Raw genomic sequence first — 144,179 nt, forward strand, 5'->3', positions numbered from 1 at the left:
TTACAGAAAGAAATCACCACATCGAGAAGGAGTTGTGCGATATAAACGAAAATTGGTTGCCGTGTTTCTACATCTCAAAGATGATGTCTATTCAAATTTCGCGCCAGTCACATAAGAGTTGTGCTAGCATCGCCTCTATGAAGATGTAAATTAGGTTTGCTTTAAATGTAACGGTCGTGAGCGTGTAACAACAACGACTCTGTACTATTGTACATATAAGTAATTCTTTTCATCTGATTTTACGAAAAACTTGTGTAATTGATGTTCTGATTTCATTTCTTTTTTGTTTCATGCCATTATGTTAAGAAAACTGTAAATAAGTTTCAATGTGAATATTAATGTTTATGTCAAATGTCAAGTAATATTGTAATAGAACTGAAATATAACAAATGTTGAAACCGTTGTAAGAAGTTTAAAATTGTAACTGTGCGTCTGGTCCATACGTAGGCAATGTGTTAGGATATGTAGAACGCAAAACATCGGGTGAATACCCGGTCTGTCAGGGACCGGTAAAAGGTGGATGGCAAGCGAGCGCGGGAAAATGCGCGCGGGCACTGCACGGCACAACGAGCACAGTAGTAGTTGGAGTTTGGCACTGGTTTGAGCAACACCTGGAGCGAGGAGGCTCTCCTGGAAGACAGCTTCACTGAGCCTTGGGTATGCCGTTCCAACGCCCACACAGCATGGCAAAATTCCATAGGCATTAAATGGAAAAGTATTGCGACGCTAAGAAGAATTAAAGTGCCGATACGTCAACAGCCATAGCTGTTCTTGTATGTGTGCTCTGTGCCTCGCCATCTTGCCGCCCGCCAACCGCCGCATCGATACTAGCAGGTTGAAACTTTTAGTACTGTATCCGTATGGATCAGAGAGTGAACTCTGTTTGTTTGGTGCAATAATAACCTAAATTTTACCAGAACTTTTCCATCATTTAATTATCCTCACGACTAACCTAGACAGGGTCCTTTCCAAACGTTGTGCAATCCGAATGTCCCGAAATGAAAATTAAAAATTGTGTTAATAATAATTATTTGCAGAATTAGCTATATTAGAATGGTGTTTAAAGACATGTTTTGTTAATGAACCAGTAAATGAATAGTGAATGTCTAACGAAATCGAAAGATAACTTAAGTATTGATATAGTAATGAAGTTTATTATTTCCAGACAGATTTAAAGGCATTTAAATGAGCAGTAAATAAGATGAAAAGAGTAGTAACTTATATACTGGAAATATTGAATGAATAATAAATCCAGTAATCATTTTTTTAAATACAGCAATCATAACAGTTTCAGCTCCCCCCCCCCCCCCCCTTATTCATTTGAATTCTGAAGTGTTCTAAATTGGTTTGACTAGCAAAATTTAAAGTCAATATAAAAGTCAAAATATATCAGTGTTTCATCTTTATCAAAATTGACATTTTGTGTGTGGAATTAAAGTACAATTTCTAGGGTAACCTATGCCCGATTTTAATCAGATTAATAGACAGTATAAAGTCTTGTAGTAAACATTACAGTGTAGTGTTATGTATTATTGATATTCCATATCAGTACAGAACGTGAAACTATCAGTTCAATAGATTTTCGGGTTCTAAAATTCTACTATATTATGCAGTGTTACAACTTGTTGTTTTGCATGAATATATAACAACTTGTACAGCCAAGAAACTCAATTAATGCCTAATTAGGCTGGCGACCGTGTTATAGTCACTTTGGTAGCATCTTATGGTTTGCTTGTGATCCATCCTGAAGTGTAATTGCATTTCGAACTTGCTTGACGGATCATTGTTATTACAGAGTGGATGTAAGTCTGATTTGCTACCATTCAGGTACACGCGGTCGATATCTATGCGAAAATCCTTTCTCATAAGGTGAATCCCGCTCACTTACCATAGCACAGGCTTTAACGAGTACTGTGTCAGGGATTACAAGCGTTAGTTACTTTTGAGATTGGACGTGTTAAGTTGATGCAATCGAGAATGCCTTTCAAGCTACTAAAACACCATTATCAGTACCTCACTGAATTTTAACGAGATCATGTAATAGGGCTACGAGAGCCTTTATGTTCCTTTTGCGGTATTGCACAAAGATTTGACAGGAATGTAGCCACTGTACATGCCTGCTGGCAGCGGTGGTCACGAGAAAGTACACTAGCAAGAAGACAGAGCTCCTGGCGGACGCCCGGGTTCCCGGGTTCGATTCCCGGCGGGGTCAGGGATTTTCTCTGCCTCGTGATGGCTGGGTGTTGTGTGCTGTCCTTAGGTTAGTTAGGTTTAAGTAGTTCTAAGTTCTAGGGGACTGATGACCATAGATGTTAAGTCCCATAGTGCTCAGAGCCATTTGAACCATTTTGAATCCTGGCGGACGTAGGGCACTACTGAGAGGGAAGACCATCATGTTCGGCGTATGGCCATACTGCATATGCAGCAGCAGTTTTAAGCAGCAGTTGGCACCACAGTGACACAAAGAAGTTTCAGAAATTGTTTACTTCAACAACGGTTCCGAGCCTGACGCCCTTTAGTGTGCATTTCGCTGATCAGAAACCACAGCCATTTGCGACTTCTGTGGTGTCAACCGAGAGTTCAATGGAGGGCAGGATGGAGGTTTGTTGTATCTTACGATTAAAACTGGTTCTGCATCAGTTCCAGTGATGGCCGTGTGTTGGTCAGAAGGGGTCCAGCAGAGAGCCTGTAACCAACCTGTCTGCGTGCTAGACACACTGGACCTACATCTGCACTCTCGTGGTTGTCCCACGTACCCTGACTGGAAATTTGTACGTCATTCTGGTGATTCGATCTGCTGTGCTGCCGTTCATGAACGGCATTCCAAGGGGTGTTTTCCAACAGGATCACGCTCGTCCACATACCGCTGTTGTAAACCAACATGCTATACAGAGTGTCGACATGTTGCCTTGGCGCCGGCCGCTGTGGCCGAGCGGTTCGAGGCGCTTCAGTCCGGGACCGCGCTGCTGCTACGGTCGCAGGTTCGAATCCTCCCTCGGGCATGGATGTGTGTCTTGTCCTTAGGTTAGTTAGGTTTAAGTACTTCTAAATCTAGGGGACTGATGACCTCAGATGTTAAGTCCAATAGTGCTCAGAGCCATTTGAACCATTTTTTTAGACCACCATCTGTTCTTTTTTTTTTGCCTTGGCTGCTCGATCATCAGGTCTGTCTCCAATCGAGCACATATGAGACATCAAAGGACGTCTAATTCAGCGCCATCTACAAACAGCGTTAACCGTCCCTGTATTGACCGACCAAGTGCAGATAGGCATGGAACTCCATCCCACAAATCAAATCCGGTACTTGTACAACAGAATGCATGCACGTTTGCATCCTTGCATTCAACCTTACATCGGTTATTAATGTACCAGCTTACAGTAGATGTGAACTTGTAATGTTAATCACTTAAATATGTTTCCTAGACAAATGGATTCGCGTAATTTCATTACTCTACATTAATTATTTTTTGGCGTTGCGTGTTTTCCGTCAGTGTATTTGGTTTGCCAACGCTGGATCCTGATATGGTTGGTAATTGTTTTGTTGAGGACTTCATAACAGCAATGTCTGTATCTGAGAAACTACAAACGTTTTGGCACTACTCAGTGGATACGTATATAGACGAAAACGCACTCATTGCTCCATTCATGGGGGCAGAACCAAGTTGCAATAGACAGAGAACAGCCAACGCTCGCGAAAGTTTCGACAGCAAGTAGAATAGTCAGTTCTACACCTGTAGCCAAGATACACACAGACTTCTTTAGGTACTCAAGCAAGTTCCACTGCAAAACAAAATTTCAATCCAGTTCTCTAAAAACAAGGAAAAGGAAATATTTTGTCTCCATTTAAAATTCTCTCATGATGCAGCAAGTGACGAACTCCAAAGGTGGAAAATTTACAAGAATGGGATATGTGCAATTAGTTCCATATAGAAAAGCTGAAAGTACTAACTAAAATGAAAAATATTGCCAATTTTAAAGGCTAGTAGGACAATTAATTTGTGCATATATTTCAAAATACAAGAAAATGTAAATCTGTAAATAATATCGGGGTGTGAGACAGTTGGCTTCTTCCCTGGGTAACGCTAAATGAGCTGCTTTAAAAGCCACTAATTCACAGTTACTTGTTATTGGTGACAGACGCGAAAAAATTTTTGAAACTTCGACTAGAAGTGTGCAAATAGCTATCTGCTTGGAACGGGAGAACTAGGTCGACCGCGGGAGGAGTGGGTTCTGCACCCTTCTCGATTCTATCACATTTTGATTGCTGAGAACTCTCCTTCTAAGGAGGAAAAAATTAGCACTCGGGTTATCTTTGGAAAGACGCATCATCCTATAAATTAATTGGGCAGAGTTTGCGGGAGGAGATCTCACAGTTGCAAAAGTCCAATTTAGTAAGCAACGTACAGAGAAGTAAATACAGCGTCTTAACGAACACATCAAAACTCTTAAAGCGTGGTTCTTACATAAGAGTGATACCATCTACGACGATTAGAAGTATGCGTCTAAGACGTATACCCTAGCAAAAAGTCGGTCAAATGCATGTCCCGAACAAATGTTTCACCGAGGCAGGTAGTGAACGGTTGCAGATATTATTAACAATAGTGTAGTATACGTTGAACTATCAAGCTTTAATTTTCTTTAAGAGGCGAAAAACTAAGATATAACTCTCATTTGCACTATGTACCATCTATAGTGGTGAATATTTGAGTCCGGACACGTTCACAGAAGGGAGTGTCAACTGCAGTCTATTTCGGAATACTACTCAAGCATTCAGTTTGACGAAGGAGTGAATTTGGAAGCGCTGAGTAGCTCCTGTTTGCCTTAGCGCTTGCACACTGACAGTGCTCAGACGCCCCTGTCTCTGCAATTGTATTCTCAAGTCCACTTTCGTGGCTTGATAGGAGTCTTGTTCCATCACTTGATGCGTTTTACTACAACTATTTGGTGTACAGTGTGCAAACAGAAATGACTGTGTATAGCAAAAATTCCATAAAACTCGGGATAGACATGAATTCTTGTGTGAGATATGTGCGTATCATTTGTTTGTTTGAATCTAATGCTCGCCTGGCGTGTATGCGACCAGGCTAGCTCCTTCATTTTTATACTTCGTTTCTTCTCTGTCGGCTTCTCAGTCCTTGAACTAGTCAATATCTTTCCTCATGTATACTATAACTGTAATACAAGATACGACAACTCCTTGTCTTGAACGTATCCATAAACAACTCCGAAGTGTTCTCAAGCTCATTATTTATTTCAGACAATCGTCTTTGAACGAACTATCCAGCAGCCTAGATTTAATCAAAGCCACGCTACGTTCAAAAGAAGTTTAAACTTCTCCTGTCTCCTCTTCTTGTCGAATAGTGTCTCGTTCGGTTTTCTTCATCTCTGTCTCTTTCTGTTTCTTTTCTTCCCTCAGTATCCATGGTCTCTCCATCCGATTTTTCCCATTTTTTTCACTCTTTTCTTGGCCGATTTTGTTCTTTCGGTGTCGCTGTCTTTCTGAGTACATCGTTAATCCCCGCTGACTGGAGAGATATTTTACACGAAACGCATTGCTGAAGAGTTAAGGGAAGGGGCTTACATTAGTATTGTAATTATATTATTATTACATCTATTTTCACTATTATGGTTATCATTATTATTATTACTATTATTATTATATTGTGTGAATGTCCAATAATGTCGAGCAATATTTCCCATATACAATTTAATGTTATTAGCAAAAAAATTTATGAACGACTGTCTTTTTAGATATAAGAGACAACCTGAAGTCCCCGACCTTGCCGGTTAAAAAAATTAAAAATTTAGCCATAGTGACTTCAATGCTGTTTAATACGTCAGTAAATAGTTCTGTCTACAATTATCACACTAGTTACATAATGCTGTATCATCTGCCTGGGAGCTATCTTGATATTTCGGACACTGAAACAACTAGGTGTCCCGCTTTTACGTTAAATTCATTCATTTTACCTATATCACAGAGAGGTAGCGGCAGACTGAAGCCCTCAATAGGGCCGAGATGCTTCAGACGATAGGTGGTGTCCAACAAAAGGCAGACAGCAAAGAGCCAGTTAAAAAAAAAAAATTCCTGTGGTCGCAGGTTCGAATTCTCCCTCGGGCATGGATGTGTGAGATGTCCCTAGGTTAGTTAGGTTTAAGTAGTTCTAAGTCTAGGGGACTAATGACCTCAGATGTTAAGTCCCATAGTGCTTAGAGCCATTTGAACCAGAAAAAATTACTTCAGATAAAAGCAACACGTCACAGCATCGGCAGCTTTCTTCTCTTCCAGCGTCAGATGAGGAATTTGGTCCAAACGAAACTTTCTCAGTTTGTTTTAAAATTTTACTTTGATGTCTATCAGACATTTTATATCACTGGGTAGGTGATCCAAAATTTTGGTTGCAGCATTGTGCTAAAGACAACCTTCATGTGGCGTAATGAATGTCATTTTCCCTTCTGGTACCGTAGTTGTGAACATCATTGTTCCTTTTGAACTGTAGTAGATTATTTACAACAAACTTCTTGAGGGAATAAATATAGTGTGAATCAGTAGTCATAATGCCAAAATCATTAAACGTGTGTCTGCAAGATGATCGTGGGTGAGCACCACACAGTAAACTTACAGCACGTTTTTGAGCAACGAAAATAAGTTACCCCAGAACATTATTCCATATGACATTACTGAATGAAAATATGCAAAATATGTCATTTTACTCATTTGTCTCTCTTAAAGATTTGCAATGATTCTAAGTGCAAATGCGGCAAAACTAATTTGTTTTAGGAGTTCCAAAGTGTGCTTTTTAGAGTTTAAATTCTCGTCGATATGGAAAATTAAGAATTTTTAAGTTTCCGCCGCATTTATTATTTCTTCATCATGTACTGCATTTATCACTGGTGTAGCACCGCTAGATATACAGAAGTGAATATGTTGTGTCTTTTTAAACTTGAGTGTAAGATCATTTGCAGAAAACCAGTGAATGTTGCTTTTAAGAACTTTGTTTACCATTTCTTCTGTTTCTGTATCTATGCTTGAAATGATTACAAATATAGTGTCATCTACAAAAAGAACTAATTCTGCTTGTTGTATATTAGACGGAAGATCGTTCATATATATATATATATATATATATATATATATATATATATATATATATATATATATATATATGAGGAACTATAGTGGCCCTAAAATTGAGCCTTGGGGACCGAACCCCATATACATATACATATATATATATATATAATTTCTCCCCAGTCAGAATTAAGGCCCCCGGATTCTAAAGATTGAAGTACTTAGTGAGACTTCCTGTATTGTTTTGGTCAGATATGATATTATCCATTGGTTGGCAATACCATTAATCCCATAAAACTTCAGTTCACTTAGGAGAATACTGTGATTCACACAGTCAAATGCCTTAGATAGATCGTAGAAAATACCAACCGCTGTCATTTTATTATTTAATGCTTGTAAAATATGATGAGTGAACATGTAAATGACATTCTCTGTAGAGCAACTCTTCTGAAATCCAAACTTTGAGTTTCTGTGGATATTTCTGTTTCTAAGGTGAGATACCATACTAGAATACATCACCTTCTCAAAAAATTTGGAAAAATATGTCAGCAGTGAAACAGGTCGGTAGTTATCGACATCCCTCTTATCACCTTTCGTAAAGAGGGATTTAACGATGGCATACTTCAGTCTTTCTGGAAAAATGCCTTGAGCTAGTGATGCATATATACTTCAGATAATACTGGGCTTATTATATGACAACAAAACCTTAGTACTCTGCTGGAAAGAGCATCAAAACTAGATGGGCTTTTATTTTTGAGAGAATGCATAATTTTCTTAAATTCAGAAGGAGAAGTTTGTGATACATTCATATGACTGAATTTTATGCCAGTTACTTTTTCAACATGCTGCTACGATTTTTCTCTTGAACTGTTTGTCCCTATGCTTTCATGTATATTCAAGAAAAGATTCGTAAACACATTTGTTACCTGTGACTCATCATATACAACCCTTCCATTCGGCTCAACAGTGATGTTATCCTGTTCTGTGGCTGGGTGTCCTGTTTCTCGTTTCACTAAATTCCATTAGCCTTAAATCTTGTCAAATTTACTGATTTCTGACATTATGTGCATGTTTCTTGGTTTTTCATAACTTTTCTTTGTAATTTTGAGTAGTTTTTATAGTGTACAAATACTGCAAGAACTCTACTTGTTCTTCCGAAAAGACAAATTTCCATTTTCCTTTCGATATATACTTTAATTCCTTTAGTGATTCACGGTTTTTTGCATGGCCGTTTAGTGTCCTTTCTGATTAGCTTACACGGAAAGCAATTTTCAAATAATGATATGAATTTAACATGGAATAGGTTAAATATCTTGTTAGTCTTTGGTTCATTCTAAATTTCATCCCAGGTCATCTCTTCTAAACTGTTATTTAGAAGCTTTGTTCTGGAGTCATTAATTATTCTGTTTCCACTTAGGAGTGTCCGTACTGTAAGGCACTAAATGTGCATCATGATCAGACACAGCATTTGTCAATGGGTAAACAGTTATTTTCTCGGTTTGAGCTTCACCGAAGGGACCTACTGTCCTTATCCACCCGTGTCTGAAATTTAATGACTGAGATTAGATTGTAGGATCCAACTAGGCTTTCCAGATCATTTTTCCTATCAGAATCTTTTGTTACAGAATCAATAAAAACCATAATGAAGTAGCATAGTGCCGAAAAATATTGGAAGGCTGTATCTACTACTAATTGTCAATCAGTCTGTAATGACCTTATTTCGTGCTAGCATTTGTGATAACAGTGGTACATCATTTTCCATTAGCTGCTCGTGATGCAATTTAAAGTTTTTTATATATATATATATTTCCCGAACATCTATGATATCTGTTTTGGTAATGGACATAGATACTTTGCTTTAAAGCCTCAGTAACTCTTATACGTTCCTTTTCATTCTTTCTGCTATGGGAATATGAGAATAGTGAATGGAAGGTTGATGGGTTTAGCATCATGACGACGAAGAGGTCAATAGAGATAGAACTCAAAGTCTGGTTTGGGAAGGATGGTCAAAGAAACTCACTTTGTCCTTTTCAAACACATCATTCCGTAACCACCGTTAAGGGATTCTACATCTACATCTACATCCATACTCCGCAAGCCACCTGACGGTGTGTGGCGGAGGGTACCTTGAGTACCTCTATCGGTTCTCCCTTCTATTCCAGTCTCGTATTGTTCGTGGAAAGAAGGATTGTCGGTATGCTTCTGTGTGGGCTCTAATCTCTCTGATTTTTCCTCATGGTCTCTTCGCGAGATATACGTAGGAGGGAGCAATATACTGCTTGACTCCCCGGTGAAGGTATATTCTCGAAGCTTCAACAAAAGCCCGTACCGAGCTACTGAGCGCCTCTCCTGCAGATTCATCCACTGGAGTTTATCTATCATCTCCGTAACGCTTTCGTGATTACTAAATGATACTGTAACGAAGCGCACTGCTCTCCGTTGGATCTTCTCTATCTCTTCTATCAACCCTATCTGGTACGGATCCCACACTGGTGAGCAGTATTCAAGCAGTGGGCGAACAAGCGCACTGTAACCCACTTCCTTTGTTTTCGGGTTGCATTTCCTTAGGATTCTTCCAATGAATCTCAGTCTGGCATCTGCTTTACCGACGATCAACTTTATATGATAATTCCATTTTAAATCACTCCTAATGCGTACTGCCAGATAATTTACGGAATTAACTGCTTCCAGTTGCTGACCTGCTATATTGTAGCTAAATGATAAAGGATTTTTCTTTCTATGTATTCACAGCACATTACACTTGTCTACATTGAGATTCAATTGCCATTCTCTGCACCACGCGTGTATTCGTTGCAGATCGTCCTGCATTTCAGTACAATTTTCCATTGTAACAACCTCTCGATATACTACAGCACCATCCGCAAAAAGCCTCAGTGAACTTCCGATTATATCCACAAGGTCATTTATGAATACCAACGGTTCTTACGACACTCCCCTGCGGCACACCTGAAACCACTCTCACTTCAGAAACTTCTCTCCATTGAGAATGACATGCTGTGTACTGTTGTGTGGGAACTCTTCAATCCAATCACACAATTTGTCTGATAGTCCATATGCTATTACTTTGTTCATTTAACTGCATCAAACGCGTTGCGGAAGTTAAGAAACACGGCATCCACCTGGGAACCCGTGTCTATGGCCATCTGAGTCTCGTGGACGAATAGCGCAAGCTGGGTTTCACAGGATCGTCTTTTTCGAAACCCATTCTGATTCCTACAGAGTAGATTTCTATTTTCCAGAAAAGTCAATATACTCGAACATAATACGTGTTCCAAAATTCTACAACTGATCGACCTTAGAGGTCTATAGTTCTGCACATCTGTCCGACGTCCCTTCTTGAAAACGAGGATGACCTGTGCCCTTTTCCAATCCTTTGGAACGCTACGCTCTTCTAGAGACCTACGGTACACCGCTGCAAGAAAGGGGGCAAAAAATCACGGAAGACCTAAATCTGGATGGCAGGCCATATATGAATCACCCACATCCCGAATGCGAGTCCGAGGGCACAGTCGTGCTACAGCCTCTCCCTCCTCGCTAGGGCTGATCAGCCACTTGCTGCAAAAATATTGCTGTCAGCCTAGTTAATGGTGACAGTCAAACGCAGATTCGTTGAAAGTGTGTACTTAAGACGGACAACGAATCTCAAGGTCATATTTTCAGTACCGATTTAATGTTAGCTCAGTTCCCAAACGATCGTGTTTCTGTGACTTTCAGTGGGTTCTGTCACAAAATATCAGGAATTCATCATTTTCTTTAAGTTACTGAGATAATTACGATTACTTATATCTTCCTACAGGCTGCTAAAGGCCCGTATCTCGAGAGCCCTGAATCCTATTAAAAATTCTCAGGGAGATGACTCAGAAGGATCCGTACGCCGTTTTGTGAGAGACGGGAGCGACCACCTCACCCCTGCGACGCCGTGTTTCCCTCTGTCTCTCAGTCTCGATGCATTCTTTCGCTACAGACATTGTGAGAATACTCAGCCACTTCTTTTACTTGAAATGGTACATCCTGCCGTGTTGCTAGAGTTTTTACGTACATTGCACCCGAAACGTTTCAAATTATACTCCATTGTGGACGCTGACCGCATAAAGGAAGTTTAATACGTAAAGGAGGAGACAGAGAGTAATTGTCGTGAAATTACGCACATATGACCCATCGTGCACATGCGACTGTTCTGTAATTACGGCGGATTGGCCGAAGCCCGCGCTAGCAGCCGTCCGCCGCTTCGGCTTTTCGGGTATTAACGGATAAGAGGCGAATAAAAGTGGTTACGCATAATGAGGAGGGCCACGCGACGTGCGGCGCTCACGAAGCCCTGGCGGGTGGTCGCTGGCCCCTGGCCGGCCGCCGCTAAGCGCTCCGTCCCAAGAGCTGCACCTGCCTCTTAAAGCATTCGATCGCCAGCCATCGCCGCGGCTGTCGTTTCAGGGGAGGAGACAGGTTAAATCCCCTGCGTGTACAGCAGCAAAGTACGTAAAGTGTTGCAACACTATGAAATACTTTGAAGAAACCGATCTATTGATACATAACCAGCGCGGCTTCAGAAAATATCGGTCTCGTAAATCATAACTGGCTATTTATTCGCACTAGGTGATGAGTGCTATCGACATGGGATCTCAAATTGATTCCATATTTATAGGTTTCCAGAGAGTTTTTGATATCATTCTCGCTTGTAATCAAATTGCGGGACTATGGATTGTTGTCTGAGCTATGTGACTGGATTCGTGATTTCTACATTTACATCTACATTTATACTCCGCAAGCCACCCAACGGTGTGTGGCGGAGGGCACTTTACGTGCCACTGTCATTACCTCCCTTTCCTGTTCCAGTGCGTATGGTTCGCGGGAAGAACGACTGTCTGAAAGCCTCCGTGCGCGCTCTAATGTCTCTAATTTTACATTCGTGATCTCCTCGGGAGGTATAAGTAGGGGGAAGCAATATATTCGATACCTCATCCAGAAACGCACCCTCTCGAAACCTGGCGAGCAAGCTACACCGCGATGCAGAGCGCCTCCCTTGCAGAGTCTGCCACTTGAGATTGTTAAACATCTCCGTAACGCTATCACGGTTACCAAATGACCCTGTGACGAAACACGCCGTTCTTCTTTGGATCTTCTCTATCTCCTCCGTCAACCCGATCTGGTACGGATCCCACACTGATGCGCAATACTCAAGTATAGGTCGAACGAGTGTTTTGTAAGCCACCTCCTTTGTTGATGGACTACATTTCCTAAGGACTCTCCCAATGAATCTCAACCTGGTACCCGCCTTACCAACAATTAATTTTATGTGATCATTCCACTTCAAATCGTTCCGCACGCATACTCCCAGATATTTTACAGAAGTAACTGCTACCAGTGTTTGTTCTGCTATCATATAATCATACAATAAAGGATCCTTCTTTCTATGTATTCACAATACATTACATTTGTCTATGTTAAGGGTCAGTTGCCAGTCCCTGCACCAAGTGCCTATCCGCTGCAGATCTTCCTGCATTTCGCTACAATTTTCTAAAGCTGCAACTTCTCTGTATATTACAGCATCATCCGCGAAAAGCCGCATGGAACTTCCGACACTATCTACTAGGTCATTTATATATATTGAGAAAAGCAATGGTCCCATAACACTACCCTGTGGCACGCCAGAGGTTACTTTAACGTCTGTAGACGTCTCTCCATTGATAACAACATGCTGTGTTCTGTTTGCTAAAAACTCTTCAATCCAGCCACACAGCTGGTCTGATATTCCGTAGGCTCTTACTTTGTTTATCAGGCGACAGTGCGGAACTGTATCGAACGCCTTCCGGAAGTCAGAAAGGTTTCAGTTCGTAGTAACTGGCGGAAAGCCATCTAGTGAAAGCGAACTTATATTTGCGGTTCCTCAGGGAAGCGTTATAGGCCCTCCGCTGTTCTTAATCGACACAATCTGAGTAGAATTTTGGAACACGTATTATGTTCGAGTATAATGACTTTTCTGGAGACTAGAAATCTACTCTGTAGGAATCAGCATGAGTTTCGAAAAAGACGATCGCGTGAAACCCAGCTCGCGCTATTCGTCCACGAGACTCAGACGGCCATAGACACGGGTTCCCAGGTAGATGCCGTGTTTCTTGACTTCCGCAAAGCGTTCGATACAGTTCCCCACAGTCGTTTAATGAACAAAGTAAGAGCATATGGACTATCAGATCAATTGTGCGATTGGATTGAAGAGTTCCTAGATAACAGAACGCAGCATGACATTCTCAATGGAGAAGTCTTCCGAAGTAAGAGTGATTTCAGGTGTGCCGGAGGGCAGTGTCGTAGGACCGTTGCTATTCACAATATACATAAATGACCTTGTGGATGACATCGGAAGTTCGCTGAGGCTTTTTGAGGATGATGCTGTGGTATATCGAGAGGTTGTAACAATGGAGAATTGTACTGAAATGCAGGACGATCTGCAGCGAATTGACGCATGGTGCAGGGAATGGCGAATCTCAGTGTAGACAAGTGTAATGTGCTGCGAATACATAGAAAGAAAGATCCCTTATCATTCAGCTACAACTGGAAGCAGTTAATTCCATAAATTATCTGGGAGTACGCATTAGGAGTGATTTAAAATGGAATGATCATATAAAGTTGATCGTCGGTAAAGCAGATGCCAGACTGAGATTCATTGGAAGAATCCCAAGGAAATGCAACAAAGGAAGTAGGTTACAGTACGCTTGTTCGCCCACTGCTTGAATACTGCTCACCAGTGTGGGATCCGTAACAGATAGGGTTGATAGAAGAGATAGAGAAGATCCAACGGAGAGCAGCGCGCTTCGTTACAGGATCATTTAGTAAACGCGAAAGCGTTACGGAGATGATAGATAAACTCCAGTGGAAGAGTCTGCAGGAGAGACGCTCAGTAGCTCGGTACGGGCTTTTGTTGAAGTTTCGAGAACATACCTTCACCGATGAGTCAAGCAGTATATTGCTCCCTCCTACGTATATCTCGCGAAGAGACCATGAGGGTAAAATCAGAGAGATTAGGGCCCACACAGAGGCATACCGACAATCCTTTTTTCCACGAACAATACGAGACTGGAATAGAAGGGAGAACCGATAGAGGTACTCAAAGTACCCTCCGCCACACACCGTCAGGTGGCTTGCGGAGTATGGATGTAGATGTAGATGTAGCCCTCTTAGATTTTTTGATCACGATGCTGTCGCGTACAGTCTATTAATGTCATCGAAGATCGAAAAGAATTACAAAACGATTTAGACAAAATATCTGCATGGTGCTAAAAGTGACAATTGACCCTGAACAATAAAAAGGGTGAAGTCCCGATGAACAGATCCTACAAAAAAAAAAAAAATCGGTTACACAATAACTCACGCAAATGTATAGGTCCACGATTCAACTAATTACCTAGGGATTACAGTTCCGAACAACTTACATTAGAACCACCACATGAAAATGTTGTGTGGAACGCAAAAAAGACGGAGTTTTATTGGCACTACGCTTATCCGTCCCCTTCCGGAGTATTGCTGCGCGGTATTGGATCCTTACCACATACGATTGACGGAGGACATCGAAAAAGGTCGAGTAAGTACAGATCGTTTTATATTATCGCAAAATACGGGAGAAAATGTCACGGATATAACAAGCGATTTGGAGTGGCAATCATTGAACTAAAGGCTTTCTGCGTTGTGGGGAGATCTTTTCACTAAAATTCGTTCATAAACGTTCTTCTTAGAATCTCCAAACATATTTTGGAGTCCCACGTACATAGAGAGAAATGACCATCGTATCCAAATAACAGAAATCAAAGTTCACAGGAAAAGATGTGTCGTTGCTATTCCAGACTGTAACAGTAGATGAATAGTTGGAAAGTGGCTCTATGAACCCACTGCCAGACACTTTACATGTAGATGTACATGTAAAATACCTGCAGTAACGAGCTAATGTCTTACCAGTCGCGTTCTGCTTAGATTTATATCTAACTTATAATAAAATAACACGTGTAAAAAATTTCACTCTGCCACTATCTATCCCTTGTGTTCAGTTCCAGGTTGGGGTTTCCCGTTACACCTTTCACGCGGTTTCCATAAATTACTTCACCCAAATACCGAAATCGTCCCTTCATTATGTCACTGGTAGCAATTTTCCTGTGATGACCTCTAATGACCCTGCTAGTAGAACCGATCTGCGAAGAAACGCAGCGATTAATACCAATTCTTTAATCTTCTGACCACGGATGCCGCTGATCCCGTTTCTGAGGTATCAAGAGGTTGATACGTCGGTAACCCATTTTTATTCAGTCGCAACACTTGGAAGCCCTATTGTAGAGAACATTAAGTATAATAGAGGTGTTCTACATCTATTTCATGCGAGCCACATCACTGTGTGGCAAAGGGAGGAGGGGAGGAGTAATTCTGGTCCACATTCCTGTTCCACCACTAATAGTGTGCGAGAAGAACCGCTGTTGGTAAGCATCCTTATCAGCTCTAATTTCTCTGATATTTCCGCCACGATCATCTCGCGATATGTATATGTGAGGAAATAATCTGTCGCCTAAATTTTCTTTGAACGTCTGCGCTCTGAATTTTAAGAGTAAATCACAACGTGATACATTTCTCGTAGTGTCTACCACTGCGATGTAATGAGTGACCCCGTAAAACATTGGCGCTTACTAATCGTACCCGTCACGAAACGTACGGCTCTTCTTTGGGTTTTCTGTATCTCCTCTATGAATGCTACCAACAATGACCAGCAGTACTCAAGAATCGGTCGAATGGGCGTTTTGTAAGCCACTTCTTTCCGATAAGAATTACATTTTCTTAATATTCTTCGAGTGAGTCACAATTTATCTTCTACTTTTCCTGCAACCAGTTTTTTGTGGTCGTTTCAGTTTAGGTCGCTCCGGATGGATACTCCTCGATATTTTACGGTCATAACTGCAGTAATTTATTGCCAATAGCGTCATCGAACAGTAATGGGTTTTTCCAGCTATTTATACGTAATACGTTACAGTCATTGACATTGAGGGTCAACTGACAACGCCTGCAGCAAGTTTGGATCTGATGGAGGTCTTGCTGTATTCAGTAGATTTCTGTGGGCGAGCAGATTGCTGTGAACGTACTGTAAAAGTCCTCGTGAAAACGATGCATCGGTAACACTCTCTCACTTGTGAGATAACGAAAATTGCCGCGCGGGATTAGCCGAGCGGTCTGTGGCGCTGCAGTCATGGACTGTGCGGCTGATCCCGGCGGAGGTTCGAGTCCTCTTTCAGGAATGGGTATGTGTGTTTGTCCTTAGGGTAATTTAGGTTACGTAGTGTGTAAGCTTAGGGACTGATGACCTTAGCAGTTAAGCCCCATAAGATTTCACAAACATTTAACATAACTAAAATTAGAACCATTATTTTTTGTGCAAATAGTGACACACTGTTTTTAAATATTTAAAGAAAGTCACGCAAATATACCACCAAGAGCCGCTGGTAAAACAGAACATTATTCGCTACAAGTTTCGATAAAAGCGATTATCAACAACCGAGATACAGTTATTACAATAGCCTAAATGGTATCACTCGAAATGTTGCGCTAATAAAAATAAAGGTATAAAAAGATCTAGCATTACTGTCGTTAAGGTTAATATGTGTTTATACAATTAAATAATGTTAGTATTCTGGCCATTTCTATGGTCCCTGCTCCTATGCAGCGTGCACTACGCAAAATAGCTAGAACGTAGAATTCTGCCGTATACTAAGTTTACTTAGCTGTATAAACGTATTATCCTTAACGGCAGTTATATAGAATAGTTTTTTTATAATTTATTTTACTAACGCCAAGCGAGTGTGCTACCATAAAGGCTAGTTGATGATTTTCGATCAATACAGGAGCGAATAAAGGTTTATTTTAGCACCAGTTCTGAGTGGCGTAAATGTGTCTTTCTTTAGACATAAGAATATTTTCGTGATGTAACTGCTAGTTCATTTTTTGAGGGATCCGTAAAGTGGTAATTGGGAGGGACGTGGTTCAAATCCCTGTTCAGTCATAGTGATATCGATTTTCCGTGGTCCTCTAAATCATCTCAGTCTACTGTTCCGACAGTTTATTCAGAAAAGGTGTAAGAGATTTGCTGTTTCTTCTATGCTTTGTCTCTAGTGAGCTCCAAGTTCGTGCCGACAGGACGCTATTTTCAGTCCTTTTTTCAGAGAGGCAATTGTAGATTTCATTCCTACATTAACGCAGGTTGAATACATTAGTAAAACGCTCTGAAATCCGTAATATTTCCATAATCTACCGTCTTGTACATTTAAACTGAATGGAGGTTGCAGTGTCTTAGGGATACGTTGATGACGTTGTGAGACGCGAGCTGCATTAAGCGACGATTGTTGGACATACTATGATGGTATACAATATAATCTTCGATTACAATACATCCACATACTGAGATGAAAGTACTATGAAGTCCTCGACTTACACAATGATACTGAAAACTACTATTTTCACGGCACATTAACTTACGTCTGAAACAAAAGTTTTTCGAAACGCAGAGAAGAAATGAATATAGCGTATTTTTTCGTCCATTTTATTAATATTTAATGAGATGTAGTCGGTAACCACGAGTAGATGCGGCATCAAATAAATCAAGTGAGTCTAAATCTGTAAATAAAGCAAAAAGGAGAGGCTATAGATGAGCACGAACATTGCACAGAAAGAATAAATAACGTAACACGTTACTACAAAGTTGTGAAAGTGTCCTTTTAATGCATTAGGTGAGTTATGAATCGATTTCGGAAGGCGCTCAAGAAATAAACCCAAAATATCTCTCAGACTCACGCAAGCTAAAACCGAACTACCCTACGGCAGTGCTGGTGCTTTGGTTGCAATCTGAGATCGTTGAATGAAACAATAAAGAACTTAGACGAACGAATACGAGGTTGTATTAGGCTGCTAACCATCATTACCCTTCCTTTATAAAGAGACTACCGTAGTACGATTCTGATATATCAAACGACTTACACAACCTCGAAACGGAGATATGGAAATCAGAAACGTGCGTTCAAAGCCACCAGGAACAGTGCTATTTCTGGTTACTTTAAACACGCGTCCTTGTGTATCGGGACAAGGAAAATTGACTACCGTTACGAATTTAAGGCGCTAAACGCTCAGTTACACTCCCCGTAGTAGGTAGCCATATCGAAACTTGGTGGTGTACTAAATTTTTATTGTCAACATTGTACCAGTAAGGTAGGGATATCCTGTCAGAATTCCACATCAGAAGACATTTCTCCAGTGTTCTGGGTTAAATGGAAAACCTCTACATAGTATCTCTTGTGACATTCTTGACTGTTATCCGGCGTCGGGTTCTTCGTCTCTTAATTTCATCCATGACGACGCATACGCAACTCAGGATCACTCATTACAGTCACCAAAAAAAAATACTGACACCTAATAACAAATGCAGGACAGCCACATCCTCTAGGACAATGCGGATGAAGGCAATGGGTGATTTCCCTCATTGACACCCAACGCTCTTTTCCTGAACAAAGGACTGACCTTGAATTTTGAAACAGTCTGTTTAAGAACAAATATGTGATTATAATTAAAGCAATGTTATCTCACTAACATTGTGGTAATTACGTTTTCCATAAAAAAAACCTCTTCTGTTTTCTGTCGATTGGGAGTATGAAATAGGACCAACTGAAAGAAAGGAAAGACAACGGTGCAGCAAGAATGATATCTAGCCAAGGGAAGAATGGAAACAATGGAAAAAGCCAGCAGAAGAAGCGATGATACCCACAGCAACGAATACTCAGGGGGGAAAAGGGAGGGTTAAAGATAAAGAAAATTCACGTAGATGCTTTTTCATTATTACACAGGATAAAGATATCTGTGATATACTAAGAGGAAGGATATTCAAACGCTGACAGGAACAATTTAAAACTTCAGTTGAACGCAGCGTAGCTTTGGAAGACGTCTCGGTTGCTGAATTGTTTGTCCCACAGATGGACTGCAAAAAAGTTGAAGAAAAGTATAGTTGTCCATGGGTACATCCCAGATGCTCAGATATATGATTATAGTTACAAAATGATGCTATATATCAGATATATAAGAAAAGTTATCGAGGTGTCCAGTAACATAAATTAGATGAGAGCAACGTGACTAAGGTTCTACGGAATCAAGTGCAGATTTAACAGGCAAATATAAATTTTTTCTTTTCTTCTGTAATGAAAAGAAACTGCTGATTGGAAGTGTGCTTACTGATATGCTTGCTAACATCGCAAAGTAAAATATCCAAGCACTCTAGCTATGAGAAAACTGTAGGTTTCGTTTGTATGGCTCTGAGCACTATGGCTCTGAGCACTATGGGACTTAACAGCTGAGGTCATCAGCCCCCTAGAACTTAGAACTACTTAAACCTAACTAACCTAACGACATCACACACATCCATGCACGAGGCAGGATTCGAACCTGCGACCGTAGCGGTCGCGCGGTTCCAGACTGAGGCGCCTAGAACCGCTCGGCCACTCCGGCCGGCTTCGTTTGTATGTTTTTCATTTTCGTTTCATTCGCAAAACACACCGCAAAGGTGAAACTGCACAGTAAACATACGGAAGCAGAGAGTATTTTGCTCGACAGAGTTGAATTAGTAGTTTTGCTGACAAATTAACTTAGAAAAATAGATACTTACTGTTTTTGTTCAAAAATAACGTTCAAGCTATCGCACTACACGATAATTGGAGTGGATACCAATAATTTTAAATGACGCTACTTTTATTTGCACATATTTTACACTCTGCATTTCCAGCATTAAATTGACGAAATTTTTGTAAATCAAGTATTGCAAATTTTCTGCTTTAATTTTTAAAGCCTCCAAATATCGTGATCTACGATGTTATAAGCTATACAACTATACATTTTTACTATTATTGTGATTACTATTATCATGAGCTCAAAAAGTAATAATAAATAACAATAAATTCTCTGCTAATAGTTTCAATGTGAACAGCATTAGGTGCGCCTGTTAGTAGCGAAGCAGCCAGGCGTTTGCAGAAAATCGCCTAAAATTAACACTCATATACGCAAGCGCTGTCGTGTCTGACGAGATTATACATGGTAGTAGTTGAAATTCCATTAAAGGTACCCACTGCCCCGAGGCCTATATACAAGCTACTAAGGAGTACTTATGACACATGTATGAATCATCTTTGTAAATCTACAATGTATCATTGCCTTAAGGTATTTGACGTAGCAACACTTGAAGCCCGTGCACATACGCAGCTGTTCTGTCATACATAGAGTGTGAGTATGAGTCTATTACTCAATACGCGGGACATCGCAGTTGATGAAAGAAATGAGCGAAAACACTGCAGTTGTTTTATGTTCTACGTGATGTAAATGATCTACATTGTGTAAACATTCAGATGATTAGTACTATGTCAGATAGACTGACGACCGTGACAAAATACACAAATAAAATATTTGGCGATCCAGTGTCTTATTCCAAAAAATTTGTTTGTAAATGTGATTAACGGCAATTATATGTGACAACTGTGTACTACTTCATAAATTATTTTATTTTTTCTTAAAACATTTACACAAAACCTTCACATAACAGTCAGCACCGCCACTCCCAGCTATGACTGTCGTCATTTTTACAGATTTCGTTAAAAACACACGTCACATCAACACTATTTCCCTACGTACTACAATTTGGTAAAAAATTAATACTGCAACAAAATGAACAAAGCACTTGACAATATAATTATCTTTTTACATCATCCCTCGGTGTTGTCCTCGACACTTTTTGGTACACTAGTATTGCCACAACATTAAAAAATAGTAAACATTTTCACATTTATATTGATTAAAAATTAACGGATATCAATTACAATGTTCATAAGATTTATGCAGCGACGTAAAAAATTTCAAATTTTAACTCGTCACAATTGCATGTCCGAAAGCCAGGTGCATTTAAAAAATTTCAGAAGTAGTTATGAGTATTCACAGACTCATACACTTTCAAAACCGGAGAGACGTGTGCTGCAATTCTGGCTGAACCTTGGTATCAATTCTGAAGTTTTACCAGTGATTCATACGATAAACAGTTAGCTCAGTATACTGAAAACTGACCGTTCTCGTAACAGACATTTCCAAAGCTCTTGCTTCTTACAGATTTCCAAATCAACGTCATAAATGAGCAAATATGTTAAGGTAAATTTTCATAGTGAAATATATTTCTGTATCGCATAGCTTGATTGTCTTTATTCGAGAAACGATAAAAAATTGTCAAGGGCTATGTCCTCACATAATGTTATTCTTGAACACTGGGAGTTTTAGCTGTGAAGGTCCACAATAGCTATAATGTTCTCAGTAGTGAAGGGAGAGAAGTCCTTATCAAACAAGCAGATTTCATTTTTTCCGGAGTTGAACGACATTTGAGTGGCCAAGCAGTGACATCTTTGGTCATCTATCGTGAGTTATCAACTTCCCTCGTGTTTCCTGCATCGAAATCGTTCCACGGCCATAGGTCTGGATTCTCTTCAACATCACGGGCAACATCACTCCACATCACAGGCTGGCCTGTAACATTAAATTATTAAGTTAGTTCTTAACTATTCAGCTCTCAGTAACACAGGTACTACTATAAACTATCGGCCGACAGCGAAAGAATGGATCTCCTAAGCAAATACTAGAAAATATGGAACTGGTGCATAAATATAACGGCATCTTACAAAACTGGATTTATTTCTACATGGATCCCGATATAGTTCAAAACTGCAGTTTATAAAATAAAAATTATGGGGTATTTTTGTTTTCTGTTGTTCTTGTGTGCTTAGTAACGGAAATCCTAAATCAGTAATCCTCGAGCAGGAGAACTAGAAAATATATTGTTCAAGAAGTAGCCCAAAACGCCAACATCCTTAAAGCTGAAGCAATATGATGAGTATTATAAGATACAGAAAACGAGGGAAGCATGAAGAAAACATTTCAGCGAACAGTTCTAAGTCTGACGTAAATAGAAACATGTAGGGAAGAAGGAAGAAAGAAAGAAAGAAATTTTAGAGTGTAATAATCCGACGATATTGATGTTACCAGATACGAAGCACAAAGTCGGAGGGGTGGGAAACAGATTCAGTCTTCATCTTCTTGGAGGAACCATAGCGGCGTTCGTTCGAAATGATTTAGAGGAGCTGAAGGGCATACAAATGTTAATGACAGGAAAAGAAATTGTATCTCTCTTCTCCTGAATATGCGTAATGTCTTAACCGCTGAGTTGCACGTTTTTTCATGAAGTAAGGAAAGGGTGGAGCAGGAGGAAGTCCTGTTCTTCCAAATTAACAGGCTAGGACACGCGGGATAAGGATATCTACCAAAATTAAAGTCCTGAGCTTTGGCGAGGAAGTTGGCAGCATGCCACGCAGATAACTCTGTGAATAGCCTTCAGAGCCTTCAGCCATCAGGTTAATAAGCCACTGTTGCAAAATATTAACAATAATTAGTTGCAAAAGATTGGAAAGACTGGTAGACGCCGATCTCAGCGAAGAACAGTTTCTGTTCCTGCGAAATACAGGCCATACTGACACTAGGACTTACATTAGAAGATTGGATAAAAGACGGACCTACATTTATAGTATTCGCAGAAATAATAAAAGCTTTTGACAGCGCTGATTCTAATACATTCTTTGAAATTCTAAAGCTAGCAGGAATAAAAGTAGAGAATGAACGGTTATCTACAAATTTTACAGAAACTAGGCTACAGTTACGAGTCGAGGGACATGAAAAGGAGCTAATAGTTCAGAAAGGAGTAAGACAGAGCTCTACACTATCCCTATGTTATTCAGGCAGCACACTGAGCAGGCAATAAAAGAATGGTTAAGTGAAACTGGGAATGTCTTGAAAAGAGATTATAAGACGAACGTTAGCAAAACTAAAACAACTGAGTGTAGGACTTATATTAGGAAATGAGACACTAAACGTAGTAGTAGATAAGTTTTACTACTTGGGCAACAAAATAACTTACGACGACTGAAGTAGAACGAACATAAAACGCAGACTGGCAATAGAATGGGAAGTGTTTCTGGAAAAGAGAAGTACTTTAAAATCTAATATAATATTCTTACGTTTTCTGAAAGTGCTTGGAGTGAAGCCTTGTATGGAAATGAAAAGTGGAAGATAAGAAGGAAAAGATTTTGAAATGTAGCGCTACAGAAGGATGCTGACGATTACATGAGATTACTAGATAGGAGGCGCTGAATAGAATTGAGGAGAAAATAAGTTTTTGGCGGATTTTGCGTAAAACAAGTGATCAGTTTATTGGATGTACCCTGAAGCACGGAGGAATAATTAATTTACAAATGAAGAGAAGTAGGGCGGGAGGGGGGGGGGGGGAGGTAAAAGTTATACAGGGTCACCAAGGCTTGGCTCAGTAACAAGGAACAATTGGATGTATGTTGTAGTTATGCAGAGATGAAGATATTTGCGCAATATAGACTAGCGTAGGGAGGCTTCCAGCTGAAGGCCGCAACAACAACGATGGAATGTGGCACATTACGAAATTTTGTTAGACGAGCTGGCTGTTTTGTGGAAAAGTCATCAACTCTCCTGTTGGGAGCCAGCCAACATTAGCATCATAGCAGATAATACTGAATGGTAAAACAAAAATATCCCTTAGAGTTACCGTATTTAATTTTGTCTTGTAACTTCATAGGCTGAACTTTTATTGATATGACACTCTGACCTATGTCCGTCGACGCTGCGCTTTTTATATAACCAGTTTAGCCCGGAAGGATAAATCAGTCTTCTGCAAAATCGGTGACGCTAACATTTCAGTGGGTAGAAGGGGAACGAAGGAGTTTATGTATTTTATCAGCTTGTTAAAATTCCGGTCATACACATAATAAATGAATACACATACGTCGAGTACGATGGGTGGAATTAAAATTACTTACCTGAATTCGTTGCTACTGAGTCATTAATAAGATACAATTTTTCGAACTATGGTCTGCGTGATAACTCAAGAAATATCGTATTTGTAGTTACCTTACAGCAAATCCATTACAATGATAACTATTACTGTAGTTTAGGTTTATGAAGCTCAGGTACGTTTCTTTGTCATTTATTTTCCATCTAAGTTTATTTTTGGTTGTTCCTTTGCCTGTTCCGATTATTTTGTAATTAGAGTTTTTACTTTTGACAACAGTAGTTACCTCCGTATTCAGAAAAAGAAGCTCTAGGACTGGAGCGCAGATACGTCCATTTTTTAAATAATATATATAGCAGCTTCCATCGAATTTTTATAATTTCTGTCACTCAGTTTCTAAGCAATAAATGTCACCTACCGTACCTTTTCGGCATCTTTCAATTGTAATTTGTGTTTAGCAAAAAGATTTATTCATTGTTTTGTGAAAATCGTTCTCGTCATTCATGTTTAATACCGTGACGTATTAAGTAAAATGGAATGTATGACGTCAGGAATTGTTGTCAGAAGTTGACCAAAATTGGTGTCCAAGGTCAAAGGAAGGGCATAACAGTTCACAGAAAATACAGTACTGTAAAAGGGAAATTTATATGGAAGATAGAATATAGTGCCTGAGACGACATAATTATATGCAGCTTTTAGAGGAGACTTAGCACGTCAACGATTTATCATTTAGAAGTTCATTAATGGCTGGTTAGGCTATCTATTTTATACACACAGCTGCATGATGTTTTACAAACATGTGGACATTTCTTGGAATGCCCGACAACAATACTGCGAACGTCTGACTTTCACAGAATGCCCTATAGTCACAACATTTAGTTTGGAATTTCTCCAGCAGATGTAGTACAATGTCTTTGAAAGCACATGTCCACTATTACTATCCTGTTTTTTAACGAGAGATCTGTGATGTTCCTCAAAATCTAGATGAATTATACGGTACTTTTGTAACCAATATGTGGCCATAGCATATGCCACACACGTGTAAGAGACCGAGACATGAAATCATAAGGCATTTTGCATAGAACAATTAAAAGGACACAGAAAACATATCCCATGACTAATTATATTAAGTTACCAAAAAATTAACGTATCATTTCGTCGGGTTGCGTAAAGCACTTTTTCTGTTACTGGCGCTCACACTAAAGTAAGCAAATATTTGTGGTAAATAATAACTTGGAACTGGATGCAGTTTCTAACACCAACACGGAAAATCAAATAATCAAAAGTTAATTATCTGACAGCAAAAATGATGTACAGGTACATGTACAGGGCAGATATGCGAACGATGCAAATTTATTGAATACATATTTGGAAACCGGCACAGCATGAAACCGAGTGTGCGTATAACATGTTAACAGTCATCAGATAAATACACAACAGCATCATATTCAGCTACCAGTCCTCAAGTCACATATAGTGAAAATATTATAGTGCAGCAGTAAGGGGAAGTATGTAGTTTACAGCAGAAAACAGGTAAACATAGCACCCTGGTAATGTTCGCTCTGAAGGTGTTTCCGTGCTTCTGAGTGCCTACTGCTTCTGTTAATAAAGGGCAAAATAAGTAGCAAATACTTTTATCATCATATTTTATTGCACCTATACGTAATTATCCGATTACCAAGTCCTCAACACTTAGCAGAATCGTCAGCAGAACACAGACTGACAGAATGAAGAACTTAACATTCACACTAGCTCGTAGTCAGCTGATAAGTACACGAAGAACGACATCATTTGAATAAATATAACATCTAGCACAATAAATCAAGTAGTTTCTCAACATACATGAACTTTAAACAAAAGTACCTCTAAAAGAGGGATCAGAGTGCCAAGTGTAGGACCTACATGCGGTTGCTTATGATCCTGGATTTTTGGATTTCCTAGTTAGTCTGACATTTTTTCTCTGGTGTTGCAAGGGGAACGACGTATCAACGACGAATCCGAGGAGACAATGTCAGTGAGTGTATTTCTACCTACATCGCCAGAATGATCGACAGAAACTATAGTGTAAACCGAAATCACTCAATAAATAAGATATCCGAACAGACTTAAAAAGTCAGTGGCTGGAAAGATCAGCGCAACTGCCTACAACATCGGAAGCACTCACATTTTGCGCCCTTGTGTGAATAGATACTATATAACACACCAAGAATTCCCTGAAGTTCGGTGAAAGCCAGGTTCAGAAAACGTAAGAAATCTACAGGCTCGTAAAGATTTTTAAACATACCGGACTGCGCACGAGATGTCTAGCAAAGATTATATAACTAACCTCAATGGCATCGGTTCTAGCCACAGCAAGGAATTACCACGATCGTGTTTTCAGTGAAGGGAGAGAGATTCTGAGGGACGACAACAAATTCGTAAGGTGAAGGATTCAAGATAAACGCAGATTATGCTTCTCATTCAAGGGAAAAGTCGTGGGTAAAGCGTGCCGATGGAACCGCCCGCAGAATATTAGTATCCGTGTAATGCAACATACAACCTCCGGCTGCAGGCTCGATAGCAATACACCACCACCACCACATCAAGGGGGTAATTCTTTGAGGTTACTAGTGACATGTTCAACTGTCATTTGAACAACTGAGAGACACACCAACGAAAGAAATAACATATAATCGCAACGGAAACCTGGACAGTTTCATTCATATTCGTTATCATTGTGATTCTTTTAGTCCAGGGAGCAATGCCTTACGAAGTTCAGCTAACTATATGATTATTGTGTGGAGTCTTGTGGTACAACGTAAGTTTCACCCTTCAGACGAATACTCTTAATTTCGTAAATTAATGGAGAATCCGAACATAAACTTTGTCATCCTTTACATACACTGATTTTGTTAGGAATGGAAACAACTGCAGATATACAGAATTTTATATTTTCAGAAAGTCTTAGATCCGTTAGAGCGCTGTATAATGACACGAGAAATACATTACACACCGCAATTGCGAACTTTTTCCACGTTGTAACAATAACGCTTAGTGAAAACATCAACAGTATAGAGATACTACTTTTTTCCTTCAGTAAATTGTGGCAGTGGGCAAATGGGAAGATTCGATACCTGATCAGTCTTATACTCTCTTGTGTGTGTGTGGTGTGTGTGTGTGTGTGTGTGTGTGTGTGTGTGTGTGTGTGAAAAATATGAAAAAGTCGAACTTTGATTTCAATATGAACTCTTTGTCCCCTCACAGTGGTTGGTTGAGCTGATGCATGAGTGTGCAAGCAGGAGAATGCCTTGTAGAGCACTGGTCTGTTCCCAGACAAACAAAATGGTTCAAATGGCTCTGAGCACTATGGGACTTAACTTCTGAGGTCATCAGTCCCCTAGAACTTAGAACTACTTAAACCTAACTAACCTAAGGACATCACACACATACATGCCCGAGGCAGGATTCGAACCTGCGGCCGTAGCGGTCGCGCGGTTCCAGACTGTAGCACCTAGAATCGCTCGGCCACTCCGGCCGGCTGTTCCGAGACAAACCTCAGTCAATGTTGTAAAAAGAAAATTAAGTTGCAGAGGGCAGCATACATTCTGAAGTGAAGTCTGACGCTCCTAGTAAGAATTATCATGTTCGTAAGCTATCTTCGCTGCATGTAACCAAATACCTGACATCCGTTTGTGCTGTGACTATCCATCACATACATCATGTCCAAGACACAATACTTCCCAGAAATTTGAGCACGACAGTAAAAATTAGTACTTTCCTGCATATAAAACATTAGTGACAGAAAAAAGTAAGCACAGAAACGATTCTAATGAAACTACGCCAAATGTCCCATGAATTTCAGAAAAATAACAGAAGACAGTTCATAATATCAGGCACATTTTATTATGAGTAGAAATGATAACGGTCAATGGCTAATGTTAAGAATTGTCCTAGAATAAAAATTAATTAAATGCTCATTCCTGAATGCGGATGCATGTGCCGAAAATTTAGTTAGCACCAGTATAGAAGAACGATGACCATGTGGTCTGTGCCAGTTTAGAAAACGGTCGGCCATGGCGTGCAAAACCTCACGCAAACACGCTGTGGCTGCATGCGTGTATCCGTAGGGGTGGCGTGTCTCACCACTACTTGCTTCTTCTCGGAAATACTGCGTACGGCGCGACATTTTATTTAGCATTGCGGTGAGGCATTTCCCGGCCGGCACGACATTCTTCAGTTCGGCACAATCGTGATGTTTGGCACTGTTTACCCTTCCCTGTTTCTTCATACAGGGTGACAATTATTGAACTATATGAAAAGAAATATAAATTAGTTACGAACTACGGCGTGCACACACTTTATTCGACATGTGAACGTCATTACAGATATTCGGATTTATGTTATAACATGTCCGGTACGCCTGCCATCATTGGCGATGGTGTGGCTCGGACGAGTAGCAAAATTCTGCATGACCCGCTGAAGTGTCGGAACATCGACGCTGTCGATGACCTCCTGAATGGCTGTTTTCAGCTCAGCGTTGGTTTTTGGGTTATTGCTGTACATCTTGTCTCTACTTTAGCCTCACAAAAAGGAGTCGCGTGTGTTCGGATCCGTAGAATATGGCGGTCAATCGAGGCCCGTGCCAATGGCCTCTCGTTACCGCAGAGCCAGAATGCGGTCCCCAAAGTGTTCCTCCAGGACATGAAACACTATCCTGTTTCGATGGAGTCGAGCTCCGTCTTGCATGTACCATGTCGAAATCAGGGTCACTGTGGATAATGGGGATAAAACCATCTTCCAGAACCTTCACGTACCGTTCGGTAGTCACCGTTCCATCAAGGAATACCTACCGCACCGATTATTCTGTAACTGGACGTTGCACACCACATAGTCACCCGTTGAGGGTGAAGAGACTTCTCTATCGCAAAATGCAGATTCTCAGTCACCAACTGCGTCGATTTTGCTTATTGACGACCCCGTCCAAATGAAAGGTGCTTCGTCGCTAAACCCATCATTCGCATACTAATTCCCATCATGCCACCCGGCCAACCGTGCAGTTTGAACGTGCTAAGGCAAACCGTTCAGTAGTTATGACGATTTTATTTCACACAGTTCAATAATTGTCACCCTGTAATGTAAAGGAAGATAGGTCCAGTGGCTGTTTGCACAAAAAGAGGCAGCCCAATGATCTATCGTCACAAGCCTTTAGAAATGAATGGAATGACAGAATAGAAGAATGAGACTTCCCAAGATCTATCATGCAGTCGCTGAATCAACAGGTACCGCAAATTTGCAATGTAACGACAATACAGCACCACAGAAACGAATTTAAAGATTTATTTGACGACGAAGAAGGAAAAATTACAACGGCCGGTAGACAGGATTCATTGATCTGTGCATCAAGAAGCAACTTGTGCTAAACTTGCAAGCATGAAGCACTTGACGAATTTGTTGATACGAATAGTAAATTTTCTGAAGTCGCACGCAATATTACTGTCAGTTGCAACAGTTTTAGATGGAATAGAAGGAAGAGTGTAGAGACTTTATATATTACTGCAAAGTACATTGCTTAAGTCGAGGGGCATGCCTGAAACGATTTTTTGCTTTAAAACCAGCTATTGTTGAATTTGCTAAGGTAAAAGGAAAGTAGGAACGAACATTAGAACTTCCAGACTGGATTTCAGATCTCGCATTTTAAGTGGACTTGACTGTAGATTCCCGACAGTAAGACATTCTAAGGTGAGAAACAACTAATTTCTGGTTTGATGGGGATACATTTGAAAAGAAAATTACATTATGGAAGGGACAAATTCTGTATTCTCACTGGCGTTAAAAACAACGCGACGTTTGAAGAATTGGTTCAAATGGCTCTGAGCACTATGGGACTCAACATCTTAGGTCATAAGTCCCCTATAACTTAGAACTACTTAAACCTAACTAACCTAAGGACATTACACACACACATGCCCGAGGCAGGATTCGAACCTGCGACCGTAGCAGTCCCGCGGTTCCGGACTGCAGCGCCAGAACCGCTAGACCACCGCGGCCGGCGTTTGAAGAATTCATTGTGACCTTGGAAGAATTAGAAGGATAGCTTTCTAAATGTTTTGAGGACACTGCCAGTCTTACATCTGTGTGAGGTGTATTCGAGATTTTCGATTGCAGCTGAAAGTGCCCCAGTACATATGCAGATGGAACTGATTGATCTGCAGTGTAAATTCCCATTTAAAAGACAAATTCTTCTATGTTAAAACAGTCTATTAGGTCTAAGTTGTTTTCCTCAGGAGGAGATTCCACGTCTACGTAATGACGTTGCAAATGTGATAAAATAATTCGATAAACATATGTGTGTGAAGGCTTTTTCCGATTGTGAAACAAAGTAAGTCACGATTGCATAGCAACAGGTGTGCGAAAATCTGTGAAATTGTCTGCATCTCTCCATATGCCGACAGTTTTTACCAGATAATAATTATATCATGTCTTCAGCGCACGAAAAATAATTAAATAATAGTGAAAATTAGATTTGTTTGTGATCTATGTTGTTGCGAAATATGAAACGTGAAATCAATTCTTATGCCGTGCGAATGGACGTAAATGCGGCGCGTTAGCACGTTCTTTCTTTCCCCCTCCTCACGCTCAGCGTGGGTGGGGGTTGGGGAAGTGTGCACCCAAGTGAGAGAGCCATCCATGCGTGCAAGAGCACTCGCATGTCAAATTCTTGGCCGTCTCTGGCCTGGAATGCGTATTAGAAAATTTTTAGGAAATATGTCAATTATACGGAATCTAATTGTCAGAAGATGCAGTTGCGATACATAGGTATTAGGCGGATAGTGATCCCTCGTAGTTGGACACATTTAAGAAGGCTATTTTAAGATCGCAAATTACTAGTCTCGCCAGCCATTTACGAGATCGGAATCATTTCTTGGAAATTAAAATTTATTTAATAGGTTTTTGTAATGGGAATGGTTCAAAAATGGTTCAAATGGCTCTGAGCACTATGGGACTTAACTTCTGAGATCATCATCAGTCCCCTAGAACTTAGAACTACTTAAACCTAAGGGCATCACACACATCCATGCCCGAGGCAGGATTCGAACCTGCGCCCGTAGCTGTCGCGCGGTTCCAGACTGTAGCGCCTAGAACAGCTCGGCCACCCCAGCCGGCATAATGGGAATGCGGAGCTAGTATAGTTAATACTAAAAAGTAGTGAACAGTCGCAGAAAGTCGCATGATGATCTAAGGACCCTATTTTCACCTCTCGTCTTCTTTGCCTAGAGATTAACACAATTTTTATAGAACCCTGTTCTATGAAAGAAACACGTGCCTGTTTGCGTCAACTTGGCGTAAATCATTCCGTACTGAAAATCACATTTTACAAGTGCAGCATCGTCTGAAGGGGACGCAGCGATTTTTCTAATCAATCTTCAGATAAAACGTCAAAGGCGGTGTATTATCTGAATTATTCGTCTAATTTCGCTGATTAGATGCAATCAACCTCAGCTAGACACTGTCCTGGTGACGATACGTTAGAGATGTACAGCACCGATCGGCATCATCAACAGAGGTCCTTTGTTCCGAGGATGGTGCGAAGTAGTGCTTTAAATCTCTAACGTGTTGCCATTACAACAATGCTCCCATATAATCAAATGAATAAGATAATATGCGCATTGTGGCGGTTTATCTGTAGACAAACATCAGGTTGTATGTTATAAAATATCAGACTTCCTAAACATCGTCGGATGCTCCCAGTGCATCTGAAAATGACTACTGCACATTGGCTATGGGTCAGTTGTGCTAGAGTCGGCGCGAGATGGATGTCAGGCTCATACACACGTCATTTTTCTTGGTAGTTAAAAATCTGTGGTTATGTTAGAGTAAACGAATAAATCATACATGAATGCTTTAAAAAATTCGATCCTGTTATATGGCTCTATATACTGGATGACCTACATATAAATTAGCAGCCATTGGCAACGATGCATCACGAATATTTATGAACCATGACCCTCACCGAACTGTAATGGATACAGCAATTACGCATGTCAGGGAAAGTGGAAAAAATTATGAATCACAATAAGTGGATTCGCCACGAATCATTGGCCAAGATCGTTCTTTGCTTTGCAGCAAATAAATATTTCCTTCTTACCCGAAATAGTAACAGGTAACGAAAAAGAAGTATTTACTAAGTGGAACGTCCACTGCTTCGTTTGATTGTTAGATGTTGATGAAGCTCCAAAGACACGCGGAAACTACACAAATAAACGATGTTTAGTGGTTTTGTATCACTATCAGCAACGCTAAGGTACTGACAAAATTATGGATTATTTTTGAGCGAAGTCAATAGAGTTAAGATACAGTGCTTCGCTTAAACGAAGCTATAATTGCAAGAATAAACTAAAGTTCTCTCAAAGTTCAATGTTGATTTGAGCAGCACAGGGCCTTATAAGATATGGTCCTATTGGAGATGATATTCCCCTGCCTCCCTCCGACTTTTGATCAGACTTACCCAACCAGTTATCCGAAGACCTACTGTGTAACGTAGACTCCGAACTACAGTCCAGTTTGACAGTCTTAATATACTGACGGAGGTGAAGGAACCGCCAACGGACAGAAAAAATTCTAGTATAAACGGAGAGTTGATCTCCCTACTTTCGAAGCTGCAGACTGGCACTTACTTAGCTAAGAAACGAGCCATCGTTAGTTGCAAAAATAACAATGCAAAATTTACGTAGCTGGCGCAATGCGCCGCACCGGAGGAAAGTGCGAGAGTAAGAATTGTAGGGTGAGGTGACTCCAATAAGCAATTTTAAAAGGATGTATTGTACAATAGCTGTCCAGATACGAAAACTAGCGTGTACAGCTTCAGTGAACCAATCTTCGGACTGAAAACCACAATAACTTTGTATCATAAAGTCTTTAAGGAATTTCAGGAGTCCAAAGCATTATTTTTCCGGCTCCTTCTTTTCCATATCCATGATTGCGAAGTCGATTAAATACGGTGATACACCCTCTGTCTGTAAAAGAAACTATTATAAGTGGAATATGGCGCACGGGGGCATGGGGATTGTCGTTGTATGTAATACCGTTTATTCCATAAAACTTCAACTTTTCTACGAAAATACCATAATTTACCCAGAAAAATGGTGGGGATAGGTAACAGAAGATACCTATGAAAGTCTGACAAGGAATCCTTCTAGAACGAAAACTGCGCTTTAGTAGATAAATTATTTGTGCTTAAATGTTACACTACTTTCACCGGTAGAAAACGATGTAAAGAGGCAGATGTTTATGTATTTAATGAATGGCAAAGAAAAATGCTTTCAATTTGCGTAGTCACGACATACAAACTCACAAAGGGACCGCGCCCACTCGTCGCCACCGATTTGTTCCAAATTTCTGGTATGCGCAGGACCTGCTCATAAATGAACGTTACAGAAGTTGGAGTTCCAGATAGCCAAGTTTTTAGGAAAATTAGCTCTTTTGTCGCGGATCGGACGAGGCAGCTTCCCGGCAGCCGTTGGCGCAACGGAAAGAGTACACAACAGTAATCGCAGGGACGTGAGGTCGTGGGTTTTTTGTGTTTTCAATTTTTACGTTTCTTATCATGCAAATAAGCCGCAATAATGATCAGTATATCATACTGATTAATATTTTGTTAAAGGCAAAAGAAAATTTTGGATCGAGGACTCAAAAATCGTCATTACTTCATCAAAATCTAGGGAACTTGCAACAGTATTACACAACAATTTTTTGACTGATGTGATGAATCCCTACGTGTGGAAAACGAATTAATTCTTTTAATTGACCAATGGAGAGGATAAACAAATCCACCATCATACGACGAAATTTTTCAAGATGAATAAGCATTGTCATCGTGCAGTTCTAAAGTGATTCTCCCAAATGCACTCCGCTAGTGCAATCCAGCAATGTCTGTTTTTACCGTCAGGTAAAGAATTTGATCAAAAGACTTCAAAACTGCTATTATCTTATAGAGAGAGAAGAAGAAATCAAATCACGAGAAGACTGCCTCAAAATACATTCCATTGTACATCACTAGTTATCCTCGCTAATAGCTGGCGAAATAAAGCGTTACACCTGATTTGCTGCCAAACTGTGCGATGAGAGAGAACCTTATGAATGTAAATTAAGTTGTTTTTATACAGAAATTCTAAGACACCACGTAATTGTAAAAATGCGACATTTATAATGTGTGCGAGATGCCAAGAAAATTACCTCTTTCCCTGTTTTTACAATGAATATCATCCTAGCGCGTGCAAATCATCAACTTTAAAATAATAAAAGTATCTTACAATCGCTTCCTGGAAATTTATTTGCTCTCCAAGTTTTCCTTTGCCTTTTCTTTTCATGAAAATATTAATAAATAAAATATAAAGAGCATTCCGGTTTATTTGTAATGTAACGAACAAACTAAAAATTGAAAAGATTCCGCATAGGGACTCAATCCAGCGAGTCTCAGATTACCGTCCTGTACTCTCGTCGCTGCCGGTAACTACGGTAACTTTAGTGGCTCATTACCCACCCGATACGCCCCGTAAACGCTGTTTTCTAAACGCTTTGCCACCGGGATTTCCCACTTTTGCCACTTCTCTATCGGTCCAATCCCTGCATAGCACACAAATTTGGACGGAATCGGTGTCCTGATTCTCATTTTAGTGGTTTTTCATATAGTTCGAATTATGTTACCATCGTTATTATTTTCTGTTAAGTTGTGAATATTTATAGAGATTTTAAGAACTTCTCTTAACATATTGCAATAATTTTCGTAAAACAGGACTAATGTTGTATCTTCTCTTGTTCTGGCGATTACTTTAATTTTTCTTATCCGTTTAGAAGTTATTTCAATACCATCAATTACGCATGGTTGCTTTTTTGTGGAAGTTCTGGACTAGTTCTTCTTGAAAATTCGTTTCAATTATTGATACTAATATTTAAAAAAACACATCGCATTTCACTTTAATATTTCGCCTCCTGTGTACCTTATCACATTCTACCTCTAGTAGTTCATTTTCAATACAATGTATTTTTGTATCTTTAATAAACGGCTTGTTACATGGAATTGCATCTGAGCTGTATGTCTTTACATTGTTCATTTTACTGGTATTATGTTATTCAAAAAGAACAATAGCAGTGCACTGAATATTAATTTTTTTCGACATCTGTGTTATGTACGAAAAATGTTATCAGTTAGAGTCCTGCTATCTTGTTGTACATAAAATGAAAAAGCCATGTAGCAGCCAAATAATATCTCGATATCAACATCGATGTTCCGACACTACAGCGGGTCATGCATATCGAACATGTCATAACCTAAATCCGAATATCTGTAGTAATCTTTACATGTTCAATAAAGTGTGTGCACGCCGTACTTCGTAACTAATTTACGTTTTTTTCATATAGCTCACAATTGTCACCCTGTATGATAGTGTGATCATCTAATACTTATAACTGTTATTCTACACTTTCGTAATGGGAAATGTGAACAGCGTTCTTCTACGCAGTTGAGTCCATTAGGAAGTACGGTAGTTCATTGGAAAAATAAATAGTGGGATCACGTGAAGTACACCGAGCTAAGGTTCACTTCTGACATCTTACCAGGCTGTGCTCAAGCACGTTTATTTTTTTATCGCTAGAAATGTCTTTGTTACTACAAACACAATGAAGCGAAGGCTGCATACGTAAAAAAAATCATTAGATCGCTCTAGTAGTGCCTTACGGGTTGAGTATAGATACATAGATTTAGTATTAATTTGTGACGTCAAAGATAAGAGCGGAAAAACGGGCTATCCTTCAAATGTAAAAGCTTAGAGATAAGTGTTGCCATCTGTTGCTGGGTACGGAAACTATCAAAATAGACATTGGTCTCACCCCTAAATATCACTTAGGGGTGAGACCAACGTCAATAATCCACATTCAAATGAACGAAAATTAAGCAATTTTATGGTACAGTGATTAAAGTTTGACGCTCAAATTCAGCCTCACAGAAAGCTTTCGCGGAATTTTAAAAGCTCACTACCATTCTTCCACAAGATGCAGCGACAGATCTGATGCATTATAAACTGTGCATAAAATGATGAATCGCTAGGTGACTTGAAACTGGTCATGGTATCACAAAAGGTGACTGGTTGCAGTTATTTCTGAAAACCTTTATCCATTGCAGTCGCAGTTCCCCGCATCCATGATGGATAAACGTTTCAAACTGAAACTTGTGGACATATAAATGAATTTAAATATCTGAGACCCTTCTTCAAATACGTAAAATATTAAATTAATATTATGATTCAAAACGCACATGTATGCTTCGTCAAATACCTGAAAGAGCACCAATATATTTATGAAAACCAAAATAAGTTATTATATAACCAGCTGTAGCATATTCATATGAGGCAGCACTCTATTCTAGAAGAAAACACTACATAAAATATAATACAGTAAACAGTTTCCTCACGCTCTGAAATTATGATTTACTTAAATACAAACTGAGTTTCGGCTTCTTAGACCATCGACAGGTGGCCGACGAGTGGTTTGAGACCGAATAAATATTAGTTGCAAAACATCAGGAAAGACTTTCCTCTTTCACATTGTCGTATCCTGTCAAGCACTGACGGGGAATTCAGTTAAACTCATATAAATTCTGTAGCTGCAAAGGGCCCTTTCAGTGGAGCATGAGTCCGCAGCTCGTGGTCTAGTGGCTAGCGTTGCTGTTCTGGATCACGGGGTCCTGGGTTAGATTCCCGGCTGCGTTGGGGATTTCCTCCGCCCGGTGCTGGGTGTTTGTGTTGTCCTCATTATTTCATCATCATCATCATCATCATCATCATCATCATTCGTGACAGTGAAAAGATTGGACTGTGTACAAAATTGGACTATGAAAAAATTGGGACTTTGTACGGGCGCTGATGACTGCGCAGTTGAGCGCCCCACAAACCAAACATCAGTGGAGCATGACCAGTCGTAACAAATGTAGAACTATATATAATATTTAAGGAACCTAGCATTGTAGCAAGCATAAAAGCTTAAAGGACTAAAAGCATTCGTCATACAACGAGATCGCAGGAAGACAGGTTCGTCAAAATTGTAGTAGAAAAACCTTTAGGACGACAGATAATGAAATATTTAAAACATCAAGACTAGGAACTAATGTTGTTGCTGTTAGGGTCTGCAATCAGAAGACCGGTTTGATCCGGCTCTCCATGCTTCTCTATCCTCCACAAGTCTCTTCATCACCGATTATCTACATCAACCTACATGTTGCGGAATCTGTTTATTGTATTCAACTCTTAGTCTTCTTCTACGATTTTTACCCCCCAAAAAATGGTTCAAATGGCTCTGAGCACTATGGGACTTAACATCTGAGGTCATCAGTCCCCTAGAACTTCGAACTACTTAAACCTAACTAACCTAAGGACATCACACAACACCCAGTCATCACGAGGCAGAGAAAATCCCTGACCCCGCCGGGAATCGAACCCGGGAACCCGGGCGTGGGAAGCGACAACGCTACCGCACGACCGCGAGCTGCGTACTTTTACCCCCCCCCCCAAATACTTTACTCCAATACTAAATTGGTAATCCCTTGATGTCTCAATGTCTTCTATCAACCGATCCCACCTTCTAGAGAGGCTGCGCCACAAATTTATTCTCCCCCCAGTTCTGTTCAGTACCTCCTCATTAGTTATGTGATCTCCCCATCCAAGCTTCAACCTTATTCTGTAGCACTAAATTTCAAAAGCTTCTATCCTCGTCTTGTGTAAACTCTTTATCTTCCATGTTTCACTTCTGTACATGACTACACTCCAGAGAAGATTCCTAACACTGAAGTCTGTTTTTGATGTTAAATTTCTGTTCTTCAGAAACGATTTTCTTGCGACTTACAGTCTACATTTCATATCGTCCCTTCTTCGGCCATCATCAGTTATATTGGTGCCCAAATAGCAAAACTCATCTACCTCTTTAAATGACTCTTTTCCTAATTTGATTCTCTCAGAACCACCTGATTTAATTCGACAACACTCCATTATCCTTGTTTTGCTTTTGTTGCTGTTCATCTTATACCTTCCTTTCAAGACACTGTCCATTCCGTTCAGATGGTGCAGCAAGTCCTTTGCTGTTTCTGACAGAAGCACAAAATCTTCAGCAAACCAAAGCTGTTATTTCTTCTCCCTGAACTTTAATTCCTATTTCAAAGTTTTCTTTGGTTTCCTTTACTGCTCGCTCAATGTATGATTTCCTTTACTGCTCGATAAATGTATAGATTGAATAACAGTGGGGACACGTTACAACCCTGTCTCGCTACCTTCTCAACTAATGCCTCCCTTTCATGCCACTCGACTCTTATAACTGCCATCTGGTTCCTGTACAAGTTATAAATAGCCCTTCACTCCCTGTATTTTACCCCTGCTACCCTCAGAATTTCAAAGAGAGTATTCCAGTCCACATTGTCAAAAGTTTCCTCTAACGCTAGAAGTGCTATAAACGTAGGTCTGCCTTTTCTTAACCTATCTTCTAAAATAAGTCGTAGAATCAGTATTGCTTCGCTTGTTGCTACATTTCTGCGGAATCCAATGTGATCGGCTTCTACCAGTTTTGTCATTCTTCTGTAAAGAATTCGTGTTATCGTTTTGCAACCATGACTTATTCTCTGATAGTTCGGTAACAATCACGCCTGTCAGCACTTGCTTTCTTTGTAATTGGAATTTTTACATTCTTGCTGAAGTCTGAGGGTATTTCGTCTGCCTCATTCATCTTGCACACTAGATGGAAACGTTTTGTAATGGCTGGACCTCCCAAGACTGTGTTCAAATGTGTGTTAAATCTTATGGGACTTAACTGCTAAGGTCATCAGTCCCTAAGCTTACACACTACTTAACCTAAATAATCCTAAGGACAAACACACACACCCATGCCCGAGGGAGGACTCGAACCTCCGCCGGGACCTCCCAAGACTGTCAGTAGGTCTGACAGAATGTCGTCTACTCCCGGGGCCTTGTTTCGACATTGGTATTTCAGTGCTTGGTCAAAGTCTTCTCGGAGTATCTACTTCCCACCTCATCCTCTTTTTACGTCCCCTTCCATTTCTATAACATTGCCTTCTAGTACATCTCCCTTTCATAGATCCTCTATACAGTCCTTCCATTTTTCAGCTTTTCCTTCTTTGCTTAGGACTGGTTTTCCATCTTAGCTCTTGATATTCATACAGCCGCTTCGCTTTTTTCCAAAGTCCACTTAAATTTTCCTGGAGGGGTTATCTATCCTACTATTTTGGAAAGTTACTAATTGAAGAGTGCATTGTAAAAAGTGGTAAACTTGGCAAAATATTATTAAGTCCACAACAAGAAGCTCACACAGCTCCTAACTACAGTGTGATAATAATAAATGGCTTGGTTCAAATGGCTCTGAGCACTGTGGGACTTAACATCTATGGTCATCAGTTCCCTAGAACTTAGAACTACTTAAACCTAACTAACCTAAGGACATCACACAACACCCAGTCATCACGAGGCAGAGAAAATCCCTGACCCCTCCGGGAATCGAACCCGGGAACCTGGACGTGGGAAGCGAGAACGCTGTAGCACGACCACGAGTTGCGGACAATAATAATAAATCATACTCATTTTTCTAATTAGAAGGATTTCGTAGGCTGAAAGGGTGTACGTTATGGTATAAAGGAGAAAAGAAGAAAATAAAATAAATATCTATCTTCAGTAAGGTATTTTGAGTGAAATTTCACCATCTAATCTAACAGTTCATCCATCTGCACCTACACTCAGCAAGCCTCTGCGAAGTTCACTGCATTGGGTACTTCTCGTTACACTACATATTATGACGCCTTCATGTTTCATTTGCCTGTAGAGCTCGGGAAGGAGAACTGGTTAAATGCCTCCGTGCGAGCGCCTTTGCGATCCCTACGAGGGGAGATGTAGGATATTGCTAGGTACCTCACTTCATTGTGAGGGTTTCGCTAGGTAACTGTCTTCTATCTTCAGGAGTTTGACAGTTCAAAGTTCAACATTTCCCTGAAGCTCTCCAATGAATCAAAGAAACATTCACCTTTCGTGCTATCTTTCTTTGTATCAGTTCCATACCCCTGTTAGTTCTATTTAGTGTGGGTACCACACTCGCAATCAGTATTCTAGGATGGACTGTGTGAGTATTTTTTCATGAATATCCTTTGTAGACTGATTACATTTTACCAGTATCGTACAAAGGAACCGAAGTCTGCCAAGTGCTCTTTCCAAAGACTGGGCTCTTGTCATCAAATTCCACTTCATATCTCCACAAACTGTTCCACCCAAGTATTTGTAACAGTTGGCTAACTCTAACTGTGATTCATTAATACTGTAGTCACAGGATACCGCGTTTTTTGAGGTTCACAGTTTTGTGTGTCTGAATATTTAAAGCAAGTTGCAACTCTTTGCACCCACTGAAGTCTTATCAAGATATGTTAGTATTGTCTGTCAGGTCATTAATACATAGGAAGATAAAAAATAAGAATCAGAAGGCGACTGACCGTCCTTGCGTACGTAGTAGGCCTGGCGTCGTACTGCGGAGGGCATGGCGTCCGCCCCTCCCGGCCACAGCCATTCGCTGCCATCCTGCGCCTCCTGCAACACACCACACACAACCCTCACTTCCTGGCACGTGGCGCTAGCGTCGGCATAAAAATGCAAACTCTTTGTCCAGTCCGATGGATTCTGGCTTAAGAACGATTCACTTAGAGTAACCTAAAGCCGTCAGCACACGGACCGTGCAACCGAACGTTGAGCGTGCCGAGTTTCTGACGTCATAGCGTGGAATAGCACGTTCGGGAGTCTTTCCGAACGTGCAGAGCAATATCTAGCATGTCAGATATTCTGATCGTGCGTCTGAGCGTTGACCAATGAGATGGCACAACGCCACCTACGTCACACGCATACCGTCTTCCTTCAGTACAAAGTTGTGAGGCGCCATATTGGCATTCATTTCAATTCCATACGTATATATGTCGTTTCAGGGCGCCGGCAAATTGAGAATCACTGGAAAACCTGTTGTCAACTGTGTGATTAGTTACAATAAAATAATGAGAAACATCATATTCGTGGCAAAAGAATTATTGTAACTTGTGTATTATGAGAGTATGCTATTTGAAGGGAGCGACACAATGAAGATACACCCAAAACACATTGTTCTTGGTACAATTTGTTATAATTAAATTCCAATTAGTAACATTTCTACGATTAAGGTATTCAGCAAGTGTTAACATGGTATGATGAAATAGCAGTAGTGTGTTGGTTTACATCGCTGCTGTGAGTGAAGTAACATGTTCTGGCAGTGGTTCGCGACTCGACCTTTCCAAATTTTTTTCCGAACATTTGCGTTTTTATTAGGATCTGATACTTTATTATTAGTTTAATATAAGTATATACTATAATATTTGATGTTACGTAAATATAAGTTCACCTTTTTTTTGAGGGGTGACTTTGTTCGATTGGCTTGCGCTACTTGTATAAAGATATTTTGCTCCTTTTTCTTTTACGCTTCGTAATTCACATGTTGCAAAGATTCTGCTACTGGGTAGGAACAGTGATCACGTAAGGCTGATCTTGGCGTTTTACTAAAATGTGGGAACGATGAAATAATGTTTATCTTATTTGGAGAAGTATTGCAAATTTGTATCGCACTGTTTGTAATGGAACTTTTATAAGCCTGTGTCCTTACTGATTGGACATAGTACTTTCCTTTTCGCGGACAATGGAGGAAATGTGCGTTTTAATAGAGCTAACGTGGGAATTTTAGGCGCGCCCGTTTAGTAAACAGTGTGATTTACGTACTAGAAACATCCCGCAACTACCGCTGGAGTGCGTTGTGACCGCGTGTACCACGTTGGGGCCCACGTATCGTACGCAACAGTCGCATCATTTCTGAGCGCCGGCCGAAGTGGCCGAGCGGTTAAAGGCGCTACAGTCTGGAACCGCACGACCGCTACGGTCGCAGGTTCGAATCCTGCCTCGGGCATGGATGTGTGTGATGTCCTTAGGTTAGTTAGGTTTAAGTAGTTCTAAGTTCTAGGGGACTTATGACCACAGCAGTTGAGTCCCATAGTGCTCAGAGCCATTTCTGAGCGTTCAGCAGCACGTTGAACTTGGCACGCTCAACCGTTGACGTTTGACAGCACGGCCCGTGTGCCGACGGCTTAACAGGTAGCTTGCACGCTTCACAGAAGATAAGCAACACATGTATTACAAAATACTTATTCTAACAGGACATAGGGCGATTTTAATCACCATCTTTAACTACAAGCAGTTCGCACAAATGAATTTAATTCATTTACTGGAAAGTGGATTTCAGTGTGAAACTATGAAAGAGGACACCCTCCCAGAAAAAATGTAAAAAAATGGTTCAAATGGCTCTGAGCACTATGGGACTCAACATCTTAGGTCATAAGTCCCCTAGAACTTAGAACTACTTAAACCTAACTAACCTAAGGACATCACACACACCCATGCCCGAGGCAGGATTCGAACCTGCGACCGTAGCAGTCCCACGGTTCCGGACTGCAGCGCCAGAACCGCTAGACCACCGCGGCCGGCAAAAAATGTAAAGTCTGAGTCTTCTCTGTTTGCTTGTGTCCGTTGTCCTGCAGTATTTCGGAACTGACAACATGTTCCTGTTCTGCCTCTACTGCACATCTGCTGGTATTTCACAATCGCAATTTCTACGTGTGAGCCACTCTCAAATGATAATCCAGCAGCAAGTGCGTCAATTCTTATTCTTTTCGGTTAACAGGATATCTTCCATATTTCCAACCATATCTTCATACTTGGCTTCATCTCTATAAGAGTCGTACCTGTCGAATGCACAGTCGAAAAAGGCAGCAGTATTTACACTGACTTCGACACAGTTATTGTCCTTTTTTTATACAAACGAAGAGAAATCTTATTTATTCTTACACTTATTGAATGAAATATGGAGATATGGTTGGACACGAAGGACGACGTCATCTTAACAGTAAAGAATGTGTATTGACGAAGTTCATGTTCAGTTATCACTTGACAATGGCACATACGCTGAAATCGTGATTTTAAAATACTTATAAATAATCTAGTAACAGCCGAGTCGGAAAATGTTGTTACTGAAAAATGTTATAATCATTATAATCAATGATTGTTCAAGTTAAACGTTCCATGAAATGCTTCAGATCGCTTACACTGTCTCATTTTAGTAACTTCGAGTTCCACTTTTTCATTATCGTGTACTCGCGAATAATTAATCCCACATTTTATCGTAGAATTCAGCGTATCTATCCCCCTTGGAGAAGCAGTTCTATGTTGTCAAACTCTTCACGTTAGTAGGTGTAGTAATTGAACTCCTTGGTGCTTTACATTTGAAAAAAGAAATGTGCCAGTTTATGCAGCAGAATGACGAACTTGCCTGATGCAATTACTGAACCATTTTGAAATTTCAACTTTCTGGCTAATGGCTGGCATGGGAAATGTATCATATTTGTTGACAAACAGACATTCAAAAATGCTTCAAATGGCTCTGAGCACTATGGGACTTAACATCTGTGGTCATCAGTCTCCTAGAACTTAGAACAACGTAAACCTAACTAACCTAAGGACATCACACACATCCATGCCCGAGGCAGGATTCGAACCTGCGACCGCAGTAGTGGCGCGGTTCCGGACTGAGCGCCTAGAACCGCTCGGCCACCGTGGCCGGCTAAACAGACGTACGAAACGCATCGTCGTCCTACTTTCTTAATTAAAATTATGTTAAATAAGTCATACAAACAACCACTGTCCGTTGTAGACAACCTACTACAAGTGTGTAAACGAAACACCTAACAATAAAAAAATCTTTCGTATCATAGGAGCATAAAAGTGTAATTTTCGTCAGTAATTCAAGTTGGGGAAGGACTAACATCGGAGGACATGATTTTAAGCACTTCTGGAAATCATTCAATATTTTAGTATAGAAAATCAGGTGAAACCAAACGTTGATGAAAGGGAGATATTAGGGACAAGTGTTTACCGAAACTATGGTCTACATGAGATGGGATGCGGCGTTTTTCCTTCTGTAGATAAGTGAGTTACACCCACTCATATAACAACTGAATTTGTATATGAGTAAGCAAGTGAAAGGTAAATGTTATGCAGTTCAGACGAGAAGAGAATAGAAGCTTTGGATGTGCGGCACTGCAAAATAATGCTGAAGGTAAGACGGATAGATCGGATAACTAAGTGAAGAAATGTATAGAAATTATTGAACTAAAAAGAAGGGGTCAGCGACAGGATAATAATAATGAGCGTATGGCATTGGTGGCCGGGAGACCCTCGCGGGCGGTTCGGCCGCCGCTCCACAAGTTCTTTAACACCACTACGGCGACTTGCGAGTGAATGAGGATGAACTGATGATGAAAGACACAGTTCACCCAGTCATCTCGAGGCAGAGAAAATCCCTGACCCCGCCGCGAATCGAACCCGGAACCCCGTGCGCGGGAAACGAGAACGCTACTGCAAGACCATGAGCCGCGGACAGCGATAGGTTACATCTTGAGGTATCAAATAGTTGTCAGTTTGGTAAAGAGAGGAAGTGTGGCAGTAAAAATCGAGAGGGAGTCGAAGGTTTGACGCAAGCCGGCACGGTAGCTCAATGTGTTCGGTCAGAGAGCCGGTTGGCCTCTGTAATAAAAAACTGAGTGGAAGGATCAACCACCGAACTTGAACAGGATGTCTTGCGACGTCCGCAACGACCAAACACAACGATCAATAACGAACAAAATGCAAAAAAAAAACAGTAAAACAGTAAAGCGTGGTTACAATTAAACTTTCGCTCCTTTAGATGGTCCCCATAACAAAACAGTGATCGTAGAGCAAGGAAACTTATTGCGAACTTTTGTAAGGAGATGCAGAAGAGAAATAACGGATAAACGACTGAAAGAAAGACATTTTAAGTTCCACATGAAAGGTTAACATCTCTTAATTTTGTACCATGTTTACGTTCCAGGTTACAAACGTGACGACCATCTGCATCCACGACAGCCTGAGATTTCAGTAGAGATTGTTCGCAGATAATTTCGAATGGTGGATGATGGAATGTTCAACTGTAATGACACAGCTCGTGCACTGCTTAAATATCACACGTTGCGTCCAGTATTCTCAGCCATAGCACTAGTAACTTCTTCAACAATTTGTGGCGCAATTGGCCTGTCCCAGGAGCAATTCTGAAATAGACATTTAACTCGAACTTCCGTATCGTGTTCTTCAACCCCAGTGCGGAAAGAGGACTGCACCGTATTCTTTTAATGTGTCGATACTCTCGAAGAGTAGCAGTACTACAGCTGTTGTTTTGATAAGGCAGCTTCAAGAATAAAGCCCAGACCAGTGTTGCCTGTCTGCAACTGTAATACACACTGATGCTTGTGTGTGAACCCTGCGTCACCGTACCAGTGCCGATGCCTAACGACAAGTCGTGACACTAACACTATTAACAATCGAAATCCTGCAGTACACAGTTTGAACATCATTCCATAAAGTTACGAGGTATACCCGGCGAACTTCGTTCCACCTCTGAAAACCTTTATATGTTATAGCTGACCCGGCAAACGTTGTTTTGTTATATAAATTATCTCTAGTCTACAAGAATAATGTATATGTGTAACACAATGTATACGTGTAACACAAAAGCCGTTGTTGGCGGGAGCTCGTGACACAAACAATAATAATGGCCGAAAACTGGGTATGGAGTGAGAAAAGGCTGAGGGGGAAGTCCGCCAGTATCGGCCATTGTTAGTTCTAGCGTTTCTACGGTAACCCTCCCCCCCCCCCCCCCCTGCGGATTTAACAATTGCAGCCGATACACGGCTCGTCTATGAGCATACAAACACAGCGGCAACTTCGTGTCGAAACGTGTTCGCCAGCATTAGGAATAAGGCCAAGCGCACACGCATCGATTTTTACCGCACGGAAAAATATTGTACGATTAAATTCTTTTAGAGGAACAAAGGAGAGCATAGGAACTTCTTTGTTTCACTAAAAGAATTTGATCGTACGATATATTTCCGTACGATAAAAATCGATGCGTGTGCACTAGGCCTAAATGTCGGTTTGGCGAATGACGCGTGCTACCTAGCTAAATTTCTCGGTCTAGTTATGACGATTCAGAGAGGGATATTCGAGTCGTTGCCTTTGGTACGTTTTCTTCAATTACCTATCTATCGAATAGTGAAAGACTATCATCGGTAGACACCCGGCGGGGATAACTGATCAAGTGATAATTGATCAATTATCGACTGGGGTTGAAAATTATTAAATTACTGAAATCGCTATTAAAACATAGGGGTTGGTGGTAGAAGAGTGAAAATTTAGGGTTGTGTGTATTTTTTAATGCCACATGATAAAAAAATAAAAATACAAAGTTCTGTCCAAAAAATAAGAAAGAAATTTTTGGGGTGGACCACCCTTGTCACTTAGGGGTATGTAAAATAGATTTCGACCGATTCTCAGACCTACCGAATATACATGTAAAATTTCATCAGAATCGATCGAGCCGTTGATCAAGTGATAACTGATCAGTTATCGACCGGGGTTGAAAATTATTAAATTACTAAAATCGCTATTAAAAAATAGGGGTTGGTGGTAGAACGGTGAAAATTTAGGGTTTGTCTATTTTTTAATGCCACATCATAAAAAAATAAAAATAAAAAGTTCTGTCCAAAAAATTATTTTTGGGGTGGACCACCCCTATCACTTAGAGGTATGAAAAATAGATTAAGACCGATTCTCAGATCTACCGAATATACATGTAAAATTTCATCAGAATCGATCGAGCCGTTTCGGAGGAGTATCGCAACTAACACTGTGACACGAGAATTTTATATACAGGGTGAAAAGTATTGAAACCGACAAACTGAGGGAGGTTGTAGGGGACATCAAAACAAACATTTTTCCCTAATGTCATTTTTTCCTATGAGGATTATTTAAACCGGTGGAGGCCGTATTACGCTCTTTAGTTGTTAGAGGCTGTATTACGATCTTCAGTTGTTAGAGGACGTATTATGCCTTCAGTTGTAGGCAACTGCTGTCCATCAATGTAGTAGTGCATTGTCTCTGTTTACTTATGGAGCGATTCGCCTGGAGTGAGTACACTGATATGGTTGGTGCGTACTAAGTAGCGCACCACAACAGACGACCTGCACAGCGGGTTTATCAACAATACCCTAATCACCGTATCTCGCATCATACGACCTTTGCTGCTGTGTACCAACGTGTGCGTGAGACCGGGTCATTTAGCAGATTACCTGGACAGGGACACCGTCGCACGGTAAGAACGCAGCAAGTTGAGGAAGCTGTCTTGCAGCATGTGGAACGGGATCCTTCAATCAGCACTCGTGCAATTGCACGTAACATGGGGACGAATCAGACGAATGTAAGAACAGTTCTTTGAGAGCATTTGTTACGTCCATTTCACTTACGGCGTGTCCACATCCTGGAACCAGTTGATTATCCACCCACAGCACAGTTTTTGCAGTGGTACCTGGAAATGCATCCTACCTTTCCATTCACTGTGTTGTTTACCGATGAAGCAACGTTCGGGCGTGATGGAGTCTTCAACATGCACAATTCGCATGTTTGGAGTGAGGATAACCCACATGCCACATTTACTAGCGTTCATCAAGTGTGGTTCTTCGTTAATGTGTGGGTCGGTGTTGTTGGGGATTGTTTAATCGGGCCGTATCTGCTACCTATGCCATTAAATGGCAAGCACTATTACAATTTTCTCAACAGAGCATTGCCAGAAATGCTGGAAGACGTCCCACTCCCTACAAGACAACGCATGTGGTTCCAACATGACAGGGAGCCGGCACATTTCAGCCGTCCTGTGCGTCGATTCCTGGACCGACGGTTCCCAGAAACGTGGATTGGCAGAGGTGGTTCTGTACCATGGCCTGCTCGATCCCCAGATATGTCCCCTTTGGACTTTTTTGTGTGGGGAGAGATGCAGAACCTCGTTTACGCAACTCCTGTTGCATCAGAAGAGGATCTGGTTGCCCGGATAGTAGCAGCAGCAGGAACAATGCAGGATACTCCTGGGGTTTTTGCCCGTGTCAGACACAAGATGATCCGACGGTGTAACCTTTGTTTACGTGTCAACGGAGGAATTTTTGAAAATCTACTGTAATTGAAATTGGGTTGTGTTAATGTGTTGTCTCTTGGGCATTAAAAAATGGAAAAGTGTTTGTTGGTTTAATTCATTTGCCGCCAGAGAAATCTTCCTCTACCGGTTTAAATAATCCTTATAGGAAAAAATGACATTAGGGAAAAATATTTGTTTTGATGTCCCCTACAATCTCCCAGCGTTTGTCGGTTTAAATACTTTTCACCCTGTATAAGGATAAAGTAGCCAAATGGTAAATAGTTTTACGTCTACACTGGCTCAAGTAACGAAAGTTTAATTATAACCAGCCTGTATACTGGCATAGTTATGCAGAGAAGAACATTATTCCACAGGATAGACTAACGTATGGAGCTGCACGAAACCAGCTTTCGGACCGAAGAGCACAGCAACGACAATAACAACTTACTATTGCTGGCAGATTTGTGCGGCGGCCAATCCTGGGCACTGATTTGGCGCTCTTGAGGAAGAGATCGCTTCTGCGTCCGATGCGGGGCACCGACTTGGCCGTCTTGAGGAAGAAGTCGCTGCGCCGCCCCACGTGTGGCACCGACCTCGAGGCCTTCAGGAACAAATTGGCTCCCTCGTCCGGCTCCGCTGCCACTGCCGCCACCAGGACCACCAGCACCGCTGCACACACATGCACACACTTTACTGACTGGACGGTACCCTTGCGCTTTTCTACAAGACTTTCTGCTCTCAAGCCGCGCAGGCAGACTTGTTCTGTTAGATCTACTGATAAGAGGTCGGTATGACATCTTCACATCATCCGCAGCTCGTGGCCTTGCGGTAGCGTTCTCGCTTTCTGCTCACGGGGTTCCGGGTTCGATTCCCGCCGGGGTCAGGGATTTTCTCTACCTCCTGATAACTGGCTGTTGTGTGTTTTTCATCATCATTGACTCGCAAGTCGCCGAAGTGGCGTCTACTAAAAAGGACTTCACAAGACGGCGACCGATCTGCCCCGCATGGGGCCTCCCGGCCAACAATGCCATACGATCATTTCATTTTATTTTCACCACCACATTTTGAAATTCACGTCCCTGTTTGCGCTAGGGAAAATGAGCAACTTGAAGCATAATTCTCAAAGTTAAATTATAATTATTTTGACAGAAATATACTTTTGAAGATATGTATCCACAATCTAAAATTTTTCCTCACCTATAAAACGTTATGCGGTGCTGCTATGCTTCATTACAAGACCTAAAACATCGTGGTACAACTGCACATTCGAAAAATAAACTTAGCCTGCAAGTTTTGCAACCTGCAGTGTTTTTCATAATTAACAAACCATAACAGGTGCAAGTACACAATTATAGACGTAAACTTAACCCGATAAATATGGGTCCGCAAACAATCGGATCCTAGATAATTGTGGATGCACGCTTACGAGCTGCTGCTAGCTTCAGTTTGAAATGTTGCCTTAGTAGAAATGTGTTCGAAATGTAAACTTTTGATTAAATCCCCGTATAAAATGGCTCTGAGCACTATGGGACTTAACATCTATGGTCATCAGTCCCCTAGAACTTAGAACTACTTAAACCTAACTAACCTAAGGACATCACACAACACCCAGTCATCACGAGGCAGAGAAAATCCCTGACCCCGCCGGGAATCGAACCTGGGAACTAAATCCCCGTATAATTCGGTTCCACGATTTATGACTATACAGTTCGCTTCTCCAGTTCTTCGAACTAATCAACAGATGTCCCGTACACTTGAGTTTTGAGATAGCACAGACAGAAAAATTCAGAGGGTTGAAGTCATGTGATCCTGGACGCCAAGGTACACGCCCTCCTTCAACTAACCACCTGGAATCACATTGGCGCTTTAGACGTTGTATTATATTAGCAGAAAATGAGCCGGTGTCCCATCATGCGTTTGCTGGATTCGGGCCACGGATGAAAAATGAGCTCACTTAGATGGGGATTTCAAAACTTTCCATTTCAAACATATTAGCACTTCCCAAAAAGATACTTCATACTGATGACAATGGTGGCATGTAACCATACTTTCGCAGTTATCCCTAAAACTGCTCGTTTTCGGATTCATAATTACTAGAACGTTTTTGCTTATTTTATCGTATCGCCTCACCTGTGTCAGTTTTCCTCACTAATTATCATACAGCTTTTATATAATAAATACACTCCTGGAAATGGAAAAAAGAACACATTGACACCGGTGTGTCAGACCCACCATACTTGCTCCGGACACTGCGAGAGGGCTGTACAAGCAATGATCACACGCACGGCACAGCGGACACACCAGGAACCGCGGTGTTGGCCGTCGAATGGCGCTAGCTGCGCAGCATTTGTGCACCGCCGCCGTCAGTGTCAGCCAGTTTGCCGTGGCATACGGAGCTCCATCGCAGTCTTTAACACTGGTAGCATGCCGCGACAGCGTGGACGTGAACCGTATGTGCAGTTGACGGACTTTGAGCGAGGGCGTATAGTGGGCATGCGGGAGGCCGGGTGGACGTACCGCCGAATTGCTCAACACGTGGGGCGTGAGGTCTCCACAGTACATCGATGTTGTCACCAGTGGTCGGCGGAAGAAGCACGTGCCCGTCGACCTGGGACCGGACCGCAGCGACGCACGGATGCACGCCAAGACCGTAGGATCCTACGCAGTGCCGTAGGGGACCGCACCGCCACTTCCCAGCAAATTAGGGACACTGTTGCTCCTGGGGTATCGGCGAGGACCATTCGCAACCGTCTCCATGAAGCTGGGCTACGGTCCCGTACACCGTTAGCCGTCTTCCGCTCACGCCCCAACATTGTGCAGCCTGCCTCCAGTGGTGTCGCGACAGGCGTGAATGGAGGGACGAATGGAGACGTGTCGTCTTCAGCGATGAGAGTCGCTTCTACCTTGGTGCCAATGATGGTCGTATGCGTGTTTGGCGCCGTGCAGGTGAGCGCCACAATCAGGACTGCATACGACCGAGGCACACAGGGCCAACACCCGGCATCATGGTGTGGGGTGCGATCTCCTACACTGGCCGTACACCACTGGTGATCGTCGAGGGGACACTGAATAGTGCACGGTACATCCAAACCGTCATCGAACCCATCGTTCTACCATTCCTAGACCGGCAAGGGAACTTGCTGTTCCAACAGGACAATGCACGTCCGCATGTATCCCGTGCCACCCAACGTGCTCTAGAAGGTGTAAGTCAACTACCCTGGCCAGCAAGATCTCCGGATCTGTCCCCCATTGAGCATGTTTGGGACTGGATGAAGCGTCGTCTCACGCGGTCTGCACGTCCAGCACGAACGCTGGTCCAACTGAGGCGCCAGGTGGAAATGGCATGGCAAGCCGTTCCACAGGACTACATCCAGCATCTCTACGATCGTCTCCATGGGAGAATAGCAGCCTGCATTGCTGCGAAAGGTGGATATACACTGTACTAGTGCCGACATTGTGCATGCTCTGTTGCCTGTGTCTATGTGCCTGTGGTTCTGTCAGTGTGATCATGTGATGTATCTGACCCCAGGAATGTGTCAATAAAGTTTCCCCTTCCTGGGACAATGAATTCACGGTGTTCTTATTTCAATTTCCAGGAGTGTATTATACTCTGGATACCCAATGTTTTATCCTGTAAAATTTACAACTTGGCTATTGATAGCACTTTGTTAATATAAGACATAAACCTATTATTTTTTACTTTTAATTTCGTTCATTATATGGAGGCGATGAAGGTGGCACTTACCGAGAGAAGCAAAAGTCTCCTTGAAGAGCAGCATGGTTTTATATGTCTCGTTCCTTCCTGCAAACAGAGAATTCGGATTATATGTCCGGCTAAAACAAATAATAATGGTATATGTAACACATATTTCACAGTCTGAAAAAAAGTATTTGAAAATTCTGTAGCTTGAACAGTGTAAACTAGCCTTCTTACATGCTTCTTTCCTTACTTCATTTCTGTTTATCGCATACGCACTCATTATGTTACTTTTAAAATCCTTGTCTGTGTGTTGACTAACCGGCAACCTTTTCAGAGTCATGCAACCGAGTGAGGCAGCGCAGTTGTTAACACTCTGGATGCGCTTTCGGGCCGGCCTGTGTGGCCGAGCGGTTCTAGGCGCTTCAGTCCAGAACCGCGCGACCGCTACGGTCGCATGTTCGAATCCTGCCTCTAAGGGACTGATGACCTTAGATGTTAAGTCCCATAGTGCTCAGATCCATTTGAACCATTTGATGCGCTTTCGGTAAGAATGGAATTCAATTATGAATTGATCAGAAAACGGCCGAAGTGTTACATTATTCTTGTCCTATACTGACTTGAGCTCCCTCTACAATGATGTCTTTTAAACTTTTTTCTAAGAATACCAGACACGTCGTGGTTGAAGGGATGCTAAATCCTAATCTTATCTCTCCCTTTTTCCTACTGAATTATGTAGCTGAATGGTCAACAAATCTGACAGCCATACGGTGAATACGACTTGGATTCCCCGAACTGTTTGTGATGGACTGAATGGGACACGCTGGTCATCGTAAGGCCGACTGAGAAACTACATCAGGGAAAAGTAGCGGTTGCGGTTTGGGAAAGCTGACACTGTTGCATGCGAGTACAAACTCATCCTCCTCCGTACCGACTTTCATAGGTACTTTGAACGAGTCATTGGTCGGTGGCAATGTTAGTCTATTTTCTGCAGTCTCACACAGATAAACGGCTAACGAGTCGGGCGTTCGTTATATTTATGTAGCATACAACAAACAATAAAACTATATTAACAGATATCTCCGTTTCGAGAGTCAAGTTCTCAACATCTGACTATCCGAGCTTAAATCATCAACCACAAGTACCTGAACATGCAAAAAAACGGAAATGAACGTATGGCATCGTTGGTCGGGAGGCCCCTATTCGGGGAAGTTCGGCCGCCAAGTGCAAGTCATATTTCATTCGACGCCACATTGGGCGCCGGAATGGAGATGAAATGATAATGAGAACAGCACAACACCCAGTCCCCGAGCGGAGAAAAATCTCCAACCCAGCCGGGAATCGAACCCGGGCCCTCTTGCATGGAAGGCGAGCACGTTACCACCGAACTAAGCAGGCGGACCCCGAATATGCAAAGTAGCAGTCATAAAATTATTTGCACTAGAAGTCCACCTCTTACTTTAAAATATCCAGCTCGTGTTTCACTGTTCCGACCTATCACACTTCCTTTCATTCACAAGTGTGCCTCTTTTCCTACAATACTGCCTCCAGCCGTGTCTACTTGCTATCACACCAGCTGATTTCTAGCGTATTTGTTTGTCCAATGAATGAGAGATGATGAGAACGTGGCTCCAAAATACGTATATGGGTGTTAACATCGCTTCATTTCGTATTGTATGCCAAATATTCGTAACTACTGACTTAACAACCCCTACCTCGAGTCCATGAGGATTTAAATAATACTACGAATATTGTTGAAGTTGAGATTTGGTTCCATTTTTATTCATTTTTAGACCTTAAAGATGAATGTTGTTCATGTATTTTCTGTATTAAGTAAGCAATAAAAGTTGGTCTCATGTGGTATGAGTGTTAAAAGCAATGATTGTTGTTAGACAGACCATTGGTACGATCTCGATATTTCTACTGTTTCGATTTATTTTAAGTCGGAATATATAATATGTTTACTTAGTTCAGTCAAAAATTATAGTTTTGAACGTGGCTCTCTTTTAGCAGCCGGATATTGGTTTCAAAAGAAAAATAACATAGCCCACCTGCTGAAAATCGTTTCATACATTTACCTAGCTTTCGGCATCTCGAAGGATGTCTTCATCTGAATGAAAATTTAAAAGCCGTGAAGTTACATTGCGAGAAGGTAATAGGCAATGTTTAGGGCAGATATGCTCAAATCAATAATTAAAAATTAAAAATTTTCCAGCTTTTGGTACGTACACCTTGCAAAGAACACAGTCAAAAATAAAAAATTGTGTCTGGAAGAGGGACTGACATAAAAAACACTTTACGGTGCTGCATACAAAATTATAAGTACTCATTTTTACATTCTTGCGAGAGAAAGTCACGGTAATCACATATTTTAATATAACGTAGCAAGAGCGTCACATGTGGCCATGACAAAGAATTACATTTTACTTTATTTCTATAGTCAGTGCTATACACTAGCAACAGTTTATAGAGAACGTTGAATTAAGTGTCGTACCTATTCAGAATCGATACGTACGTACTTCCTAAAAGCGTAAAATTAACACAGCATTCAAAAATTTCGGATTCATGATAATAACTTTTGCCTACGATTTACATGAAAACATGTTCGTATTACGTAGAACTTTAGCACGTTACCTAAAATTTTAAGCATTTCATGTAAACTAAACTACGTCGGTACCGACCGACCGCCGCGTCATCCTCACCTCAGGCGTCACTGGATGCGGATACGGAGGGGCATGTGGTCAGCACACCGCTCTCCCGGCCGTTGACAGTTTTCGTGACCAAAGGCATTATGTAAAAGTTACGAAAATTACTCACGGACCAGTACCGCAGAGATGACAATTAGCTACATCGCGTGTGATCAGGAGTCATACGAACAGTTCGCGTTCTACGAGGAATACTACTTGTTAGTGACGTTATGGTCACTGTTCCTAATCGAAATTTAAAACAGATTTATAAACATTCCTTGTCAGGCACAAGCGTTTTGTCAGTATCATTCGGACCATGTTCATACCGTAAGATTTAACAACTCTTCACGGAACCTCTGTGTACAGAGGAGACAAAAAATGTATTCTCTCTTTAATACTTTGACACAAAAAGAAATGCAGTTATGGTTAATGCGGTGGATTCTTTTTTTTTTTCGACAAAGGACACCTAAGTTACGTGGGTGCTACAAGCAGATGGCAATGCAGGAAGAATGGCTGAAATGAGCTTTTCTTTTGAAAAGTACGAGACCTTGTGAAAGAACGAGCACATTACAGCGGCGAAACGATAGTGTCAAAAAAGAGTTTGGAGGTCTGCAACATACGTGTCACAAAAATATGAGCGACACCGCAAGTTACGCAAATTAAAATTTAAAACAGATTTATAAACATTCCTTGTCAGGCACAAGCGTTTTGGCACAAAAGCTGGTCAGTTGTGTGCTCAATTCGGAAGACTGCAAAATGGGACTTGTGCATTCGAACGCAACTGCACGCTTTGAACAAAAACGATCTGGCTCGAAAGTTCCGTATAGTGACTGGTTTCAAGACATGGTACGTAAAGAGGAAGAGAATGCAGGGGAAAGAACCTGGTCTGATGAGATGTTATTCAAACACAGCTATGTGGCAAAGCGCTCTAGCTGTGTGAATTAGGCTTCTGTAAATCCATTCATTTACGTGAACAAGGTAGCAAACCTATCGGAGGTTCACGTGTCGTGTGGTCTGAATATAGCTACGCTGCTTGGTTGGTAATTTACTTTTAGGTACCGTAGCGAAGTTCACGAAGTGGTTCCTACTTTCGGCCGACGGACGGATGCGAAAATGACAGATGTAGAAATAAGCGAACATGGAACTGAAAAATAAATCAGAAAGCCAGTGAGAGGATAGTACACTGTATCTGATGGGTACACACTAGATTTTGTATCGACTATATGGAAGAACTGTCATTTCTTCCAGCTACAGTCCAACGTAAACTGCTATCACAACGGAAAGTTCCTCTTGATAAATAGTGCACGTCGTTCTGATCTGTAGGAATGTCTCGGTACAGATGCACATTACTACAGAACCCGTCTTGTTATGTTCGTCCGTGAGGTACAAAAGTGTACAGGGAGCGATGTTTCTTGAATAGCGAAAGGTCTTCAGTACGCTCTGCACAGTCGCCCAGTAAACAAATTACCTATTGATGGTAACAAGGATATCGTATACGATTGAAATGAAGACTTCCTGGAAAACGATACCCAAATTGTCTTCCTTAATGAGAAACATCACAAGAAGCGGAAACACGTATGGTATACTTGGTAGCACGGTTACTATTCACGGCATATACACTCCTGGAAATGGAAAAAAGAACACATTGACACCGGTGTGTCAGACCCACCATACTTGCTCCGGACACTGCGAGAGGGCTGTACAAGCAATGATCACACGCACGGCACAGCGGACACACCAGGAACCGCGGTGTTGGCCGTCGAATGGCGCTAGCTGCGCAGCATTTGTGCACCGCCGCCGTCAGTGTCAGCCAGTTTGCCGTGGCATACGGAGCTCCATCGCAGTCTTTAACACTGGTAGCATGCCGCGACAGCGTGGACGTGAACCGTATGTGCAGTTGACGGACTTTGAGCGAGGGCGTATAGTGGGCATGCGGGAGGCCGGGTGGACGTACCGCCGAATTGCTCAACACGTGGGGCGTGAGGTCTCCACAGTACATCGATGTTGTCGCCAGTGGTCGGCGGAAGGTGCACGTGCCCGTCGACCTGGGACCGGACCGCAGCGACGCACGGATGCACGCCAAGACCGTAGGATCCTACGCAGTGCCGTAGGGGACCGCACCGCCACTTCCCAGCAAATTAGGGACACTGTTGCTCCTGGGGTATCGGCGAGGACCATTCGCAACCGTCTCCATGAAGCTGGGCTACGGTCCCGCACACCGTTAGGCCGTCTTCCGCTCACGCCCCAACATCGTGCAGCCCGCCTCCAGTGGTGTCGCGACAGGCGTGAATGGAGGGACGAATGGAGACGTGTCGTCTTCAGCGATGAGAGTCGCTTCTGCCTTGGTGCCAATGATGGTCGTATGCGTGTTTGGCGCCGTGCAGGTGAGCGCCACAATCAGGACTGCATACGACCGAGGCACACAGGGCCAACACCCGGCATCATGGTGTGGGGAGCGATCTCCTACACTGGCCGTACACCACTGGTGATCGTCGAGGGGACACTGAATAGTGCACGGTACATCCAAACCGTCATCGAACCCATCGTTCTACCATTCCTAGACCGGCAAGGGAACTTGCTGTTCCAACGGGACAATGCACGTCCGCATGTATCCCGTGCCACCCAACGTGCTCTAGAAGGTGTAAGTCAACTACCCTGGCCAGCAAGATCTCCGGATCTGTCCCCCATTGAGCATGTTTGGGACTGGATGAAGCGTCGTCTCACGCAGTCTGCACGTCCAGCACGAACGCTGGTCCAACTGAGGCGCCAGGTGGAAATGGCATGGCAAGCCGTTCCACAGGACTACATCCAGCATCTCTACGATCGTCTCCATGGGAGAATAGCAGCCTGCATTGCTGCGAAAGGTGGATATACACTGTACTAGTGCCGACATTGTGCATGCTCTGTTGCCTGTGTCTATGTGCCTGTGGTTCTGTCAGTGTGATCATGTGATGTATCTGACCCCAGGAATGTGTCAATAAAGTTTCCCCTTCCTGGGACAATGAATTCACGGTGTTCTTATTTCAATTTCCATGAGTGTACAAATACAGAAAAACTTCGTAATCCTCCGTGGCTCTTCTGCAAATGATATAGTCGTTTGCGAAATGCGGAAAGACTTAACCTATGCGCAGTATTACGTGCAAAGGGTAACACAAATAAATGAGATGTGATGTCCGTAAATGCACCGGCCCGGAAAACCGTGAGCGTTAGCACGCCGCTTCCGGAATTTGGGGAGACCCGCCGGCTCCTGATCAATTTCGCCCGGCGAATTAACGGCGAAGCCCGGTGTGTTGGCCATCCCGGATGTGGTTTTTATGCGGTTTCCCACATTCTACTAAGTGAACACCGGAGCGGTACCCACGTCCTCCCTCAATTACGCGATTTGCAAGCGTTTCGTAAACATTCACGAACTGTCACATGCGACAACACTAGACACAGACAGATGGAGTACACAAATTCCTCCTGTGCGATGTGGGGAGGGGGTGGGGCGACAAGAAATGCATCCGGCCACGCCCTACCCTAACATAGCCAAATCCAGAGTGACATTCCGATCCTGTGAAGACGCAGAATAAGACTAGGAAAAAGAAGAGAACGACCGTAAATATGTGGAAACAACCTCTACACATTACACCATCAGTCACTGCAATTAGTCGCATCCGTCAAGTATTGAAAGTATTTAAGTACATCTGTTCCGAGTGATCTGATGTGGAATGACCATGTATATCTAGGCGCGGGGAAGGCAGATAGCAGACTGACAATTATGCGAACAGCTCTAAGAAAGTTTCATTGAATCACGAAGGAGGTTGTTTACGGTTGTTCGTTCAAATGGCTCTGAGCACTATGCGACTTAACTTCTGAGGTCATCAGTCCCCTAGAACTTAGAACTAATTAAACCTAACTAACCTAAGGACGTCACACACATCCATGCCCGAGGCAGGATTCGAACCTGCGACCGTAGCGGTCGCTCGGCTCCAGACTGTAGCGCCTAGAACCGCACGGCCACTCCGGCCGGCTACGGTTGTTGTTTGAACACTGTCAGTGGTCTGGACTCTTCACCAAATAACCATAAGGAGATTGAGAATATTCAAAGAAGAGCTAAGCGTTTCGTAGCAAATTTGTTGTTTAGTCAGCACGACACCATTTTATAAATGCTCTGAAAATTCCAGTGGTAGACCCTACAGGATGTACGTAACGAATCGCGAGTGACCTATCAAAATTACGAGGGTCCACTTTCCAGTACCAGCAAAGAAACTTTTTAGTTCCTACAACATTCATGTGACCTGATGGTCATGGCGGCAAAATTGGTAAAATTCTGGCTAACAAAGAGAGTCGCTGGCAACCTTTTCCCCGTACACCATGAACGTAAGGAGCAGGACGGAGTAAAAATAATTCAAGTAACATACTATACGCTTCGACACACACAACGGACGGTGGCTTGCAAAGTACAAATTTGAACGCAAATGGAGATACTCAGCTGTTTGTCGATAAGCTTCAAACATCGATATTCCCTTCCTTTGTGGAGATGTTTAAATAATGAATAATTTACCTAGTATCTCACTGTCACTGAAATATCAAAACGAATTTGGATGACACTCTACGTGGAAGACATATCAGTCTAAGATATGCTATCGAGTGGCGTCCAAACGTAACATTCCTCGATTTGAAAGCTAATTTTATCGACACACATCAACTATATTGAAGACGATAGTGAGAGGTATCACGCATGTACATCACATTTTACATATTTATAGTTGCAGTTTTCTCAGTTGGGCGCCGGCATTGTCACTATTTGAAAGCTAATGATGGGCACCCGTACTGACTCATACACGACGCAGATACAGCAACTACATTTCATTTTCTCCGATATCGACTAACAAAAGTGAGTAAATTTTCCAAACTACATATACAATTAGAAGACAGAACCAAGCTCAACATTCTAATGTCTTATACGAAATCCGAGCTCTTCACAAAATTAGTATTAACATAAATACGGCCCCTCAAGTAAAGATATGATTTTATTACATGACGAAACTATACGCCTTCTAAACCTTTACATAAGCGTTTATCTGCTACAAGATCCGACCTCTCACTCTACAGGGCGAAAACATTTTGAAGAAAGGAACCAACAGAAATATTCATTACAATATGAAGGACTCGCTTTTGGGATGTGTCGGTTGAAATTCCGGCTCAGTTGTCTTTGATTGGCACATTCTAAGAGGCTGTAAATAGTTGCAAATGAATGCAGGCATAGTTGTTTTAATAATGTTACAGCGAAAAATTCTTGTGCGATAATAATGTCTTTGTTACGTAGTCTTTTCACAAAAGGCACAATGAGCAATTGTCTTATTTTATTTTACTTATTTATCAGGTTCCGTGAGATCATGCGAGCCAAAGCCATGACATTGTCATGATCAATACATTGTTTACGAAATCATGACTAGGAAATTTATAAACAATCGAAATTAAAGAATTAATAAAATTCGGGAAAAGTGATGATAGAGTATACGAATAAATACCACATTACAGAGAAGCGTTCTCCACCATTGCGAAGATCTCCTGTACAGAATAGGAGCCGGCCGGTGTGGCCGTGCGGTTCTAGGCGCTTCAGTCTCGAACTGCGCGAACGCTACGGTCGCAGGTTCGAATCCTGCCTCGGGCATGGATGTGTGTGATGTCCTTCGGTTAGACAGGTTTAAGTAGTTCTAAGTTCTAGGGGACTGATGACCTCAGATGTTAAGTCCCATAGTGCTCAGAGCCACTTGATTTGAACAGAATAGGAGTGTGCCACAAGGAAACCTTTCAACTTAGATTTGAGGAGTTTGGGTTTATTACTCAATCTCTCAAGTTTTGCTTGAAGTCTACTGAAAATGAAAGCTGCTGAATAGTATACACCCTTCGGCACAACGCTTCAAGAAATGCAGTTTCTTCTGAATAAGTCAGTATTGTCAACAACAAATCCTTTGATAGAGCATGCGTACAGGAATGGCACAGTTAGAATTTCGAGGCACCTGAACAACGGCATACATAAAATTTGCGAACTGGCATCGCAGATCTGCCTGTCCGCTCTTTTCTGGGCTAAAAGTATTCTTGACGAGTGAATAGAGTTGCCCAAAAATATGATGCTATAAGAGATATTAGCGTGAAAGCAAACAAAGTAAATTTTTTTTGCGTGTCAGTGTCAGAGAATATTTCCTATACTCAAGATAGCTATGCTCAGCTTCTGCACGAGATTTCATACTTCCAAGAAAGATTTTCATCCTCCAACAGTCTTTACGAATTTAATATGATCAATGTCAGTGACTGTTAGTAAAATTTTCCTTTTACAATAGTTCCGTGTCGGAAACTCTGTGCACTGCGGTTTGTTGCAGTTAAATGTTAATCAGTTATGTGAAAACCACGTGCTGATGTTACCGACTATTTGAAATAATTTCCATCACATTCCACTTCTTTTACAACAATATTTGTGTAGCTATTGAAGTTTCATCATCTGCTGTAAATCCTAAAACTTATGCGCAACACATAATTTAGAACACTTGCAAACCAATTTAAATACATATACATAGGCACTCGAGTCGCTCTACGCTATGTAAAGAGACAAACTTTACTCTTTGACTGTAAAATGATTGAAGTATTCGGATTCAGCCATAGTAACAAAAACGATAAACACGGATCTAGTGCATGAGGATCGTTGCTGGCAACACTGGCAGCCTTAATGAACGGAGTTGCTGCATATTCCTCGGCTGTCTTCAGCTGTCTTAGCATGATATTTCTATTATGCTTTCGATGTTAAATGGCTCCCATAAATCAATTTAGGCGAATGCCGGAAGAAGGCTGCAGTCGATTACCTGCTCGACCCTTTCAGTCAGGAGAAACTGTTCTGTCTGTAAAAACGAAGTTAATCCCAAGTACAGTAGATAGGCAAGAAAAAATGCCAATACTGTTGTGGTATCTTGCTCAGTATCACAATAAAGGATGAATCCATGTTGAGATGGAAATAAAATATTAAAACAAGTCGGAAAGTATCATTCAACTTGCATCTGAAAAACTGTAGTTATTTCTCAGTGGTGGATCGTAAAACTGCACGATAAGCAAGGAAAACAGATACTGCACTTAATCTTATAGAAAAGCAAAAATATCACTTTGCAATGTAAACTACAGTTACGAATGAAACAACGAACAGGAAACAACACCACATGTGTCTCACATACGTACTGTATTCAAACACTATTTTACAGAACCCGTTCATCTTTGCCATACTTGGGAACGGAATACCCCTGAAATAGCTCGTAACTATACAGATTTAGTAACCGAAATATTCAGTGCTTTATGTTATCGCGTTCAGTATTCGATATGTTTTATTGAACAGAGAGGAGCCAGAAGACAAAACACGCGTCTTACCTGTGATAGAAAGGATAGATTCCATTTTAGGAGCACAAGCAGAGACATCGCAGGAAGCTGTTCACTGCTCGGATCAACTTACACTACACTGACGTTGCGAGCGACGCAGCTATATATATAAAAGGAAGGAAATAGCCGAGATCACTCAGAACTGCCGCCTACCCATTGTCCGATGCGGACCATTAAGGCCTCACCACTGCTATAAGCACTTCTCATAAGTGGTGTAATTTTTGCAGTTCCAAGCGTAATTCACAGAGTAATTTGGTAATATTACCCTGCAGCCAGGAATAACAGACAATAAGTGGGATAGACAGCAAAATGAAATGAACTACCGACAGAGCAAATTTTCTGGGATTAAGTCCAAAGCATCTGTTCAATAAATACCTGCTTTCACTATCTTTTACTTATTTTCAGAATTAACTTATAATCGTTGGCTTCTTACGCTGATGAAGTAATTAGTTTGTAAATTGTCAGCCACAGATAATCTCTGAATAATTAGACTCAGCGGCGCAAAAACGCGCTGTACTTTAAATCAGCATGGAGGATCGAAACGAAAATTAGCCATTCTGAGGTCTGTAGTTTCGCTAGCACCTACGATCTATTCTACGTAGCTGGTGAAGAGACTCCTTCATTGATAGCACGGCCATGTCCTTAACTAATCAATCAACTATGTGTAAGCGCTCTCCTGGGAACGCTCTTCATATCAATATAAAATTCAAATAGGATTAGTTCAAATGGTTCAAATGGCTCTCAGCACTATGGGACTTAACATCTATGGTCATCAGTTCCCTAGAACTTAGAACTACTTAAACCTAACTAACCTAAGGACATCACACACATCCATGCCCGAGGCAGGATTCGAACCTGCGACCGTTGCGGTCACGCGGTTCCAGACTGAAGCTCCTAGAACCGCACGGCCACAACGGCCAGCAAATAGGATTAGTGTTGAGTTGATTTCTTCATAGATCACGCAACCGGTCCTATTAATGACACTTGATAGGACGCATGTTATTTCCGTAGCCGACCGAAGTGTCACAGTGGTTAAGACATAGTACACGCATTCTAAAGAATCGGAGATTGAATTCCGTCTACATCTACATCTATAATCCGCAAACCACAGTGAAGTGTATGACAGAGGGCACTTCCCATAGTACGAAATATAATGCTTTCTTCCCGTTCCATTCACGTCCGTTATTATTAACTTGTCTTTGGGGTCCATACTGAATCAATATTTAGGGTGATGTATATTTCTATATTCATCACTTAACTGTGCATCTTGGGATCTGTGTAAGTAGGTATTCGCGGGACTGATGCTGTGTGCCAGTTAAATATTTCTTCAGCATCTCCGTGACGCCCGCCCATCAGTCAAAGAAACGTCTCGTCATTCGTGTTACCCTTCTTTGTATACGTTCAATATCTCCTGTCAGTTTTATTTGGTGTGGGTCCTTCCATTTTAGGCCGACTGCTTTTTCCCTTTATCCACCAATGAACCGCAGCCTTACCTACGGCTAACCCTAAGGGGTAATTTCATTTAATATCTCACAAACTGTTACACCTTGGTGTTTTCATTAGTACACTGATTCTAATTGTGATTCGTTGACGTTTTATTCATAGAATATTACGTTTTTTTCGTTTTTTAAAGTGCACAATTTTACATTTCTATATATTAAAAGCAAGTTGCCAATGTCTGAACAATGGGAAATCTTATCAAGATCCGAATGAATATTTGTCGCGCTATTTTGCTATATAACTGCATTATAGATAACTCCACGATTTGCAAAAAGTCTGAGGTTACTGCCGGGTCACAATATACGACATGGACAACCACCCAGGCATGTTTCCCTGAGAAACTTACGAAGTTATGTCTACATCTATCGACGACTCTCCATCCAAGATCCTGTGTCCTCCCTACCAAGAAATGCACAAATTATTCACAAATTGATTTTATACCCCATAGAATCGTACTTTCGTTAATAAGCATCGTTGTGGTAAGATGTTAACTATTTTTTGGAAGCAAAGAAATACTGCATCCACCTGATTGCCTTCAGCCATTGCGTCTACTTGGTAGCTGTCCAGTCATTAAGATTCAGATTATCCATAGTGACCCGAAATCAGTCAAGTCGAGTGTCGAGGTTGTTACTTTGAAAAACATACGACCGATTTCTTCCCCCATTCCGAGCCTCTCCGTCTCTAATGCTCCGTCTCTAATGCTCCGTCTCTAATGCTGTGGAGGTGACGTTAAATCTGAATCTCCATTTCCTTTTTTCGTTGCTGTGATTGGAAACCGTGAGGTATTCTTAACCATAAGGTAGCACCCATACATATTCCTGTATAAGTACAGATTTTAATCTATGCCCGACGAACGTTTCATTAGAGATATCGCTGATATAATTCACCAAAACACTTTTTAAAGTACTTTTCGAGCAGTTTATTAAGAGGCATTGCTGGAATTGTTCGAATTATTCAGAAATTGAAATCCCACATTCATCGATCGCAGCTCAGACGCATACAGTTGCGTATTGTAGGTAGTACTTCGACTGATCACACCTCACGCAGTAGTTCAGAGCTTCAGCCTGCTATTAGCTCTTCTCCATATATCCAGAGCCACATTCCCGCGCCAGCACACATTTTGACCCATTATAACCGATCAGCACCTGAAATAATTGTCCCACGACGAGTAACATACACTACTACACCAAGAAGAAATGCAGATGATAAACGGGTATTCATTGCACAAATACATTATACTAGAACTGACATGTGATTACATTTTCACGCAATTTGGGTGCATAGATACTGAGATATCAGTACCCAGAACAACCACCTATGACCGTAATAACGGCCTTGATACGTCTGGGCATTGAGTCAAACAGAGCTTGGATGGTATATACAGGTACAGCTGCCCATGCAGCTTCAACACGATACCACAGTTCATCAAGAGTAGTGACTGGCGTATTGTGACGAGCCAGTTGCTCGGCCACCATTGACCAGACGTTTTCAATTGATGAGAGATCTGAAAAATGTGCTGGCCAGAGCAGCAGTTCAACATTTTATGTATCCAGAAAGGCCCGTACAGGACCTGCAACATGCGGTCGTGCATTATCCTGCTGAAATGTAAGGTTTCGCAGGGATCGAATGAAGGGTAGAGCCACGGATCGTAACACATCTGAAATGTAAAGTCCACTGTTCAAAGTGTCGTCAATGCGAACAAGAGGTGACCGAGTCGTGTAACCAATGGCACCCCATACCATCACGCCGGGTGATACGCCAGTATGGCGATGACGAATACACGCTTCCAATGTGCGTTCACCGCGATGTCGCCAAACACGGATGCGACCATCATGATGCTATAAACAGAACCTGGATTCATCAGAAAAAATGACGTTTTGCCATTCGTGCACCCAGGTTCGTCGTAGAGTACACCATCGCAGGCGCTCCTGTCTGTGAAGCAGCGTCAAGGGTAACCGCAGCCATGGTCTCCGAGCTGATCGTCCATGCTGCTGCAAACGTCGTCGAACTGTTCGTGCAGATGATTGTTGTCTTAAAAACGTCCCTATCTGTTGACTCAGGGATCGAGACGTGGCTGCACGATCCGTTACAGCCATGCGGATAAGGTGCCTCTCATCTCGACTGTTAGTGATACGAGGCCGTTGGGATCCAGCACGGCGTTCCGTATTGCCCTCCTGAATCCACCGATTCCATATTCTGCTAACAGTCATTGGATCTCGACCAACGCGATCAGCAATGTCGCGATACGATAAACCGCAATCGCGATAGGTTACAATCCGACCTTTATCAAAGTCGGAAACGTGATGGTACGCATTTCTCCTCCTTACACGAGGCATCCCAACAACGTTTCACCAGGCAAAGCCGGTCAACTGCTGTTTGTGTATGAGAAATCGGTTGGAAACTTTCCTCATGTCAGCACGTTGTAGGTGTCGCCACCGGCGCCAACCTTGTGTGAATGCTCTGAAAAGCTAATCTTTTGCATATCACAGCATCTTCTTCCTGTCGGTTAAATTTCGCGTCCGTAGCACGTCATCTTCGTGGTGTAGCAATTTTTATGGCCAGTAGTGTATGTAATTTCAATGGTTTCGCACTGTTTTAACGTTAATAAATACCAACATCACTTTCAAAAATTTATTTTTAAGTATTTGAAATCAAACCTTATTTCCGTCAGCTAACAGGGAACACCTCTTTATAACTCTCCGTAAAAAAAATAGTGCCTGTTTTGCATTCTGGAATTCAAACCTCGTTGCGGTCATTTTGAATTCGGGTTCCACGTGTTTCTGCTCCAAAGCAAAAGCAGTAATGTTTCCTCAATAATGTCACGACCGAGTCGTTCTTTAACAGAGCTAGGGCTGCGATTCTATGCGAGCGGTTTCCAAATCCCGTTCGGCTGCCCACATTTAGTTTTTCCGTGGTTTCTGAAAATCACTTAAGCCGATGTCCGGGATAGTTCATTTGAATAGACCTCCTCTGGCTTTGGCCAATCTGACCTTGTGCTCCATTGGAACGTTAAACGCTAGTATTCCGTTTACATCTACATCTATTACCCACAATCCAACTTACGGTGTGTGGCGGTGTGTAGTGTGACATTTCTATCATTTCTCCCCCTTTCCTGTTCCATTCGTGAATGGTGCATTGAAGAACGACTGTGGATCAGCCTTTGTAACACCCTTAATTTCTCATATTTTCCTATTGTGGTCATTTCGCGGTATGCGTGTGGACAGTAGTAGCATGATTACTTTCTTCTTAGAACGAACGATCTCAGCATTTAATAGTACTTATCTCCACAATGTACTGCACCCATCTTGTAACATGCGTTCCGTGTGCACTTTCATAACGCCCTCGCGGCCACCCAATGAACCCATGAAGAAAAAAAGCACCTTTTTTGTATCTTCTCTTTCTCCTCTATTAAACCCAGCTGGCAAGAGGTCCACACACAGAACGACTGTTCTGCAAGTTACCTCCATTGCGGACGAATCACACTCGCATTGTATTCTTGGAATGAACCTCAGCCTATTATATGCCTTTCCTGTCTGTAATTCTATCCATTCGTTCCACTTAAAGTCGCTCCGAACACTAAACTACTCGATAATTAACAGTTGTTATATTTTCTCCGTGTTTCATCGCCAATAGCGCAGTCAATCGGTAATGGACCTTTCTGCCCATTTACACGCACTGCGTTACACTAATTTACGTTAAGGGTCAACCAACAGCTTTTCAGTTCTCTACAGGTTATCCCGCTTCTCATTGCAGCGCTCTGGCACAGTATGTCTCATTTATAGAACAGCATCAGTCGCTTGTGCCTTCATGCAGCTTCTAGTTTTATACTGGTGATCTTCAAGCTAAAGGGACACTAACCCTTCTCCTCAACCTCCGGGGTCAGATCTCCCCCCTTCACGTCATTTGAGTAATTTATTACAAAAACTGTAATATAAAAGCGACGGAATTCGATCTCATGGTATTTTTCGCATTCGATTCACGTACCAATTTGAACAAACATTAACACTCAGTTAATCAATGTGTACAGAAACAACCGTAATGAAGATAGGAGAATTTGTCCTGATGGAATTAAAATCAAACGGACGCGTACAGCTATTTGTAGGAAAAGCCGGCGCTGGCTGAGTTTCTTGGTAAATATCATAAGGAACGGTAATTCACCCACGACAGGGGGGTTTAGAGATACGTCATTCGACCAATTCGTGAGTATTGCTAATCAACCTGAAATCATACTAAGAACGGTTAACAGAGAAGATCCAAAGAAGAACGGAAAAGAAAGATTAGGATTTAACGAACTGTCGACGACGACGGCATTAGAGACAGAGCACAAGTTCGAAGAGAGGAAGTGTGACAGCGCCCTATCAAAGTAACCATCCCAGTATTACACTGTAAGCCATTTAAAGAAATCACGACATAGCTTAGTCTGGAGGACGATATGAGAATTCGAACCAAGGTGCTCCAGAATGTAAGTCCAGTGTCTTAACACTGTACCGCCCCGTTCATTCAAGGAAGAACTGCGCGTTTCATGTTGGGTTTATTCGTTACCGGAAAGGTCACGGAGACGTTCATTAAATTACAGTGGAAGCTGATGCAAGAGAGACCAATTGCAAAAATATTTAAACAAGGGGTCTGTGTATTGTGAAAATGGTTCAAATGGCTCTGAGCACTGTGGGACTTTACAGCTGAGGTTATCAGACCCCTAGAACGTACAACTACGTAAACCTAACTAACCTAAGGACATCACACACATTCATGCCCGAGGCAGAATTTGAACCTGAGACCGTAGCGGTCGCGCGGTTCCAGACTGTAGCGCCTAGAACCGCTCGGCCACTCCGGCCGGCTACTGTGAAAAGTGGCAATCGACTCTAAATATTAAAAAAAAAAAAACGTGAGGTCATCCACATGAGTACTAAAATGAATACGTTATATTTTGGTTAGGTGATAAATGATACAAATTTGGAAATTTGTGGTAAGATCTTATGGGACCAAACTGTAGAGGTCATCGGTCCCTAAGCTTACACACTACTTAATCTAACTTAAACTAACTTATGCTGAAGAAAACACACGCGCACCCATGCCCGAGGGAGGACTCGAACTTCCGACGGAGGAGCCGCACGAACCGTGACAAACCCCTGAGACCGCGCGGATACCCCGCGCGGCAAATGACACAAATCTAAAGGCTTTAAATTCTGCTAAATTACCAAGGCATTACAATTACGAACAATTTAAATTGGAAGGATTACATAGAAAATGTTTTGGGGAAGGTGAACCAAAGACTGCGTTTTATTTGAGAGCGCTTAAGAGATGCACCAAATCTACTGACAGTGATTATGCGTGTAGCTAGGCAGGGAGACCCACGTGCGGGGAGCCTGGCGGCCCCACTTTGGCGGCTTACCTGTTGGTATGGCATTCAAAACGCCCTCCCCGAGCGAAGAAAATCTCCGACCCAGATGGGAAACGAATCCGGGTCCCTCGTATGGCATTTCGCTGTGGGGCTGTGGAGGCGGACTACCAGACCTACGAAAAAGACCGCCTACACCACGCTTGTCCGTCCTATTACGAAGAATTTCCGCGCGGTATGGGATCCTCACAAGGCAGTATTGACGAAAGACATAGAAACAGTTCAAAGAAGGATAGCTCGTTTTGTATAATCGCGAAATAGGAGAGAGTGTCACAGATATGATACGCAAGTTGGGGTGGCAATTGCGTTTTTCGTTGCGGAGAGGTCTTTTCACGAAATTTCTATCACCATCTTTCTCTTCAGAATGCGAAAGTATTTTGTTGGCATCCACCTACATTGGGATAAATTATCATTGTAGTAAAATAAGAGAAATGAGTTCGCGCTGTTCGATAATGGAACGGTAGAGAAAGAGTCTGAAGTTGATTCGATGTACCCTCTGTCAAGATATGATACTCGAGTTGAGGTGGCAATTGCGTTTTTCGTTGCGGAGAGGTCTTTTCACGAAATTTCTATCACCATCTTTCTCTTCAGAATGCGAAAGTATTTTGTTGGCATCCACCTACATTGGGATAAATTATCATTGTATTAAAATAAGAGAAATGAGTTCGCGTTGTTCGATAATGGAACGGTAGAGAAAGAGTCTGAAGGTGATTCGATGTACCCTCTGTCAAGATTTTAAGTGTGAATTGCAGAGTAGTTGTGTAGATGTGGATGTAGAGACGTTGTGCATCACGTAATTGTTTATTGCTGAAGTTCCCAGAGGATACGTTCCGGGAAGAATGAGACAGCGTCTTACTTATTGCCACTTACAACATGCGAAATGCCCATTGCGGGAAAAATCTAAGATATTCCGGGAAGTACCGCCAGTCGCGTTTTCGCCTCAACACTTGCGAACTGATAATCAAACTGTGGTTAAAAATGGTTCAAATGGCTCTGAGCACTATGGGACTTAACAGTTGCGGTCATCAGTCCCCTAGAACTTAGAACTACTTAAACCTAACTAACCTAAGGACATCACACACATCCATGCCCGAGGCAGGATTCGAACCTGCAAAGTGTGGAAATGGAAGCGGTACTCGGGATCCACACACCATAAAGTGGCCTGTGGAGTTTACAGGTTCATGTAAATGTATAGGGCCAACAGCCTTGCCACAGTATTAACACCGGTTCCAGTCAGATCACCGAAGTTAAGCGCTGACGGGCTGGGCGAGCACTTGGATGGGTGACCGTCCGGTTCGCCGAGCGCTGCTGGCAAGCGGGGTGCACTCAGCCCTTGTGAGGCAAACTGAGGAGCTACTTGACTGACAAATAGCGCCTCCGGTGTCGTAAACTGACATACGGCCGGAAGAACGGTGTGTTGACCACATGCCCCTCCGTGACCGCATCCAGTGGCGCCTGTGGGCTGAAGGATGACACGGGAGCCGGTCGGTACCGTTGGGTCTTCATGGCCCGTTCGAACGGAGTTAAGTTTAGTTTTTTATGTAAATGTAAGAATTAGTACCAAGAAGGAAACAGGATTGCGAGTAACGACTATGGCTAACTGAACTTACTAATCAAAGAAAATATTTTTCGAGGAAGTAAAGGCAATGACGCAACCACATAGAGGTGAAGATACGCGCGTAGATTAGAGAAAAAACACATGGAATACACTATTTGACACAAAAAATGAAAGATAAAAGTGCAAGCTGGATCCGTGGTTGGGGCACTAGACTCGGGGTGGCATTCAAATCCTGAGCTGGGTTTCCCAAGATTCGTCGTTCCTCGAACAGAAGTCGCGCACATCCTCGCTGATCCTTTCTCAACTAAGCTACCACTGCGGCATTAATGCTCTCACTGACGAGAGACGCTGAACTCTTGCATTCTTACCAGAAGAATCAAAATTGGCGTTAAGTCCGCCACTAAATAAATCACTTCTTCGGCTGCAAGTAATTAATGAAGAAAATTAAAAATTCCGGCATATTTACGGTAACTAGACAAGTTTGACAAACACGATTGGCTATCAAACCAATACTATTAACCGGAAACGTCACTGAAATTCTTGGCGAATGAACCATAAAGTTAACAATTTTTTCATAATGTGAGGCCACAGTCTTACAACATTTCTTTAAAGTCAGAACTGCCACTAGACTGTTTTCTGTTATTTGCAGTGTGACATTTACACGGTCATGATTTCGGCTTTATGTTGCCTTTATCAAGTGCACATGTGTCTAATGGCGGTACTGACTTTAAGGGGACCATAAAGTGTTCAGAATGTTAAGACAGAACAAGGTGGGGCAGAAATTAGGAGATTGGACTCGCATTCGGGAGAACGACATAACAAATCCCCATCCGACCATCGCAAGTTGGGTATTCCGTAGTTTCCCTAATTCGCTGAAGGCAAATTTTGGGATGGTTCCTTTGAAAAGGACATGTCCGATTTCTTTCCCCATCATTCTCTCAATCTGAAACTGTAGCTTGTCTCTCATGACCTCATCATCGAAGGAACGTTAACATCTACATCTACATTTATACTCCGCAAGCCATCCAACGGTGTGTGGCGGACGGCACTTTACGTGCCACTGTCATTAGCTCCCTTTCCTGTTCCAGCCGCGTATGGTTCGCGGGAAGAACGACTGCCGGAAAGCCTCCGTGCGCGCTTGAATCTCTCTAATTTTACATTCGTGATCTCCTCGGGAGGTATAAGTAGGGGGAAGCAATAAACTCGATACCTCATCCAGAAACGCACCCTCTCGAAACCTGGACAGCAAGCTACACCGCGATGCAAAGCGCCTTTCTTGCAGAGTCTGCCACTTGAGTTTGCTAAACATCTCCGTAACGCTATCACGCTTACCAAATAACCCTGTGACGAAACGCGCCGCTCTTCTTTGGATCTTCTCTATCTCCTCTGTCAACCCGACCTGGTACGGATCCCACACTGATGAGCAATACTCAAGTATAGGTCGAACGAGTGTTTTGTAGGCCACCTCCTTTGTTGATGGACTACATTTTCTAAGGACTCTCCCAATGAATCTCAACCTGGCACCCGCCTTACCAACAATTAATTTTATATGATCATTCCACTTCAAATCGTTCCGCACGCATACTCCCAGATATTTTACAGAAGTAACAGTTACCAGTGTTTGTTGCGCTATCATATAATCATACAATAAAGGATCCTTCTGTCTATGTATTCGCAATACATTACATTTGTCTATGTTAAGGGTCAGTTGCCACATCCTGCACCAAGTGTCTATCGACTGCACATCTTCCTGCATTTCGCTACAATTTTCTAATGCTGCAACTTCTCTGTATACTACAGCATCATCCGCGAAAAGCCGAACTTCCGAAACTATCTACTAGGTCATTTATATACATATTGTGAAAAGCAATGGTCCCATAACACTCCCCTGTGGCACGCCAGAGATTACTTTAACATCTGTAGACGTCTCTCCATTGAGAACAACATGCTGTGTTCTGTTTGCTAAAAGCTCTTCAATCCAGCCACACAGCTGGTCTGATATTCCGTAGGCTCTTACTTTGTTTATCAGGCGACAGTGCGGCACTGTATCGAACGCCTTCCGGAAGTCGAGGAAAATGGCATCTACCTGGGAGCCTGTATCTAATATTTTATGGGTCTCGTGAACAAATAAAGCGAGTTGGGTCTCACACGATCGCTGTTTCCGGTATCCGTGTTGATTCCTACAGAGTAGATTCTGGGTTTCCAGAAATGACTCCTCTTTCGTACCTACTGTTGATCTGATGTAGATAAAACATTCCACCACCGGAAAACTATACCGTATACAGAAACGTTTTCTAACTATTTTTTGTTATGATAGTTACGCTGTAAACAAAACTGAAGGGCAAATAAGCCAACAGTCGACAGTCCTGTGAAGACGAGAGCCGTCCGGCAGGAGAAGTAGAGACGCATAGCGCGGGCGGCTGAGGCGCGGTACGTACCTGCGTGAGCAACGCGAGATGCGTGGCGCGAGGTGCGTGCGACGTGCGGTGCGGTGGGGTGCGCCTATATAGCAGCGGCAGCGGCAGCGGCGCTGCGGGCTGCCCCACCTGCCGGGGCAACGACTGGCCGCAGACGCCGCCTGCATGCCCGTGCCCTACTTAACCACCCGCAGCTGCCGGCTGCTAGCTGCTGCACCACCGATCAGATCCTCTACCCGATAAGCTTTCCTTACCCTACACTCGATCACGCGCCATTTGACCCTCTTCCGAGACCACTATCAGGAGGTAGTGTTTGACCACTATACAGCACGCCTCAAATATTCGACCTGCCGCAACATTAAGAAGATGGGGATGAAAGAAATCATTCCCACAGGACACCTTACAATCAACAGATGCTGGTGAACAGATAGATTCCGTCTTCCCAGTTTTCCACAAGACGTTTGACATCGCACCACATGGTGGATTATTAACCATCATACGATCCTACGCTATATCTTAGCAGATATGTGATTAGATTGATGAATGTTTGACTAAGGGAAGCCAGTACATTATACTGAGTGGTATGATGCTGTGGTGTACGGGAAGGTGTCGTCGTTGAGTGACTGTAGGAGGATACAAGACGACTTGGACCGGATTTGTAATTGGTGTAAAGAATGGCAGCTAACTCTAAATATAGATAAATGTAAATTAATGCAGATGTATAGGAAAAAGAATCCTGTAATGTTTGAATACTCCATTAGTAGTGTAGCGCTTGACACAGTCACGTCGATTAAATATTTGGGCGTAACATTGCAGAGCGATATGAAGTGGGACAACCATGTAATGGCAGTTGTGGGGAAGGCGGATAGTCGTCTTCGGGTCATTGGTAGAATTTTGGGAAGATGTGGCTCATCTGTAAAGGAGACCGCTTATAAAACACTAATACGACCTATTCTTGAGTACTGCTCGAGCGTTTGGGATCCCTATGAGGTCGGATTGAGGGAGGACATAGAAGCAATTCAGAGGCGGGCTGCTAGATTTGTTACTGGTAGGTTTGATCATCACGCGAGTGTTACGGAAATGCTTCAGGAACTCGGGTGGGAGTCTCTAGAGGAAAGGAGGTCTTCTTTTCGTGAATCGCTACTGAGGAAATTTAGAGAACTAGCATTTGAGGCTGACTGCGGTACAATTTTACTGCCGCCAACTTACATTTCGCGGAAAGACCACAAAGATAAGATAAGAGAGATTAGGGCTCGTACAGAGGTACATAGGCAGTCATGTTTCCCTCGTTCTGTTTGGGAGTGGAACAGGGAGAGAAGATGCTAGTTGTGGTACGAGGTACCCTCCGCCACGCACCGTATGGTGGATTGCGGAGTATGTATGTAGATGTAGATGGTGAATGTTCTACATCGCATGTCACGCAAGAAAGCGAAATAGGACCTCTGATGTCGTAAGAATAAATGATTTATTACATAGGATCTGCACTATCCTTTGGAGAACAAAACATAAGATTACAGAGTATCGAACCACATTTGTATTGGATTGAGGATTTCCTTGCAGAAATAACTCAACGCGTCGTTCTTAACCCTAGATTATTAATACATATCCGGTGGTCACAGGCCCTGCACACCGCGCGCTGCTTGCACAAACTGCCTCCATTCCTTTCTCTTTGTGCTCGGTTCCTCCAAGTGTCTTCATTCTCCATGGCTGCCAGGTCGTCCATCTAGCGCTGCCTTTGTCGCCCTTTGGGTCGGTTGGTACTTGGTTTCCCCTCAAGTGCTCTCTTCGCCTGTCTTTCTTCTGGCATACAGGCTACATTACTACTAGATTACTAAACCCTCCCAAAATTTACGATTGTACTCGGTACCAATTTGCGGTTCCCGCCAACCAGGTATTATCAGTATAGGGTGTAAAAGAGGACATTTTGTATTTATTTTGTATGTGACATACCACTGGAGACCTTAGAAGTGTAATTAACTCGTGAATTAACTATAAATTATAACTTCCTTTGAATACAACGCGAATTAGTATAATTTACGATGGTTTAGTAACAATGCAACATTTTCCCCCAACTTGGTGTTCTAGGTTTAACGGAAGAAAGTCGACAGATAGAAGGGTAATATCGGAATAACGAAAGAGCAGATCACGTAACTAATGAGGAGGTATTGAATAGGATTGGGGAGAAGAGAAGTTTGTGGCACAACTTGACTAGAAGAAGGGATCGGTTGGTAGGACATGTTTTGAGGCATCAAGGGATCACAAATTTAGCATCGGAGGGCAGTGTGGAGGGTAAAAATCGTAGAGGGAGACCAAGAGATGAATACACTAAGCAGATTCAGAAGGATGCAGGTTGCAGTAGATACTGGGAGATGAAGAAGCTTGCACAGGATAGAGTAGCATGGAGAGCTGCATCAAACCAGTCTCAGGACTGAAGACCACAACAACAACAACGAAAGAGAGCGTTATAGAGACGTTAATGTTTCTAATCCGTATTAATTAACTACTGGATAACGTTGTAGGCGGAGTGAGGCTATTCACTTACGACGCTTTTATCACTAGGAAGATTATGTACGCCAAAAGACTGTAGCGAATCCAAGAGGATCACCAGATGATCGACGATTGGCGCTGGGACCGACAGTCGACCCAGAACGTAAATAAATGGCACGTACTGTACGTAAGTAGGCGAAGAAATTCATCATTGTTCGATTACGCTATTTACGATAAACCACTGGAAACAGTAGCTACCGTAAGATACCTAGAGGGAAACCACATAAAAAATACTAAGAAAATCAGTTGCCAGCTTGAGACCTATGCATGGATGTCTGAAGGTACAGACATTGTAAAATGGACTATGTAATACATGCCCAGACGGGCAAAATGACGATAATAATAAGGTTGAACACGATGTTGTTTCACTCTCCCTATTGTGTGAATCCAAGTGATGTTGCGGCCTTAGGGGATGTGGACAATGTGGATACGGACGTTCAGATCGGTGCGGTAAACGTGCGCGGAGAGCCGAAATAGTTAAGGCAAGCTTTCGGAATAAGCAGGAAATTTTGGTTCGAATACCGGTCCGCCACAGAAGTTCAGTGTTACTAATAGCTAGTATACTGTATCTATACCTAATACAGCTAATACCAATGAACTCGCAATCAGCGAATACATTTCGTAATAGCTGTGTATCGTCAGTAGTGCCTGTTTCCTCCAAAGTGCATGCGCGTCCGAAGGAAAAGACATTGTTAAATAAACTATGTAGAATGTTTTTACTTCGGCTAAGAGAGACAAGACGCAAATGCTGCCTTGCAGGAACAGACAGAATACGTGCGGATAAAGAAGAAAGAGCGAGGCAGAGAAAATTGGAAGACAAACAAAATTACACAGCCGGCCGGTGTGGCCGTGCGGTTCCAGGCGCTTCAGTCTGGAACCGCGTGACCGCTATGGTCGCAGATTCGAATCCTGCCTCGGGCATGGATGTGTGTGATGTCCTTAGGTTAGTTAGGTTTAAGTAGTTCTAAGTTCTAGGGGACTGATGACCTCAGATGTTAAGTCCCATAGTGCTCAGAGCCATTTTTGGAAAATTACACAGTATCTACTTCTTTATCTTCTACTGTACATCCTTCTTCATCATCTGATGAATCAAATAAGTCATTTCCAAGTCCAGGTGAAACCGATGTTGGTGATGGTTAGTTTTTAGAATGTACTTCTGAAAGTAGTTCATTGGAGAAAGCCGCAAGGCGATGAACCAAAGATTTTATTACTGCAAAATCAGCTACTCCTTTGCATAGATGTCAGCTGAGTATAAGAGATTCTATATACATTCTTCAGGTGACAGCAGAGGCACTTAGTCATGATACTGAGGAGCTCTGTATTAATAAATCTTCTCTCTAGAGAATCAGACAGAAGAAGAGAAGAAATGGTCTCAAACAACAAAATCAACTGTAAAGAATGATATGCCTGCTGTTCTTGCTCATCATTGAGGAGGGGAACTTGCCAGCATTAAATGTCAGGGACCCAAAAGACGAAAGGCTTCCAATTATTGTTGCATTTGGGGATAGTGAAGAGCTCATTGGCTTTCCAAGATTACAGAATGTTTCTGGTAAAGAGCAAGTGAATGCTTTTTGAAACGCATTAACGTATTGGGGTATTGAAGGCAATGTACAAATTCTATGCAGCGATACAAATGCCTCAAACTCTGGTCGTCTTAGTGGGACGCGCGTCTTACTTGATCACATGTTGGACGGGGAGTTGTTGACTTACCATTTTGTCATCACATATATGAACTTATTCTGAAAAATGTATTTTAATGTAAAGTACATTGTTTAACAAGCACCCCTGACATTCCAGTTTTTCAATATGTGATAGAAAACTGGAAAAGTATCAAAATTGTTCAAATGGCTCTGAGCACTATGGGACTTAACTTCTGAGGTCATCAGTCCCCTAGAACTTATAACTACTTAATCCTGACTAACCTAAGGACATCACACACATCCATGCCCGAGGCAGGATTCGAACCTGCGACAGTAGCGGTCGCGCGGTTCCAGACTGAAGCGCCTAGAACCGCTCGGCCGCACCAGCCGGCTGGAAAAGTATCATTGTCAGTAATTTTCACACTGGCAAAAAGATTGTGGATTTGTTTTTTAATAAGTCAGAAATTACAGAAATGTTACACTTTTGTGGAAGTGAATTAGGTAAAACGAGAGTGATAACTGATTACCGTAAACTCATAGGACTCTGCGTACAATGTTTTGGAGGAGAGTTTGGTGGAAACTTAAAATATACCCCCCTGGAGCGATATATCGGTCCAGAAGGATGCCAAGAGCAATTTATTGCTTCAAAATGTTTCTGGTAAGGACACAACTTGAACTAATCATTGAAAATAAAAATGCATTGAGAGATGTCTCTCTTTTGATTGCAAGTGTTTGTTGAAACCGTGGCTTTAGTGCAGTGGAGCTGTAAAAGCTTCTCATCCGAATCTCTGATTTTTAAAATATTTAAAATCATATGAAAAGATAGAGATAGCTGTTTTATAAGCAGTTTAGGAAATTTGTCGTCAGTTTTGGTATTCATCAGAGCAGTTGTCTCTGTTATTGGTCTTGGAGGATGAAGTAGACGTACAAACCAAAATCCAAATGCTTGAAAATTTAGTCAAAGAGAATCTACAAATGGAAAAGACTATCTCGAACGAATTGAGAGACGTTCTGCTAAGATAGTAGGAGGAACTTACAGCACCCACCAAAGCCTATCAGCAATGGTTCGGGAACTTAAATGGTAAGAGAGATAATGGTGGATAAAGAGGAATGAAAGACGGTCATTCCTCCCTGGCTCAATACGCAAATGAAGTAAAACAGAAAATCGATAAAACTGGTACGAAGTTCCCTCCGCTAAGTATTGTATGGTGGTTTGCGCAGTACGTAAGTAGATGTAGATATAGATCAGGTATTATTTCACCACACGGTAGTACATCTTGAATTATCACTCTGAACCAAAATAAAGACGACATATATAGAAGAAACCGAATTACAGAGGGTGTCTTCATAGACCTTACAGCAGCTCGTGACATTGTGAACCATCATATCGCATATCAAGAAGTCTAAAACTTCACAAAAGACTATTTCTCTACCTGCCCTGTCATAAATCACCTTCAGAAGCGATTCTTCTTTGTGGAATTCCAAGGCCGGAGTAGCAGATAGTGGAAACGGGTAAACGCCGTACCTCGAGAAAATGAAGTAGTGCTCTCTTGCTCGAACATCTCTACAAACGTCATCTCTTCCTGAAGGTATCCAAAGTCTCATCTGCGCTGAGTATAATGTTTCGACTGCGCAAGACGAGAGAAACTTTTTACACCCCTAGATCCCCTCTCCACATAATATGAAATGATCCAACTCAAAGCGAACCCACTGAAAACTCAAACATTTGTGTTTTCATCTGAAGAACAAGGACGCAAAGAGAAGCTTAAACCAGACTTGGAAAGGAAAAACACTGGAACATTGTACAGCTGCAGAATAAATAGGGGATATACCTCGTCTTTTAAGCAGCACTGTCTCAACACGAAGCCGAAAGTGGCTGCCAGATATAGTCTGCGCCATTTAACAGGACGAACTGGGGAGCGCAGCTAGAAATTCGAGATCTCTTGTGCCAGCTTTGTGATACTCTACAGTTGTACCCAGTCCAGTATAGTACTGGATCCACGATACCAAGGCAGTGGATGTAGCTATCAATGAGACGTGATGTATCACTACAACTTGCCTTTTGCCCCACTCCTCTAGCAAAGTGATATTGTCTTCCTGGAATCGCGCCTCCTGACGAGAAGTAGAAGCCAGAAAAGAAAGATCAAAGCAACAGCATTAGAAGCTCATCTTCTGTTCACAATTCAAATCGATAAAGAGTATCCATACGATAAATGAGGAAGCCACAGCATCACCGCTCCAAACAAGACTACAAACATAGCGTGCTAGAACCCAACATCTGGCAAAACGGGTAATACCTCAAAGATTTCCCATGGCCACACAGAAGAATGGATTACCTGGATGTCACTCAATCTACTCCGTTCCTGTGTCACAAGAAGCAAATGCTTTTTATGTGGGGCTGAGAAAACCAAAGCAATGTCGGCTAGCCCCAGTGTGGCGCACCATGGAAAACGTAGTAAAAGCTATGATCCTTGTACCTGAGGTTTCCAAGTCCTGGTCTGCAGTTGTTAAATATTTGCATTGTTTATATTTTATCTTAGCTAAGTTCTCATATGTTGTACGTTCTTCGCTTCGGACACAAATAAAAACTTAAAAAACTAGTAGACACGGAAATCGGCCTCAACCATCAAAGAGTGCTGATAGTATGATATTTACAGTGGAACGACAAAGAAAATATTGTAGCAGGGATGTTAGACTGATTCATTCGAAGAGATCTAAGCAAATGTAGTTCATCCACGAACCACGTAGTTTACAAAGTTTTAGTGTATTATTCGTTAGTCAGCGATCAATACCTAATTGGATTAAAGTAAGTGGTGGAAAAACTGAAAAAAGTTATGCTGTACAATTCGTCAGTGGTTCCTTTACTCAGAATCACAGAAGTTCTCGATGATCTTAAGTGAGATACGCTATAGGGAAGACGTTCTCCGTTGCGTAAACTCTTCCTCCTAAAATTCCGTGAACGGACAGAAGGGGAGAGTGTTGAACATGGAGTATAGACCATTTACAAATACATTATGATTTTTGGTCCGTATTTCAATCTGGTGAATGATTTTAAAATTATATGGACGAATGCGCATTAAACTCTACTTTCCAACAGGCCTCGTAAGACCCAACGGTAACGACCGATCGCCGTGTCTTTCACAGCTGACTGGCGTCACTGGATGCGAATGTGGCTAGACGTGGGATGAGCACAGCACTCTCGCGGCCGCTGTCAGTTTTCGCGACCTGGAGCCGCTCCCACTCGGTCAAGCAGCTCCTCAATTGGCGTAACGAGGTTGAGTGCACGCCTGGAGGTCAGCAGCGCACGGCGGTCCGGATGGTCACCCATCCAAGTGCCAGCCTCACCCGACAGTGCTTAACTTCGGTAATCTGAAGGGAACCGGCGTATACATGCCCGCCGACGATGCACACTACCGCCATGAGCAGTTTCCGCTGTTTTCTACACTTTCTGTTGTTGCTAAACATGAGGTTGCCTTAAGTGCATCATTCATAAATATTTCGAGTTCTACACATTTTAGTGTTGTATTGAGGTACAGAATGTTATGGCAAGTAAAATTCTACCTTTTTTTGGTTGGCTCTGAGCACTATGGGGCCCAACATCTTAGGTCATAAGTCCCCTAGAACTTAGAACTACTTAAACCTAACTAACCTAAGGACATCACACACACCCATGCCCGAGGCAGGATTCGAACCTGCGACCGTAGCAGTCCCGCGGTTCCGGACTGCAGCGCCAGAACCGCACGGCCACCGCGGCCGGCTACCTTTTTTTAAAAACATAGTTACGTAAAGTGTAAACGGTTAAACCACACTTCCTCTGTCGTGCATCATCTTGTGCCTTGAAACCGAAGAAGGTCTTTTACCTTGAAACATGTGATATTTTCAAGTTAGCTAAGTTCCATTAATGTCTCAACTGTTTTACCTAGCTTGAAAATGGAAATTTATGTTGGTTTCCAGTCGCTTCAGTATCAAAATGTATTTAACTTGTAACTAATTTTTGTTAATACGTATGCGTTACTGGTTTTTGCTGTGTAGTTGAGTAATAACGTATCGCACAGACGACTAAATGCAGTAGTGACTAGATTTCCTCGATTGCAATGCCTTTAAATTTCAGTTGAATATTGATTGCTACGTATGTGACCATGTTGCACCTCGGGACATGTTTTAACATCTGGAATAATCTTAATTTTCCGGAACTGTGTCATAATTTAAAAGTGGAATAAGGAAATATATTAAACTTGTATTACAGCGAGGGCAGATAAGTGCTCCAAGGTACAACACTTTTCCCTGCTTTTCAAGACGACTGAAGGAACATATTACTTGTTCTAGCATACCTTTTGTATACTGCATATGTCGGTAAAATTACAGAAATTTGGGCTTACCGACAGTAAATCACACCATCTGCGAATGCGTAAAATAAGAGTATATATATCAGTAGTTTCGTCGTAGAAGCAGCACACTGATTAGGTATGTAAATTCATTTCGATCGAAGGCACTTAAGTACAGTAGATTGAAACGTTAAGTATGAAAGTGTCACCAGAGATATGGCTTTTAAATATGCTGTGTAGATAGAAAGGTCTTGTAACAAGACAGAAAGTCAGAGGAATGTCAATATGTCACAGCGTCGTCATACATCCGAATACGTCAGAGTACCGATCAAGATAGCAGGATTTCTAACAAAAATGGACTGCTATTCAGAGGAAGCGGAGGTCATATCCTTATTCTGTCACACTACTTTGAGTTTCCTGTTATTTCACCTAAATAGTTTACATCTATGCCTCTGCTTTTTCCAACTGCGACTCCAGTACTAGCTTGTCTACGGGAAATAAAAACCGAATACAAGAAATTGGTGTATAGAAAATATTATTTTGATTTTATTTCTAAGCTTCATGGATCACACACATATAAGCAATGGAATTTGTAGCAGTTACCTGCTAGACTTCCGCCCTGCGTTGTACCTTGGCGTGGACTTCATACGCCCAGAGCGTTGTGATACTACAGTGCTCCTGATACAGCTTCATGGCTCCACCACAGGTTAAAATATCTCTTCTCCGGTTAACTGGAACGATGTTACACCAGACTCACTGTTTCCGTTAGAGAGCTGAGAAGTAATGGTTCTGTATTCAGCTGCTTAACTTTATAGATGCTAAAAGGGAGGAAGTATTTCTAGTTAAATCCTTCTGCTGAAGAATAGAAAAGTTAGTCTAAGGTTAGGTTGAACGAAAAAGTAATACTTTGAATTGCACAAAGAGTAAAACGTAAAAAATAAAGGACATGTGTGGCGCACGTGCACAATTGAGTAACATATTCGTAAATTAACAATCCGTGGCACTTGTAATGAGATATACTACTGAAGCGGATTCTTACATTACGAAAAACTAAATGGTTATTGGTAGTACATAACCACGTCCAGATCAAAGCCGTGTTTCTTGACATCTGGAAGACTTTTCACAGAGTTCCGCGCTGTCCCCTAGTGAAAGAATGACGAGCTTACGGAACATCAGACCAGCTTTGTCACTAGACTAATGATTTCGTAACAGATAATACTCAAGTCGTTCTTGATGGGTTGAAATCGTCAAATGTAAGAACTACTTTAACCATATAAGTGATAATTGTTTTCGCAATAACAATGAAATAGCCGGCCGCGGTGGCCGAGCGGTTCTAGGCGCTCAGTCCGGAACCGCGCGACTGCTACGGCCGCAGGTTCGAATCCTGGCTCAGGCATGGATGTGTGTGATGTCCTTAGGTTGGTTCGGTTTAAGTAGTTCTAAGTTCAAGGGGACTGATGACCTCAGATGTTAAGTCCCATAGTGCTCGGAGCCATTTGAACCATTTGAACAATGAAATAAATTCACTGATGGAACAAAGTGGCAACGCCAAGAAGTTGTGCGACACAAACTAAAATTGGTAGGCGTGTTTCTACATCTGAAAGGTGATGTCTGCCCGATTTTTGTACCAGTCGCATAAGAGCAACGCTAGTTGCGCCACTATGAAGATGCAAATCAGGTTTACTTTAAATACACGCAGTAATTGTAGTGAGCGTTAGTTACCCTTGAGACTGGACGTGGTAAGTTGGTGTTAGCCAAGAGAGTCTTTAAGGCTGCAATGACGCCATTATCGACACCTCACTGAGTATGAAGGAGATCGAGTAATGGGGCTACGAGAAGCTATATTGCAGAATGACTTGGCAGGAATGTAGCCACTGTATATGACTGCTGTCAGCGGAGGTCATGAGAATTTACTGTCGCAAGAGTAGCGGGCCCTGAACGGCCACAAGACACTACCGAGAGGGACGACCATCGTGCTCGACGTGGGGCTCTGGCGAATCGTTCCTAAGAAATTTTGGTCTTATGTCAAAGCGGTAGGTGGATCAAAACAAAATGTCCAGCCACTCTGTGACCAAAATGGTACTGAAACAGAAGATGACAGACTAAAGGCCGAAATACTAAGTGTCTTTTTCCAAATCTGTTTCACAGAGGAAGACTGCACTGTAGTTCCTTCTCTAGATTGACGCACAGATGACAAAATGGTAGATATCGAAATGGACGACAGAGGGATAGAGAAACAATTAAAATCGCTCAAAAGAGGAAAGGCCGCTGAACCTGATGGGATACCAGTTCGATTTTACACAGAGTACGCGAAGGGACTTGCCCCCCTTCTTGCAGCGGTGTACCGTAGGTCTCTAGAAGAGCGTAGCGTTTCAAAGGATTGGAAAAGGGCACAGGTCATCACCGTTTTCAAGAACGGACGTCGAACAGATGTGCAGAAATATAGACCCATATCTCTAATGTCGATCAGTTGTAGAATTTTGGAACACGTATTATGTTCGAGTATAATGACTTTTCTGGAGACTAGAAATCTACTCTGTAGGAATCAGGATGGGTTTCGAAAAAGACGATCGTCTGAAACCCAGCTCGCGCTATTCGTCCACGAGACTCAGAGGACCATAGACACGGGTTCAGAGATAGATGCCGTGTTTCTTGACTTCCGCAAGGAGATCGATACAGTTCCCCACAGTCGTTTAATGAACAAAATAAGAGCATATGGATTATCAGACCAATTGTGTGATTGGATTGAAGAGTTCCTAGATAACAGAACGCAGCAGATAGGGTTGATAGAAGAGAGAGAGAAGATCCAATGGAGAGCAGCGCGCTTCGTTACAGAATCATTTAGTAATCGCGAAAGCGTTACGGAGATGATAGATAAACTCCAGTGGAAGACTTTGCAGGAGAGATGCTCAGTAGCTCGGTACGGGCTTTTGTTAAAGTTCCGAGAACATACCTTCACCGAAGAGTCAAGCAGTATATTGCTCCCTCCTACGTATATCTCGCGAAGAGACCATGAGGATAAAATCAGAGAGATTAGAGCCCACACAGAAGCATAACGACAATCCTTCTTTCCACGAACAATACGAGACTGGAATAGAAGGGAGAACCGATAGAAGTACTCAGGGTACCCTCCGCCACACACCGTCAGGTGGCTTGCGGAGTATGGATGTAGATGTAGAATCATTATCATTGGCTGCAGGAACGTATGGCTAAGAAGGAGCTGCTCCACAGTTGTACCCCATTGTTTTCAACTCTTTAAACATAGCCGTTGTTCAAGCTGGACTGCTGGTAGCACTTTGGAAGTCACAACGATTCTTTCCGCTGATTTCATGCGGCTGTGTACAACCACTCTCCTCAATACCCGACGGTCCCAGTGCATGAGGTCTGCGTGGCCTTGGTTTAACTGTGCCATTCCTTCGCGATTCCACTTCGCACTCACAGCACCAACAGTCCACTTGCAACTTTAGAAGGGTTGAAATGTCCAATGTCCCTGATGAATTTGTTCCTCAGCTGACATCCAGCGACCAGTCCATGTTCGTAGAACCATTCTGCTGTTACTGCTTCTCTAGTGACACAATAATCTTCTCCACCTCTTCTTACACTCCGGGTCCGCCTCTCGTGATGTCTATTGGTCAACTCAGTATTGCATAGGGTGTCTGGGTACTTTTGATCAGATACTGTAACTAGCACCAGGCAATTAGGTAACTCTGCAGAGCTAATCCAAGTCACGGCAATGACGTGATGTATTATTGTCAGTCAGTTGTATGAAATCACACAATGAGATAGGTAGACGTGAAAGAATCCAAAGAGGAGGTCCAGTGTTTGGACGTGTCCCTGGAGATGTCGGAAATGGCGTTGCTCGATTAGTTGGTGTGTCAAAGTTGACTGGCCAATGTGTCTACAAGAGATGGTGTACCCGTAGCACCAGTATAAAACGGCGTAAGAACAGGGGAGTAAAAAGATCCTGGCAGTAACTGAGGACGAATGTCTCGCATCATCAGTGACAGTCGGTTTCGGGCTCGACAGGAACTGCTGATAGCAGTCAATGCAGGTCCATCCTGTTCACGAGCCAATGTTGCGGAGGGAACTGCATGCAGTGGACATTTGGAGTGGGATAGCTCACAAAAGTTCACTGTTCACGGAGGCATATGAAGCTGCACATGTTCAGTGGGCCAGACAGAGTAAAAACTGACTGCAGGTGTGTGGTGTGGTCCGGAAAGTTGCGATTTTGCCTCTGTTCAAATGACGCAAGGTGTCAAGTGTACTGACAGCCCAATGAACCATTAACCCCAAATATGCGGAGGACAGAGTTCAGGTCGGAGGTGGTTCTGCGATGTTTTGGGGACAGATTTCGTACCATGACTTGTGCCCACTCATTAAGGTTAAGCTGAAAGTGAATCAGGATGTTTATTTCATCATTCACGGTAACCAAATGTTGCTCTTGCTTCTACATTTTCATGACAAATATATTGTGGACATACACCTCTTCCAAGATGACAACAGTCATGTTCACACAGGGCTGCATGCGTATGTTCCTGGTTTGACGAACTCTCAGGCATATTATCACAGATCGACTGGCCCTCTACGTCCCGTCATCTTAACCCCATAGAAATATTTGGGACTATTTGGAACAGCGGATGGAATGAAAAAGTAGCAGTCTTCATTCTAGTAAGTTGATAGCTCTACATGTATTTAGCAACGTCACTTGAAGTATTTTGGTGTAGCCCAAGGGCGAGTTTCCGTTCATTATGAACATAAATGATATGGAGGAACCACGTGAAGCTTCGTCAGGGTTTCCGCAAATGCAATAAATGTAATTTATTTTGCATAAACAAGCGGAAAAACCGAGTATTGTTCGATCATACCGCGGTATCGTCCAAAGATCGGAGTGTCACACCGACGTCGATAACGCGAATCGATAGCACAGACATTAGCGAGGGCTCGCTGCATTCTGTAACACCCAGTGGGAGACACTCAGAAGACATGCGCTTCCTCTCAGTATAGCAGCGCCCTCACGCTGAGGTCAACAGTGTGAGCATGGAAGAGCTCTGTCCCAGTTCGAGAGCTCATCTATAGCAATCAATATCATTCTGTAGGACACTGACAGTTAAAGTTTCTGATGAAACGTACTTTCGTAAACGTTGCATTTTGTACTGAAAGAGGACAGTTTGGTTATCTGTGCATCAAATTATAATTTATAGTCAAAGACGGTTGTAAATTACCAAGCAATCCTGTAGCAAAGAACTGTGTCAAAGTTAAGTAAATCTTTTATTCATTTATGTAATAAAGTGAATTAATATTTCATGTGTTCTACTTTGATAAGCCTGTACATGTTACTTCCGCCCACGTACAGCTCACAAAATAATTATTCTGGACAAACCAGAAATGCCTGAGTCACGCATTGGCTTACCGATGGTCCTCCCCGCGCACCCTTTGTGAATGGAACAGGACAGAGTAGAAATAACCGTAGTCCGCGAAGTACCCTCCGTTACACTCCGTAAAGTGGCTCCTGGAGTACAGATGTGGCTGGGAGGTGTTCGGCAAAGAACGATGAGTACCTGATATCTATTACCAGAGACAAAGGGATGACAAGCTGTCGGTCTGAAATTGCCTTCTGTAGTGCTACAATTAAAATTATCCACGTCTGTATCCAAGCCAACTCAGATTTTAACGTATCGTTTGATCGAACTTTCCTAGCTACTGTTAAAAGTCTGGCCCTCCGACCACATCTACATCCCAGATCTTTAACAAATAAACTGGTGTTTTGTTGTACACTTAAGTAAAACATTCGTAAGCAGTCCTGGAAGGTCACGATGCAGGAATCGATAATGGTTCCGTCCACTGACGCGTGGAAGAATATGTATCTAATAAGGCGATCACCACATAACCCCAATTACATAATCAGTGTGAATCGTTGCTAATGTGATGATTTATGAACATGGTGTCAATTTTGTTACAGTTCATTAGAAATATTATAATTATGAAAATTAAAACTACCATCAGGAGTGAAACCAGCCTTGTCTGTAGTTCAAATTTTATTGCATTGACGAGGATTAAATGCAACATGCTCTTTGAAAAAAATCCCGCTCTGTAAGGTATATGCAGAACTCCTATTTTTTCGGAAGTGCTGAAGTACCGTTGTATACATTCTACCCTCTGGGTGCCTTCGATCAGAGTATGCTTACTGACATGTGTACTGCTACCAGAGGATTATCGTTCTCCCTACACACAGAAGACTGTATGCTCATACTCCTCATTATTTTAATTTTTAATTCTCACTACACTACAATACAACTAACGCTCCTGAGACAGATGAGACGAGTATTTCAAATACTCTGTACGTTGTTGCCTCCTTAAGCAAATTCGCTATTTCCAAGTTTTGGGTGAGATAGGTCTAAGTCCACATCTTGCTCATGAATCACAGTGTCAGCAGTGTTTCTTAAAGAATGTGTCATTAGGGGATACTAGGAGAAGTGATGAAAACAAGTCACAGAAATATATTTGCTGTTAAATACTTCATGCCGTATGTTAACAGTTTCTCATTGTGCACACTGTCAGCATTATTATATATCGTAGATATGTACTCGTATCCTGTAGTATAAGACCATAAATATGATTTTACGACGATTACATCTCACAGACACATCTGACATATTTTAACATTTCAACGTGCACTTGAGAATGGCTACAAAGTCAAAATCCTGATTGTGTAAAATAAACGACTAATTAACAGTCAAATGGCGGAAATTTCTTCAAAAAACTGACACTCTGCTTCTTTATTTATTTTTTTATTTACACGTCTAGTTCCGTAGGACCAAATTGGGGAGCAAATATCCAAGATCATGGAACGTGTCAGTACCTGAAATTAGAACATAAAAGTAATGACCAACAAAAAGTTAAATCTTCATGAACCCAAAAAAGTCAAGTTTAAGGAAACGTTATCAACAATACAACATAAGAATCAGCTTAATTTTTCAAGGAACTCCTCAACAGAAGGACTGACCCTTGAGGAAACTCTTTAGTTTCGATTTGAAAGCGCGTGGATTACTGCTGAATTCTTGTGGTAGCTTCTTGAAAATAGATGTATAAGTATACTGCACACCTCTTCGTACAACATTTAAGGAAGTACGATCCAAATGCAGATTGGATTTCTCCCGAGAATTATCTGAGTGAAAGCTGCCAATTCTTGGGAATAAGCTGACATTGTTAACAAGAAACAACAGCAAAGCATATATATTGTATATTGAGGGGGAATGTCAAAATACCCAAACTAGTGAGCAGGGGTCGATACGAGGTTCGCGAACTTAGACTACTTACTGCCCGAACTGCCCGTTCCTGAGCCAAAAATATTCTTTCAGAATGGAAAGAGTTACTCAAAAATATGATTCCATACGACATAAGCGAATAAAAATAAGCAAAGTAGACTAGTTTTCGTGTCGAAAAATCACTCACTGTAGATACCGTTCGAATAGTAAAAATGGCAGCATTAAGCCTTTGAACAAGATCCTGAAAGTGAGTTTTCCACGACAGTTTACTATCTATCTGAACACCTAGAAATTTGAACTGTTCAGTTTCACTAATCATATGCCCATTCTGTGAAATTAAAACGTCGGGTTTTGTTGAATTGTGTTTTAGAAACTGTAAAAACTGAGTCTTACTGTGATTTAGCGTTAGTTTATATTCTACAAGCCATGAACTTATGTCATGAACTACACTATTTGAAACAGAGCCATTGTTGCACACAACATCCTGTACAACCAAGCTACTTGCATCAGCAAACAGAAATATTTTAGACTTACCCGTAATACTAGAGGGAACAGAAGTGGCCCCAACAATGATCCCTGGGGCATCCCCCACCCCCCACCCACAGCCATTCTCAACACTGTGAATAATGACCTTTTGCTGTCTGTTTTTAAAGTAAGAGGTAAACCAATTGTGAGCTGCTCCCTGTATTCCGTAATAGTCCAACTTGTGGAGCAATGTTTTGTGATCAACACAATCAAAACAAATGCCTAGCTGACGAAACATTTTGTTTAATCGATCCAGTACCTCACAGAGAAAAGAGAATATAGTATTTTCAGTTGTTAAACGACTTCTAAAGCCGAACTCTACATTTCACAGCAAATTAAGTGGTATAAAATGGTCAATTATTCTTACATACACAGCCTTTTCAATAGCTTTAGTAAACACTGATGGCTTAGAAATTGCTCTAAAATTGTCTACATTACCCTTTTCTTCCTTTTTATAAAGCGGATTTACTACTGAGTGCTTTAATCGCTCAGGAAACTGGCCATTCTTAAAGGAAAAATTAAGAATGTGGCTAAGGACAGGGCTAACATGTGCAGCACAGTACTTTAATATTCTGCTAAACACTCCATCATAAGCATGAGAGTTCTTAGTCTTCAGTGATTTAATTATTGACTCAATTTTCCCCGTGTCAGTATCACAGAGGAGCTTTTCAGACATCAATCTCGGGAAGGCATGTGCCAAGAGAGTTATATGATTCCCTGTAGAAACTGAAGTTTTATTTAATTCACCAGCAATGCTCCGAAAATGGTTGTTAAATACTGTACATATATCTGACTTATCAGTAACACAAATATTTTTACTACGAACTTTATATCTTTGATCTTGTGCTGCTGACCCGACACTTTCTTCATAGCTGACCATATGGTTTCACACTGGAAGTACGAATTAAAAAACGCCTTCAGTCACAATTTTTCGTGTTTTATTCAGTACACGATGCATTTCGGACCCTGTGGGTTCATCATCAGCTGTAATTCTTCTTAATACATGCTTTATTTTCTCTCTTGAATGAGGTGAAATGCATATTCCTGTCACGAAAAGGTTTGATGTTAGGTCACGAATTTCGTAAGTCAAGTTCGGAAAACATGTGTGAAATAATGGAAAATATAAACTGTGTAAACTTACCAAATAATCCAAGAAAAGGAATTTTAACGTTTTAACACCAGCATACGCTCTATTCTCCATCGTTTTCGTACATATCACTTCACTCAAGAGACTCATTCGCATACACATGTTTGTAAACACTTCACAGATGTGTTTGTACATGGTGTGGTCAAAGATGAATTTTTCATATGGTTTTAATTTTGTCCTGTGAATTAGCTGTTCTATTTGCGTACCACATACTCTTTGCCTTCCTTATAACATTTTTAAGCACCTTACAATATTGTTTGTAATGGGATACTGCAGCTTGATTGTGACTTCTTCTAACATTTTGATATAACTCCCGCTTTGTTCTACATGATATCCTTATCCCACTAATCAGCAACCCAGGCTGCCTTTTATTGCTAGTACCCCGTTCAGAATGTTCTAATGTAAAGCAACTCTCAAAGAGCGCGAGAAATGTGTTAAGGAAAGCATTATATATTTCATCTATAATATGGGCACTATAAACGTCCTGCCACTCGTATTCCTTAAAGAGGTTTGAAAAAACTCCCTATTGCCATTGTATTACCTTTCCTACTTAGTTTGTAATTATATGTGATGTTTGTTTGAGTACAAAATCCTTTTAGTGTTAAAATTTGTGCCATTCACACTTTTATTAACAGAATGCTAATCTAGTAATGAAGAATGAATAAAAATATTGTCTACGACAGTGCTACTGTTCCCCTGCACCCTAGTTGGAAAAAACACAGCTACATCAGATCATATGAGTTTAGGAGATCTACCAACATACTTTTTCTTGCACAATCATATACAAAATTAATATTGAAGTCACCACATATAACTAATTTTTGGTACTTCCTATAAAGTGAACCAAGAACCCTCTCTAGCTTGGGCAGAAACGCTCTGAAGTCAGAGTCAGAGGATCTATAAACAACAACAATTAGAAGTTTAGTTTCACTAAATTCAACGGCCCCTGCACAAGATTCAAATATCTGTTCAGTGCAGTGTCGTGATACATCTATGGACTCAAATGGAATACTGTTTTTTACGTACATAGCCACTCTCGCACCCCGCAAGGAACTCCTTGAGAAACAGCCAGCTAATTTGTATCCTGATAAAGGAAGCCTCTGAATTGTCAGATTATTTAAGTGGTGCTCTGATATACCAATAATTTCAGGGTCAACATATACGTATAAGCAGTTCAATAACTTTCTCTCTAATATCTCTTATATTTTGATTAAATATGCTAATTCCTTCTGTACTTGGAAACATACGTCCTCTGTAGGTGATTCCTTAGTTGGAGGGACTTCCTTTAAGCAGATATACCTATCAGCTGGCTTCAGTGAAAAAAAGGTGCAGCTCTAACACCAACTACTACAGGAATTTTGGCATGAGTGATCCCACCACCACCCACTACGCTGTCACCTATAAGTTTTGCCAGCCTCCCGTTCCCATACCTATTGAGGTGCAGGCCATGCGTAGTGAAACCCGATCTACTGATAGACTCAACTGGCACCACTGCAATGTGACCAATGTCCTCTGCCATCAGCGCCCTCTCGAGCCCCATATTAATACGCCTACCAGCCGCATTAAGATGAGGCCGATCATGACGCTGAAACAGTTGCACGAAATGCACATTAGTGCCACCAGTTTGAGTAGCTATCTTTCCCAGGTCACCACCTACATCATATTCCCCGCCCCTATCAAGACTATTCCCTGCCCCATCCTCTATCACTAGTTGATCCTCTTTTATAAAATTTCTAAATAACTCCCCTATGTTGACAAGCCAACCCTACACTAGGCTTCACAATGTTGGCGACCTGGTACTCAGTACCCAACGCTCCTACAACTGCTGGCCCACACCTCGACCGTGCGAACGACCTAACAACAGAACCTTCTTCTTTCTGTTAGACGTTGCAACTGACTTAGGTCTCCTGACTGCTGAGGACTGCTGCATGTTTCCTACACCAACAGCTACAAGAGGCCCCTCGCCACTCAACTCTCACAATTGGTCAAACTTACTGCATATACGCAAAGAACATCTGTCTGAATACCTTTACCTCCTAGCTGCCTTCTTGCCAACTGCCAGTTCCCATTCCTCAGCATCCTTAACCCTTCTCAAGGTATCTACTTCCTCCTTTGCGTCTTGTAACTGCATCTGAAAGGCACAGATCTTACGCTCCTGCTCCTCTATCAACTTGTTTCTACTATAGATTCTGCACTCGCAGGAGAGGATCTCACTAGGCTGCCCTCTGGCTTCCCCACTGCACACACCCCCCCCTCCCCCTCCAGTGAAAATACTTTGAACAAATCCCACACCGTAACCCACTACTCACAATCCTACGACAAAGCCCACATTTCTCATTCATGGTGAAATTTTACAGTTACTGAAAAAAACTAAACGTCTACGTTACCTATGTTCAATTACACCAGTAGAACTATTTACAGAACTAACAATAGTGATCTCGAAATTCTCTCTCTACTAAGAAAGCAACAAATTTTATTAATACTACTAAACAACAACTAATACCAAACCAACAAAACTTCACAAAATATATTAGCTAAAACCAAAAATTCAAGCGGCCACTGAAACACTCGACGTCGTTAAAACAGTGAATGAAAATTGTACTGAACTATTTCACTAGAAACAACAAGTGTCTGAAGGACACTGTATTGTGAGGTTACATGGACACCTTGTAAACAAAGACGTTGTAACCATCAGTGATCCATCCACACTTTGACGGGCTAAAATGACGATATGTTTGTCTCCCTGTGCGGGAATCACGAGCTGTGCGAGCATAGGGGTTGTGACTTCGTGACATCTGGATAGCCGAAGTCGTTAAGGCGACTGCTCCCGATAAACAGGAGATACGGATTCGAGTCACTATCCAGCACAAATTTTTTTGTGTCGCAAACCGCTGACGTCAGTTCATAGTTGCAGAATACGAATGTATTGCGTAATATTCTATAAGAACCAACGGGCTGAACTACCTTCGGTTTCTACACTCCTGGAAATTGAAATAAAAACACCGTGAATTCATTGTCCCAGGAAGGGGAAACTTTATTGACACATTCCTGGGGTCAGATACATCACATGATCACACTGACACAACCACAGGCACATAGACACAGGCAACAGAGCATGCACAATGTCGGCACTAGTACAGTGTATATCCACCTTTCGCAGCAATGCAGGCTGCTATTCTCCCATGGAGACGATCGTAGAGATGCTGGATGTAGTCCTGTGGAACGGCTTGCCATGCCATTTCCACCTGGCGCCTCAGTTGGACCAGCGTTCGTGCTGGACGTGCAGACCGCGTGAGACGACGCTTCATCCAGTCCCAAACATGCTCAATGGGGGACAGATCCGGAGATCTTGCTGGCCAGGGTAGTTGACTTACACCTTCTAGAGCACGTTGGGTGGCACGGGATACATGCGGACGTGCATTGTCCTGTTGGAACAGCAAGTTCCCTTGCCGGTCTAGGAATGGTAGAACGATGGGTTCGATGACGGTTTGGATGTACCGTGCACTATTCAGTGTCCCCTCGACGATCACCAGTGGTGTACGGCCAGTGTAGGAGATCGCTCCCCACACCATGATGCCGGGTGTTGGCCCTGTGTGCCTCGGTCGTATGCAGTCCTGATTGTGGCGCTCACCTGCACGGCGCCAAACACGCATACGACCATCATTGGCACCAAGGCAGAAGCGACTCTCATCGCTGAACACGACACGTCTCCATTCGTCCCTCCATTCACGCCTGTCGCGACACCACTGGAGGCGGGCTGCACGATGTTGGGGCGCGAGCGGAAGACGGCCTAACGGTGTGCGGGACCGTAGCCCAGCTTCATGGAGACGGTTGCGAATGGTCCTCGCCGATACCCCAGGAGCAACAGTGTCCCTAATTTGCTGGGAAGTGGCGGTGCGGTCCCCTACGGCACTGCGTAGGATCCTACGGTCTTGGCGTGCATCCGCGCGTCGCTGCGGTCAGGTCCCAGGTCGACGGGCACGTGCACCTTCCGCCGACCACTGGAGACCTCACGCCCCACGTGTTGAGCAATTCGGTGGTACGTCCACCCGGCCTCCCGCATGCCCACTATACGCCCTCGCTCAAAGTCCGTCAACTGCACATACGGTTCACGTCCACGCTGTCGCGGCATGCTACCAGTGTTAAAGACTGCGATGGAGCTCCGTATGCCACGGCAAACTGGCTGACACTGACGGCGGCGGTGCACAAATGCTGCGCAGCTAGCGCCATTCGACGGCCAACACCGCGGTTCCTGGTGTGTCCGCTGTGCCGTGCGTGTGATCATTGCTTGTACAGCCCTCTCGCAGTGTCCGGAGCTAGTATGGTGGGTCTGACACACCGGTGTCAATGTGTTCTTTTTTCCATTTCCAGGAGTGTATTACATAGTCTTTCACGATTAGTGGGTGATGTTTCCCTTGAGCAATGTCAGATTATGTAGTACATGCATGACGAAGCAGTAGACAATTTTTCTGCTACTGTGACATGACAACTAAAATTTTCGTTTGGTTAATGACGGATAGGTTGAAATAAACCTCCATGTTGGTATCCAAAATCACTTTTCAGAATCTGACTGGCTCCGATTTGACTTCATTACTGTTAATACAGTTGACTAAATGCAGCAAATAATTGAAAATGTTTGTCAACAATTTGAAAATTATTTACTGGGGATCGTATGAATTTGAAACTAAATGCAGAGACGAATATAGAACTGCATGTCCAAAGATAACACTTTGAAAACCTTATCAGGTACAAGTGTATCGTGATGATGAGATACAACTGTAACATATTACAATAGGATCATATTCTTTTGTCATTAGAAGTAACTGTACTTCTACCAACATACCATTAATATTTCTCAACCATTTCGATTTTCCTAACTAGGAGAACATTTACAAACATTTAAGTAAGTGGCGGCCGCGAACGACATCTCTATTATCACCTCACAGTTCGCTTACGGGCCCATGTTTAATAACACATTTTTGCTTTTGGTACCAGGTAAAAATAATGGAACCGCATTATAGCGGTAGCATCCTCGAGCAAGGGTTCGAAACCAATCATTGCTAATTTTGTGTAAACGGCATCAGCAATGGCAGTCGAAGACTTCTAGTGTAAGGATTCACCCTTGTTCTGCCAACGGCATTGTCAGAGAGGGCAGAGAAGCGGACATAGTTTCAGGACAACCCTAAAAGGTGCAAGAATCAGCAACGGTCAAGGACATTAGGACGCACAAGGCAATGCAAAGAACTGCGTTAAAGACACACAAATTGTATCCGCAGGACATGTTGCCTGTAATTGAAAAAGTGTCATGTTGATCTCTCCTTCACCAAAAGATACCGTATTAGTCCTAACTCGGATCTCCGGTAGGGGACTGCCAAGAAGGTGGTAACCATATGAAAATGACTGCACGATCAACGAAAGAGTAACATACTACGAATCGTAGCGTAAAATGTCAGAAGTTTGAATGTGGTAAGAAAGCTAGAAAGTCCGGAAAGGGGGAATTCAAAGGCTCAGTCAAGATGCAGTGGATGTCAGTGAAGTGCAAATGGAAACAAGATGACAATTTCTGCTCAGATGAATTTAGGATAATAGCAACAGTAGCAGAAAATGATAGAAAGAGAGTAGTAGGATCCGTTTTGAGCACGAAAGCAGGGCAGAGTGTGAGTTACTGTGAAACGTTCAGTGACAGGGATCTTCTCATCAGAATCGACAGCAAACCAATGCCAACAACAATGGGTCAGCTATACATGCCGACGTTACAAAAGGAGATGAAGAGAGGGAGAAAGTATGTGAGGATATTGGAGAGGTAATTCAGTATGTAAAAGGAGATGATAATCTAACAATCAAGGTAGCGGAAGGAATAGTAGAAAGAGTTAAGGGAGAATATGGGCTTGATAGAACGAATGAGAGAGGAGAAAGACTAATTAAATTCTGTAATAAATTGCAGGTAGTAATAGCGAATCCATTGTTCAAAAATCACAGGAAAAGGAGGTATATATGGAAAAAGCCCGGAGATACGGGAAGATTCCAGATGGATTACGTCCTGGCGAGACAGAGAAACCGAAGTCTGATATTGGATTGTAGGGTGCACCCAGAAGGAGATATAGACTCGGATCAAAATTTAGTTATGACGAAGAGTAGGGTGAATTTAAGAGACTTCCACGGAAGAATCAATGTGCAACGAATTGGGATACTGAAGCACTGAGAAATGACGAGATACGTTATAAGTTCTTTGACGCTATGGATACTGCGACAGTGGCTACCTCAGTAGGTACTTCAGTTGAAGAGGATTCGACACCTTTAGAATGGGCAGTGACAGAAGCTGGACGGATAAACATAGGTACAAGGAAGGTGACTGCGAAGAAACCCTAAGTAGCAGAAGAAATACTTCAGCTTACCAACGACAGATACAAGTACAAAAGTATTCAGATCAAATCAGGAACACCGAAATATAAGTCACTTAAGAATAAAATAAATAGGAATTATAGGGAAGGCAAAAATACTGTGTGCAGGAATAATGTAAAGAAATGCTCATTGGAAGGACTCCTGGTGAAATTAAAATCAAGGGCATCAACATTAAGTGTGTAGCTGGATTCCACTATCACACGCACAAGAGAGAGCGGTTAGGTGGAAAGAGCACACCAAGGCCTCTACGAGGGAGAGGGCATCTCCGATGACGTGATTGAGGAAGAAATGGGAGTCGATGTGGAAGACGCAGGTAATCGTGTATTGGAGTTACGAGTTTAATACAGCTTTACAAGGCTTCCGTTCAGATAAGACAGAGGGAACAGATAACATTACTTTGGAATTTATGGAATCGTTGGGGAAAATGGCAACCAAGCGACTATTTAAGTTGGTGTGTAGAATCTATGAATCAGCAGATATACCATCACACTTTCGGAAAACTATCATCCTCATTACCCCTAACATAAAAGGGGCAGATAAGCCCGACAATTGTCGTACAGTCAGGTTAGCGGCTCATGCATCCAAGTTGCTGATAAGAATAATACACAGAAGAGTGGAAAAGAAATTTGGGGGACTGTTAAATGACAGTCAGTTTGGTTTTCGGTAAGGTAAACGTAGCAGAGAATGAATTCTGACGTTGCGATTAATAGTGGAAGTAAGAAACGTTCATAGAATGTGTCGATCTAGAAAAAGCGTTCAATAATGTAATGGTGCAAGATGTTCGAAATTCTCAGGAAAATTAGAGTAAGTTATAGGGACAGACGGATCATATGCAGTATGTACAAGAACCATGGGGGAACAATAAGAATGGAAAACGAAGAACGAAGTGCTCGTATTAAAAATGACGTAGTTTTTCGCCTGTACTGTTCAGTCCATACAATGAAGAAGCAGTGACGGAAATAAAAGTAAGATAAGAAAGATTCAAGGGTGGGATTAAAACTCAGGGTAAAGGATGTCAAGGCATTCTCAGACAAATCAAACATCGGCCCTAGCCTCTGGGAGAAATGTATACGAGAATGTACATTAGGAACACAGTATGGTGGTGAATCATGAATTGTGAGAAAACCGGAAAAAGTGAGAATAGAAGTATTTGAGACGTGGTGCTACGGAAAGATTAGTTGAGCCGATGTGATAAGGAATGAGGAGATTCTCTGCAGACTCGGCGGAGAAAGGAACATACGGAAAACGCTGACAAAGAGAAAGGAGAAGATGATGAGGAGATGTGTTAATATATCAAGCCGTAACTTCTATAGTACTAGATAGAGCTGCAGAGGGTAAAAACTGTTGGAGAAAACAGAGATTTGAACACATTCAACAAGTAATTGAGGACGTAGAGTGTAATTGCCACTCTGTGATGAGGAGATGGGCGCAAAAGACGAATTTGTGGTGGGCCACATCGAAACAGTCAAAATACTGATTACTCAAGCGTCAGTTTGTGAAAGCACTTGTGAAAAAGTCAGTATAATTGGATCACTGACGAACTGAAAGATATTTTTTCCAGAAATTATAATAATTTAAACTCCAGATTAACGTACAGAAGGTGCACCCTACGTTACATAAAACTGCGTTTTCTGATGATATAAAAGGAACTTCAACATTTTTAAAAAATTCTGAAATTTATACATCACGATACCTTGTTATCTATAAATTGTAAATACGTTTCCGTCATGTATGCAGTTGTATTTAAGAACTCCAGTCATTTCAAATATTTCCAAATATTTCAGTAGCTTGGTTAACAGCATATATTTCTTTGCAAAACTTCCATTCAGTTTGCTAAGACTACTCTGAGTTTCACTTTCTTGTGAGTTAAAAGTTGGTTCTTGATAATATTCCTTACGTTTTTCTTATGAGACTTATGATCATCTACCAGTTCAATTTCTATTTCTGCTCATTCAAAATTACTTTTAAGTTCCAATTTCTTGGACGGTATTACCTTTAAAGATCTAAAAATCATTTTACAACTAAAGCATCCATCTTCTTAAAAGCAGAAAAGTACTGAAACTATTTATTGTTTATTCTTTTAACTTACTATTGGAAAATTATATTCATTAGCTACTCGATATTTCTTGGAGATTAAATTGTTAGATTCTTTCTTACGGCTATAGTAATGTTTTCATCAGTTTTATCCTTAACTTGAATACTCATTCAAAATTAGAAAATATATAAATAAATTAAAATTTACTGAAGTTGTGTCTTTTAAAATTCTCTTTACCTGTTAGAATAATTCATTTTTAAATTATTTACGAACTTTGATCTTCACCCTTAGTCCATCAAAGAAGCTTCTTTTTAACTTTTCTTTTAGCCAATTTGTACGACAAACATGACAAGTAGACTACATCCTCTGTCCACACAAAAAACTGTAGTGACTTGTGTCTTTGAGAGCAGCATAACTTATTATACATACACATGTATTATGTATGAAAGTAAAACTAAATACATGATTCACAAAATAGATTATTTGGAAATTTTTGACGAATATAAGTTAATAAAAATTCATAAAACTTGTTAATATGTCTACTGTTTGTTTATATTTCTCCCTGTAGCATTTTATGTCAGATATAGATCGCCAAAGCTTCAAATTTTGTTCAGTTATTCTCGCCATTTACCTTCTCTTCTCTGGATTAAATCAGTACAGTTAAATAAAGTTCTATGAATTTGTGGTTGTTAGGATTTGACATTCAAAATACATTGACATGAGTAAGTCTGGACACTTAATTAGTTGGATAAATACATGTGAGACACCCTCCAAGCAGTCACTTGGCTCTAGAGGTTATTGATACATTCGTGTGCAACTGTAAAGAAACATTGCGTCAAAATACGAAAAAGCAGATACACACATAACATCTGATACAAGGGAATGGCGAAGGTGGAAGAACAGGCTACAGTCAAATGCGTTTTTCAGCCTCTATTGTAGGATTTTCTGTTGGAAAATTCATTTTTCTCTACGTCAGTACCAAATCTTTATGTAGTTCATATAGATCTTACTGCAGCTCAGTAAAAAAAATGGAATATCGAAAATATTGAGCCTTAAATGATAATCCAAAACTGTACACAGTTAGAGCCATCTTGTTTTGTGTTTTCCATTACTTTCATTATTATTATTGGTTAATATCAGGGTGGTTGCTAACAGTAGCCTATTGCCATAACCATCCAATTCAACCTTCATTATTCGTTATTTAAAAATCTTCTGCAGACACAATTATTAAAGCAGTTATTTAAAGTACTTAACTAGTATTCACTACATGAACTGACATGTTCCATGATCATGTAATGTTACACTTGTCCCATGTAGTCGAATTAAATCGGGTGATGCTGCGGGAATTAGATTAGGAAATGAGAGGCTTAACGTAGTAAATGAGTTTTGTTATTTGGGGAGCCAAATAACTGATGATGGTCGAAGTAGAGAGGATATAAAATGTAGACTGGCAATGGCAAGGAAAGCGTTTCTGAAGAAGAGAAATTTGTTAACATGGAGTATAGATTTAAGTGTCAGGAAATCGCTTCTGAAAGTATTTGTATGGAGTGTAGCCATGGATGGAAGTGAAAGGTGGACGATAAATAGTTTGGACAGGAAGAGAATAGAAGCTTTCGAGATGTGGTGCTACAGAAGAATGCTGAAGATTAGATGGGTAGATCACATAACTAATGAGGAGGTATTGAATAGCATTGGAGAGAGGAGAAATTTGTGGCACAACTTGATTAGGAGAAGGGATCGGTTGGTGGGGCATATTCTGAGGCATCAAGGGATCACCAATTTAGTATTGGAGGGGAGCGTGGAGGGTAAAAATCGTAGAGGGAGACCAAGGGATGAATACTCTAAACAGATTCAGAAGGATGTAGGTTGTAGTAGGTACTGAGAGATGAAGAAGCTTGAACAGGATAGAATAGCATGGAGAGCTGCATCAAACCAGTCTCAGGACAGAAGACCACAACAACAACAACACTGAGTTAAAATTAAAATAAATAGTTGATTAACAAATATCAGTAGGCATGCATTAAGTAAATACAAATTTTTAACTCACACTGATATCAAGTTTAAGAGAAACAATTTTGATACTAAACCGAGGAAACACTGTAATAAGAGCCTTGTAATCCTTATGTGTGTGGTATAGTACTGGAGCTGGCTATTTTTCCGTCTGTCTGATACCTCAGAAAGAGACGAAGCAATCACAATGGCTCTCCTCTAACACAGTGTGCGGTAACTGCATCATACTGTGATATGGAGCTGACGACAGTACGTGTACTATTCAGGGTGGTCTGCCATTGCGAGACATAGGGACCGCCGTAAGCACCGCTCTCACTGAGAATCACAGGCAACGCCTCGGGCGAAATCCTGATGCACCACCATAATCAGCTGAGGCCGTGACCATCAGAAGTCGCCTCTACGCCACACACAGCATCACAGGTAACCTACACTCCATGTCATTCTGCTACTGGTCTGCCACAGAACCAGTACGACTTAAACTAAACTAAATTCCGTCCAAAAAGGCCTTGGAAGACCCAACGGTCCCGACCGGCCGCAGTGTCAGCCTCAGCCCACAGGCGGATACGGAAGGGTATGTGGTCAGCACACCGCTCTCGCGGCCGTATGTCAGTTTGCGAGACTGGAGCCGCTACTTCTCCATCAAGGAGCTCCTCAGTTTGCCTCACAAGGGCTGAGTGCACCCCGCTTGCCAACAGCGCTCGACGGACCGGTTTTTCACCCATCCTTGTGCTAGCCCAGCCCGACAGCGCTTAACTTCGGTGATCTGACAGGAACCTGTGTTACCACTGTGGCGAGGCCGTTGGCCTTTGGCCGTTAGCCAGTACGACTGGTGCACTTAAAATCAATGCCCACCATTGCCACCTCTTCTGCTGCTGCCTGGGGATCATGACAACTCCCGACAGTGAGAACTCTGGTGGCGACAGAACTGCCCCTGGCAGCACCCTCCAGTGCTCCAGACATTGGCTGTATGGGATCCTCTGAAAGCTTGCTGCCATACCTTCGGTGACACTTTCCATATTGGAGCCTCTGGTGCATATCTCAGATACTGTTTCTCCTTGTTACCAGTCCACATTCCATCCCAGTTAGTTACATCCCTACAGGCCAGTTAAAGAGGGAAGGGATTTTGTATACTTTTTGCACACCACTAAAGGCACTGTTAGTGTGAAACTTCAGCCACTACTGTAAGTATGGTCAGAAGACATAGGCAGTGGGCAGTTGTCAGATGTAATTGCAGGCTGCTTCCTCTTATGGGAATATGTTTGTGAGGGCCCACATCATCGCAAGGGTAGTCGTTGACGACATCAGGGAAAGTGAAGAGATCATCCAGTAACAAATCACAATGCATCTTTGAATGGTTTGGTGTAATCAATTCACAGGCTATCTCATGGGTGCTATGGTTACGGCCAAGGAAAAAATGATGTGCAGCGACTGATTTATTCAGGACATACGTCTGAAAAGCGTTGTACATTCTTATGATTTCCATGCAGTTGCATTAATGATTTCTTGCAGACCAAGGTCCAGTATGACTGACTGAGTGCCGGCCGGAGTAGCCGTGCGGTTCTAGGCGCTACAGTCTGGAGCCGAGAGACCGCTACTGTCTCAGGTTCGAGTCCTGCCTAGGGCATGGATGTGTGTGATGTCCTTAGGTTAATTAGGTTTAATTAGTTCTAAGTTCTAGGCGACTGATGACCTCAGAAGTTACGTCGTATAATGCTCAGAGCCATTTGAACCATTTGACTGACTGAGCAACTTGATAATTCTTGACCAGCGTGTGAAAAAAATGACTACGTGACATTCTGCATGGTCCTTGACCAACTTACGGATATTATGCTAGGAATTGGGATAGTGTCAGAGGGAGAAGTAGGTATAATATGCTGCGTCTGGCCGGCCGAAGTGGCCGCGCGGTTCTGGCGCTGCAGTCTGGAACCGCGAGACCGCTACGGTCGCAGGTTCGAATCCTGCCTCGGGCATGGATGTGTGTGATGTCTTTAGGTTAGTTAGGTTTAACTAGTTCTAAGTTCTAGGGGACTAATGACCTCAGCAGTTGAGTCCCATAGTGCTCAGAGCCATTTGAACCATTTTTGCTGCGTCTGCTACTTTTGGCAACAGCTCTCGCCACCCTTGTTGAACTGATGATGTTACACTGTGAAGTAACACTGTGGGCTGGGCTGCTTCAAGACCCATTATGGAGAAATCATGTCCCGTTTGACATATAATATAGTTGAGTCGAAAACAACACTTGGTCTGGTCCCATGGGGAGGTCAGACAGTCAACCACATTAGCGTTTAACGATATTCCTCCTAGCATGGAATTCACCAGCTTTTGTTGTGTGATTAAATGAAATTTTGTCCTGTATATGTATATGTGGATCATCTTGTCACCATAAATAATGTGCAGTGTTTCCTTTTCTAATTGCGAATATTTCATTTACATCACTGACAATGTTTTGGACGTGTACACTACTGGTTGTTTCCTACCGTTCGTACTTTTGTGCAGCAATACTGTCCAAATTCCATATTGTGACACATCGGTGGCTATGATCAGTTTTTTCTGGGTGTGTAGGTTGGAAGCCAGAGAGCAAATTACAGGCACCTCTTACTGAAGAAAAGCCTTGTGACAGGCTGCAAATCCCTTAAAATTAATATCGTTTTACATACCTGGCTTAACAGGTGATATTTATGAACAATATGCTGTTTGAATTTTCCCTAATATGTTACTCTCCCAGCGTATAATTGTAGTTCCTTCAGTTCTGTGGAGGCAGGCAGGTTATCAATTGCATCCATACTCTCAACCGTTGATTTTTACCCCATATTTACTTAATACGTACGTGCTCTAAATACACTGCCGGAAAAAAATTAGTACATAAGGAGAGACTACGTCGACTTTGTTCTGATGGTGGTGAGGCGTAGCGCCATATAACGATCCTGCCTTGGTGGCGGTTAAGTGGGAGATGTATCTCAGAGCTAGATAGTGACAGATGGTGACGGCGAGACTGGATGCACACGTAGTTTATGTGTTAGCCGATAGAGGACAGTATTGGATAGGGGACTGATTTAGTTTCGATTGTGACCAGTAGAGTGCACTAAAGTAATAGAATGTTTTTCATAAACTGTTCCAGTATTTTCATAAAGTGTTATTATGTCTTTTTGTGTATGTAAAATGTTATAAATGTGTTTTATCAGTATGAATGATGCGTGAGTGGATTAATGTTAATATGAAGATAATTTTTTAACGAGTTACGTAGTAGGATTTAGTGTGGGAACATTTCGAAGAAGTATGGATATGAACAAAGGGGATTTTTGTAGAATACATTTGTAAACTAAGTTTATGGGAAAGGGAAAGTTAATTCAGGTATAAATAACAATAGTAAATAACTTTATGCATAAACAAAACTTCAGCATATTAAATAATTACGTCGGTAAAAGGTGCAGTCGTTAGGTTTACTATTTTGCCATTGGTTATTGATGAAAAGCGCGGACTGACGCGGAAGAATGTTGTTTTGCTATTGGCTGTTGAGTAAACTGACCAATGGTAAAGCAATATTCTTCGCGCGCTTTTCCCTGCTGGTAGAGAAGACTTAAGAGTGTTGTAGAGAGGAGTCGAAGCCTAGAGATCGGACGCGTGCAGTAGTAGTTCCGATGGAAATGATAAGTCGCCGGATCTAGCAGTGTTTCATACATCAAAAGTGTTGGAAAGTGATGGCATAATTATTCCGATGTGTGTGTAGAAATTTCGGAAGTTTTAAGTGAATTTTGTGACGAGATAAGACATATATTCCGCGTGGCGTATTGCGCAGGTCGGTGGCTAAAACCTGACTGCATTTGGTACCGACAGACTTAATATTTGGCGGGCATTATCAATCAAAAACAATCAGTATTTTTTTAGCTATTACGTTTTCGTGAAATGCAACACCATAAACTTGCTAACGTGAGTGAAAGGGATTGTGAGTGACTGTGTTAAGACTAGCACGGGCTTGGCAGTGATAATTCTTCACCTAAGTTTCAGAATATATTAATTGAGGACAAAATTTCAAAACTTTCATTTGTGTGAAAACTTTCTCCCGAAACGTAGATTAGTGACTTAAATTGCAGCCTGGTTCACGTCGAAGTACAGTAGGTTTCACTCGGCTTTCGTTCTAGGCGCGTCAGCCTGGAACCGTGCGACCGCTACGGTCGCAGGTTCGAATCCTGCCTCGGGCATGGATGTGTGTGATGTCCTTAGGTTAGTTAGGTTTAAGTAGTTCTAAGTTCTAGGGGACTGATGACCTCAGCTGTTAAGTCCCATAGTGCTCAGAGCCACTCGGCTTTGCTACTGATGATCTGCTGAGACAATGTTCACAGGTAGGTGCAGGTCCGTCGTAAAGGAACGGAAAGAACCGCGCCGCCGCAACGGCATATGCTACCTGGGGGATAGTATGATAATGGTTTCAATGTCGTCCGCCAACATCTAGCGCAGTGGCATCGCTACCAGAGCGCCATCTGTGTCTACTCTTTAATAGAGAATTCTCACAGCCAGAAGGCTCAGTGTGGTGCAAATGTGTGAAGCAAGCAGACGACCGTGCCACAGAGACGCACTCGTGCTTCCTGCAGCCAACTGAGCGAGTTTGGAAGGGATCAAATTGTGGCCTTCCGTGTGGTGGGATGATCCTTTCGGAGAACTGCCACATAAGTTGGATGTACTCCGTCATTTGTGCAACGATGCTTGTGTCAGTTGTCACGTGGACATTCTCGTGCCTGTAGACAGGTTTCTGGACATCCACCCAGCATAGACGCCCACTCGGATCATCGTATTGTAAGGACAGCAGTGGTAGATCAACAGGTACTACAGAACAGATAAGAGGGCTTGTGAACCCAGACGTGTCAACAAGAATTGTTGCAAACCAGTTCTTAGCCGTGGGACTACAGGCACGCCTGTAGCCTGTCTTCCACTGACGCCACAGCATCGACGTGCACAGTTCGACTGTTGCCGTCAGAGTATCACTTGGGAGGTGGTATGGCTCGCCGTAGTCTTCAGCGAGGAGAGCAGATTTTACTGTGCGCAAGTGATGGTCGTTTGCACGAACGAGCTACGCCTGGTGAGCATTGTCTTGTAGAGTGCATCCAGACACACTGATCCCATCACAGGCCTTGTGGTCTGGTGTGTGATGAGCTACAACTCTCCTTCACCCTTGTTTTTTCTGGAAGGGACGCTAACCGGCGCTTGGTACGTGCAGAATATTGTTAGATCCGTTCTTTTGACATTCTTGCAGCAAGAAGGTGATGTTTTGCTCCAGCAGCATAATGCTCGCCCACTCACTGCCCCTGAAACTCAACGTGTTCTGCAAGAGGTGCAGCAACTCCCTTGGCCAGCACTATCTATGGACTTGTCTCCGATCGAGCATGTGTGGCATATGGTCCTATGAGAAGTGATTTATGTAACTCGTCAACCAACAACTCTTTCAGAATTACGTGAACAGGTCGAGCAGGCGTGGCCTAAAGTATTCCTGGACAGTATATGCCATCTGTACGATTGACTGGATGCCAGAGTCAGTGCTTACATTGCCGCCCGTGGATGCTACACCACATACTGATATGGTTGTTTCAGCATGAATTGAGACCGGGTACCTCAGAACCGCTTGTGCTGTTGACCTGTAAATGTAATCATTTCATGTACTCCATATGTTGTAACAATAAATCGTGAGTAGATTGGAACCCTCTGAAAGGGTGTACTAATTTTTTTTCCGGCAGTGTACGTGACAATAAGTTTGACAAAACTACAGATGCCCAAATGAAGCGGTAACCCATTTCAATTAAGACTATCAAAGAGGACTTGTAGGTTTTGAAGATGTTACCCTTTCTTGGCTCCATGTTGATAATGTGATCCAGGTAATTAATGCATTGAGGAATCATCTGGATAGTTGTTCCAAGTACCTTTGAAATACGGTCAGCACACTTGCGACACCAAAAGGTGGTCTATTATACCAATAAACTACATATGGTATACTTATCACTAGTCATTTCTGTGTATCTGTACAAATGCACTGATAAATCTATTTTGTAGAAATATTGGCCCCCTGCTAGCTTTGCTAATAACTCCTCTGGTTTTGGAAAATGGTAGAGGTCAGTATTTTTCTGGGTGTTGCTGGTAGCCTAGACATAAACACGAATGTTTGTAGATTCCCTGGGTTTCTCAATAACTAACAGAGACGACATGCTCTGGCTCGTAGTAATTGATGTAACAATCCCATTCCTTGCAACCTCTTTAGTTCTGCGTTTACGAGCCCGCAAATAGTGAACATAATTTGATCAGTTTTATAATTGAAACAGCAATCAGCTACAAGAATGGTTTGAAAATATTTATTTCAATCAAACCATGACCAGTTTCGGATTTCTCACAAATCCATGTTCTGATGTTTGTTGCAGGTTCAGATGGTTCAAATGGCTCTAAGCACTATGGGACTTAACATCTGAGGTCATCAGTCCCCTAGAACTTAGAACTACTTAACCCTAACTAACCTAAGGACATGACACATATCCATGCCCGAGGCAGGATTCGAACCTGCGACCGCAGCAGCCGCGCGGTTCCGGACTGCAGCGCCTAGAACCTCTTGGATACAGCGGCCGGCTTGTTGCAGGTTTCGATGTTTTCTTGTTTGGGTCTCGTTTTATATTCGTTAACGGTTTGCTGCAGTGGTGTACGATTCTGTGTGACGAAATCGCCCTGTGTTTTTATTATGAATTTGAAAACCAACGTATTTGTTGACATGATTCTAAAATTCTTAACAAAAACATAGGGTGATTTCATCACACACAATCATACAGCACTGCAGCAAATAAATAATGAATACAAAACGAGGCGCCTGCAAGAAAACAACGAAACTTTTAACAACCTCCTAAAGACGGACTTACAAGAAATACGAAACCGGTCATGGTTTGATTCATGTAAACATTTTTAAACGATACTTGTGGCTTGTTGCTGTTGCAGTTATAAAACTTATAGTACCGCAGCCACGGTTCTGAAAATGTCAGTTTTAGATAAAAGAGCGATAACTGGAGGAGCTCTGTGAAACCGCGGCTGAGACGAGGGTTTGGGCGATATATAAGCTGTAAAAGCTTTTACCCAACCCAGTTCGGATTCAAACATTTGCTTATATTGTTGACACAGTTGACACAATACTTCCAAATGGATGAAGGACAGAGTATGAATCCACTCGTCACTTTGTTGGCAGGTGCAATTTCCGTGTCAACCTGAAACGCCACTATTTTGGCAGTAATGTCCAATGTAATGATTACATACTGGACACTGGTGCTGCCGTGTAGCGTACCATACAGATGGCAGCCATGGGCACACTCTTGCTGTAAGCATGGCGTACTGCTCTAAATATGTGTGGGCAGTATTTACATTTATGCTTCTCATGACACTCGGGACTCGGCCTTCTGCACTGCTTACTCCAGACTGAGTCTGTTTCCAGAGTCTTGGAGGAATGGTGTTTAACTGAAGCCGTCGCCGCCTTATTGATTTGCGATGGAATGTGTACAATGGAGGCCCTCATCCATCCACTGAGTGCTGAAGAAAACATTGTTATATATTAACTACGTCAGCTTCGTTGTAGAACGCCCTTTGGTTCCGCCAAAGGTATTTCATATAATCGAGTAACTTTTAGGATATCACTAATGCTCTTCGCAGGTCTGTCCTATGCTTGTCATATCGACAGCCTCATCGGTCAGTAGATGAAGCATCACTGTGTTTCTATAGCTACCAGAGGTGCGTACAATAGCAATTTGTTTATGTGGCGTGTACTTATCCAGATAACAGGAGGCCTCGACAGAAATACTAAACAAAACAATTCTGTAACTCTACAGACCCGTTGATATTTGTAAAGGTATTTGGGGAGGGATCTTAGACATGAACAGATCTTTCCACCATATGTCACAATTGATTAGTTGAGTTCATTTTGAGTGAACAGAGCGTCAATAACGTTATCTAAAAATTTAAATTTAACAGTTCTTTGACGTCCACTCCGTCATCCGTGGTGTGTGATACTATCTTTACTTCAGTAATGACAGAACACACGGGACGGAGTAGGTTGATGAATGCTGAATACCCACACTTTTGATAAAATCTTCCACCCATTTGGCGTTAAATATAGTGTTTCATTCTTCAGGCCATAGGATGGCCCAGATAAACACCTTCACATTTTAATTTGGTAATAATTAGAACCCCTCCCCATGAACCATTGACCCTGCCGTCGGTGGAGTTGCTTGCCGTACCTTAGATGCAACTACAACAGAGAGGTATCCGTTGAGAGGCCAGACAAACGTGTGGTTCCTGAAGAGAGGCAGCAGCCTTTTCAGTAGTTACAGGGGCAATAGTCTGGATAGTTGACTGATGCATTTAGCTCTGCTGTATGGTTAAATGGTGATGGTGTCCTCTTGGGCAAAGTATTCCGGAAGTAAAATATCACCCTTCAGAGTCTCCGGGCGGAGACTACTCAGGAGGATGTCGTCCTCAGGAGAAACAAAACTGGCGTTCTGCGGATCGGAGCGTGGAATGTTAGGTTAGAAAATTTAAAAAGGGAAATGGGTACAGATTTTATATTTCCAGAGGCATATACGGACTCTGGCCACAATTTATTGGTTATGAACTGTAGATTAAAACAGAAGAACTTTCAAAAAGGTAGGAAATTAAGGAGATGGGACCTGGATAAGTTGAAAGAACCACAGGTTTTTGAGAGTTTCAGAGGGAGCATTAGGCAACGGTTGCCAAGAACAAGGAAAAGGAATACAGTAGAAGATGAATGGGTAGCTTTAAGAGATGAAATAGTGATGCCAGCAGAGGGCAGAGGATCAAGGACAAGGCATAGAAGAAATCCTTGGACAATACAGGAGAAACTGAATTTAATTGATGAAAGGAGAAAAAAAATCAGCAAATGACGCAGGTGAAAGGGAATATAGACATCTAAAACATGAGATCGACAGGGAGTGCAAAATAGCTAAACAGGAGTGGTTAGAGGGCAAGTGTAAGGATTCAGAAGTATATTTCACTAGGGAAAGATAGGTACCATATATAGTAAATTTAAGAGGTCTTTGGGAAAAGAGAACCAGCTGTATGAATATATCGAATTCTCATGGAAAACCTGTCCTAAGCAAAGAAGAGAAAGCTGAAAGGTGGAAGGAGTATGTAGAGGGTCTATACAAAAGAGATGAACTTGAAGGCAATGTTACAGAAATGGAAGAGGAAGTTCAAATGGCTCTGAGCACTATGGGACTTAACATCTATGGTCATCAGTCCCCTAGAACTTAGAACTACTTAAACCTAACTAACCTAAGGACATCACACAACACCCAGTCATCACGAGGTAGAGAAAATCCCCGACCCCGCCGGGAATCGAACCCGGGAACCCGGGCACGGGAAGCCAGAACGCTACCGCACGACCACGAGCTGCGGACGAAGAGGAAGTACATAAATATGAAACAGAACATATGATACTGTGAGAAGATTTTGACAGAACAATGAAAGACTCAAGTCGAAACAGGGCCCCAGGAGACGACATTCCGTCAGAACCACTGATGGCTTGGGAGAACCAGCAATGACAAAACTCTTCCATACGGCGTACAAGATATGTGAGATAGGCGAACTATCCCCATGCTTCAAGAAATATGTAATAATTCCTATTCCAAAGAAAGTAGTTAATTACAGGTGTGGAAATTACCGAACAGTCAGTGTAATAAGTCATGGTTGGAAAATATTAACACGAATTATTTACAGAATAATGGGAAAACTAGCAGAAGCCGACCTCAGGGGAGATCAGTGTGGATTTCAGAGAAATGTAGGGACACACGAGGCAATACTGGCCCTACGACTTATCTTAGAAGCTAGGTTGAGGAAAGACAAACCTATGTTTATAGCATTTCTAGACTTAGAGGAAGCTCTTGAAAATTTTGACTGGAATACTGCCTTTGAAATTCCGAAGTTAGCAGGAGTAAAATACAGGGAATGAAACGCTAATGACAACTTGTTTTGCAGCCAGACGGCAGTCACAAGAGTCTACGGGCATGAAAGGGAAGCAGTGGCTAAAAAGAGAGTGGGACAGGATTGTAGCCTATCCCTGATGTTATTCAATATGCACATCGAGCAACCAGTAAAGAAAATCAAAGAAAAGTTTGGAATAGGAATTAAAATCCAGGGATAACAAATAAAACCTTTGTGGTTTGCCGATGACACTGTAATTCTGTCAGATGCAGAAAAGAACTAGGAACAACAGTTGGACGGAATGAACAGTGACTTGAAAGGGGGATATAAGATCAACATCAACAAAAGTAAAACGAGGATAATGGAATATAGTCGAATTAAATCTGGTGGTGGTGAGGAAATCAGCTTAAGAAACGACACATTTAAATTAGTAGATGGGTTTTGATATTTGGACAGCTAAATAACTGATGACGGCCGAAGTAGAGAGGATATTAAACGTTGCCTGGCAATTGCAAGCAAAACGTTTCTGAATAAGATAGATTTGTTAACATCAGATATAGACTTAGGTGTTAGCAAGTCTTCTCTGAAGATATTTGTCTGAAATGTAGCCATATATGGAAGTCAAATACGAACGATAAACAGTTTAGACAAGAAGAGAATAGAAGCTTTTGAAATGTGGTGCTACGGAAGAATGCTGATAATTATGTCAGCAGATCACGTAACTAATGAGAAGATAGTGAGTAGAATTGGGGTGAAAAGAAATTTGTGCTACAACCCGACCAGAAGAAGGGATCGGCTGATAGGACACACTCTGAGACTTCAGGGAATCACCAGTACCGCAGGGGATTCTGTGGGGTAAAAATTGTAGACTGAGACAACGAGATGAATACAGTAAGCAGATTCAGAAGGATGTAGGTTGCACTAGTTATTCGGAGATGAAGAGGCTTGCAGAGGATAGAGCAGCATGGAGAGCTGCATCAAACCAGTCTTCGGACTGAAGACCACAACAACAACAATAATTAGCTCAGCCTGTATTTATTGTGTGTAAGTAGAACAGGAAGTTCTTCAGTTAGCCGGCCGGGTTGGCCGAGTGGTTCTAGGCGCTACAGTCTGGAACCGCGCGACCGTTACAGTCGCAGGTTCGAATCCTGCCTCGGATTTAAGTAGTTCTAAGTTCTACGGGACTGATGACCTCAGAAGTTAAGTCCCATAGTGCTCAGAGCCATTTGAACCATTTGAACTTCAGTTATGGACACCCTGTACATCAGTGTATATCGTATAGTGAGAAGAAACGAGTTCCTCGTCCAGGTCTTGAAGACTTAAGAGATATCTAGCAGCCGCTGTGTCACCCCATGCGTAGCGGTGTCATGCAGATGCCGTGCGGAGGGACACACCCCTCCCCCGGCCATTTTGCAGACATTCCAGACGGTGGAGGCACTACTACTCGTAGTTCCACAGTCGGCATCGCAAGGCTGAGTGCACCCCGTACCAGTCCTCCCACCAATGAAAAATCCTTGGCAGTTCCAGAAATCGGACCCGAGTCCCCTGCATGGCAGCCATCTACGTCATTTCTGATGATCACCCATCCTGTGTTATGTTTAAAGTTAGGAGAATTAGGGGCTCTCTCCATGATCTCTTCTTGCTCTGTTTATTTGCCTGCCGTACCTCTATCATCTCGATCGAAGTGGCAATGAGGCTATCTGCTGTTGTTATGCATATGAACTTTCGCAGTTCGGTCGCTTTTCCATGACTGTGGAGTGACGCACTTCGCTACACCAACAGACTGCCTTCTCTGAAGTAGACCAAAAGACGTAAGAATAGCTGCATTAGAAGTCAAATGCGTCGTAATTTCTTTTTCATTTGACGGTTTGCCCTCGCGGAAGCTCTACGTGACATATAGCGTCAGCTGGAGAAAATTTCCCACCTGGCGGAGGCCATAAGTTGTTGTGGTCTTCAGTCCTGAGACTGGTTTTTATGCAGCTCTCCGTGATACTCTATCCTCTGCAAGCTTCTTCATCTCCCAGTACGTACTGCAGCCTACATCCTTCTGAATATGCTTAGTGTATTCATCTCTTGGTCTCCCTCTACGATTTTTACCCTCCACGCTGCCCTCCAATACTAAATTGGTGATCCCTCGGTGTCTCAGAACATGTCCTACCAACCGATCCCTTCTTCTAGTCAAGTTGTGCCACAAGCTCCTCTTCTCCCCAATTCTATTCAATACCTCCTCATTAGTTATGTGATCTACCCATCTAATCTTCAGCATTCTTCTGTAGCACCACATTTCGAAAGCTTCTATTCTCTTCTTGTCTAAACTATTTATCGTCCACGTTTCACTTCCATACATGGCTACACTCCATACGAATACTTTCAGAAACGACTTCCTGACACTTAAATCAATACTCGATGTTAACAAATTTTTCTTCTTCAGAAACGCTTTCCTTGCCATTGCCAGTCTACATTTTGTATCCTCTCTACTTCGACCATCATCAGTTATTTTGCTCCGCAAATAGCAAAACTCCCTTACAACTTTAAGTGTCTCATTTCCTAATCTAATTCCCTCATCATCACCCGACTTAATTCGACTATTCGACTACATTCCATTATCCTCATTTTGCTTCTGTTGATGTTCATCTTATACCCTCCTTTCAAGACACTGTCCATTCCGTTCAGCTGCTCTTCCAAGTCCTTTGCTGTCTCTGACAGAATTACAATGTCATCAGCGAACCACAAAGTTTTTATTTCTTCTCCATGGATTTTAGTACCTACTCCGAACTTTTCTTTTGTTTCCTTTATTGCTTGCTCAATGTACAGATTGAATAACATCGGGGATAGGCTACAACCCTGTCTCACTCCCTGCCAAACCACTGCTTCCCTTTAATGCCCCTCGAGTCTTATAACTGCCATCTGCTTTCTGTACAAATTTTAAATAGCCTTTCGCTCCCTGTATTTTACCCCTGCCACCTTCAGAATTTGAAAAAGAGTATTCCAATCAAAATTGTCAAAAGCTTTCTCTAAGTCTACAAATGCTAGAAAGTTAGGTTTGCCTTTCCTTAATCTTTCTTCTAAGATAAGTCATAGGGTCAGTGTTGCCTCACGTGTTCCAACATTTCTACGGAATCCAAACTGATCTTCCCCGAGGTCGGCTTCTATCAGTTTTTCCATTCGTCTGTAAAGAATTCGCGTTAGTATTTTGCAGCTGTGACTTATTAAACTGATAGTTCGGTAATTTTCACATCTGTCAACACCTGCTTTCTTTGGGATTGGAATTATTATATTCTTCTTCAAGTCTGAGGGTATTTCGCCTATCTCATACATCTTGCTCACCAGATGGTAGAGTTTTGTCATGACTGTCTCTCCCAAGGCTGTCAGTAGTGAAACCAGGCCATAAAGACAGTGGAAAAATCCACGTGTTATAAAATATTCTTTCTTCTACGGGTTAAGACCCGAGATACACAGGTGTGTACTTAAAATATTTTGAAAAATATAAAAAATAAAAATTAAAACTATCTACTTTATCATTTAACTATGTGAAACAACAAAAATAGCACGATGAAAATATTTTTCTTCACTTATTTTATCACCCTGACTGAATAGGTTATTATATTTATTGCTTTTCTAGACGTTGCCGTAAGTTATAGGCGGTGGAAGAAATAAAAGTGTACTGGAAAATATTTATAAAACTGACACGGAATTGAACCTTGCTAATAACCAGGAGAACTAGAATGAAATTTTCACTCTACAGCGGAGTGTGCGCTGATATGAAACTTCCTGGAAGATTAAAACTGTGTGCCGGACCGAGACTCGAACTCGGGACCTTTGCCTTTCGCGGGTAAGTGCTCTACCGACCGCGAAAGGCAAAGGTCCCGAGTTCGAGTCTCGGTCCGGCACACAGTTTTAATCTTCCAGGAAGTTTCATATCAGCGCACACTCCGCTGTAGAGTGAAAATTTAAGTCTAGAAACATCCCCCTGGCTGTGGCTAAGCCATGTCTCCGCAATATCCTTTCTTCCAGGAGTGCTAGTTCTGCAAGGTTCGCAAGAGACTTTGTGAAGTTTTGAAGGTAGGAGACGAGGTACTGGCGGAATTAAAGCTGTGAGGACGGGGCGTGAGTCGTGCTTGGGTAGCTCGGTCGGTAGAGCACTTGCCCGCGATAGGCAAAGGTCCCGAGTTCGAGTCTCGGTCCGGCACACAGTTTTAATCTGCCAGGAAGTTTAACAGGAGAACTGCCCATCACGTGTGCGTCTATGTAACTGCTTTGTCAGCGCAGTAGTTGGCTAAACAGAGGCGTCCGGGATCGATTCCCGGCCGAGTCGAAGATTTTCACCGGTTGGAGACTGGCTGCTGTGTTGTCCTTATCTTCGTATCATCATTAAAGAAACTAAAGTCGCCTACCTGGCTTCACATGACTTCGAGCCATGGTACACCTCGCAACAGGTGAAAGTTTGGAATTGTCACAACACACAGTCGTATCGTTTTTCCCTTGTTGGCTGCGTGTGTACAACCCGAAAGCCAATTCATTATAAATATCATCACATAAAATGCTCAAACGGTGATTTCGATGCACCATTCGACTTTGTCACCTGTCCGCTTATGTGCATCTCCAGCATTCTCTGTCCCAAGTATTTCGCTGTATCTTTACGTTTGAGTGCGAGAGACGAACGGACGTGCTTATTGACCAGTTGAACGCAACACAAAGTTGCACAATGAATGTTTTTTGTCGAGTGTTGCGCGAAGTACAATTCGTGGAAAACGAAGTCATTCCCTCAGTGTAGTTTGTTGGATTATTAGTAGGCCTACAATGAAGATCTGTGTGCTTCGAAGGCAAAGGTCCAGCGGAGTTCACTTAATGGTTTTTCTTTGGTATGGAGCCACAATTAGATAAAGCGTTTTGAAAGATATAACGGCCGTTTGACTGTACAACATGTGTTATTCTAAAATCTAGATTTCGGCCTTAGGTCATTTTCAAGTGTTACAAATACAAAAGAAAAAAATCCTTAGGTTTGAGTAGAACACAAATATGTCTCTTCAGTATCCCAGTTTGCACCATGTGATCTGTGGTATACCAACTTGAATGTCTTTATGATGGTCTTTGACGATTGCTTCACTTATGTTTATGTCAGTGGCTGCTTAGACACAGTGAAGTGAAGTTTAAATGTGTGATTTGGACAGTTATTTTATTCCACAACCATACCAAGTGAATAAGTCATGTTAATTGTCAGTAAATTAGCCTATTACACAAATGTACTCGCATTCATTTTCGACAAAATTGGTTTATATAATCGAAGATATATGTCTGACGACGATTTGTGTTTTACTCGAGTCTTATGATTTTCGATACTTGTAACACTTGAAAATGGTCTAAGGCTGAAATCTAGATTTTGAAATCAAACCTGTTGTACAGTCAAATGGCGATTAGATCTTTCATAAAGGAGATCACTTAGATACCTAAATGGAACATGTTGGAGGTTTCCAGCCTAAAAGTCGTATTTGGCATCAAAAGAAAATACATACAGATATCTGGATTTTTTGAATACAGAGATGATGGTGAAGTACCAAAATATCAAAGTAAGGTAAGGAACGTGGGAATAGAATTGCTCCAATGGTATAAGCCAAAAGATTTGTCTACTGCCGACTGGAGAAAATAACACTTGTCACGCAGCCAGACTGAGAGTAGGCAACCCTGCAAACAGGTTGGTGCACCTGGCGAAGAGCTAGGCAGATGAGCACCAAAAGGTTCAAAAAATGGCTCTGAGCACCGTAGGACTTAACATATGAGGTCATCAGTCCCATAGACTTAGAACTACTTAAACCTAACTAACATAAGCACATCACACACATCCGTGCCCGAGGCAGGATTCGAATCTGCGACCGTAGCAGCAGCGCGGTTCCGGACTAAAGCGCATAGAACCAAAAGGTTCGTGGTCCATCACGGTGAAAGGAAGCACCTAGTACATTCATTGAAGGGATGGCGAAAGGTTAGTAACTAACGTCATTTCGAAGTGGAGAGCATACGATACGGAGCATAGACTAGTATAAGAAAAGAACGGAAAGGCCTGCTTCTGGGGACTGAAACTGTTTATTATTGTGTTTTCGATGGAAATGATTCGACACGCAACCGACGTTCAAGTGCATTCCAGGTCTGTTTGATGATGTTCGTATCGGGACTTGCTACTTCTCGGTGACCGAGCGAGGTGGCGCAGTGGTTAGCACACTGGACTCGCATTCGGGAGGACGACGGTTCAATCCCGTCTCCGGTCATCCTGATGTAGGTTTTCCGTGATTTCCCTAAATCGTTTCAGGCAAATGCCGGGATGGTTCCTTTGAAAGGGCACGGCCGATTTCCTTCCCCATCCTTCCCTCACCCGACCTTGCGCTCCGTCTCTAATGACCTCGTTGTCGACGGGACGTTAAACACTAATCTCCTCCTCCTCCTCCTACTTCTCAGTGCAGCTGTTACATCTAATACTCTTGAAAACATGATGTAATAGTCCTTAGAAAGTGCACAAATGCATTATGGCCTTCTTCTTTTTCCTGGCCTTTATCCCGTATCATTACGGGATCGGCATGTTAATTATTGGACCTGGCAATATTGTACTACCCCAGTTCACCAATTGTCTGCACCTAGTATCTAGTGTTATTCCATGTGACAGTGTGCGAACGGTTTCCAAATGTTTGTGAATCGTGTACGTGAGGTGGGACTTGGGTACCAGCCCGGTATTCACCTGGTCGGATGTGGTAAACAGTCTAAAAACCACATACATGCTGGACAGGATACCGGCTTCTGTCTTTAATTTGCCGGGTGGATCCGAGCCGGGGCCGCAAATGCCGGATCGCCATCCGAACGCGCGGGGCTGTCGGGGCAGGTTCACAAGAGCAGTATTGTGCTTATGTAGAATCGGCCTTGTTTGCAATTGTTGCTACAAAGTGGGAGGTATCCTATAGTCCAAATACTTTCATAAATACCTGCTAGTTTTTAATCGTTGACCGTAAATACTGATCCGACTTCAAACCAGGAAACGTAACTTCATACCATCACATCACCTCAGCTGAATTTCACTGTCATCACAACACATTTAGGTAAATTTCCTGCACCGAGTCTGCACAAGCCCAACAAAGAGCCTCACTATGTAGCGTGGTTAATCACTTACTTAAATGATCTTCTTCTGGTCAACGAGGTACTGATGGCTGTGTTTGCATCACTAACGTCGCTCAGTCGCTCTTGTAATCATTAGCTTCTGGGTAACCGCGCGATCATCAGTTCGGTGATACCTGTCAATTAGGTTCTTGCCCTACAGAATCTGTGCTTCACAGGAACATAATTAACTGTGAGTCATTGTGGATGTGCTTCCTGTGGAATTTCGCCGACAGAATGTGTGAACTGTAGACACATACAAATGCCCGTTGCAACTCAATCAATTTCCTTCTTTGGCTCAGTTTAACGGGAGACAGCAAACGGTCTTCACTGCAGTCATATACTCTCAGATCCGCAGCCTGGCGTCATACAAAATAGATGCAAAGACTGCAGATCGTAGTCTAAGTAATTCGCTCAATTCACATAAACCCCTCCCGTGCAAAGATTCTCTGTTATCGAATAGATAGAGAAAACTAGAGAGATTTCCTGACCTAATGCATTTGTAATGATATGCTTTTTTAATGAGAAGGAACGCCATTTCCCTTCTGTGAACTGAGACTCAGCGAGATCTGAAGTGCAGTTCCATCGAAAGGTCTTCGGACTTTTTGTAATAGAGGTAGAGTATACAAAGACTGAAACGCTGAAAAATATTACCTTAAGCCGTCGGCACACAGACCGTACTGTCGAACGTTAACGTTGAGCGTGCCAAGTTCAACGTGCTGCTGAACGCTCAGGTACGATGCGACTCGTGCATACGGTACGTGGGCCCCAACGTGGCATACGCGATCGCAACGCACTCCAGCGGCAGTTGAGGGATGTTTATAGTTCGTAAATCGCACTGTTTACTCAACGGGCGCCCGTAAAATTCCCACGTTAGCTCTATTAAAACGCACATTTCCTCCATCGTCCACGAAAAAGGAAAGTACCATGTCCAATCAGTAAGGACACTGGCTTATAAAAGTTCCATTACAAACAGTGCAGTACAAATTTCGAATACTTCTCCGCATAAGATAAACATTATTCCATCATTCTCACATTTTAGTAAAACCTCAAGGTCAGTCTTACTTGATCACTGTTCCTACCCAGTAGCAGAAACTTTACAACTAGTGAATTACGAAGCGTAAAAGAAAAAGGAGCAAAATATCTTTATAAAAGTTGCGCAAGCTCTCCTGTAGATTAAGCCAATCGAACGAAGTCCCCCTCAAAATAACGTGAATTTATATTTACATAACATCAAATATTATAGTATATACTTATATTAAACTAATAATAAAGTATCAGAACCTAATAAAAACGCGAATGTTAGGAAAAGAATTCTGAAGTGTCAATAGATGAACCACCGCCCAAATAGACAACTCATTATAGAACAGTGACGCTGCTCATTACGCTAAACCAACGACACAAGCCTTGCATTTAGTCATATTATGTTACCCCTTGTTGAAAACCTTAATCTTAGATATGTTGCTAATTGAAATTTAATTATAAAAAATTGACCAAGAACAATGCGTTTTGGGTGGATCTTAAGAGTGTCTCTGCCATCAAATAGCATACTCTCATAATACGCAAGTTACAGTAATACTTTTGCCACGAATATGATGTTTCCCATTATTTTATTGGAACGAATCACACTGTTAACAACGGGTTTTCCAGTGATTCTCAATTTGCTGGTCCTCAGAAACGGCATCTATACATATAGGCTTGAAATGAATGCCAATATGGCGCCTTATGACTCTGTACTGAAGGGAGACGGCGTGCGTGTGACGTAGGTGGCGTTGTGCCATCTCATTGGTCAACGCTCAGTCGCACGCTCAGAATATCTGACATGCCAGATATTGCTCTGCACGTTCGGAAAGACTCCCGAACGTGCTAATCCACGCTATGACGTCAGAAACTCGGCACGCTCAACACTCAACGCTCGGATGCATGGTCCGTGTGCCGACGGCTTTACACCCATGCTATGGTAACAAGCAACTAGAAAGTTACTATATATGTTTAGAAATTGACCTTAAACATGATAGGTCTCGGTCAGACAGTTGACTCAAAATACTCGACAACTAAAATGAATTATTTCGGAAGCTATGTCCCACATCGCCGGCCGCGGTGGTCTAGCGGTTCTGGCGCTGCAGTCCGGAACCGCGGGACTGCTACGGTCGCAGGTTCGAATCCTGCCTCGGGCATGGGTGTGTGTGATGTCCTTAGGTTAGTTAGGTTTAAGTAGTTCTAAATTCTAGGGGACTTATGACCTAAGATGTTGAGTCCCATAGTGCTCAGAGCCATTTGTTCCACATCATTCAATGCCGCTCGATGAGAATCGTGCACTATTTCTAATCTCTAATACATCTGCTCCTCGGTGTGTTGTGACAAACTGGCAATTCAGAACATTTCCAGAGATGTCTTCGTACGGAGTAAACATATAATACTACGTCACTGGATCGGAAAACAAACTTTTCAGATGAGTTCTTAATAGCTAGACACTCACATTCTTTGGTCCTCGGAACGTGGAAACACGGATCCCTTAATCTCGTAGGCATCTTAGAGAATTTATAATCAGAAATAGATAGGTTGAATGTAGATATAGTGGGAAGTGGTAAAGAGCACGAGGGTCATAAAATTAATAAGAAAACAGGAAAGCGAATGAATTATTATAAACACTGTAGTCAACACCGCAATACAGCAGTACGAGTTTTCACACCTACTATCTCCACGACTTATGAAGAGACTGAAGGAATGTATGATGAGAAAAAAGAAATTATTCATATCGTTAAGGGAGACGAAAATTTGTGATTGGGGACTGATATTCGACTGTGGGAAAGGAATGAAAGGAGAAGCTGCCTGGCGGAGTTTTTTCCTCTGAACACGATTTAATCATTGCCAACACTTGGCTTAAGACTCATGAAAGAAAGGTGTATACATGGAACAGACCTGGACACATCACAAGGGTTCAGACAGATTATGTAATCGTAAGAAAAAAGATTTAGAGACCAGATTTTAAACCGTAAAACATATCCAGGAGAAGAGGCAAACTGCAAGCATAAATCATTACTTACGAACTACAATTTATATTGAAGAAATTACGAAGAGGGAAGAAATTAAGGAGCTGCGACGTGAATAAGTTAAACGTAGCAGAGATTTCAGAGCTTTTGAATGAGTATTAGGTAATGATCCACTGAAACAAAGCAAATAAAAACAGTAGAACGTGAATGAGTAGCTTTAAGAGGTAAAATAGTAAAGGCAACAAAACATCAAATGGGCAAAAAGACAAGGCGTATTAAAAATCGCTGGATAATGCAACAGATGCTGAATCTAATTTCTGAAAGCAGGAAACGTAAAAATGGACCAAACGAAACAGGCAAATGGGAATACGGACCTCTACACATTGAGACTGCCAGAAAGCGCAAAACGGCAAAACAGAAATGGCTAGAGGATAAATGAAAAACTGTAGAAACATGCATAACTATGTGAAAGACGAATGCCGCCTATTAGAGAGAAGAGAAGCGTCTGTATAACATCAAAAACTCCTAACATTACGAGCAGTGAGACTGCTAAGCATTATATAGGGTCTTAGGGTATAAGTACAGATATTGTAATCATTGGTGCCTTAATATGTACCCACTTCAGTGTGTTAGTTGGTTTTTCTCTGGGTCTAACCGTCTTCCCGCCAACACGTCACATAATTTACTACCTTATATTTTCCCCACTGTCGTACCTGCTCCAGCAAGTGCACTAAACTAACCGTTTTGCGTCTACGCATCCACACTTCAACAGCTGACCTGCTGCATAGGGAAAATAAGCATTAATGGCTTGCTCTTGCCACATCTACTGGGATGTGCAACCAACTTAAAAACACACTGCTCGTAAACCTATAATTATTAGTCCGCAAATGAAATAAATATTGATGTAATGTTGTTCAGTACACTGTCCTCAGTCACCAATGAAAAGATCTGCACTTTACCTCTAAGACCTGTATGCAGGGTGTTACAAAAAGGCACGGCCAAACTTTCAGGAAACATTCCTCACACACAAATAAAGAAAAGATCTTATGTGGACATGTGTCCGGAAACGCTTAATTTCCATGTTAGAGCTCATTTTAGTTTCGTCAGTATGTACTGTACTTCCTCGATTCACCGCCAGTTGGCCCAATTGAAGGAAGGTAATGTTGACTTCAGTGCTTGTGTTGATATGCGACTCATTGCTCTACAGTACTAGCATCAAGCACATCAGTACGTAGCATCAACAGGTTAGTGTTCATCACGAACGTGGTTTTGCAGTCAGCGCAATGTTTACAAATGCGGAGTTGGCAGATGCCCATTTGATGTATGGATTAGCACGGGGCAATAGCCGTGGCGCGGTACGTTTGTATCGAGACAGATTTCTAGAACAAAGGCGTCCCGACAGGAAGACGTTCGAAGCAATTGATCGGCGTCTTAGGGAGCATGGAACATTCCAGCCTATGACTCGCGACTGGGGAAGACCTAGAACGACGAGGACACCTGCAATGGACGAGGCAATTCTTCGCGCAGTTCACGATAACTCTAATGTCAGCGTCAGAGAAGTTGCTGCTGTACAAGGTAACGTTGACCACGTCACTTATGGAGAGTGCTACGGGAGAACCAGTTGTTTCCGCACCATGTACAGCGTGTGCAGGCACTATCAGCAGCTGATTGGCCTCCACGGGTACACTTCTGCGAATGGTTCATCAAACAATGTGTCAATCCTCATTTCAGTGCAAATGTTCTCTTTACGGATGAGGCTTCATTCCAACGTGATCAAATTGTAATTTTTCACAATCAATATGAATGGGCTGACGAGCATCCGCACGCAATTGTGCAATCACGTCATCAACACAGATTTTCTGTGAACGTTTGGGCAGGCATTGTTGGTGATGTCTTGATTGGGCCCCATGTTCTTCCACCTACGTTCAATGGAGCACGTTATCATGATTTCATACGGGATACTCTACCTGTGCTGCTAGAACATGTGCCTTTACAAGTACGACACAACATGTGGTTCATGCGAGATGGAGCTCCTGCACATTTCAGTCGAAGTGTTCGTACGCTTCTCAACAACAGATTCGGTGACCGATGGATTGGTAGAGGCGGACCAATTCCATGGCCTCCACGCTCTCCTGACCTCAACCCTCTTGACTTTCATATGTGAGGGCATTTGAAAGCTCTTGTCTACGCAACCCCGGTACCAAATGTAGAGGCTCTTCGTGCTCTTATTGTGGACGGCTGTGATACAATACGCCATTCTCCAGTTACTGCATCAGCGCATCAGGGATTCCATGTGGCGGAGGGTGGATGCATGTATCCTCGCTAACGGAGGACATTTTGAACATTTTCTGTAACAAAGTGTTTGAAGTCACGCTGGTACGTTCTGTTGCTGTGTGTTTCCATTCCATGATTAATGTGATTTGAAGAGAAGTAATAAAATGAGCTCTGACATGGAAAGTAAGCGTTTCCGGACACATGTTTTCTTTCTTTGTGTGTGAGGAATGTTTCCTGAAAGTTTGGCCGTACCTTTTTGTAACACCCTGTATATTTTTTAATGATTTTTTGGTAAATTAATGTCTGTAAGACAATAATTTGAGTAACGCAGGACTGTATCGGATTTAGTGGTAAGATGGCCCAGTGGACAGCTCGTCAAAAACTGAACACAGATTAAACATGAAAACAGGAAGAAGGTGTGCTGAATTGTGAGAAAAATGCAAAATATAAACAGTGAATGGTCCAAGCTCAATACGGGCAACATCGAGGGAAGTGGTGAAGTGGTCCCGGTATTGGACTGCAAAACTGATGATCCGAGTTCAAAACTCCATTGTGCCATTTATTCTTTTTTTTTCACAATGTTACGGCCTGTCCATCCGGCCATTGAAATGTTTGTTCTCTTTCTATAGTCTTGGCAGTTGTCATACTATACACTGGTAAGAGGATAACAGTCATGTGGTGAGAATACGTTACCGTCGCAAGTAAATGTGATGAATGGTGAGAGCGGGAGAGATACAACACAGACTTCTCACATACATGAAAACAACAAATAAACGACTGTGAACTATGTTACAACAAAGGAACCCAAGAGTCAAAACTTCCAACACGGAACGCAACTTCACAAACGTTAAAAACATACGGGGTGTTTCAAAAATGACCGGTATATTTGAAACGGCAATAAAAACTAAACGAGCAGCGATAGAAATACACCGTTTGTTGCAATATGCTTGGGACAACAGTACATTTTCAGGCGGACAAACTTTCGAAATTACAGTAGTTACAATTTTCAACAACAGATGACGCTGCAAGTGATGAGAAAGATATAGAAGACAACGCAGTCTGTGGGTGCGCCATTCTGTACGTCGTCTTTCTGCTGTAAGTGTGTGCTGTTCATAACGTGCAAGTGTGCTGTAGACAACATGGTTTATTCCTTAGAACAGAGGATTTTTCTGGTGTTGGAATTCCACCGCCTAGAACACAGTGTTGTTGCAACAAGACGAAGTTTTCAACGGAGGTTTAATGTAACCAAAGGACCGAAAAGCGATACAATAAAGGATCTGTTTGAAAAATTTCAACGGACTGGGAACGTGACGGATGAACGTGCTGGAAAGGTAGGGCGACCGCGTACGGCAACCACAGAGGGCAACGCGCAGCTAGTGCAGCAGGTGATCCAACAGCGGCCTCGGGTTTCCGTTCGCCGTGTTGCAGCTGCGGTCCAAATGAAGCCAACGTCCACGTATCGTCTCATGCGCCAGAGTTTACACCTCTATCCATACAAAATTCAAACGCGGCAACCCCTCAGCGCCGCTACCATTGCTGCACGAGAGACATTCGCTAACGATACAGTGCACAGGATTGATGACGGCGATATGCATGTGGGCAGCATTTGGTTTACTGACGAAGCTTATTTTTACCTGGACGGCTTCGTCAATAAACAGAACTGGCGCATATGGGGAACCGAAAAGCCCCATGTTGCAGTCCCATCGTCCCTGCATCCTCAAAAAGTACTGGTCTGGGGCGCCATTTCTTCCAAAGGAATCATTGGCCCATTTTTCAGATCCGAAACGATTACTGCATCACGCTATCTGGACATTCTTCGTGAATTTGTGGCGGTACAAACTGCCTTAGACGACACTGCGAACATCTCGTGGTTTATGCAAGATGGTTCCCGGCCACATCGCACGGCCGACGTCTTTAATTTCTTGAATGAATATTTCGATGATCGTGTGATTGCTTTGGGCTATCCGAAACATACAGGAGGCGGCGTGGATTGGCCTCCCTATTCGCCAGACATGAACCCCTGTGACTTCTTTCTGTGGGGACACTTGAAAGACCAGGTGTACCGCCAGAATCCAGAAACAATTGAACAGCTGAAGCAGTACATCTCATCTGCATGTGAAGCCATTCCGCCAGACACGTTGTCAAAGGTTTCGGGTAATTTCATTCAGAGACTACGCCATATTATTGCTACGCATGGTGGATATGTGGAAAATATCGTACTATAGAGTTTCCCAGACCGCAGCGCTATCTGTTGTTGAAAATTGTAACTACTGTAATTTCGAAAGTTTGTCTGCCTGAAAATGTACTGTTGTCCCAAGCATATTGCAACAAACGGTGTATTTCTATCGCTGCTCGTTTAGTTTTTATTGCCGTTTCAAATATACCGGTCATTTTTGAAACACCCTGTATGTTTTGACAGAGCACTGAGAAACTGTGTGAGTGTGAAACTGTTGCGTTCATTTGTTGCAGCTTATGTGGCAAATTATTACGTTTTCATCATTTCCTTGAGAGTGATCACATTCACATTCATATGAACATCTATATCGGGCAAGGAGGCATATCTCGCTCACTCACCAGGCGTACAAATCAGGCTCGCCGACAAGAGATTCCTATCGTATGACACACGTACTGTCACAAATGCCGTGTATGACACACCAGACGTGTTTTCTGGTGGAGGATTCCGTTGACATGTCGCCTTGTCATGAAACGTTTGCGGTTTCCATTCGAAAGGCACTTCTTTCGAGTGCTAATAAAGTAGTTGTACAGAATCAACTTTCATTATAGATCCCTTCCTTACACCTCGCTGTTGCAAACGGACGTTACACTACGTCACACACCGAGTGAGGTGGCGCAGTGGTTAGACACTGGAATCGCATTCGGGAGGACGACGGTTCAATCCCGCGTCCGGCCATCCTGATTTAGGTTTTCCGTGATTTCCCTAAATCGCTCCAGGCAAATGCCGGGATGGTTCCTTTCAAAGAGCACGGCTGACTTCCTTCCCTGTCCTTCCCTAATCCGATGAGACCGATGACCTCGCTGTCTGGTTTCTATCCCCAAACAACCCAACCCCAACTACGTCACAGACACACATTTGAATACAGCGAACAGAAAAAAAAAAATAGTACCAGTGAGATTTGAACACAACTCGCCCCTTTACCCGACTGCCAGTCCAACACCGTGGCTACTCACCCACGACACCATAGTGAAACCAGTCTTCCCTTTACTGCATGTCATGTGCTTGGACCGTTTACTGTTTCTATTTTGCGTTTTTTTGTACAGTTCAGTACACCTTCCTCCTGTTTTCATGCTTGATTCGTGTTCACTTTTTGACGGGTTGTCTACTGGGCCTTCTTACCACCAAATATGAATGGGTTGCAATGGAGAGCTTCCCTTGTAAGTTATGCTTCAACTTCAGTGGAGAGTGAGGTGTGGAGAAAACAGGAAGGAGAATTTTGTTCCCACATTGACGAAGGAGGTAAGAGGCGGAAGTTCTAAATTTCACGTTCAAGAAATCGTTCACACGGAAGAATCGTACAAACATACCGTCATTTGACAGTGGACCGTCGGACGACAGAGAAATAAGCATCCCTGATGTAGAGAAACAATTGAAAGCTCTGAAAGCAAATAAATCACCAGGTCCGGATGGAATCGCAATTCGATTTCGCAAAGAGTACTCTATGACATTGGCGTTACATAGCCTGCATATACGGGGTGTCCCAGCTATCTTTTCCACCCAAAATATCTCTGGAACAATAACAGCTATTGGAAAACGACTTTCACCGGTATCAATGTAGGGCTGGGGCCCATGAATGTACATATTTGGAAACATTCTAAAACTAAACCATATGTGTTTTTTAACACAAACTTATGTTTTTTTAAATAGACCTCCTATATTTTTTCTTCAGCAATCCATAGCATGACAAAGCACATACACAATGGCGTTGATTGCATCGCAATATTCCCATTACATCCCGAGATATTGAGACGCGAAGTTGACGCTTGAAACACCCGATATGCGCTGCTAGCGCACGTCCTGAGGCTCAGGCGTGAACCCCATGCTGCCCGTAATCGCGATGTGATTGACATGTGTAATCACACCTCCATACTTATCAAGAGGGACAATTACTTGTCAATCACATCGCGATTACGGGCAGCATGGGGTTCACGACTGAGCCTCAGGACGTGCGCTAGCAGCGCATGTCGGGTGTTTCAAGCGTCAACTTCGCGTCTCAATATCTCGGGATGTAACGGGAATATTGCGATGCAATCAACGCCATTGTGTATGTGCTTTGTCATGCTATGGATTGCTGAAGAAAAAATATAGGAGGTCCATTTAAAAAAACATAAGTTTGTGTTAAAAAACACATATGGTTTAGTTTTAGAATGTTTCCAAATATGTACATTCATGAGCCCCAGCCCTACATTGATACCGGTGAAAGTCGTTTTCCAATAGCTGTTATTCTTCCAGAGATATTTTGGGTGGACAAGGTAGCTGGGACACCCTGTATGGTGAATCTCTCGCCCAGCACGAAGTCACAAGTGACTGGCAAAAAGCGCAAGTGACTCCAGTATATAAGAAGGGTAAAAGAACGAACCCGCAAATTTACAGACCAATATCTGTAACTTCGGTTTACGGCAGAGTCCTTGAAAATATTCTCAGTATGAATATAATAAACTTTCTTGAGGCTGAGAAGCTTATGTTCACGAATCAGCATGGTTTTCGAAAGCATCGCTCGTACGAAACTCAGTTTGCCTTTTTCTCACGTAACGTACTGCGAACAACGGATGAAGGGCAACAGGCAGATACCATATTTCTAGATTTCCGAAAAGCATTTGACACTGTGCCCCACTGCAGGCTGTTAACGAAGTTACGAATATATGGAATAAGTCACAGATACGTGAGTGGCTCGAATATTTCTTCAGTAATAGAACCCAGTATGTTGTCCTCGAAGACGAGTAGTCATGAGAGACAAGGGTAACGTCAAGAGTGCACCAGGGAAGTGTAACAGGACCGCCCTTGTTTACTATATGCATAAATGATTTAGCGGACAACAGGGTGAGCAGCAGTCTGCGGTTGTTTGCTGATGATATCGTGGCGTACGGTAAGGAGTCGAAGTCGAGTGACATTAGGAAGATGCAAGACGACTTATCAAAATTTATAGTAGGTGTGATGAATGGCAGCTCGCTCTAAATGTGGAGAAATGTAAATTAATCCGGATGAGTAGGAAGAACGTGTCGAGTACAGCGTTAGTAGTGTTCTGCTTGACACAATCGAGTCGTTTAAATATCTGGGCGTAACTGAAAAGCTATATGAAATGGAGCAATCATGTGAGAGCTATGGTAGGGAAGGCGAATGGTCGACTTCGGTTAATTGCGAGAATTTTAAGAAAGGAGACCTCATACAGGACGCGGGTGGGACCTATTCTTGACTACTGCTCGAGTGTTTGGCATCCGTTCCAGGTCGGATTGAAGAAAGACATTGATGCAATTCAGAGGCGGGCTGCTAGATTTGTTACCAGTAGGTTCTAACAACACGTGAGTGTTACGGAGGTGCTTCGGGAACTCAAATGGGAATCCCTGGAGGGAAGGCGACATCATTTTCGAGAAACACCATTCAGAAACTTCCTGGCAGATTAAAACTGTGTGCCCGACCGAGACTCGAACTCGGGACCTTAGTCTTTTGGAAGGTAGGAGACAAGATACTGGCAGAAGTAAAGCTGTGAGACCGGTAGCTCAGATGGTAGAGCACTTGCCCGCGAAAGGCAAAGGTCCCGAGTTCGAGTCTCGGTCGGGCACACAGTTTTAATCTGCCAGGAAGTTTCATATCAGCGCACACTCCGGTGCAGAGTGAAAATCTCATTCTGGAAACATCCCCCAGGCTGTGGCTAAGCCTTGTCTCCGCAATATCCTTTCTTTCAGGAGTGCTAGTTCTGCAAGGTTCGCAGGAGAGCTTCTGTAAAGTTTGGAAGATAGGAGACGAGATACTGACAGAAGTAAAGCTGTGAGACCGGGCGTGAGTCGTGCTTCGGCAGCTCAGATGGTAGAGCACTTGCCCGCGAAAGGCAAAGGTCCCGAGTTCGAATCTCGGTCGGGCACACAGTTTTAATCTGCCAGGAAGTTTCATATCAGCGCACACTCCGCTGCAGAGTGAAAATCTCATTCTGGAACCATTCAGAAAATTTAGAGAACCAGCATTTGAAATTAACTACCGAACGATTCTATTGCCGCCAATATACATCGCGCATAAGGACCACGAAGATAGAATTCGAGAAATTATGGCTTCATACGGAGGTATTTAAAACAAACTTAACTCTTCCCGCACAGGCCATGAAGGCTCAAAGGTACCGACTGGCCGCCGTGTCATCCTCATCCCCCAGGCGTCACTAGAAGAGGATATGGAGGGGCATGTGATCAGCACACCGCTCTTCCGGCCGTAGGTCAGTTTCCGAGACGGGAGCCGCTACTTCTCAATCAAGTAGCTCCTCAGTTTGCCTCACAACGGCTGAGTGCAACCCGCTTGCCAACAGCGCTCTGCAGACCGGATGGTCACCCGTTCAAGTGCTAGCCCAGCCCGACGGCGCTTAACTTTGGTGATCTGACGGGAACCGGTGTTATCACTGCGGCAAGGCCGTTGGCATACGGAGGCATATAGATAGTCGTTTTTCCCTCGTTCTGTTTGCGACTGGAAAAGGAAAGGAAATGACTAGTAGTGGTACAGCGAACCTACCGCCGCGCACCCTGCAGTGGCTTGCGGAGTGTCTACGAGTATGTAGGTGTTGATGTAGACGTAGATGTAGACTGTTATCTGTCTGCCATGAAATTACACGGCTTTAGGCATGCATGCACGCAGATAATCAGCGGCTATGGTATTATTTACACAAGGAAGTAACAAGTTTTATGAAAGCATATCATAGAGTTGTTAGTATTCAAACACACTCGTTACGCTATTTAATTTTCAGTTGACACACACAACACGAGGTCGCTACGCTACTACAGTGCTACCGTTTTTAGATCACTGGAATTGGAAGCAGCCAACACAGAAAGACAGTCGACACGAAATGTACCAACAAGTAGAGCGCCGAAGCTCAACGTTGCAATTTAACGGACATCGTGACACTTCCCACTATTGCCAAACCATGCAGTCTAACACTTACTGCAGTCATTGTACGTGTTCAACAAGCAAAACGTAATCTCATATCCATATTGTCTTATTTGGTTTTTTTTCTCTTTTTCCCACACTTTCACATAAACAAGTTATGTAGGTAAATTGCCATCTTTAGCGACTTTAATAAAAGTCTTATTTAGACCAGACGCTTTAAAACAACGCGAAACGCGTCTGCTCTAAATAATACATAAACTGCAGTTGCTAAAGACGGCAATTAACTTACAAAACTTGTAATCTCATATTGGGTACAACTATAAACTGCCCTATTTTAACGTGACCGACTTTAAATACGTGTAAAAAATGGAATGGAATGGGATTTTGTTCTGTGAATGAAGGCACCAAGGTTCTTCTTCTATGTAAGGGAAGCAATATAGTCCAAAAGGGGTGAATAACTGAACTGAAATCGTTGATTGAGTAATAAATGTGATTATCCAAAAATCCGTTTTTTAATTTCTAAAATTTATAACTGCGTGACCTTTGCCCGCTTACGTTGTATGTCTAGGACTTCTGTATCTATGATGTGTTTGTGGTTTTCATTAATGCAATGTTCAGCAAAAGACGTCTGGCTTCTACACCCTCCAACTTCTATGGTGTTCTCTGAGCCTAGTGCATGTTTTCGTCCCAGTCTGTGCAGATTCTCTCTTCGCCGAACATTGCGTAAACGAAAACCACAAACACATCACAGATACAGAATCCCTACATATAGAGGGCAAGGGGGCAAAGTTCACTCAGAAATTTTAGAACAAGATTGGTTAAACAATGATATGAGATTGCTAATTAATCAAGAGTATGTGTGGTATACATTTAAAATGCGTAAATGTTATGCGTAATCTTACTAGTGGTGGTCAACTTTTAAGTTGCTTAATTGAGTGAGATAGTGGGTCACATGAGCAAGTTTTTAAATAGGCAGACAGAGGGTCTTTCGTTCTTCGTATCTTGGTTGGTGAGGATGGTTTTGGCAAGATTTTGTGCTACCAGAGAGCCGCCTGGGCTCAAGTGCTATTCGGAACTTAGAAATATTTCGATGTGCACCAGTTCGGGACTTACAAATATTTTTTGGAACACTGAATGTTATGGGACGTAAACTTATAGCTGGGCTAACTGTAACTGATCATTTCAACCACGGTGGATTTGTGACTGTATAAATACTTATATGCATTTTTGAACTTTGAGATTTCGTTGCAGTTTTAGTTCACTTTCGTTACTGCCTATGAACCCTCTCTTTGCAGTGCAAAACAAATCATTTTTACTTCTTGTATTTTATTATGTTCAGTAAGAACCTATGTGAGGCCACAATTCGGAATTAATTTGTGTCTTATTTGAATAAACGAATAATCAAAAATTTATTCTTTGGTTGTTGCCCACACTATTATCTTTGGGGATCATATTCGTACTGTTTTTTACTTTTAATACTCACAGTCCGTTTTGTCATTCCATAAATTAAGATGCATCGTGAATGATCAATGCTACTGTAAGGCCTTAAAGCAACAGTGCATGACGGAAACTCTTTTTCATCACATGAGCCATACTGAAATTTAAAGTCATGTACTCGATCTCTGGCGGTTAGGCAGCAATGAATTTATATTCAATGGCGATTAATTTCTCATTATTGTTACCGAGCAGCAGTGAAGACACATCCTCTAATGGCCAGCCAATACTAGGCAAATAAGGGAAGGCTGAAAGTTGGAAGGAAAACACAGAACGGCTCTACAAATGAAAGAAAAGTGAAGACAGTATTATATTAGGGTAATTGGAAGTTGATTAAGATGTGATGGAAGATATAATACTGCGACAAAAATTTGACATGACACTGAAAGACGAAATTCAAAACAAGGTATAGACGACATTCTCTCAAATTATTGAGATCCTTGGGAGAGTCAATCATGACAAAACTATTGCACCTCATGTGCAAGATATATAAGACAGACGAAGTAGCCTCAGACTCAAAGAAGAATGTAATAATTCCATTTCCAAAGAAGGAAAGTGCTGACCTTTGGGAATATTACTGAAATGTCAGTTTAGTAAGTCACATTTGCAATATACTGACACAAATTATTTATAGGTTGCAAAAACTGATAGAAAATCGTTTTTGGCTCCGGAGAAATGGCAGGATTGCGCGATGCAAAACTGATCCTGTGAATTGTCTTAGAAGATAGGTTGAAGAAAGGGGAACCTGTATCTATAGCGTTTGCAGGTTAAGTAAAAGCTTTTTAACAATGTTGTCTGGAATACGTTCTTTGAAATTCTTAACGCAGCAAGTTAAAACACAGGGAGTGAAAGGTTGTGTACAACTTATGTAGAAACCAGACTGCAGTTATAAAAACTGGGGCAAGAATTAAAGGAAACCAAGCAAATATTTGGGAAAGGAATTCAAGTTCAGGGAGAAGAAATGAAAACTTTGAGCTTTCCCGATGACACTGTAATTCTGCCAGAGGCGGCAAAAGACGTGGAAGAGCAGATGAACTGAGTAGACACTGCCCTCAAAAAGAAATTATAAGATAAATATCAACAAAGGAAAACAAGAACATTGGAATGTATTCGAATTAAATGTGGCGATGCTAACAGTATTAGTAGAGACAATGAGACACTAAAACTAGTAGAGAGTTTCCGTATTTGAGCACCAAAAGAACTGATGATGGCCGAAGTAGAGAGGACGTAAAATGCAGCCTGGTATAGAAACTTAAGTATTTCTGAAAACGAAGGAATTTGTTGAAATTGAGTGTAAATTGAAGAATTGGGGGTATTTTCTGAAGATTTTTTATCTGGAGTGTAGCAATTTGCGTCAGTGGAACGTGGGTGACAAAACAAATCAGGCAAGAAGATTACAGAAGCTTTTGAAACGTGGTAATACAGATGGCTGTTGAACATTGGATGTGAAACTAAAGACGAGGTACTGAATCGGTCCGGGAAGAAAAAAATTCGTATGTAATTTGATTAAATTGATCGGTTGCTAAGACGTATCCTGAGCCATGAAGCAGTCATCAATTCGGTAATGGACAGAAGGGTGGGAATAAAAGTTGTAAATGGAGACCAAGTTTGACTACAGTAAGCAAGTTCAAATGTATACAGGTTGTAGTAGTTATGCAAGGGTGAAGAGGACAGCACAGTGTAGACTAACACAGAGAGATGCATCAAACCGGTCTACGGTCTTAAGATCTTAACAGCAGCAGTAGTCCCTGCATAACACAAAATTCTTGCCAATAGGCAGCTGGCTTAAAACAGTACCTTTTAAGAAACAAGTACGAGAACAAGAGATTTTCTAGAATGTAGGGGCGGGTTAAGTGGTAGTAAAGGTCTGTTGTACCCCTAGGTGCACTAATTGCTGCTCATACATGGTATTCGGCGCTTAGAAACATCATCATTGTTTGACACTTCAAATTATGTATGTAGCTCCATCAAATTACTTCGCCCTTAATGACCTTGTGGTTAATATTAATAATAATCTCAGACTTTTTGTGTATGAGGCAGATATCTGTAATAACGTACCATTTGAGAACAGATCCCCAGCCATTCAGTCGTGTTGATCAAATAGGAATAACAGGATATTGATCACGGAATCCTGTGTTCGATTCCCGGCCGAGTTGGGGATTTTCTCTGCCCGGGGACTGGGTGTTTGTGTTGTCCTCATCATTTCACATCATCATCATTCGTGGCAGTGAATAGATTGGACTGTGTACAAAACTGGACTGTGAAAAAATTGGGACTTTGTACGGGTGCTGATGACCTCGGAGTTGCGCGCCCCACAAACCAAACATTATCATATCTCACTCGTGTTGTGGTTGAGAGAGGACTGCTGGATTTTTATGATACAGTCCTGCCAATGGACAAGAAGAATAGCATGGGATGTGTTTCTAGTGCATGAACAATAACTGCATTCCCAAGGAATTCAGTAAAACTATAACATAAACGCTTTTTGATACATAAATCGTCTTAGCTCTGTTGTGTCACTCTGTGTGTGTGTGTGTGTGTGTGTGTGTGTGTGTACTACAGATATTTTGTAGCTTTCCCTATAGTTCTTTAACATCCATTATTTTTCATCATAAAACCACTGCAACTGCCTGCAGTTCTTATGTGAACTTTGTGTTTTAATCTCATCCAGTTACTTCTAAAACGCTGTTTAAAACCTGTACGTGGGTATGATAGGAGAACAAGGGAAAGATGTATTTCATCAGGGTAGTTAAAAAACACTTATCTTCACTATGCAGAAAGCAGTTTATTTGAAGTACTATAAGTTCAGATTACATAGCTAAACATTAGTCACGCAGTCCGGTGTGGCATCCTCACTTTTCCTGAAATAAAAAATAAATTAAATGTTAAAATAGCACACTTTTTTCTCTTAATCATTATAGTAGTGTTTGTCGAAGAGAAAAAACATCTTTTATGAAACTACACTTATACACCGAATGTATGTTACATCTGTTTGCCTATACCGAAAATAAATCGGCAAAAAAACAATAATAATGACAATACCAATTTATCTGTCCATATATGTGCAATACGTATAGATTACAAGTAACAGAGGTATTACACAAACGATAATAAATGTACTACGTAAAATTTCAAGAATTAAAAAACATTTTTATGGTGTCCGTTAACTAGTGGGATACACAGCAAAGAAGAACGTCTAATATCTGACAATACAAAAGTATTTCTAACTACGTAGCTAGTGGCAACTTGTTGGCTTCTATTTGACCATAGGGCGCAATTGTCTTTGAGAGAATTATGAGGCTATTTTCATAAACTGCCATGATAACATAAAATCACAGTGAAAAATTAAAACTGCTACGAATGTTTTCAAAAATTTATGTCTGAATACTACACGCTCTGATACGACGGAATGTCTAAAACTATAGTGTCGCACAGAGCTTCAACAAATACTAATCATTGCAGAGAAAAATATATTGAGTTTTACTATGTCATATCGAACTTTGTTAAGAATGGTGTGTTATCTGATTTACTTACGTTGTTCAGCCAAGCTGCGCAGGCTTCTGCTGCGATCTCACATACGGCAGACACAGCTGTTGAACTGCCAGTGTATTCTGCAAAAGGCAGACACGTATTATCAGCTCACTATGTCCATTACGGTGACAAAAAAAGAGCGCAGATCTAAATGTACGTCACACTCTTCTTTCGAATGAGAATTTGCAACCCCACTATGTGCTCCTTTTGAACTTTACTCATAGATACTCGATTCGGCATTCATTAATTCTTAGTATAAATCCTGTAATGAACTAAGCAGAAAATGCAGGTTGAATGTTACAACGCACAAGGCAAAGGAAACGTTCTGAACTGTCAGCCTCTATACTGAAGTAAGTTTAATCGTTGTAGTTGGTACTGAAATTCAATAGAAGTTAATATTCACTGTTTTTCACGCCTCAAATATATGACTCTGCCAACTCTTGCGACTACGTGAGATCACTGCCAAAGTTAGAAAAATAAAAGGAAACTGCTTTTTATCGTCAGTGTGCCTGTTTACGATTCGAATGTTCACTAACATCTCATTTGGCAGTAACTGCTTATCGTAGCCTTTTATAAATTACTGTAGTATTTCGAAGAAATTCATCAGGGTGGCCGAGAAGGGATACAGTGTTGTAAAAAGGTAAATCTATCCTCAACTCAAAGGGCGGCTCGTGGCATAACTAGGCATGATCCTATTCAAGTCCGAACTGACATACACAGGCAGTTGTTGACGGAATTACTGTTTAAAGTGGGCTCGGAACCACAATGTAACTTAGCATTTTTCACCTATGCAGAACTTCGCTAGGAGAAAAGAATCCGTTACTGCCAGAAAAAAATCGTAGGACCGACTGAAGGTTGAATTCTGAAGCTTTGTAGTGTCACACTTACTCATTGATCTACCGTCCGCCCCTGGTAGCTGAGTGGTCAGCGCGACGCAGTGTCATACCTAACGTCCCGTATTCGATTCCCGGCTGGGTCGGAGATTTTCTCCACCCAGGGACTGGGTGTTGTGGTGTCCTTATCGTAATCATTTCATCCCCATCGACATGCAAGTCGCCGAAGTGGCTTCAACTCGACAGACTTGCACCAGGCGAACGGTCCACCCGACGGGAGGCCCTAGCCACACGGCATTTCCATTTCCATGGATCTACCAAGCCACATGCTGTGCCGATCTACAAGTCAGTTATACAGTTGCATAGTATGTAAGGCCATACGCTTTTTTAATAGAAGAAAAGTGGCGTTAGAAACTAATGCTACCATTAATGAACAAATTCTCTTTTTTATTTTTTTCTGTCTTAAACTGTGCAGCGACCTAAGTTTCACCTTAGGTAGCATAGGAATTTTTCAGAGCTCAGATAACTAAACATCTAGACTCTACCTCCTGCGTCGTGTGGCACTCTTAAGACTTGATGTTTTACGAATACATTTAGAGTAAAGGTTTAGCAATTCGGTTGGTTTGATGTTGTACACAACCATCTGTCGGCGCAGATAATCGTCTGCTGAGTCCCTAAGACGGCTACTTCTTTTCGTGAAACAGTTTCATCAACATAGGCCGCTGCAAAATTTAGCGATTTTTTATGGAATAATTCTAGAAAGTTTCGACAAAGTTTCATCGTTGTTTCGCTGCGTTCCCATTTTCCGTGAAATCTACAGCAACAAACCACCGGCGTGAACTTCATAGCTTTAAAACTAGATCAAAGAACTATTCCAGCAAAACTAAAGCGTTCCTGAGAGGATGCTATACCTACCTTACCTGACTTCAAGCCTGGGTTCTGTCAGCTTGTTACAGAAATTACCTTGGTATTATCTCTCCTATCGTGTCCTGCTCTAATACTAGACAGCACTTGTCTTTTATCTATACTACCAAATACGATCTTCTACATCTTCATGAGTCGCTATAGTAGCACTAACTGTGGAGAGTATATAAATCGTGTCGGAGGGTCGCGGAAAGCAGTACAGTTTTTGTCGTAATGCGCGAACGGAGCGATTTATCTGACGTCCAAAAGAGCATGATCATTGGATTTCGGGCCAATGGTGAAATTTATTGCCAGCCGGGGTGGCCGAGCGGTTCTAGGCGCTTCAGTCTGGAACCGCGCGACCGCTACAGTCGCAGGTTCGAATCCTGCCTCGGGCATGGATGTGTGTGATGTCCTTAGGTTAGTTAGGTTTAAGTAGTTCTAAGTTCTAGGGGACTGATGACCTTAGAAGTTAAGTCCCATATTGCTCAGAGCAATTTTTTTTTTTTTTTTTTGAAATTTATTTCCGCAACGGCTAGTCACACTTATAAACTGCTCTGTTGTCGCAGTGGTGAAAGTATATCGTGCATGGCAAAATGGTGCTATCCAAAACCGTTCTGAGGCAACTGTGGTGCACCAAGGGTCATAGATGACAGTGGTGAACGACAGCTGCAGAGATGTGTAGACGTGCAACTGACCACCCAGATAAACTAAGTGGCTACCAAACGTGTCTCCTCAACGACCCTTCCGCGAACATTGCTGCGTATCGGCCTCCGCAGTAGGCGCCTGGCTCAAGCACCCATGCTGACTGCTGTGCAATGGCGAGGAAGGCTGGAATTTGCACGGGAATACCGCAACTGGTCGTCCATTGAGTTTTATGCTCCATCGGATAGATGGCCATTGGCGCGTACGGCGTGAAACGTCTGAAAGCAAACACCCTGCAACAATTGTCGCAAGGGTCCAGACTGGAGGACGGAGCGTTGTTGTCTGTGGAATGTTTTTGTGGCATTCCGTGGGTGATCTTGTCATTCTGGAAGGCAGACTCGGTCAACACATGTATGCATCTATCCTTGGGGCCATATCCACCCCTACATTCCGTTTGTTTTACCTCGGCACGATAACATGCAACGTTTCGCACAGCACGTGATGTACATACGTGGCTCAAAAAGCACCGGGATGAGTTAATCGTACTCCCCTGCCCACCACACTGCCTGGATTTAAACTCAATCGAAAATCTGTGGGAACATCTCGATCGGGATGTTCACACCGTGGCTCCTGAACCGAGAAATCTAGCGCAGTTGGCCACGACATTGGAGTCGATATGGCTACACATCCCAATCGGTACCTTTCAGAACCTCACTGACTCTCTCCATGCACGTCTTGCGCTGCAAAATTTGGTTACTCAGGCTTTTCATGCATGATCACTTTAATGTGACTGGAAAGTGTACACGTCTGTAACGTTGCTCCACCATGTCACGGTTTACTAATTTCCGCGGGGGCAAAACATGTCTCAGTATCTTCAACAGCAATTGACAGCTGGTTTAAGAACCGTCTCTAGATTATGATCCTCGAAGCCTGTAGTCTGAGACAGGTTTCCGATCGTGTCAGGAAAGTAATTGCATTGTATGCATGTTGGACTCATATTAAAAATTTTCCGCAAGTCATCTGTAGCTATAGAATTTTGCAACAGCCAGTCTTTTCTTTTAAATCGCTGAGAACCAAATGTAAAAGTGGGTTCCATTCTGACAACTGATAGTTATCAGCCATTACAAAAATTGAACAGATTCGAGTTGGATTCCTGCTATCTTCTCTTATAATTGCAGAGCTCTGTGCAGAAAGGATTCAGCACACAAAAATTGACATCACGTCCGCCCTACAGACTCTGAGGGCTAAAGGAGGATGGTACGTAGATAGTAGCCTTCTCTTGAACTATATGTACACAAACATGGGAGGTTGCGGCTCAAATTGCCTAAGGAGGTGGCACATGGGCGCGACACTACATCCGCATTCGTTAGGACGTCGGTTCGAATCCCCATCCATATTTATGCTTCTCGTGTTCTCTCTAACTCGCTTAGGGAAAATACCAGGAGGCGGCCGATTTCCTTCCCCAATCTGAGCGTTTGCTCCGTTTGTAATGACTCGTAGTGGGTGGGACGTTAAAACGTAATCTTCGTTCCTTGCCTCCGGATCAAATTGACGAAGTGAAGCAAAGAAAATTCGTTGAGCATTGTGGTCTAAAACTGGTCATACACGCTACAATCAACCTCCAAACGGTCTTCTCCTTTCTGCGTGAGTTGCTGTAATAGCGACTCGCTCGTGTGGTGTCGATCAGTGTTGGTTATCACACTCTGAAAGACCGATCATATACTTTTGGTGCTAGCTTTTCTTTTCATTTTGACGTCAGTCAAAGCGCTACCACCATCTCAAGCAATTTCTTCCATTAGAATTACGTATGACTTTCGAAGTATTTGCTTGGTTTGCAAGAAAATCGCACCCACCTCTACCCTCAAACGTTCTTTTACCATCGACGACCAACTTCGAGATAAAACAACTGCTTACAAAAATATTATTCTTTATTAGGCTCCTAAACTTTCCTTCGTACTTCATTACCCCCCCCCCTACTTCACGTGCCTTGCGCTACTATCAGTTGCCTTTGTTTCAATGGAATGTTATCACTGGCTGGTTATGAAGTTAGATCCCAGCGAACGATTCTTTATGTGCACGGACTAGCAGGTTTGGGGAAAGGTACGTGTTAGAAATTATTACTGACCAACGGAGTTTCTCTTGCCGAAGATGCTGCCATTGAAAGGTGGTCTGCGGAAAGTTGCTGCGGCGGCGGAGGCTGTGCCCGCAAACACCAAAAGCGCCACCACGACGGCCACCAACAGTCGGCTGCACACTGGACTCTGCATCTGAAACACATACAGGGCTCCAGCTACCGGCTCTCTGTACTTGATTCAACATAAAAGTAAGACAGAGCGCAAAAACAATATGCACGCCCCAGTTTTCTTAGCAGCACTCTAAAACTTACTATAGAGTCACAATTGGCATCAGTCGAATCATACAAATACTTTTGATTACCAATTTCTGCTTATGGGAAATGAAATGATCACATAGGCTCAGTCATATTCATAGCAAGTGGCTGACTTCGATTCATTGGCAACATAATGGGAAAATGTAATCAGTCGGCAAAGGAGATTGCTTACAAAGTATTCGTGTGTTTTATCCTAGAATATTGCTCAAATGTGAAGAACGTATACAAAGAAGAGCGCATGAACGGTGAGAGGTTTGTTTGGCCTCAGGGAATGCTGAGAAAACTGAACTGGCAGACACATAAAGATAGACGCCAAGTATACCGCGAAACCCTGCTTTCAAAGTTTCAGGTACCAGTGTTACGTGAGGAATTTAGGAATATACTACAGATCAAGCGTACCGGTTCCGTAGGGACCACGAAAATAAGATTAGACTAATCATGGTGCGCACAGAGGCGTTTAAGTTGTCATTCTTCCCACGCTCGATACGCTAATGGAGCAGGAAGAAACTCTAATATAGGCTACAATGGGAAGTACCCTCTGCCATGAAATTCGCTGTGGCTTGAACACTATGGGTATTAATGTTAATGTAGGAACTTTCTGCAAAAATGAATCCCTAGTTACTAAAAGGACTCACTAATGACGTCAGTGGTTTTACAAAGTCTCGGGGTTACAAGACAATTAGCAAAGCCACACCATTAAAAATGATACTGTCATTTAGTTACAAACATATTTCAGTGGCCAAAATGTTCTACATTTCAGAATCTTTCCATTTTTGTCACCTGGTTGACATAAAAAGCCACTCCAAAAGTACACACATTTCGACCGGTCTTTCGTGGCTGGAAATACAGAATATTTAGTTGTATCTTGACACGGCAGAAACGTCGACTGCAGTGTTACGTAGCGTTCTAGTATCTTAGAGACCGAGCAAGGTAATGGTGTTCTGATAGTAATCGGCTGGTGCCTTTTTCACTTTCCGGTTCAGTGAAACCGTTTAACGTGCTTCATAATTCCTTGTCAGCCCTGCACTCGCATGCCCAGGTCATTCTTTCAACATTCATGCAGCTGAGCAGAAAGAGGGTCGACATCTTTCTTTTTATTGCAGATTTTGATTTCAGCTAACAGTGCAATTATCGTCAGTGCGTTATAGGTAGTCATGCAGACTCGACGTAATTATAACAACACATACTCCAATATAACTTAGGCATGTAAAAACATTAATCCAACTGATGCTGCTATTTACAGATCTATATAAAAAAGACATATAATAGTACGACCGATGCTGATCTTTCCGTCCTGAATTACATCACGGTCGTTGGGCACAATAATTCTCATGCAATCGACCATGAATCATACAGCTGATTTCTAGCTGGTTGAATCAAACATTGTTGCGATTTGCTGTTGAACATTAAGTTTGAAAAGTATAACTATACTGCAAGGGAATCAGGTACTGAGTGATACGTGCAACAGATCTCCCCTTCGGTAATGCTGCCTGTCCCAACGTCAGAAGGCAACATGTAACTGCTGGATGAGCACGACAGAATGGAATCGTGGAAGATTTGAAACATACGTCCACTGGGTCTCCACGGGTCATCGACAAGTATCAGCCTGATCAGACTGAGAGATTTCTGTTTTCACTGCAGTAACAATTCCTGTACCAAAATTCATAAGTTTGGCGATCTAGGACAGCGCCATGCCAAATACTGATCGTAAATCTCAAATACTGCAGAAAATACAGAAATGTATTTTATTAACGTGAGACCAGATCAGTCCAAAAGCTTTAGAGGCTACACGAAGCGTCACATGATTCAGTTAGACTTTATCTTTTCGTAGCTAGTAACTGATGGTTTTCTTTGCTCACTAAGATGATTGCTAATCTGAAGATCACTAGGGCAGCTAACTTCGAAATTTAACGGAACAGAGTTCCCGTCAACCGTCGACTGAATACGTCCAAAATTTTAATGTAGTTGAGGGTACCTACTGTCTAACGGAGCAAAATCTATACTGTTGAAAATGTATGATGATTTCAGCTGTTCGGAGAGCTAGAGAAGAACCCTGTCTCATATATTTATGTAAAAGTCAACAAGAAGACATTAGCTGTTTCACCGAGCGATGTGGTGCAATGGTTAGCAACTGGACTTATACTAGGTGAGTTGACGGTTAAAAATCCCAGTCCTGTTATCCAGATTTACGTTTTGCATGATTTCCCTAAATAGTTTAAGGCAAATGCCGGAGTGGCCGATTTCCTCCCCCACCCTTTCCTACTCAGAGCTTGTGTTCAGTATCTTGGTCGACGGGACGTTAAACTCTAATCTTCCTTTTTTTAACTGTTTCCGTAATATAGAAGTATATTTCTGTACTAAAGGAGAAAAGGAAGTTCATATCAACAGGTGATCCTGAGAGAACAACTTTGAATGTTTCTTATCAGGCACAACAGACGAAGTTTTAAAGGAGGCGTAAGAGTTTGTTACTCAGAGACTCTAATAGCAGGAGAATGTAATACTGCTTGGTGTTGGATCACTGTACACTCACAAAACTATGAAAAGGGTGAAGTTTCCAGTAAGTGTTAGAAATTCTGAAATGTGTTCGACTCGAGCGAAGTCGGACAACCTGCTGCTTACCACGGCTGGCGAGTTGTCGGCTGGTGGGTGTTTGCAGCGGCGACTGGCTGTTGACTGACCATCGGCCGCAGCCCTCCAGCTTTTATACAGGCCGGCTGATGGCACACTTCATTCGATTATAGGAGTCTATTTCCTTCGGCGCCTCCTGGGTGCGCAATTTTCCCGCCGACCAACCGCAGGGTGCGGGCACAGATAAAGCATTATCGCTCCCACGCTGCGAAAAAAAAAAAAACGTGAACAAAAGTTGGAGCAAACTGAAGTCACACACTACGAAAAACGAAAATCATCAGGTTCATTTCAGATTCATACATATGTTCATGCATGTCCTTTGTCGTAAGCAGTATTTCTTTGCTCAACAGATGGCGCAAAGCATGCATATAACCGTATGACCAAAACTAACTTCTACAAAGACTTCAAGGAGTTAACAAAAGTATAGACAGAAACAGATACGTGGCTACACACGTATTCAGCAACCTGACAAAGTATATTAAATGCCTTATGGACAATATTAGGGAGTTTTACATAGAATTAAAGGACTTTCTGTTGGGTAATTTCCTCAATTTATCTATCCTATCTTCACAGAAACTCTTAATATGAATGTTTAGAATTCTTTTTTAATTAATATTACCAGTATAATATAATATTACATAATCTGTTATTTCAAGGTATCGCTCTTAAATAAACTCTACACTCTTGACCTCTTTCTTTATTACAGATAACCCTTTCTCGGGGATCCATGGACTGCAACCAATGGAATGAATGTAATGTAAAAGATCTTCAGGTGTAAATATTATACATGCTTCACCGTCCCCTAAAATCACTCCTCTTTTTAACTCGAATTAGCCCAATTTTGTATCATGAGACTTTTTCATTTCTTCACAACATATTTTAAATTTTTTCAGGCCGTTCTCTTTCTCACTAAAAATTATACGACGGTTGCCCAGAAAGTAATGCACTGCATGTTTTTCTTCAACAGTTCTTTATTGAACATAATGAGAGTTATATGCTCGAAAGAATGGTGTTTTATTTACACAACCTATTTTTCCACGTAATCTAAAAATGGCTCTGAGCACTATAGGACTTAACATCGGAGGTCATCAGTCCCCTAGAACTTAAAACTACTTAAACCTAACTAACCTAAGGACATCACACACATCCATGCCCGAGGCAGGATTCGAACCTGCGACCGTAGCGGTCTCCACCTAATCTCCATCCCGTTGTGCAGCCTTCGTTCAGCGCGAAACAAGGGCGTGTATGCCCTGTCGGTACCAACCCTTGCCCTAGTGGCGGAGCCAGTGCTTCACTGTATGAATCACCTCCTCATCGTCTTCAAAATTTCTTCCACGAATAGCGTCCTTTAATGGCCCAAACAAGTGGAAGTCCGAGGGGGCTAGGCAAGGTGTGTCAGGTGTGATAGCCGTGGATGGTCTCCCCGACCGCTGCAAATCGTGGAGCTCCGCCGAACAGCCTTCTGATGACTTTGAATTAGCGTTTGTGAATATTCCCCACAGTTACTTTCTCTGCAGTGAGAAATTCATGACCTACAGACGCCATTTTGAAACTGCCTGCAACGACGCTACCTGTCGGTCGTGACGGAAGCTTGGCGCGGTCAATCGGGACATTTCAAATAATACATACGTGACGTTT

General features: G+C 42.2%; 2 protein-coding genes across 2 annotated transcripts; both read right to left on the reverse strand.

Moving 5' to 3' along the window:
- Positions 1 to 20,621: 20,621 nt before the first annotated feature.
- On the reverse strand, positions 20,622 to 72,826 carry LOC126183566 (uncharacterized). The gene is made up of 5 exons (XM_049925644.1): positions 72,793 to 72,826; positions 51,853 to 51,909; positions 48,556 to 48,776; positions 40,501 to 40,594; positions 20,622 to 21,652 (listed from the first exon to the last, which is right to left on the reverse strand). The coding sequence occupies exons 2-5, from the start codon at positions 51,884 to 51,886 to the stop codon at positions 21,540 to 21,542; spliced, it is 462 nt and encodes a 153-aa protein (XP_049781601.1). The 5' UTR covers positions 51,887 to 51,909; positions 72,793 to 72,826; the 3' UTR covers positions 20,622 to 21,539.
- A 61,552-nt stretch (positions 72,827 to 134,378) lies between these two features.
- LOC126185018 (neuropeptide SIFamide) lies at positions 134,379 to 142,574 on the reverse strand. The gene is made up of 4 exons (XM_049927741.1): positions 142,533 to 142,574; positions 139,650 to 139,791; positions 135,147 to 135,223; positions 134,379 to 134,473 (listed from the first exon to the last, which is right to left on the reverse strand). Exons 2-4 carry the CDS (start codon positions 139,789 to 139,791, stop codon positions 134,465 to 134,467), a joined length of 228 nt encoding a protein of 75 aa, XP_049783698.1. The 5' UTR covers positions 142,533 to 142,574; the 3' UTR covers positions 134,379 to 134,464.
- Between the last annotated feature and the right edge of the window lie 1,605 nt (positions 142,575 to 144,179).

The sequence above is a fragment of the Schistocerca cancellata genome, chromosome 4 (assembly GCF_023864275.1).
Source record: "Schistocerca cancellata isolate TAMUIC-IGC-003103 chromosome 4, iqSchCanc2.1, whole genome shotgun sequence".
NCBI lineage: Eukaryota > Metazoa > Arthropoda > Insecta > Orthoptera > Acrididae > Schistocerca > Schistocerca cancellata.

Coding starts and splice junctions, on each gene's coding strand:
- LOC126183566 (XM_049925644.1), bottom strand. CDS start 51,886: ATGCTGCTCTTCAAGGAGACTTTTGCTTCTCTCG. Junction 48,777..51,852: donor GGAGACTTTTGCTTCTCTCG/GTAAGTGCCACC, acceptor ATGTGTGTGCAG/CGGTGCTGGTGGTCCTGGTG. Junction 21,653..40,500: donor CTACTACGTACGCAAGGACG/GTCAGTCGCCTT, acceptor TTAATGTTACAG/GCCAGCCTGTGATGTGGAGT.
- LOC126185018 (XM_049927741.1), bottom strand. CDS start 139,791: ATGCAGAGTCCAGTGTGCAGCCGACTGTTGGTGGCCGTCGTGGTGGCG. Junction 135,224..139,649: donor CGGCAAGAGAAACTCCGTTG/GTCAGTAATAAT, acceptor TGCCTTTTGCAG/AATACACTGGCAGTTCAACA.